The sequence below is a fragment of the Ursus maritimus genome, unplaced genomic scaffold (genome assembly GCF_017311325.1).
Source record: "Ursus maritimus isolate PB19 unplaced genomic scaffold, ASM1731132v1 scaffold_10, whole genome shotgun sequence".
In the NCBI taxonomy this organism is placed as follows: domain Eukaryota; kingdom Metazoa; phylum Chordata; class Mammalia; order Carnivora; family Ursidae; genus Ursus; species Ursus maritimus.
Window position 1 is genome coordinate 15,812,957 of NW_024423344.1, and position 107,883 is coordinate 15,920,839.

The 107,883-nt window shown below is 36.9% G+C and overlaps 2 protein-coding genes across 7 annotated transcripts; both read right to left on the minus strand.

Annotated features, from left to right (window-relative positions):
• Positions 1 to 7,280: 7,280 nt before the first annotated feature.
• On the minus strand, positions 7,281 to 53,683 carry CCDC169 (coiled-coil domain containing 169). Its single transcript, XM_008692230.2, is given in 9 exon segments — positions 7,281 to 7,513; positions 17,129 to 17,205; positions 21,863 to 21,916; positions 22,133 to 22,197; positions 22,200 to 22,230; positions 41,049 to 41,089; positions 41,190 to 41,300; positions 51,955 to 52,034; positions 53,526 to 53,683. Coding segments are annotated over 9 exon segments (642 nt in total). The 5' UTR covers positions 53,609 to 53,683; the 3' UTR covers positions 7,281 to 7,413.
• A 5,202-nt stretch (positions 53,684 to 58,885) lies between these two features.
• Positions 58,886 to 88,963, minus strand: SPART (spartin). 6 transcript variants are annotated; one of them, XM_008692232.2, is made up of 9 exons: positions 88,838 to 88,963; positions 84,257 to 85,068; positions 79,973 to 80,170; positions 77,689 to 77,865; positions 74,173 to 74,296; positions 69,725 to 69,919; positions 68,556 to 68,714; positions 68,386 to 68,476; positions 58,886 to 60,423 (listed from the first exon to the last, which is right to left on the minus strand). In XM_008692232.2, exons 2-9 carry the CDS (start codon positions 85,064 to 85,066, stop codon positions 60,150 to 60,152), a joined length of 2,028 nt encoding a protein of 675 aa, XP_008690454.1. In that variant the 5' UTR covers positions 85,067 to 85,068; positions 88,838 to 88,963; the 3' UTR covers positions 58,886 to 60,149. The 6 variants fall into 6 exon arrangements, with proteins under 6 accessions (XP_008690454.1, XP_040478001.1, XP_040478016.1 ...); XM_040622067.1 differs by lacking the exon at positions 88,838 to 88,963 and adding an exon at positions 88,534 to 88,661; XM_040622082.1 differs by lacking the exon at positions 88,838 to 88,963 and adding an exon at positions 88,499 to 88,625 and having other exon boundaries at positions 77,698 to 77,865.
• Positions 88,964 to 107,883: the final 18,920 nt, after the last annotated feature.

The window sequence follows — 107,883 nt, forward strand, 5'->3', positions numbered from 1 at the left end:
TTGGGCAGTCATTGAATCCAACTTCTACCCACTGCTGGAATCCTTTCTATGATATCCCTGACAGAGGGTATCTTAGCCTTGAACACTTCCAATAATAATAAACTCACCATTGGGTGGTTCTTCTCAGATAATAAGACGTTCCCTGTAATTGAGGTAATATCTATGAAATTGCTTTGATAAAATTAAAAGGATGTTCTGTAAATTCAAATTTTGGGGGGTTAAAACTTCAATAATTTTCTTTCTTTTTTTTATTTAATAATATTTTTTATATATATTATGTTAGTCACCATAACATACATCCTAGTTTTTGATGTAAACTTCCATGATTCATTACTGCGGATAACACCCAGTGCACCATGCAATATGTGGCCTCCTTAATACCCATCACCAGCCTATCCCATTCCCCCACCCCTCCCCTCTGAAGCCCTCAGTTTGTTTCCCAGAGTCCATAGTCTCTCATGGTTTATTCCCCTTCTGTTTATCCCCCCCTTCTTCTTCCCTTTCTTCTCCTATTGATCTTCCTACTTCTTATGTTCCATAAATGAGTGAAACCATATGATAATTGTCTTTCAATGCTTGACTTATTTCGCTTAGCATTATCTGCTCCAGTCCGCTCCATGTTGCAGCAAATGTTGAGAAATTGTTCTTTTGATGGCTGAGTAATATTCTATTATATATATATGGACCACATCTTCTTAATCCAGTCATCTGTTGAAGGGCATCTCGGCTCCTTCCATGATTTAGCTATTGTGGACAATGCTGCTATGAACATTGGGGTGCACATGGCCCTTCTCTTCACTATGTCTGTATCTTTGGGGTAAATACCCAGTAGTGCAATTGCTGGATCATACAGCTTTATGACAATAAATTAAACAACCTGGAAGAAATGGATGCCTTCCTGGAAACCTATAAACTGACAAGACTGAAACAGGAAGAAATTGATTATTTAAACAGACCGATTAATTATGAAGAGATTGAAGCAGTGATCAAAAACCTCCCAAAAAACAAGAGTCCAGGGCCTGACAGATTCCCTGGGGAATTCTACCAAACATTCAAAGAAGAAATAATACCTCTTCTCCTGAAGCTGTTTCAAAAAACAGAAACAGAAGGAAAACTACCAAACTCATTCTATGAGGCCAGTATTACCTTGATCCCCAAACCAGGCAAAGACCCCATCAAAAAGGAGAATTACAGACCGATATCCCTCATGAATATGGATTCCAAAATTCTCAACAAGATCCTAGCTAATAGGATCCAACAGTATACTAAAAGCATTATCCATCATGACCAAGTGGGATTCATCCCTGGGATGCAAGGGGGGTTCAACATTCGCAAATCAATTAGTGTGATAGATCATATCAACAAGTCAAGAACCATATGATCCTCTCAATTGATGCAGAAAAAGCATTTGACAAAATACAGAATCCTTTCCTGATTAAAATACTTCAGAGAGTAGGGAGAGAGGGTACATTCCTCAATTTCATAAAAACCATCTATGAAAAGCCTATAGCAAATATCATTCTCAATGGGGAAAAGCTGGAAGCTTTTCCCTTAAGATCAGGAACATGACAAGGATGCCCACTCTCGCCACTATTATTCAACATAGTACTAGAAGTCCTTGCCACAGCAATCAGACAATAAAAAGGGATAAAAGATATCCAAATAGGCAAAGAAGAAGTCAAACTGTCTCTCTTTGCAGATGACATGATACTCTATATGGAAAACCCAAAAGACTCCACCCCCAAACTACTAGAAGTTATAGAGCAATTCAGTAATGTGGCGGGATACAAAATCAATGCTTAGAAATCAGTTGCATTTCTATACACGAACAATGAGACTGAAGAAAGAGAAATTAGGGAATCCATTCCATTTACAATAGCACCAAAAATCATACATTATCTCGGAATTAACCAGAGATGTAAAGGATCTATATTCTAGAAATTACAAATCACTCTTGAAAGACATTGAAGAAGACACAAAAAGATGGAAAAATATTCCATGCTCATGGATCCGAAGAATTAACATAGTTAAAATGTCTATGCTACCCAGAGCAATCTACACTTTCAATGCTATCCCGATCAAAATACCAATGACATTTTTCAAAGAACTGGAACAAACAGCCCTTAAATGTGTGTGGAACCAGAAAAGGCCCCGAATCTCCAAGGAACTGTTGAAAAGGAAAAACAAAGCTGGGGGCATCACGTTGCCAGATTTCAAGCTATACTACAAAATTTTTCTAATTCATAGATCAGAGTAATCTACTACTTGTTTTTAAAATAGTGCCCAACTGTCATGATATGATATTACATTTAAGTAATACTTTATTATTTCAAAGATACTTTTTCATACTTCAATCATGTTTAGTGATTTTAACAAGAGTTTCAGTATTCTGGTATACTCTGCACTTTTTATTATTTACTTATTTTAAAAATATTTTATTCATTTATTTATTTGAGGGGCAGAGGGGGAGGGAGAGGGACAAGCAGACTTTGTGCTCAGTAAGGAGCCCAAGATGGGGCTAGAGCTCAAGACCCTGAGATCATGACCTAAGCCGAAATCAAGAGTCTGCTGCTCAACCAGCTGAGCCACCCAGGTGCCCCACTCTGTGCTTTTTAAATACCAAAACCCTAGCATCGTTGTTGTCATAATTCTGTTATTCTGGTGTTTTTTGTTTTTTTAATCTAAATTAGGGACGCCTGTGTGGCCCAGTCGGTTAAGTGTCTGCCTTTAGCTCAGGTCATGATCCCAGGGTGCTGGGATTGAGTGCTTCTCCCTCTGCCTGCCACTCCCCCTGCCTGTGCTTGTGCACACGCTCTCTTTCTCTCTGATAAATAAATAAAATCTTTAAGAATATATATAAATCAAAAAAAATCTAAATTGTTTATATCTTGAAATAAATATCTATAACTCAGCCACTCAATTTATGAAAAAAAGACACGTAATAGGTGGCCTATAAGTCTAGACAGGTCCTTATTTATTGTGCATATAGCAAAAAAGAAACCAAAGAGTGTTATTGATAAGCTTCTGTTACAAGGATAGTTTTCAGCCCAAAATAAAGAATCTCTTGGCCAGTAGAATACAAATATCATGGTACTAAAATTGAAATAGGTAACTCTGCTTTGGAATATCTAGCTGCACATGATAAAATTAATGAAGATGATGAAACTAGAAATAATTTCTTTGAAGCAAAACTACATAGCACTTTTTAAATTAAAAAAATCTAGCCTTAGTCAAAAATCAAAAGGTGTTTTATAAATATCTCCACAAGGTTATCAAGCAGGAGATGAAATTATTCAAAAGAAGTCAAGGAAATATTGGGAAGTAGCCCTTAATCCTCATGATTTTTCTGACTAGTGTCGTATTTGAAAGTTTCTTAGTTGGAAAATTATGCTCAAAATTATGCTCTTCATCTGACTATAGTACCAAATGATGATGCATCCTAATCTTTAAGATCACATCTTCTGAGGAAGATCAAATAATATTTCGTTAAAATTTATCTGCTAATTTATTAAAATATTACCAAGTTTAACATTTTTTATAACAGCTTTATTGAGGTACAAATTATATAACATGCACTACTCATTTAAAGTGCTCCATGTTTTTTAGTATACCCACAGAGTTGTCCAACCATCACCACAATTAATTTTAGAACATTTTCATCACACTCCAAAAAGAACCCTTGTACCCATTAACAGTCATTTCCCATTGCCCACCCTTCCCCCAGCCCCACCAGCCTTTGGCAAGTCTTACTAACCTACTTTTTGTCTGTATGGATTTGCTTATTCTGGACTTTTCATATAAATGGAATTATACAATATAGGATCTCTTGTGACTGGCTTCTTTCATTTAGAATAATCTTTTCAAGGTCCATCCAGGTGGTAGCATATGGCAGTACTTCATTCTTTCTTATCGCTGAGTAATATTTCCCATTGTTTGGATAGACCACCTTTTGTTTGTCCATATATTGGTTGATGGACATTTGGGTTGTTTCAACTTTTTAGCTATTATAAATAATGGTGCTATAAACATTTTATACACACTTTTATGTAGACATAGGTTTTCATTGCTCTGGGGTATATACCTAGGAGTGGAATTGCTGGGTCGTGTGGTAACTTTGTTTCAAAGTGGCTGTGCCATTTTACATTCCCTCCAGCAGTACATGAGGGCTCCAATTGCTCTACATCCTCGTTTTCACTCACCATCATCTGCCTTTTTTATAGCAACATTTGTTTTTATAAATGATACTGATATTTTGTAATATATTTACACATTAAAATTTTGAAATATATTAAGTATTGTTTACTGATATTTTGCTTTATGAATTCTAAACTCTTTAAAATAAACACTGATATTAATACATATTTCACTATTGAAGTTAAAAGCTCAAGCTGTCATTTTTACACTGGTTGTTTCTATAAATAATTGCATTTTCTTATAAAACTTCACATGATACATTATCCTTAAAGCTCAGAATTCAGTAAAACTTTTTCTCTACTTGTAACTTCCTTCTACACAAAAATGAGAGCTGGATAATTCATTCCTTCTTTGTGCTAATTGCTAGAAAGCTTAAAAGCTAGAGCTTTTCTTAGTTGGCAATTCTTACAAAACATTAACTTTTATCTGTTATCTTATGATCATTGTTTTTATACCTCTACATTTAGTAAAAGCTAACACAATCCTTTTTAGAAATAGGGTATAAAAAAGTAAGTAAATATGTAGTAAGTATCCTTGATCTGCACAGAAATTTATTCCCAATTCTATAAATGATTAAAGTAAGGCAATGCAGAGTGACTTACTCAAAGTTAGAAGCTTAGAAGTGGCAAGGCTGGTATTAGAACTTAGATCTTAGAGAATTCCCCATATCAGTTCTTTATGCTACCCCATCCCTCTGTTTAAGACAGGCCTTTTCTTCTTATACCGTTGGTGGGAATGCAAGCTGGCACAGCCACTCTGAAAAACAATATGGAGGTTCCTCAAGACATTAAGAATAGAGCTACCCTATGACCCAACACTTGCAATACTAGGCATTTACCCCAAAGATACATGTAGTGAAAAGAAGGGGCACATGCACCCCAATGTTCATAGCAGCAATGTCCACAATAGCCAAACTGTGGAAGGAGCCTGGATGTCCTTCAACAGATGAATGGATAAAGAAGATGAGGTTCATATATACAATGGAATATTACTCAGCCATCAGAAAGGATGAATACCCACGATTTGCATCAGCATGGATGCACCTGGAGGGGATTATGCTAAGTGAAATAATTCACTTTGTAAATTCAAAATTTTTCTAATTCATGCATCAGATTAATCTACTACTTGTTTTTAAAATAGTGCCCAACTATTCTAAACCAACAGAGAAAGAGAATTATAATATGGTTTCACTCATATGTGGAACACAAGGAATAACATGGAGGACCACAGGGGAAGGGAGGGAAAACTGAATGGGAAGAAATTAGAGAGGGAGACAAACCATGAGAGACTCTGGATTCCAGGAAACAAACTGAGAGTTACAGAAGGGAGGGGGTAACAGGGTAATGGGTATTAAGGAGGGCATGTGTGGTGAAGAGCACTAGGTGTTTTATGCAACTAATGAATCACTGAACACTACATCAAAAACTAATAATGTACTATATGTTGGCTAATTGAACATAATAATAAAAAAATATATTCTCTAAAAGGCAAAAACAAAAAAGACAGGCCTTTTCTGTCATTGGAAACTATCCCAGAGTAGCTCCTGCAGAGCTAATACTTAAACATGACAGAGTCCCAATAATAAGATATTCAACTAATATCCCATCCTAGTGATGGAAATAAATTTAAATGTTCCAAATTCAATCCCCACAATGGCTTGCCCTGTATGACAGAAATAAATTCATTTTTCAGTGATGACTGTGATTATATTATGAATATTTAAGTCATCGGTTTGCTGCTAATGCTAAGAAAGATTGTATAAGACTTAAAAATCTAATATTTGTTTAATAATATGGGCCACAATATCTGATCTCTGTAGTTAGCTTAAGAACAGGGGAGACAGGGGTGCCTGTGTGGCTCAGTTCGTTAAGCGTCTGCCTTTGGCTCAGGTCATGATCCCAGAGACCCGGAATCAAGCACCGGGATCAAGGCCTGCATCAGGCTCCCTGCTCAGCAGGGGGTCTGCTTCTTCCTCTGTTCCTCAGCACCCCCCAAATAAATAAATAAAATCTTTAAAAAAAAAAAAAAACAGGGGAGATATTTCCAAACAGTTAGCATTTGGAATAATTTATAGAAAGTTACTTTATGGTTTTCTGTATTACTTTATAAAGTCACATAAAGGAATTATTTGTCTATATGAAATTTATGAATTCTTTCTCAAAGAAAGAAAGTGAATATCTATAAAAAGTTATTATAGAAATGCATTTAGTATTCATTACTGTCGATACTGAATAGAAGTTAGGTTTTAGTTCCAGATATAAGGTGAGAACACCATTAGCTGAAAACTAAGTTAGCTGTGAGTTATTTCCAGAAATATAAAGTCCAACAATTTTACTTATTAAGTTGGGCAAATAAATCATAGGTATGTTCCAAACCAAGGTAATAGTTACAAAACCACCTAAAGATAAAGAGAAAAATTCAATAAATTGCATAAATGTCTTAAACAAACCCTTCTCCTCTCCTCCAACTCCACATAGAGACTTATGTGAATGCTTGCAATGTTTGGTCTAAAGAATTAGAACATCACTATGAATTAAGAAACATCATAAAATGATTTAAATCACTATGTGCAAAGTGGTAGGACCTTGTAGTTGAATAAATACTGGTTTTCTAGCAAAGTACAAACCTTAGAAGTTGTATCATTTGCCTCCATCATTTTACAGATGTGGGAAAAGGAACCTGCCAAGATCTCCTAAATTCATGGCAGGGTAGGAATTATAACGAAGCCGATTACAGATTGAAGGCTATTTCCATAACACCATGATAGTTCAAATCAAAGTTGAAAATCCATCTTATTTGTAGCTTTGTTTAAACCATAAGTTTAAAAGACCTCTGAACATGATATGGCCTATAATAGCAAAATGTTTTGATGAATTCACATTTTTAGCTGACAGTCAACTAGAAACCAAATATAATAGCAATGTTATTATCAGCACAGATTATGGATAAACTATTAAAAATAAGTGTAATAATGCCAACCTTCAGGCTTTCTAGGATATTTTTAAAATCATAAGCAATGCTATTAGATATTTTAGGATCACTTGAGAAAATTACTTTCATACAAACAAAGGAACAAACTTCTGGAGGAGGAGCTAAGAGAAGTTTGATAGCTCTTTCTTGTCTATTTCATTCCCTGAAAAATGTGTTAAACATTAACTTCACAAGTTGAATATTACAGATGAAAAAAGGGAAGAAATAGAAATCCTCCCAGTTCTAGAATTACGGATTGAGTTTTGGAAGATGGTTTGATCTTGTAATCTTTTTTATTGGTCCTCTCTTGGCATTCATTGTCTTCTGATTAACTGGATTATATCTTCCCCTAAAATAAAAGAAGTGTCAATCATAATTTTTCAGTCAACCTTGTGTACAACAAAAACATATCCTTACAGTACCATCCTAAACAGCCATATATTATACCATATTATCTCATTACAGATAGAGAGGAAACCAACTCAAGGGCAGATAATCCAAAGGCCAGGAAGTAGTCCATGACGTGGCCTGATGTAGAAAGCTCTGACCAAAGAAGAATGAGATGGACCATTCTGATACTGCCTCTGGAAATACGAATTAAAGCTAAGGAAATAGAAGCCATGAAGTAGGGCAGGGAGAATAAAGAAATAAGGATCCATGAGTAAGCCAAAGGTATGTTACCTAAAATTATAATAAAATTGGAACGAGGATATACCAAGGTCTGTGATATTAAAAAGATATAGAGAGTGAAGATGGTAGTTGGTAATGAGAAGAAAAGTGATGTATAGATTGAACTAGTTGAAATAATAACAGCAACATTTTTGAAGCACATAATTTATGTCAGGAACTGTTCTAAATTCTATTTATTAATTGATTCATATCAACCTCACAAAATCCCTATGATGTATGTACTATTATTAGCCCTGTTTAGACAGATGAGAAAAACAAGGTTATATAGATAGTAAGGAGATCTAGAATTTGAATCCAGAAAGGCTGAGTTCAAAGACTATGCCTTTACTTTTCTTTATATCAAACCACTAAAGTGAAGAACTATGAAGTTCTGCTGAGATTTTCAAAGCTTCCTTGAACTCTAGTTTTAATATCTGTGGGACAAATTATATTGGAATTCCTGTTCTTGGATTTCCATGGGACCATCTTTCCTTTATTGATTTACATATCTTTATAAAGCCAACTTCCCCACACTCTTACTTAAGAGTAGAGTCAGCTTCAATTCCCTGCAAGGTGCTTTTCAAAAATATTTTACTCAGGGAGTGATAGCAGGACAAATGACAGAATGACTTTAGAAAAATCTTTCCTCCATAAAAGCTGTGGAAAAATTGGCAAAAATGGTCAGAAGTGACTTTTTCAGAGTTCTGGAAATTAACCAAGGACTTGAAGCAATCTTGGAGAATTTATTAAACACACTACACACCACACCCACCTACCCACACACCCACACACAGCTGAAACTCAGCAAAAACACTGAATTTTGTAACATTTTTACTTGCCCTAGCCCCCTTTCCCCAGCTTTGTGGTATCCCTATGAAAACACTGAAAAACTGACCCTAAAATTCATATGGAAATTAAAGGGACTCCAAAAAGCCAAAACAATCCTGAAAAAGAAGAATTAAGTTGGAGTAATCACACTTACTTATTTCAAAACTTACTGAAAAGCTAGTCATCAAGACAGCATGGTGCTGGCATAAGGATAGACATATAGATCAATGGAGTAGAACTGAGAGTCTAGAAATAAACTCATATGTTTATGGTTGATTTTTTAAAAGGGTGCAAAGACAATCAAATGGGGAAGAATAGTCTTTACAACAAATGGTGCTAGGACAATGGAATAGACATGTGCAAAAGACTGAAACTGTACCCCAGTCTCACACTACACATAAAAATTGACTCAAAAATGAATCAAAAAGGACCTAAAACTATAAAACTCTTAGAAGAAAATATATGTAAAAATCTTTGTGCTCTTGGGTTAGGTAAAAGTTCCTTAAATATGATACCTGAAGCATAAGTAATGAAGAAAAAAAAAATCCTAGGAAGCAAAGGTCAACTGGACTTCATCCAAATCAAAACTTTTGTGCTTCAAAGGACATCACCAAGAAAGAAAAAACAACAACAAAAATGTAAGAAAATACTTGCAAATCATGTATCTGATAAGGTCTAGCAACCTATATAAAGTACTCTTATAACACAAGAACAGGACAACAACCCAATTTAAAAATGGACAAAAGGGGCACATAGGTGGTTCAGTAGGTTAAGTGTCTGCCTTCAGCTCAGGTCATGATCTCAGAGTCCTGGGATTGAGTCCTGCATCCAGCTCCCTGCTCAGTGGGAAGCCTGCTTCTCCCTTGCTCTCTGCCACTCCCACTGCCGGTGTTCTCTCATTCTCTCTCTCTCTCTCTCAAATAAATAAATAAACAAACAAACAAACAAATAAAATCTTTTTAAAAAATGGGCAAAAGACTTGAACAGACATTTCTCCAAAGAAGATATACAAATGGCAAGCAAGTACATAAAAAGATGCTTAACATCATTAGTCCTTGGAGAAGTCAAAACTACAATGAGGTACCACTTCACAAGTACTGGGATGGCTTAAAAAAAAAAAAAGGACAATAACAAATGTTGATAAAGATTTGGAAAAATTGGAACCCTCATACATTGCTAGTGGGAATATAAAATGATGCAGTAGCCCTGGAAAATGTTTGGCAGTTCTTCAAAAAGATAAAACAGTTATAAATTGACTCAGCAATTCCATTTGAAGGCATATACATATACATACACATATATATATACATATACATATACATATACATATACATAGCCAAAACATGGAAAGAGCCCAAATATTCATCAACTGATGAATGGATAAAGAAGTTGTGGTATGTGTGTATACACACACACACACACACATGAATTTTACTCAGCCATCAAAAAGAATAAAATCTTGATATTTGCAATGACACGGATGAAACTAGAGAGTATTATGCTAAGCAAAATAAGTCAGAGAAAGACAAACACCATATGATTTCACTCATGTGGAATTTAAGAAACGAAACAGATGAACATAGGGGAAGGGAAGGAAAAATAAAATAAAGACAGAGAGGGAGGCAAACCATAAGAGACTCTTAACTATAGGGAACAAAATGAAGGTCGATGGAGGGGAGGTGTGCAGGGGATGGGGCAATTGGGTGATGGGCATTAAGGAGGGCACTTGATGTAATGAGCGCTGGATATTATATGCAACTGATAAATCACTAAATTCTATCCCTGAAACTAACACTACATTATATGTGAACTAACTTGAATTTAAATAAAATCTTGAAAGAAAAAAAGGGTAAATTTTGGGGCATGTCAATTATATCTCAATATAAATATTTTTAAATGTTGTACTTTGGGAATAAATCATTTCCTGGGCAAAGAGCTTCCTTAATTAAATAACAATGCTTCAGAATAATTTCGTCTTCTGGTGTAATATGGAATTAACCACAAGCATTTAATTATATCATATTCAATTAATAGTTCATTCTAGATATTTATTGTTTACTATACTAAATGCTTTTATATTATGCTAAGGATATTTTAAATGGCTTCCTTAATACCAACCATTTCTATAAGATCTAATTGACATGATGACACTAATCATCAAGCTGAGGTACATAACTCTAAAGATATGTTTAATTTCCTAGACCTCGTTTAGAACAGTGTTTTCAAACTACAGAATGCAACTCAATAGTGGACTGATTCAGTGAATTATAACAGCAATATAAAAAATAGAATGAAATAGAAAGTATCAGCATGGTTCACACATAATAAGCCTAAGTACTCTTTCATAATCTTTTTCAGTTATATATAAATATATATATGGGTAAACTGGGTCACAATATGACATCAGTCATGGTCAACAAAATTTGGAAACCATTTTCCATTCCTGAGTATTGTAGTTTTTACAGACACGATGGTAGCTAAAACCCTTGCAAGATTATGCTAGCTTAACAGTGTTGTAGCTTTGTCACTTGCAGTTTCAAATTATTGTCATATGTCTTATTCTCTTCCCACAAATAAATTCTTTGTTACTTTATTAATTCTTTATATTCAACAAAATACTATACATTGTAGAAGAATCATAATAGCTGATATTTATTGAACTAGGATTTTTCAATAATCTGTAATGTCATACTAACCACTTAATTTGGATTTTGTCATCCCCATTTTATAGGTGAATGAACAATCTGAAGGAGGTTACTTACATCAAGCCACGTTAAATTGTAAGTGACAAGAGGCAAAAATTGATCCATCCACCTGCTTCAAACCCAGTGCGAATTTCATTTACCACCTTACTTTTACCACACTCACTATTTTTTTTTTAAAGATTTTATTTATTTATTCGACAGAGATAGAGACAGCCAGCGAGAGAGGGAACACAAGCAGGGGGAGTGGGAGAGGAAGAAGCAGGCTCCCAGCAGAGGAGCCTGATGTGGGGCTCGATCCCGTAATGCCGAGATCACGCCCTGAGCCGAAGGCAGACGCTTAACGACTGCGCCACCCACTCACTAGTTTTAAAACTATCATACTGCATTAGCTACACAAATATTTACACTGTTATTTTACTTGAGGTATTCTATAGTCATTCTAGTAGATGAACTTTTTCTTATTTTCCTCTGTTATTGAATTTTTATTTTTTAGTTTTTTAATTTTTAATTTTTCTTTCTTTTTTTTTAATTTTTAAGTCATCTCTACACCCTGTGTGGGGCTTAAACCCATAACCTCGAGGTCAAGAGTAGCATGTTCTACTGATGAGCCAGCCAGGCACCTCTTGATTTTTGTTCTTTTTTTTTTTAAGATTTTATTTATTTATCTGAGGGAGAGAGTGTGCACGAGTGGGGGAAGGAGCAGAGAGAGAGGGACAACCAGACTCCACTCTGAGCACAGAGCCTAACGTGAGGCTCAAGCTCACAAGACTGAGATCATGACCTGAGCCGAATTCAAGAGTCGAACACTCAACCAACTGAGCCACCCAAGTGCCCCTATTTTTCTCCTTTAATATGATGTAGTTAAAAATGATTATAGAGTACACATATTCTTTTTTCTATTGGCTGCCCCAATCTTACCCTATAAAAACAAATGGAAACACTAAAGCAATTAGACACAAGTATCCCATTAATAATTACCTTGACTTCCTGTATAAATCTAGTCCCAAATGAAGTTATCAAGGTTTAGATTTTTTCTATGCTTATTTAAAATCTTTATTGTTCTTTCCTTAGTAGAAGCAACAGAATCCTGTAAAAAGAGCGCCACATCTTGAACACCCTTTATGAGCTGGGTGCTTTATAAGTTGTGTTAAAAGTACACATATTCTTATAGAAAATACCAGAAAATATAAATATAAGTTATCCATGATCCCAATATACTATTTCATATTATAATTTTTATTTATTACTCTAGGTAAACATTTTCCTGTGTCAATTATATATTTTCCTAGGATGTATTTTTTTTGTAACTTTATAATATCATTATAGTTAATTGAATTATTCCCTTAATGTTGGATATTTTGGTTGTATTTTCCCTCCTCTAGCTGCTTTTCTTATCAAAAGGTGGTTCCCTAAATAATCTGTCTCTTAATGAGTCCCAGAATCAATTTCCCTCAGGTCCTGTGATTCCAGGGCACTAAGGATTGCCTTATTTTCTTCTCTAGAGCTTTTAATCACTCTAGAACACTACTAAGGAGAAAAAAAAATAGGATGTTCACACTAAAGAAAAAAAAATTTACGGTTTTCTACCTTTAGGAACCACTGATTGTGGTATCAGCTTTCGAAGTCTTTGCTTGCAGGAATATGATTTTTTATAGTTAATATGTGCCATAAGTCATAGCCATAAGGTTACCTATTAACTTGGCAACTTCTAAACCTCATCCTAAAGACATGATTTCTCCTATTTAAAGACGATATCTCTTATTTATCCTTTTAAGATTTTATTTTTAAGTAATCCGTACACCCAATATGGGGCTTGAACTTACAACCCTGAGATCAAGATTTGCAGTCTCCACTGACTGATCCAGCCAGGTGCCCCATATCCTTTTTTCAAATAAGTATATACAAGGATCTCTAGAATACATCTTTCAATAGCAGTATAGATATCTCGTTTATTTTGTGACTATGGTTTCACAAAATAGGAATATATGTAATAGCTAATATTCAGTATTCCTCTTTGAAAGATTTTTTTTATAGTATATCACAGTCAAATGGATATTTTCTTTATTTCTTTTTCTTTTTCTTTTTTTTTTTTTAAGAGAAGGAGAAAGAGTGTGCCCACGAGCGGGGTGGGGGGAGGGGTGAGGGAGAGGGAGAGAGAAAATTTTAAGCAGGCTCCAGGCCCAGTGCATAGCCCGATGCGGGGCTTAATCTCATGAACCTGAGATCATGACTTGAGCTAAAATGAAGAGTCGGACATTCAACCGAATGAGCCATCCAGGTATCCCACGTGGGTATTTTCTAATGTTCTCATTTATTCCAAACATTAGGAAAACTCCGTAAGTCAGTATTTACCATTAGCATATGTAAGAGTATCAACTAAAGCAAACATTAAAAGCCACTAAAACTTGATTTTTAAAACATTGCTTTAAGTATAACATATATAGGAGAGTACACAAAATAGAGATGTAAGCTCCATGAATTATAATAAAGCAAATACTCAGGTAACCACCACCCAGGTCAACAAACAGAACGTTGCCATCACACTGGAAGACCTTGTGCTCCTCCCACTTATCATTCCCCTTCTCCTTCCCATTGGTAACCACTGTCCTGTCTTCTGACACAGTTTAGTTGTGCCTGTCTTTGAACATCATATAAATAGAATCATATTATTGTATTTTCTGGCCTCTTTTCCCCAAAACTGTGATAATTTTCCATGATGTCGTGTGAGCTGTAGTTCATTTTTATTGTTGTTATTATTCATATATATATGTGTGTGTGTATAATATATTCACGTTACTGTTCATAAATATACAAATGTTTTTATATAAGAATAACATATATGTACGAATATGTATCTCTCAAAAAATTTTATCTGATCTACTACTGATAGATATTTGAGTTCAGTTTATGGCTGTTATGAATAAAGCTGTTATGAACATTCTTGCACAGGTTTTATGGTGTAAATATATGCACCATTCTGTTAGGTATATAACTAAGACTGCAATTGTTGGGTTATAGAGTAGCTGTATGATCAGCTAAATGTAGAAAGTAATACTAAACACTATTCCAAAGTGGTTGCATAAATTTTTACTTATATCTTTGACAACACTTGGAATCATCAATCTTTAAAATTTGTGGTGGTCTCTCATAACTTTAATTTGCATTCCACTGAATAAGTAATGGTGTTGAGTCCATTGGCCATTTGGATATCCTCCTCTGTGAGGTACTTAAAACTAAAACTTGGTTTAAAGACTAAAACTTTAATCAAAAAGCATACTAAATTCTGGAGTTGAGGCAATAACTCAGAACAACAATACTTTAAAGTAGTACCAATTATATATACCTAATTTGGAAGGTTATAGGTATATAGAAATGTTTCTATTATTTGAGTTATTTGGTTTATTAGTATTTCCAGAAAGTCAAGTTGGTTTTTTTTTTCCCATTTGTATGAACATTTATTCACTCATGCATTCATTAAAAAATTAGTAAACACCTATTTATTTATGCCAGGCACTGTATTCAACATTAGGCTTTACCAAAGATGGAAGTGACGTATCTGAGATCAAGCATGTGCAGTGCCAGAGGGCACAGACCAGCTTACTGCGCAGGGATCCTAGACCATGTCATCCACCTCTGATGCACTAGCACTGCCGGCTCAGTTCAGACCTATGGTATGGGGGGCTCCAAAGAGAAACCAATCATCAGGATGATATAGCAGGGGACAAGGAGGAATGGGTTTGGCATCCAGGTCGTCTACTTGAGTGTCTTTTAGTACCACCTTGCCCAATTTGACAGTTAAGTGGATGAGAACCATTTATACATGGCCTGGAAAGGATGTGACAACCAGGATTCTGATTCTCAGGGTAGGTCACCCCATCAGAGGAAGAGAAGGCCCACACTTCACTGATGAATCAGCTTGATACGTGAGACTGCAGCTGCACCATAGCCCTATTCTCTCTGCCCAAATATATTTCCTTCCCCTCGAGGTACTCATTCTAAGAATGCTCACGAGTAAACTTCCTACATGCTGATTTCCATTTCAGAGTCTACTCCCTGAGAGATCCAACCAACAATAGTATCAGTGGAAAACTAAACTGCCCTAATAGACCTGTAGTCTAGTGATATAGATGTGTATGTGTGTTAATACATGAGTAGAATGAGTTTTATTTGTATATTCAAAATATTTGTCCATTATTTAAGCAAATTTGAATAAAAGAGGTATTATCTTTCTAAAAGATAATGGAAGACAAATGTAAAAATAAAAAAGAAATATGAGTTGGAAGATAAATGGTAAAAACAAGAAAGAAATATGTAGGGTGATTGTGCAGAAAGAGTTACTGTAGCAGGCCTGAAATTGCTCTCCTTAGAAAGGCCTTCTTGCAAGGTTGGTCATTGGCTGGTGTCTGGGAACTTAGTGGTAAAAAGTTCCCTACAATGATACAAAACTTCCCTTAAAAGAAAAGGAATGGCTTACAGTACTTGAACTGTACAAACAATATGGTTACTATGAACATGTTTTCCTTCTGGAAGTTTGGAATTTGGTATGTGCTAAGCAGAGGGTACCTACACAACTAGCCCCCAGTAAAAAAAGTGGGCACTAAGTATCTAATGAATTTCTCTGGAAGATAAAATTTCATGTGCTGTCACATATGTTCCACGACTTCCTGCTGGAGGAATGAAGTGTGTCTATGTGACTACACTAGAGACTTTTAGAAGCTTGTGCCTAGTTTCCTCCAAACTTCATCCTATACACCTTTTTCCTTTGATGAATTTTCTTTGTATCCTTTGGCTGCAATACATTCTAGCTGTATGCACAAATATATGCTGAGTCTTGTGATTCGTTCTAGCAAATCACTGAACAGGGGACTGGTCTTGGGGGCCCCCAGCACAGAGGTATAATAGTTTTCAGAGGGAAATTGTTTTCTATAATTTAATGTTTTAACTATATTATATTTCTATTGATATAAATGTACAGGATAATAAGTTATAATTTAAAATAGTCATACTCAAGGAAGAATATACTTCTTTCCATCTAACAACATACTGGACAAAATGTTGCTATCCCTTGAATCTCCACCAAAAACACTTGCTGTACTGCATATATCTTGAATGTCTGTATTTGAAAAGAATTCTGATTTATAGTTAATTTATACCCTGGTTTACTTTTTTGATATTGTTAAGTTATATCTGAATATATTCCCCTACATAGAAAAGGCTATATAAGACAAGGATTGCCTGACTAATTATTCTGTACTTAGTACAGAAAAGGAAAAATTATGTGTAGATATAACTTTCTAAACCCATAAAACATTCTTCTGTTCTTCATTCATCCTAAATTGTTTTTGTTTCCATTGGAAAACACAGTTTAAACTGCACTATCTTCTACACTAATTTCAGTGTCTATATTTCATCAGTAAAAAAGTTAAGGCTGGTAATTTAATTGTATTTATATAATACTGTATATAATACTGTTAACGGTGTAGATTTAGGCTCTTCATGGGTAGGGTATTGTTTTAGCTTAGAAAATAAGAACTTATCATGTTGGAAAGCCAGAACATATTCTTGGGATCTACAAAAATGTATATAAATAGTGAGCAGAGAGCACAAACTTCTTTAAGTTCTTCTACCATCTGTTTGTTATTTTATACCGTTGCTATAAAATCTAGAAGTTCAACTTCCAAAATATAATGGACACCTGTTTTGTCAGTACCATTCAAATTCAAATATAATTAATTAGAAAAGAAAGATGTAGCTAGACTTACATTTTCACTAGATTCTCTTTCATTCTAGGCAGTTGATCCATCTGTTGCCTTTTAGAAACTTGGTATGAGTCAGAGACCTGAAATATAAACATTTGAGCATTTGTCCTCTTATTTCATGACTGGTTTTGGAGATAAGAGGAACAGTCCATTCTCAATTAACTCTTTTATAACCAGGCCCTTAAGTGGTATGTATAAGAGAAGCTAAAGAATAATGGGAAATTCTGGCCTTCTTCAGTATTAAAACATTCCTAAAGATTACGGAAACTCCTTTATCTCAACCCCACATTCCATGTGAGTTTTAAAATAAATATAGAGGAAACTGAAAATCATATCATTTTTGTGGTATAAAGATCATTAAAAGTTTTTGTAATGGACACTGAACATAAATAATACATACACTCTGCCATTAAGAAAGATATGACAATAGAAGCTGTATGTATATTGAAATGGAAAACAAGATCATATTTTCATTTTTGTCTGTTTTGAGGTATTTCTGTGATACAAAAGTGGAGACTTCCATTAGGTGGTATAAATAAAATTTCCAGTACAGGAACAGTTGAGGCTGGGGACCTTAGAGATGGCAACTGAAGACATGAGTAAATGAGATCATTCAGTAGGAACACACAGGGAAGTAAGAGAGTTGATGATTTAAACTTGAAAATGCAACTTTTAAGGGGTAGGAGAATTACTAGAGGCCATCCTTTAGGTTTAGGAAAACCCAGGAAAAAATACAGTCATGGAAGTCAAGAGGTGGGTGATATTCAAAAAGTGAGCGTGGTTAGCAATATGAAATGTCTCAGAGATGTCTACACTACCAGGAGGCTTGAAAAGGAGTCATTATGTTTGGCTATTAAAAAGTAAACTGTGCCAGAGCCCAGTACTGGGGGTTAGAAAGGAGTTCAAAGAGGTCGAAGACTAAAAGCAAAACAGTGAGTATATTCACACTTGCATGAAGTTTGACTGAGAAAAGGAAAGCTAAGGTAGTAGTTTTATTAAGATGGGGTAAAATAAAAGTTGGCTTTACTTTGGTGGAAGAGATGAGCATCTTTGTGAAGATGTTGGATCACCTTTGCTAAGTGGGACAATTTTGGGCACATTGAACCAGAAGATGGAATTTACTCATTTATTCACTCAGCAAATGCTATCGAGCATCCACTATGTGCCACCTCCTGTTTAGGACTGGGGCACAAAGATAAGTCATAGTTCTTACAATCTATTGGAGCATAATAAATAGATCGTACAATAGATTGCACAATTCACTGCCTTGGCAGAGGTTTGCACAGGTGCTTTGTAAGCATAAAGCAGATGCTAGTTCAGGCCACAGGGGGCCTGGAAGAGTAGCCAATTAAGAGCTAAGGAATGGACATTCCAGGCAGAAGGAGCAAGAAGGGCCTACAAATATAAGACAGCATGATATATGCAGGGTCCAGATACATCGTTGATCTGGGTGCAGTACAGGGTGTGAGTAGGGACACAGCTGGAAAGTTAGGCACTGCGTGTTGGAAAGGACCTTGTAGACTACACTGAGCTTTGCTGAAATCCTTTGGACAATGCAAAGTCACTGAAGACTTTCAATAGGGAACACATCACTGGGATGCCTGGGTGGCTCAGTCAATTAAGCGTCCAACTCTTGATTTCGGCTCAGGTCATGATCTCAGGGTCCTGGGATCCAGCCCTGATTTGGGCTCCCTCTCTCTCTGTCCCTCCTCCCCAATAAATAAATGAACCTTTAAAAAAATAGGGAACAACAGCATATCTGTATTTCAGAATGATTGCTCAGGCAGCAAAGGAGAAAAAATTGAGTATGGTGGAGGCAAATTTTTAATAGCTATGCTGTTGAGATTATATTTCAAGTCTAGATTTAAATCTGGGGAGCTCTAGGGCTCCTGGGTGGCTCAGCCAGTTAAACATCTGCCTTCGGCTCAGATCATGAGCCTAGAGTCCCAGGATTGAGCCCCCAATCCGAAGCCCCACTCATTAGGGGGTTTGCTTCTCCTTTTGCCCCTCCCCCTGCTCATGCTCTCTCTTTCTCTCTCTCTCCCACTCTCTCTCAAATAAACAAATAAAATCTTTTAAAAAGAAAATAAAAATAAATCTGGGGAGCTCTATTTTCAAATGAACAATAATAAAATAGAGATGTCCAAAAAGACAACAGAAACAGCTGGATAGTCTGGAACCTATGTCATAAGGAATTGCTAGTGTAACTTTTATGGTAATTTAATATTTTATCTTAGGGAAAAAACTATGGAAACACTTAAGAGTTGTTTTCATATCTTTAAGAAGCTGTCACATAGGAGACTTATAGAATTGTTCTGTGTTCTTCAGAGGAGGGAACTAAAACCAATATGTTTTAAGGAAGGAGAATAAGGAGCATCATATGATGCTTTAATAATTCTAATAATTAGAATTAACTGACGATGAGACAGAATAGCCTCAGGTTCGTTTTCTGTAAACCAAAGCATTATATTCAACAGTGTCTCCGATCTACTGCTAAAATTCTGTTTATGGAAACAGACAAGTTCTAATCAGCCTTTCTGCCTGACTTAAGCAATGCAATGAACCTGTGTATTCTTAAAACTCAATGTCTTTACTGTACACATACTGCATAAATTAGAACAATCCTAAGATATGGAAACTCACAGTTTCATTCAAAACAGTGAAGACAGCAGAAGTATAAACAGCAGCCTCAGCAAACAGCTCTAGTTATCTACCTGAGAATCAATTACTTATGTATTCAGCACGGAAAGAACTGAGATCATCCGCTGACCTTTCCAGTCACCCTAATATCCACATGGTCAGAACCATCTTTTACTATAAAGATTAACAATTCATTCTAGAGTGAAAATCCTTATTAACATTTATACTGGGAACAGGATTAACATCTTCCTGGGAAGCTGTTAAAATAGGCTTTGATTGTATGTTCAGTGATCCTGTAAAATCAGAGTAGAACCTATTTCACCTAAGTGAATGTTTCAGATAAACAAAGGTAAAGGAGAGAGGCTTGGGCAAGTAGAAACTCTAATGCCCCTGTCACAGAGAGAGAGAGGCTAGGGAGATCAGGAAAGAAAACAGGAAAATACTGTGCACCACTTACTAGAATATAGAACATATTATGGGCCAGGCATTTTACTCAGCACTTTACATACATTACATCTCTAAACACTCACAAATCCCCTATAAGACAGTACTATTATTTCCTGTTCTACCAAGGAAAGAAATTAGGCCCCAAAAGGTCACACTACAATTAAGTACCAAGCTGGGATTTAAATCCAAATTTAAATGACTCCAAAACCTGTGGTCTTTCCTCAAATCACGTTCTTGTAAAGCAATGAGCATTTATGCTAGAACTCGAAGGAAGCAGAACTGGCCAGGTGGAGTCACAGTCTGAGGAAGGGCATGAGGGTGCTGCACTGCAGGGGTAAGCAGGGATGCCTACTGAGTGTCCAGGACCAGCAAGTGTGAACTGATTGTTTTATGGGTAAGAGACCACAAGGAGCGGTTCTATCTTGTCTCAATTTCCTAACTTAATCTTGGTCATTACTAGAAGTCCAAGCCTCCCTTTACCCACCACTGCCCTTCCATTGCCAAATTGATCTATACATCCCCTTATCAGCTCCAAGCCCCAATCCTAACTCCCTTCCTCTCAATCCTTTCATTGATCCTCTGGAAATACCAGATCAGTGATTAGCAGACACTCTTTATGGCAAACCCAGCCCTCAAGTTCCTCTACTTCCTTGCCTCACCAAGTTCATGTCCTGAAGACTCGAACCTTCTTTTTGGCTCTTCGTCCCCTTTCACTGTTGAAACTCTTCAGAGCTATATTCTAAACTACCTTTTCTTTTCACCCGGCATACTCTCCCTGATGCATTCCCGTCATTCACATGGCTTCATTTACCATCTATGTGCTAATAATTTCCACATCTCTATCTCCAATTTTTATCTTTTCTACCCTGAGATTCTCTTTGGACACTTTCGTTTAGATAATGTGCATTGAAAACTAAACTCATATCCTGATTTTAAAACATATATCAAAACAAAGCTAACAAGGATTAAATATCTAAATGTAAAATATTTAGCTAAGTACTACAAAAAGATGTGATAAATATTATGAAACATTGAGATGAAGACTTTTAAACTATGACATCAGAAACCATAAATAAAAGATAGCTCTGACAACATCAAAACAAAAACTCAGTAATACTGACATCATCATAAATAAAACTGAAATGCAAATGAAAAATTACGGAAAATATGTGCAACATCATTCATAATTTACTGATCACTTTCCTGTCCTGTCCTGTCAGTTGTATGTACACACTTTCCTATCCTGTATTGTAAGTACACCCTTTCTAGTAATAGTGGTGCCAAAGCTATCTGAGACCTCACTGTGCATAATCATGACATAAAATGCCATAAATTTCATGATAGCAGAGGGGTAACTGCTTATTTGCTTGAATTTAGAAATTATAGATCAAACTAAAAGGATAACTAAGGAAGCAAATATGCAAAATATTCCCTTAATCTGGGAAACTTTTATCTCCTTTTTACCTTTTTATAAAACCTATACATTTTCCTTTTCACCTCCCATATTTAGAAACTTGGTACATTTTCTCCCATAATTCCAACATATGTTTGTCTACCAAACCAAACCAATCAAAAGCCTAGAAAAGTGAAAAATGTAGTTTACAGCAAGAGGAAACTCTTAAAATTTGGAAGTAAGACAACGAAAGTTACCCGAGACATTTCAGCTAGGTATCTACGGCACTCATTGTTGGTCTTGTGGTAAGCCTACAGGAAAAATACAAAAGAATCCAACATCAGAGAGGATTTGCAATACTAGCAAGACTATTACTAAGTCAAGTTTATGTCTCTATGCTGTTTTTTAAAATAGTGTAGGAAATAGTTTTGTAAGCATTTTGTGATAATAGTATAGTAGGTTTGTAGATAAGGTACCAAAAATAATGACAGTTACAAAGAAATGTCTAGAATAGAATATAAACAAACCTTTGATTCTTGTTCCCGTCTCAGTGCACAGTCTTTCACTTGATTTTCAAGGCTCCTTTTCTCTTTTCTAGCTGTTTAAGTAATGTATTTAAGTATTCCTGAAAGTTTAAACAGTAGATTTTTACATGTACTCATGCTCTAAATAACAGTAAGAAATTTCTTCACTGGCAAATGCCTCTACCTCATAACATTCTGTGACTTCAAATTCTATAATATGCACCTTTTAAGTAATAGCAATAATAAAAATTATGATATTTATTGAACCCTAACTATATTCCAAGTCAGTACTTGTGCTCAGTGCTTTCCACAGATTATTCCATTTAATCCTTATAAAAGCCATGAGGATGGCTAATATATTTATTTCCATTTTACTGTTGAGAAAATTGCATCTGATAGATGTTAAGTAACTGGTCCAAAGACGCACAGCTAATAAATGGTAGAGCTGGAATTAGAACCCAGGTAGTTTGGGGTGCCTGGCTGGCTCAGTCAGTGGAACATGAGACTCTTGATCTCGACCCCACGTTGGATGTAGAGATTACTTAAAAATAAAATCTTAAATTAAAAAAAAAGGATTACCCAGGTAATCTGACTCCAAAGGCCACACATGCTAAACAACATTATTATATATTTTTCATATGACTGATACCAGTGTAACAACAGTACAGTAGAAAAACAGACAATAAAGTTGATGACCAGGAGAATTGAGAAAATACTGCAGAGTAGGACAGTTCTGGAAACTAAGACCTCAAGCCAAATACCATTCATCACAAACAGCTGGAGCTGAGTCGAGATTTAGCCAAATGCCAGAGCAATACTGCATTACAGCAATTTGGTTAAAAATTTTAATCTCTAAACCAATAATTATTTGCTGTTACTCCATTTATTTCTCATATTCTTACACATTACCACATTAACATTAAAAAACATCTCCAAGTTGAGTTCTACATAACCCTTGTTGGTCATGATCTAGGTCACTGAAGTTCCTAAAAGGAACATTTAAAGAAAAACAGTAGCAGCTGATTTAAATCTCCACAAAGCGAAACTGCCTGATATTTTAGAGCTCATACCTTCCTCCTGAAAAACAGCTAATTCTAGAAAAACTTATTCTCTCCTCGAGACTTGTTAATACTTATTAGAATATAAAAAAAATATATCAATAGGATAATTAGGTCAGCTGAAGCAAGGCAAGTTCTTGTCTCTAAAAATAACACCAGTGATAATACAAATTCCTTTGTTGTGACAATTCTCTACTATGCATATTTGATTACCATGAAAACATAACTGGGTGATATTTCGCAGGCAGGCCTTATTTCTCTTGGAAAATCATGCACTGGTGTCATAAATGGCTTCCAGTCTCCCCTCCCCCAAATACAAACTTGCTCCAGAAAAAAATCCATGAAAGCCCCACAAATTTAAGAGGTTAAACTGAGTTATCTTATAGGAAATTTGACCCTTATGAAATAAACCGCTGCTCAAGTATGAAGAGTTTTTGAAGAAATAAGTGGTCAAAGGCCCTTTGGGGGAAAGACTGGAGATATGGTCATGATATATACGTGGAATGATATAGGCTAGGAACCCAGCCACCTCTTTGGTCAATGATTTCTAGAACTGAAAATTAGTTCAGATCTGGGAAATGAGCAAATTGTGCTTTCTATTGGGCTGACTGTTCTCAGCCTCCTGTTCCTCCATTGATTTTTTTTATTTTTTATTTTTTTAATAGATGTTGAACAGCACCCTCATTAACTGGCCTGGCAGCTCCTGAGGGGAGAACCCGTTGCCCTATTGGAGAGAGGACTCTGTAGCACCGTCTAAAACAGTGAGTATTCTAGCTCTTACTAGAGGTAGAGGTGGGCGAGAGGGTCCAGCTGGAGTCATGGAGTCAACAGCCTTAGGGGCACCCATCCAGATGTCCTGTCACACTTTTCAGGATCCTTGGTTATTCCTATTAGGGCCCTGCCCTTTGGGTAACACACCTGCATGGACCGAGCATTTAAATGCCTCTGGAACTCTGCAACTCGCTATCAGCTCTACAGCCTTGTTGTTCTACAAGTCTGCCCTTCTACTACTGGTATAAAAGACCTCTACCACCAAGACTCTCTGGTTTTCACTCTTAGATATTGTTAACTATTCTCAGTCTCATTTATCCTTACACAGGGCGTCAATACAACTTAAAAATAAACCTCTTTTCCAAATGCCTACATCATGGATTCTTCTACAATATTCCCCTCCGCAATAACATTTTCCAAGGTCACCATCAGTGAAGTCTTAGTAGTTCAACTGGCACACTGAGCCAGGATCTACTGGTGCCACATCTACAAATCAGGACGGCTTCCTCTGCCTGCCACAAAGGAAGCAAGCCAGGCCCCAACCCCCACCGTACCTCCTGGGGTTTTTTTGCATCACTCCCAGTACCTCTAGTCGTAGACTTAGTCTTCTGAGAAGCAGACACCAAGACGGGATTAAATGTGAAAGGATTCTGTTATCGGAAATGCCTGTCTTGAGAGGAAACAGGGAACGAACAGGAGAAGGCTGGGAAAGTAGTTTGATTATAATACAAGTCTGAGCCTTAGTGAAGGGGAAAGGAAAAGAAAGTCAGGTGGAAGTGGAAACATCCTAGGCTGGCATGCAGCCTAAGGAAAGTTTGGCAAAACCATCAACGAATCCTTAAGCCAAAGTCAATGACAATGGAGTCCCATGTTTCCCAGAAATAGGGTTGCCTTAGTATCCCCACTGTACCCAATATGGGCATGGAGCGGCCCATGGGAGGTGTGGTCTTGGTGCAAAAGTAGTGAAATATTTTGAAGCCTAATAAGTCCTCAGTCAATTAACTTCCCTATCCTGGGAAGTCTGTGAGGTGCCTTCTCTGGGCAGTCACACTAACAGTCTTTTCTTAAGGGCATTTCAGTTTTTCAACGGAAGAACTGTCCAATCTCCTCCCTTGTGAAGTTTCATCTTAGCCACTGGTTTTCTGGGAGTAGAGCAAGGGAAGAAAGCTGAGAGTTCCATTATTCAGACGACATATTTTTGTTTAATTCCATCATTCTTAGACCTCTATCATATTCTCATCCTCCTCTGTGCCCGAAGGCCCAAAATCCAGAGCTTCTGCAGCTTTATTTTTCCAGAAAATAAACTCCCAACTGAAGGAGAGTATCCTGAGTGGGGTGGGCAGAGGGGTCCCCATAGTCAACTGCTCCATGTCTATATGATCAACTAATTTCCCAGTTTCCACTCCTTCCTCACCTCCACCTTCTTTAATACTTGGTGCTGCCAAGTTCCAAAGCACTAAGCAGGTCTAACGAGTGACTGCTTTGTTTTCACTAATAGTCCTTCTCCTTGTCAAGCGCTTTGTTGTTGCTTCCTCAACCCTGTCAAGTGAATGACTATTCCTCCAGCTAAGGTTCTTCCAAAATTTGTTTAAATCTCTCACCTCCTGAGATGTCCTTCTATACTCTTCTTATCTATTCACTTCAATTACAAACTATCATTTCTCCGCTAATAAATATCACAACCAAATCTAAATCTGTGTGCCTATTCTTAACATTTGCTTGACACCTCAAGCTCAATTTTACCAAAACCACTTTCTACAACTTTACACAACTTAAATCCCAATAAACTCAATGCTTTAATGGTACCAAGCATAGATTTCTAATTTTGCATCGGATATCTGGATTTGGTTAAGTGGGAGTTTTTTAAGGAATTTTGTACATGGGAAGAAAGAGTATGGGTTTGTGAGACAGAGTCATGTAAGAGTGAATATGTCAAACAATGAACTGTAGTAGTCTTTTAAAAAATTATGCTAACAGAGCTCAGGCCTGAAAGCCTACTACATACACTATCTCCCTTCTTAATTTTATAACCAAAAAAATCTTGACTAAGATGGGAACAATTATAGTTAAGCACATTTTTTAAAACACCATCCTACTTCACTAATAGTTCTTCAATAATTTTGTACTCAAACACTATGAATTATAAAATAGACTATATGTGAGTTGTCAGCTACCTGTCCTGATACTTTTATTAGGAATTCCTAAATTAAGAAGTGTTAAGTGTTTTTAAAATGGCAACATACTAAAGCTGGGAAAATTTGAGTATCAAATTAAATAATGCTAAAAATTATATAAAAGTATATAACATAAAATTATATTATAAAAATCCATGAGTTTATCCTGATATAAATTTTCAAATAATAATAAATATAGAGAAGAGAAAGATTTTCTCTATACTAGAACAATGACTAATAAATAGTGAAAGTCATGGGCTATGATAGTAATTATCAACCAAGAAACATCAACAGATGATAAAATAGTAAGTCAATATGAAATGGGATATTTACGTATTCTCAAAATACTTCCTCATAAAATGTTTTTTAACTACAAAGGGGAAAAGAATAACTTTGCAATGGAGATGCCTGACAGATGTCTTTTTAATTAAGTGATCAAAGTTAACGTTAACAATTATGAGACAAATTGAAATAACTTCTCACTTGATTGGATGAGAACACAATTTGATTTATGTGGCATTCTTACCAAAAATGTATAATTGTAATCTAACCATGAGGAGTCATCAGAAAAACACATATACTAGAACATTCTACAAAATGTTTAGCAAGTAATCTTCAAAAATGTTGAGGTTGAAAGTCAAAGAAAAACTGAGAAACTTTTTTTCCCCAGCTTTATTGAGGTCTAACTGGCAATTAAAATTGTAAGGCATTAAAAATGTACGACAAAATGATTTGAGATAGATAGATAGAAGGATGGATAGATAGATAGATAGATAGATAGATAGATAGATAGATAGATAGATATGGTGAAAGGGTATGGTGAAAGGATTTTCCCCATCAATGAAGAACTATTTTGATTTAGGACACTAAAAGCACATGACAACTAAATGCAATATAATGATCCTGAATAGGGTCTTTTTGTATAAAGAACACTATTGGGACAACTGATGAAGCTGTATGAGCAGTGAAGAATCAGTGCTAATTTCTTGATTTTGATGGCTACACTATGATTGTGTAGGAGAAAGTCCTTGTGTATCGTAAAGTAGTCAGAAGTGATAGCAACTTACTCTAAAATGGTTCTTGAAAGCAGAAGTTTCTTGCACTATTCTTGCATTTTTTCTGTAAGTTTGAAGTTATTTCTAAATAAATAAAATTATAAATCCACCCAACAAAAACAATGGCAACATACAAATTTCATAAACTTGTAGAGAGTGAAAAATGTGTTACGCAGAAACTTCGTATCAGATGTGGACCTCTTGCCTTGTCCTGATTTTCTTCATAACCACCTTCACTTTTAACATCTTGATTTATTATCCTTCCAGCCTATACCACACCATCTCCCAGCTTTGTGCTTGTTTGTTTCCCCTAGACTCAGCATAGAGACACAAAGTATTTTATTTTCTCTGGTTAGCCTTTGGATTACTCTCACAAGTAGAATTCCTGGGACCCATCTCACTCTTCCCTGAGCCTGATTCCTAGTTGAATTTTAGATGCACTATACTCCGGTATTATGCCATCACTCAGGAAAGTGGGGTGGTTCGTTGGGGCAATCTCATGGTAATAAGGCAAGCATAAAAATAAATGGTTTCAATTAATGGAATCTATCATATCAACAGACTAAATGAAATTATGTGATCATATCAATAGATGCAGAAAAAGCATCTGACAAAATCCAACACCCACTTATACCAAAAACTCTCAGTAAACTAGGAATAGAGGAGAACTTCCTTAACGTGATAAAGAATATCTTAAACAACAACAAAACTATAGAAACATCATACTTAATGGTTTGAATCTTGAAGCTTTCCCACTGAGATCAGATGGTACAAGGCAAGGATGACCCCTCTCACCACTTATTACAACATTACACTGGAAGTCCTTGCCAATATAATAAGACAAGAAAAGGAAATAAAATGTGTATAGATTGGGAAGGAAGATAAAAAAACTATGTTTGCAGATAACGTGATCATCTATGTAGAATATCCCAAATAATCAATAACAACAAACTCTGGAATTAATAAGTGATTATAACAATGTTGCAGAATGACCAGGTTAATATATGAAAATCAACTGTTTTCCTATATACTGGCAATGAACAAGTAGAATTTGAAATTAAAAAAACACTATACCATTTATATTAGCATCCCCCAAAATGAAATATTTAGATAAAAATCTAACAAGATATGTGTAAGATCTGGATAAGGATAACTACAAAACTATGATGAACAAAATCAAAGAACTAAATAAATGGAAAAGATATTCCATGTTCATGGATAGGAAGACTCAATACTGTCAAGATGTCAGTTTTTCCCAACATAATCTATAGATTCAATGCAATCTCAATCAAAATTCTAAAATGTTATTTTATGGATATTGATAAACTGATTCTAAAGTTTAAAGGAGAAGCAAAAGACTCAAACAGCCAAAATGACATTGAGAAAGAAGAACAAAATTGAAGGACTGATGTTTACCAACTTCATGACTTACCAAAAAGCTACAGTAATCAAGATTGGTATTAACAAAAGGATAGATATATAAATAGAACAGAATAGAAACCCCAGAAATAGACCACCCAGAACAAATAGATCCTTTTTCAACTGATCTTTGACAAAGGAACAAAGGCAATGCCATGGAGCAAAGATAGTTTCTCCAACAAATGGTGCCAGAACAACTGGACATCCACATGCAAAAAAATGAATCTAGACTACGCCCTTCACAAAAATTAACCCAAAGTGGATCACAGACCTAAATGTAAAATGCAAAATGAGGGACGCCTGGGTGGCTCAGTCAGTTAAGCTTTGGCTTTCAGCTCAGGTCATGATCCCAGGGTCCTAGGATCAACCCCAGCATCAGGTTCCCTACCTCTCCTACTTCCTCTGCCCCTGCCCCCACTCGTGCTCTCTCGCTCTCTCTCAAATAAATAAATAAATAAAATCTTTAAAAAAAATAAAATGCAAAATTATATAACTCCTGGAAGATGACATAGGAGAAAACCTAGATAGATGCCCCTGGGTATGGCAATATCTTTTTAGATATAACACCAAAGGCACTATCCATGAAAGAAATAATAAACAAGCTGGTCTTCATTAAAATTAAAAACTTCTGCTCTGTGAAAGACAATGCCAAGAGAATTAGAAGACAAGCCACACACTGGGAGAAAATATTTGCAAAACACACATCTGATAATCAACTGTTACCTAAAATACACAAAGAACTCTTAAAACTCAACAACAAACAACTTGATTTAAAAATAGGCCAAATATCTTAACTAATACCTCATTAAAGAAGATATATGGATGAAAAATAAGCATATGAGAAGATGCTCCACATCATATGTCATCAGGGAAATGCAAATTAAAACAAGGAAATACCACTACTCATCTATCAGAATGGCCAAAATCCACAACACTGAATCCACAATACCGAATGCCAGTGAGGATGTGGAGCAATAGAAACTCTCATATAATGCTGGTGGGAATGCAAAATGGTACAGCTTCTTTAGAAGACAGTCTGACAAGGGCACCTGGGTGGCTCGGTCAGTTAAGCATAGGACTCTTGATTTCTGCTCAGGTCATGATCTCAGAGTTATGGGATGGAGCCCCACATCAGGCTCTGCGCTCAGCAAGGAGGCTGCTTGTCCTTCTCCCTCTGCTCCTCCCCATGCTTATGCTTTCTCTCTCTCAAATAAATAAGTAAATAAAATCTTAAAAAAAAGAAGAAGAAGAAGAATACAGTCTGGCGGTTTCTTACAAAACTAAACATACTCTTACCATATGATCCCATGATTGCACTTCTTGGTATTTGACCAAAGGAGTTGAAACTTATGTTCCTACAAAAACCTGCATATGGATGTTTATAGAATCTTTACTCATAGCTGCTAAAACTTGGAAATAACCAAGATGTCCTTCAGTAGGTGGGTGGATAAATGAACTACGATACATCCAGACAATGAAATATTATTCAGCACTAAAAACAAATGAACTATCAAGGCATGAAAAAACATGGAAGAATCTTAAACGCATATTACTAAGTGAAAGAAGCCAATCTGAAAAGGTTATATACCGTCTGACTGTATCTATATGACATTCTGGAAAAGGCAAAACTATGCAGACAGTAAAAAGATCAGTGGTTGCCAGAAGTTGGGGGTGGATAGTGGGAAAGAACAGGTGGAGCACAGAGGATTTTTAGGGCAGTGAAAATACTCTATATTATACTACAAGGACACATATATGTCATTATACATTTTCCAAACCCATAGAATGTACAACACCAAGAGTAAACCCTAATGTAAACTATGGACTTTGGGTGATTACGATGAGCCAATGTAGGTTCATTCCAGTAATGGAATGAATAATGTTGATAATGGGGAGGCTATGCATGTGTAGGGTAGGGAGTATGTGAGAAATCTCTGTACCTTCCTTCCAATTTTGTTAAGAACCTAAAACTGCTCTAAAAAAAGGTATTAATTAATTAATTAATTTAAAAGATTGTCCTGGGGAGAAAACAAGAACATATTCTGGGTTTTGTAAAAACTGTATTAGTCATTAAATACCCAGGATCATTAAAAGCAAGATATTTGTAATTATCCATTTAAAAAATTATTATAAACAAAAGAAATTCTTTAAAATTATAAAATTATACTACAGTAACTTCAAGGTTCATTCTAGATTTTACTTCTTTATTTTACTGACTCTAAAATGAACTGTTTTTTAAAAATGGTTTTATCAAAGACACATATTCTGTCATCCCATCACTTACGATTCATTAGAAGACCCATAACTTAATGTTCTTCATCTTTCCAAGGAGCTTGTTAGCTGATTATAAAATCAATGGTCACATACCAGAAAACTATAGTCTGAAAAGACATAGTAAAGACATAGCTAAATTGAAGATTCTACTGGAAATTAACCAAAAAGAAATTACATACACAAAAATTAATTCTTGTCTTATCAAAGAGGAGTTGTTTTGTTTTGTTTCTGATACTAATCAGTTCTTAATATTTCACCTATGCTCATGTCTTAATTTGCTTGGAAAAGGTCACTTCCCAACGGTACATTGAAACAACAGGGTAAGAATAAGAAATTTTGCAACACTTTTACATACCTGAAATCAAATATACTTAGTTTTTTTTTTTTAAGTCCCTTTCTTCTATCCTAATAAAAACAAAGCTCTATTAGCCACCTATTTTTTAAGCAATGTTAACTGCTATACTATACTAAAGAACATATAAAAGCTACAAGTAAAAAAAATCACTCTCCTGAATGCTTACAAGAGAAAAATATGAGAATACAATTCATCACAGCTCCTAGATATGCAATACTTTTCAATGAAGGCAATTGCAATGAATGAATACAGCCCTATGCATGCTTAAATACCAAGCGCCCCCTTGTGGACAACATTGTTATTAGATTTATATATAAAATCTGTGTTACTTGTTTTGTGATTTGTCTCCAAACTGACACATGACCTTTGGGGAGAACACAAATCTGGTGACATCTAGGACAGAATACATCAGGAAGCAGTCTCAGATGGATTCTACAGATCTGCCACTAGCCAGATGGCTAGTGGGAATTCCTCTTCTTGCTTTGTTTGTATCACGTTCTTGAGAATCCAAGATCCCTTCAGTAAGATTTTCACTATGTGGCTGATATATCACTTTATTTTATTTTATTTTTTTTAAAGATTTTATTTATTTATTCGACAGAGATAGAGACAGCCAGAGAGAGAGAGGGAACACAGTCAGGGGGAGTGGGAGAGGAAGAAGCAGGCCCACAGCGGAGGAGCCCGATGTGGGGCTCGATCCCATAACGCCGGGATCACGCCCTGAGCCGAAGGCAGACGCCCAACCGCTGTGCCACCCAGGCGCCCCTGATATATCACTTTAAACACAAATATATTTAGGGGTGTCAATAGTGCTTTAGGCTCATTACTATTAACACCTGGTTATTAGGTTCTAAAACGCATATTTATGTCTTTTAAAACAAAATTTCTAAGAATATTCTGAAGGTGGAAATGACCAGAATGAACCCACTGGGAGCATGACCGGATGCTGCAGTGAGGTACTAGTTCCCTGGGAGGTCCAAACTGGGCTGGATGTTTGTCCAGGACCCCATGAAGCAGCGTAACTAAAAGAAGAATCTGAATCACAATAAAGGGAAGCACATTCCGGAAAAGGGTATGGGGCATCAGGATGTACAAAAGAGGAGGGCGATGATTAAGGACATCGGAAGTCAGCATGTAGAACATGAATGGACCAAAATAGAAAATGATATGAGGGGAGAGTCTTGTTTCTTTAAAGGCTCAAGTGTACGATGAAGAGGCTAGTCTGGCTCTATGAAAGAATTTGTGAGACTTCAAACTCTCTTCCTTCTTGCTAAGCAGGGCAAGGAGAGAAATGTTATGGTTTGTCCTAAGGAAAGCTGAAACATACTTCAGAAGGGAAACTAGGTAAATATCCAAAAGTAATATCTCAAGACGTCAATTGACCAAAGGATTAACTTGCAAAGAGGCCAATTCACCTACTGCTCTAAATTCACCAATTTATCAAAAACTTGTTTGTAGGAGAGTCTTCCATGCATGTGAACTTATTCTTTTTCTGAATATATTTTTCAATGATGATACTAATGCTAAGCCATTTTCATAAGTTGTTTTTAACAAATCGATCATTCTTTAAAATGCTAGGATTATAATCGTGAGTGTATTCAAAGATCTAGATTTCAGCAATTAATTTCCTATGACTTGATTTTCTACAAATTGATCAAGAGTCTTCCAGAGAACATTTAATGTGAAACTCGACATTTTCCTAAATAATGTTTCTCTGTTTCCATACTTTCTCCTTCATGTCTCCCATCACCAGACAGCCCTGTTGGCTTTGGGAGGATCTTCTGTGCTATCTCCATCTGACTGACAGAGTGTGTGTTCTGGTGAGAGGTTTCCCTGAAGAGACCAAGCTGTCTGGGTGTCATGAGAAACAAGTGAATGCACTGATTGGAAAAAGAAGCAGAGAGAAATAGAAGTGCTATGGTTTGAATGTGTATCCTCCCCAAATGCATATGTTCAAATCCTAATGCCTCATATGATGGTATTAGGAGGTGGGGACTTTGGGAGATGCTCAGGTCATGAGGGTAGAGGCCTCATGAATACGATTAATGCTCTTATAGAAAACACCCTATTGAGGTCCTTAGCCCCCTCCCACCATGTGAGGACACAGCAAGAAGGAGCCATCTCTGAACCAAAAATCAAGCTGTTACCAAACACCATACCTGCTGGTACCATGATCCTGGATTTCCAGACTCCAAAACTGCGAGAAATAAATTTCTATTGTTTGTAAGCCACCCAGTCTGTGGGTTTTTTTGTTTTTTTTTTTCTTTAAAGCAGCCAAAACAGACTTCAAGATAAGGGGTCATCAATTTTATGACTCCTAATGAATCAAGGAACAGGACTTCCACCATGAAATAGAGTTGACCAAAGGGTATGGTAGAACTTTTTGATAAAGACTTTATAGTAACTTTTCACAAGAGAAGCTATCTTGTACATCTTTCTCTGAGGGATTTAGATACCCTAAATCTGTTGTTGTTGTTGTTGTTGTTGTTGTTATTTTATATCTAATGGTGCTTTGCAATAGAACCTATTGAGATGTCTGCTAAAAAATACAAATGTCGAGGCCTTAACCCAGACCTACCAAATAAGGATCTCCAAGGGTGAGCCCAAGAATATGCACTTTTAATAAACTATTCACATGATTCTTACACAGTTTGAAAATTAAAGGACCACAGCTTTATATACCGACCAGCAACTAGGGACATGGCAGTGCTGGACAGTAAAAGAAAGTAGGGAAGTAGAGGGGCCAATCACTGTTCTTGTTTGTGGCACAGTGTCATAGGTACTAAGCTTGAGTGGGCCTCAATAAACTAATCAAAGAGAGAAGACATCAACTACCAGTATGCTAATAGTGACAGTAAAGCACTGAAAGATTATTCAAAACATCGCTGGGGAACCACCTATGGGGCTGTCTACCAGGAGCCATAAAGTTCTGATAAAGAGTTTAGCTGAATCCTCAGCTTCGTATTCTAACTGGAGATTAAAGAAGAAGCCTAGAGTGCCATGTCAGAACCTGAAAAACAGATACTGCTCATCAGAGAAAACACGGCCTAATTATCCTAAATATCCATCTGGAATGCTTAAAACAGAGTCTAGTCTTCCAGTGAATGGCTATAGATCTTTGCTCAATACACCAGGAAATTCTGGAAGTAGGCACTAGGTTCTTCTGGTGGATGTAAATAGAAGGGGTTAAAAAATGTCCACCCAGCAACCCCAAGAGAAGTAAAAGTTCAGTGCTTTTTATTATATCCCTGAAGAAGCCCCTGCTTTCTGGAAAGGTACTGAAAAGCCACAGAATTCTACTATAGTTTTAAGGGGTACCGGAAGATTCACAACTTACATGACAGAACAGCTGAATAAGTGAAAACATATTTCCTTGAAATGGGCTAAGGTTAATTTCACAAAAGACTTGTTCTAATGAAACTTAGAGCTCCCTCTAAAGTTCCCATTATCAAGAGAAGGGAAGAAGGGAACTGACGCTTTATCAAGGGAAGCGCTTACTGTGTTAGGCACTATGCTATTTGCTTTATACATCTCTAATAATCTTTACGACAACCTTGCAAGAGAGCTTAATTAACTCCATTTTACAGATGAGGAAATTAAGCCTCAGAGAGATAAAATAATATCCTTAGTGCCCCATAGTCTTTGAACCAGGACAGTCTAATTCTAAAAGCCAAGTTTCTGGGTAAAGTGGGTTACACCCACTCCATTGTCTCACCCCTTCTTCCACTACACCACATTTTCTTTCAATAGCCTACCTTCTAATTTCCTTTCAACCTGCTTACCTTCTTCCCCTTTGAGTCGATAATGTGCTGGAACTTTGGACCATGTGCTTTATCTACCCTGCACCTGAAATTTCTTGGAGAACATTCTTCTGCTGAACATTCATTAAACCCTTCTCCACCCTTGGCTTCTGTGATACCACTCTTTTCCAGTTCTCCCCTCTCCCTTTCTCAATAATTTTCCTTCTCAGTTATCTTCACTGAATTGCCTCCTCAGCTAATACCTTAAGTGTTAGTATTCCCTAGGGTTCCATCTTCAATCCTTCCTTTCAGATTTTGTATTTCTTTCTGAACAATCTCATACTTTCATGACTGCAGGTGACACTGATGACTCCATGATCTCTCTATTCAGAGAAACAACTTTCTATAGTCTAAAACCATGTCCAGGCGCTTATTGATCACTGTCATCTGGGTAATACACACAAAACTAAACTCATTTCTTAACACTCTGCCTGCTTCTGATTCTTTCAGTGCTGTTCACTATAATCATTGTTCAAGGGACAGTCCTTAATCTTCCTCCAATCCTCTCCCAGTCTCACCCAAGCATCACATACTCATAAAATCCGCACTCTTAAATATCTCTTCAATCTGTCACATCGCCTCCATCCCCATATCCTACTCACCTTCCCTTACTTGGACTGCTACAAAAGCGTCCTGTCTGGTTTCCCTGCCTCAAATCTCACCCTTCCTGGAGAAGCCTTTCTCCGTGGGGGGGGAAAGGCTTTTAAACTGTACATTAAATACTTCGAAAGCTTCCCACCACATATAAAAAGGTTCACATGCATACAAAATCCTTTGTTATCGAGGCCCTGCTTATATTTCCAGTCTTATCTCCCATCACCTTTTATTTATTACAGACCTACTGAACTAACTGCAGACCTGGGGTGTCTTCAGATTGATTCAGAGGGAATCTATCATTATTTGAAAATGTGCATCTACCAGGATCTAAACATTTCGCTCTGTGTGCACTAGAGCAGTGGTTCTCAAACTTTGGTGTATATCTGAATTATCTGGAGAGTTAATAAAGAACTCCGAAGTGGCAAGATGGTTGAAGGATAGGGCTGGCCTTTGTATTTTTATGAAGCTCCCCACATGATTCTGTTACTTACCAAAGTTTGAGGACCACTGCCCTAAAGCAGGGGCCAGCATACTATAGCCTGAAGACCAAATCCAGCCACAGGCTGTTTTGTAAGCCAAGATTTGTTAGCATAAAACCCTACCTATTCATTTAGGTTTTGTCTATGGCTCCTTTCACCCTACAACGGCAGCATCAAATAGTCGCACTAGAGATCAAATGGCCTGCAAAGTCGGAAGTAGTAACTATCTAGCCCTGCACAGAAAAATCAGCCAATTCTGGAGGAACACTTTATAAAGGGAGACATGTACAAGTATGTTCCCTGCAGCAGTGTTTGTCACAGTGAGATTTTTAAAAATCCTCAATATACATAAATCGGGAAATAAATAAAGATGTATATATGTATGTATATATATATCTACTATATATATGTATGTGTGTGTATATATATCTCTCTGCTATGTATATATACATATATATGCATATATATACACATATATAGTAAATACTACATAGCAAATAAAATTTACCAGATCTTTATGCATTAACATGGACAGAATAAAAAATGAATGATATGTACAATATATTTTTACATGCACTTTTAGACACAATATCTGTAAAAAGGTATTTAAAAATAACTTAGAATGGTATATACCAAATCCATGATCATACTTGCCTATAACGGGAAAGAGACAGCAAAGGGAACAAAAGGGTCTTCAACTCTATAGACTATTTTCATTAAAACGTTTGAAATAAAAAACTGACAAAAATTAAAGATTTGCTAATACTAAAATATACTGTTTGCCATAATATCCTCTGTGGGTTTTATTTTATTCAAATTAAAACCACAAATAATCTAAAATATTCAACTATAGGGAAAAGGAATTGAACATCAATTATCCAATGCAATGATGTATAATGTAGCTGTTAAAAATATATATGAAGAGGGGTGCCTGGGTGGCACAGCGGTTGGGCGTCTGCTTTCGGCTCAGGGCGTGATCCCGGTGTTACGGGATCGAGCCCCACATCAGGCTCCTCCGCTATGAGCCTGCTTCTTCCTCTCCCACTCCCCCTGCTTGTGTTCCCTCTCTCGCTGGCTGTCTCTATCTCTGTTGAATAAATAAATAAAATCTTTAAAAAAAAATATATATATATATATACATATATATGAAGAAAATACAACATAAGAAATTATTGGTTTAATTGTCCATAATTAAAGTACAGGATAAAAAATTGTCCATGAAATAAGGTTAAAATTATATAAATATTTTAAAGTGTCCTTATTTGTTCCTTTTTGGTGTTCATTTATTTATTGGGTTGTAAGTTTTAATCAATGTACACGCATGCAGAACTTAAAAAAAAAGAGGTTAACAGTAGATATATTTGACTTAATATTTATCTTTGTCTTTTTTTTTTCCAAATGGTATTAAATGAATATGAATTACTTTAAAATGAAATGGTACTTAAGGCGCCTGGGTGGCTCAGTCATTTAAGCGTCTGACTTTGGCTCAGGTCAGGATCTTAGGGTCCTGGGATGGAGCCCCCATTCGAGAGTCAAGCCACCTGCCCAGGTGGGGAGTCTGCTTCTCCCTCTCCCTCTCTCTCTGACTCTGCCTCTCCACTCCACCCAACCCCTCTCCCCCACTTGTGCGAGCTCTCTCTCTCAAATAAATAAAATCTTAAAAAAAAAAAAAAGTACTCATTGAAAGTGACCTTGTGTGGCAAATAGAGCTAATGGCATAACAGATACTCATTCTACCCTTCTTCCCACTACTATGCTCAGTGAAACACTAAATTTCCCAGCCTTTCTTGTAGATACAGGAGGTCATATGATGCAGTTCTAAGCAATGAGATGTAAGAAGAGACTCTGGGTGCGGCATGTTGGAAAATGCTTTGAAAGAAAACAAACTTGACTGGCCTTCACTTTGCCCTTTTCCCTTCACCTACTTCTATCTATTGAAAGAGAAGGTGAACCAGGTGAGAAAGTGAAGCAGCCATCTTGTGAGTATGGCGAACAAAAGCCTTCATTAAAGGATGGCAGAGTGGAAATTCAAGTCAGGAGCTGGGAGGAGCCACTGTGCCAACCTGAATTGTATCCCTCTAACACATCTGTTACCTGAGAAAACAAAACCAAGCACCTTACTCGTTTAACCCTTTCTCTCTCTCTCTCTTTTTTTTTTTTTTAAGATTTTCTTTATTTATTTGACAGACACAGCGAGAGAGGGAACACAAGCAGGGGGAGCGGGAGAGGGAGAAGCAGGCTTCCTGCCAAGCAGGGAGCCCGATGCAGGGCTTGATCCCAGGACCATGGGATCGTGACTCGAGCTGAACGCAGATGCTTAATGACTGAGCCACTCAGGTGCCCCAGCCCTTTCTCTTAAATGCAGCCAAATGTAACCCTTTACTGAAACATCTTGCTAAAATTAAATATTAATAAATTATGCTGCTGAAAGGCACTTTAAAGATTACCTAATCTATAGTACCTGAAGATGAGAAAAAGAACCTTCAAAAAGGTTGAAGGCTTGAAGCCAGTCTGTATCAGAACAAGGACCAGAAATTCACTCTCACTTAAGTGAATCCTTGTTCTAAAATATTAAAATGAAGTCCACTTTAATGATCCAGGTCGTAAATTACTTGCTTAGTACTTCAAAATTCTTTTTCAAATGGTAACATTTTTAAAAAATTACATATATCCTGGTCAAAAATTGGTACTCATCCTTGTTTTTGCCCACAAGCAAACTTGAAATTTGAAGTTACTCAAAATCAGCGTTCAAACTGACATCAATTTCTTAAGCATATCTGTATAGGTTACTTTTAAAGACCAAACAATCAATGACAAGGATAAAGAATCGGTAAATTTACAAATAGTATTTGAATTCATATTCTATACCCCCCAAACAATTTAAAACCTTTTCTCTAAATATCAACCTAAGAGAAAACCAAACATGTCTGCATTTCATTAAGAGTATGTATCTGAATTTCATAAATATTGTTTTTATATAAAGAATAAGACGTGGTATACTATCTTTTGTCCTTGAATAAAAGACTTCATTATTAGATATAGGATTCTTGGATCCCAATGCTTTTTGCTCAGTAGTTGGCTACTTCCACCACCAGCTCCTTGGCTAGATTCCTAACACCTGCTGTTCACACAATCTCCTCCCGGATTCCACTGTGTAAGAAAACCCAAATACTCCTGCATGCCTCTGCCCACAGAACAGAGAGAACCAGGTCCTTAAGAGCCTGAACTTTCATTATCTTTCCTTTCTGCTTGGTACATGGCCCCACTCTTGGTTTTTCTAGCATTTCTTTAGTCCTTTACTGAAGAGAAATAGAATTCTCTGCCTCCAGATCTAAACCTCTTAGAGAACCACATTTTTTTCAAGAATAACACAAACTCATCAAAGGAAAGAAATTTGTCAACATGAGTATGTTACAGAGTCTGAGATAGCAGTTAGAAAACCAATCAATTGCTTCTTACATATTTTGTAAATTATCATAGCAGGTCCCACCAGCACTTGCTGCTGTTCCCTGTAAGGCTGGTGATACCAAATTTCTCGAGCTAGCACTGAGGATGAGTTTTCAAGAAACTGGGAGTCAGAATATTTTATGTTCTGTAGCTAGTATTCTATATTTCATACGCTATAGGAGGAATTAAAATTCTATCCACCGTTAATAAAGACAAGGCTTAAAATAGCCCTTGCAGCAATTTCTAAATACCACAAGATGGGGATAAGACTCCATGACTTTTCCTGACTTTTCAAGACACAGAAATAGAGGTATTTCTGGGTTGAAAATAACAGAGGTGTATAAATTAGGTTATTTCTCCCCTGATTCATTATTTTAAAAAAATATGATATTTTTCTGTATTTTTCACTAAAGCTCTGCAGTTATTCATAGAGCAATCTCTATAATGCTCTGGTCCTCAGGACCTCTGTGAATATAGCAGTTAAGTGCTCAACATAAAGCTATTAAAAAAAAAGTTATTTCTGATAAGCAGTATAGAATGGCCGTTGGCATAGCACAATCTAGTCAAATAGGCACAGATTTTTTTAGAGAAAGAGAATCGACCTCCACATTTCCAGACTGTGTGATTCTCAGCAAATCACTTAATTGTTTTAAGCTTAGTGTCACATGTATTAAAGGAAATAATACTAAATTTTATCTCATTGGGTTGTGTAGTTCTGCCACTTTAGTGGAGTATTGTATTTTCATTTTCATATAAAGTACACTTGATTTTTGATAAGATTTCCACCTTTTTCTGAATATTCTTGAAATAAAAATTCAGCATGAGTTCTAAAGAAAAGGCTATTTCCAAGCACGCTCTAGACCCAGCATAAGTCATGCTTTAGGTCTTCTCTACATTTTAAAAAATAAACATTTAAACAAATGAGAAACAAATAACTGTGCTTTGTAAAGTATAAAACATATAAATTCAAGTAATTTATCAGGAGGAAAGGCTGTCACTAGAAAAAGTAGGTCGATTAGTGCAACAAGGTTTCTTTCATGTTACAGGATAATTTTATGGGTTCTTTGTTGGATTTTATACACTGTGTGTGTGAATGTGAATGTGAATGTGTGTATCTATACATGTATATATGTATATTCCAGAGGAAATAGAATGGAAATGTTTTTAGATAGGTATGAAATATATTTCTGTGTTTAATAGGCTCTGTTGGTTTGCAGGAAGTAGACACACGCAGGTTCCACTTGGACCGACTACTGAGATTCTGTTTCTTCCATTTTGTTTGTACCTGCAACCCTGCCCAGCTTTATAAGGTGGAGATTAAGTTGAAGGATCTGCTATAGGATTCCTTACTTCCTAGAAACAGTTCCACTGCACAAAATATTTTATTTGGAACTTGCCACAGTCTTTAAACGTTTTTTGGAACCTGTCTTTAAAAAGTACATAATTTCTTTCCTTCAATTATTCTTTTTGTTTAACCAGCTTTTACTCACCACTGGCATTTGTTCATAGACAAAGATAGAAGACAATCTATCTACAACAAAACAAATATGAAAATATTAACAATATTTTATCCCTTTTAACTCAACTTATATATATAACTCAACTATATATATATATAGTTGCTTCTGTACCTAAAGGATTTCCACGGATTTTTTCCATTTTCTCTTCTAGAGAAACAATTTGCTTTTCTAGTTGATCATTCAGTTCAAGTTGTGTCTCATAACGAACTTTCCATTCACCGCCTGATCGGAAAAGGGGGAAAAATCAAGATCATCTTGTCACCTCTCATTTATTTACAGCACTAATCAACTCATTTAAATCTCCTTTAAAACAACATTAATCAGCTCAATCTTATTGTATTTGACTTTGTTAGCAATGTAGATGAACAAGAGTGAACTAATTTTGAAGTATACACTTCTCGGTTAGATAGGATCTTTCCGGTTGCAGACAGTAGACTCGCAGATTACCGCACAGCCAGACCTCGCTAGGACTACTGTGATTCCTGGTCTTCTCACTGCTTATCCCCTTTGTCCTTGAGTTCCTCACGTATCCTTACAAGGAATTCCGTTAGAAGGACTATCAGGAACATGTTTCTTTCCTTGGAACTTGAAATATCCATACATAACAGCCTGAATAGTTCAAGCTTCCATCCAATGTCATGTCCATTTTTTATTCTTTGCAAACAAATTCTTAAGTCTGTTTAACAACTACCACTTACACGTTTGCTATGTACAAAGTACACAATGTTTCACATATATTAATCCTCATTTGAAAGAACTTTGTTACCTGTTTTACAGATGAGGAAACCATGGCTCAGACATGTCAAATAACACTCTTAGGATGAAAAAGCCAATAAATGGAGGAACTGGGTTTTGAACCCGGTTTTATCTAACTTCAAAGTGTCTGCTCTTAACTGCTATGTTAATACATGCAGCTGCCTATTCAGGCATCTTCTCTTATTCTTAAGCAGGTTTCTTTCACCAAGCCCCTTTGGTCATTAAGGCCAAAACATTTGTCTTATTGCTATAGGAGGGGAGGAGAATATAGCCTAGAGTTAAAACACCTTTGGTCAGCTTCAAGGCCCAAAGCTAATTTTTTTTAATCTTGAAAGTCACACTTTATAGAGAGAAAAAAGTTGGCTTGCTTCTAAACTTTAAATGCTCTTTACACATATGAGACCATTTCTGCTGCATCGTAGTTGACAGAGCAATCTAAGTAGGAAGAGTATTAGCACATACCACTGGTCTCAACCTCCCCAACCCGGCCGTCTCCCTTAGCCCCCTCGTCTCTAGTAAATATAGTGTTCCCAAAACAGGAGCAGGAACACCCTCCCAAACTGAAGTTGAAAGTCATTAATCCAAAAGCTTTAGGGAACAAGAAGAAAAGAGAAGCCTGAGAGACTGAACATTCATCCAAAAGATACCATGAGTCCAAATAGATGTAATTATCTGTATAACTGGCTCGCTAGTCTCTATAATTGAACCCCTTTCCGTACCATGGGACTGGGGGCTTCAGAGCAAAATCAGAAGTTACCAAAAAATTATGAATGTAATTCATTTTTAGCACATCCGACTATAGTTTAGAAATGTTTGCCTCCACTTTAAAATATTATTGGTCTAGAGATCCTCAAATATAAGTAAGCCAGTAGTATACAATCATGTATTAATAGCACTAAGCGCAAGGCCCTGGAGGTAATGATGTCAATATTCACGTTCCCCAATGTGATAAACTGACCTCAAATGTACACACTCAAACGTGTAACTCCTTCAGTATACCAGAGGGCTCCGGACTATAGGGGACAAAAGACAAAGAGAAAGCATATGGACTGCTGCATTATAGGAGAAATTTTTTAAATAGTAGTGTCAATAAAAAATGGGAAAAAATAGTCTTATGCTGCTGTAGGGTTACACTGTGACTTTCATGGGCCTTTGTGGCACTTTTGCCTTTGTGGGCCTCTTCCTCTGTAAAAAAATATTGAAAACTCTACTTTACTACCATGTTGGTATAAAGACAAATATAGTCCAGACTGGATAATATTTATTTTTCTTCTGATTTTAAAATAAAATATCTTATTGGTCTCTAAAAGTATCATCAAGGGCCCTGTATAATGTGCCTACTGCACCTAATGGGTAAGTCAGCTGGGGCAGATAGGAAAGCTAGCGTGGCTAATTCTAGGTTGACTTCTTAATAAAGAGTACGAACTAATCTTTTCAGAGTAAAGAATACTCTGTTCTTAAGCTATCTAGGCTATGGGTAATCATTGAGACTGATTTCCAGAGTTAATTTGAAATATCGTTGTTTGATATTTTTGCAATTAGTTCATATCTAAATCTAATCTATCCGACCTCTACTAATTACTGCCACATTGCCAAAGTTGACCTGAGAATGCATTCATTGCTGTTTTGATCTTGCTAGGAGGAAGAAGACACATAAAACAGGAGAATCTATTTTAGAAAAATCTTAAGATTCATAAACTAACTGGGCCCAACTGATCTGTTGCTATTGTTGAACTGAAAAGGAAAAGACAAGACAGAGCTCTCAAACAGTTAATTAACATCGATTTGTTCCAGGTCAATTATGTTCCTAACCCTGGTAAGATAATGTGTATGTTATTAACAATTCGTTAATTAATAATCAATTAATATTCGATTACATAAAAATAAAGACTACATAACTTATCAAAACCTGCAGCCATCACTGATTTATATGACTAATACCAAAGTGTGTTAGAACTTCTGATTCCTTAACAAGTAGATGGAGGCCCACAAAACTGGAGATTAATAAAATTGTTGTGTTCTTTTCACTAAATAGCATCGACTCCCACAAATCACATCAACTTCCTACTTATCAAGGACTTCCTTTTTCTAAAAAAGGACCACACTGATTCTCTCTCTACCACATTTTGTTCTGTGATAACCCAAAAGTACCAAAAATATTAAGGTTTATAATTTTTGCATAATTCTTTATCCATCCTTAAAATGCATAATGTTTAAATTATGTTTTCAATTGGGAATACGAGTGGCAATTACAAATAGCAAGTTTTTTGAATAGGCTTCCTACTAAGGGAAGTGAAGGGACATCTGAAACACCCAAATAAGAGATGTGGTGCTATCTTTGAGACAGCTACAATACACTTGACACCAAAAATGATGATCCCCGACCTTCAGCACAACGGCAGCCAACCTATAAAGGCTAACAATAAACTTACAATAAGTCATTATTTAAAATACAGATTATGAGGATAAAAATTTAACAGAAACGTTTGTGTCTCTTGGTGGAAAAAATACCCTGAGCAATACCATTGCCTCTTCAGTAATTCTAAAAACAAACAAAAAACAAGCACCAATTTTTAAAAAAGATTTATTTATTTTGAGAGAGAGAGCACGAGTGCACATGTGAGGGTGGGGCATGAGGAGAGGGGCAGGGGAGAGAGAGACTCTCGAGCAGACTCCCCACTAAGCACGGAGCCCCATGCCAGCTGGATCTCTCAACCCTGAGGTAATGACCTGAGCCAAAATCAAGAATATGAAGCTTAACCAACTGAGCCACCCAGGCGTCCCAAACAAGCACCAGTTTTTAAAGAAAAATCAAATTGCTTTGCATTATCAAAGAGGGATCTTGGCCAGGATTAGTGCAACAAAAAGCAAAATCAAACCAAAATTTGAAACATTCTAGAAATTTGATTCATGGCCAATTTTATGAATTGACCCAGAAAGAAGAAGTTCATAAAGTAAGAGAAAATTAAATTATGGGGTGCCTAAGTGGCTGAGTTGGCTAAAGATCTGCCTTCAGCTCAGGTCATGATCCCAGGGTCCTGGGATCAAGCCCCAGTCATCAGGCTCCCCGATCAACACAGTAGTCTGCTTCTCTCTCTCCCTCTATCTCTCCCCCCGCCCCCGCTCGTGTGCTTGCTCTCTCTTCAATAAATAAAATCTTTAAAAAATTAAATTCAGTAGAGCCCTATCTTTTAGATATGGATTTTTTTTTCCAAAGAGAGATAACAGTGTTAACAAAAACAAACAAATCCCCACTAAGCAACGATGCCAAATAATACATTTTTAAGTGTTAAAAAGGACACAGTTGAATTGGTTGAACCTTGAGTCTACGTAGACTTTAATAATTCAGTCAAGTTTAATTGTCCTGGTCACTGTATTTATAATGATAACAGTGATGAAGTTATGTTAATTTGCAAAGACTTTATAAAAGAAGAAAATGTTAACAAGGAAAAGAAAAAGCCTAATATGTGGCACTGTACTGGGCACTAGGGATACAAAAATAAGAGACACAGTCCCTGCAGTCAATCAACAGTAGGACATGTGGTGGGGGGGGAAACATACAACCAGAACATTTGAGAAAACTGATTAAGTGGATGCTATGGAACACACAAAAGGACATCCAATCTGGAAGGTGGCAGAAGACACCTACTCATATTTATCTACTGGGAACTTTATTTTTTCTAATTAAATTGCACAGAATATAGATGTAGAGAAACTATGGACCTTCTGTCCATCATGTTAGCTACTAATATATTTCCCATATTGCTGTTTGACTTCTCATATTGGTATTTTTTAGTTAAAGGGACGGTATTTGTCAAACCTAAACAGGGGGCGCCTGGGTGGCTCGGTCAGTTAATCGGCTGCCTTCAGCCCAGGTCATGATCCCAAGGTCATGATCCCAAGTCCTGGGATCGAGCCTGCCTGCATTGGGCTCCTTGCTTAGCAGGAGTCTGCTTCTCCCTCTCCCTCTGCTTGCCATTCCCCCTGCTTGTTCTCTCCCTCTCTCTGTCAAATAAATAAATAAAATCTTAAAAAAAAAAAAGAAACATATTTTCCTCAGTGATTTATTATTCTTAATCTAAGAAAGGCCTTCTTTACCCATAAAAAGATATATATTCATAAATGTTTTCTTGTAATTAAAAAAAATGTTTAACCCTATAATGCATCTGGAAGGTTTTACAATTAAGTATAGAGTGACGATCTAAAGGGATTTTTTTCAAAATGTTATACCAATTTTCCAAACAGAACTTTCTGAATTATTCATCCCTCTTCCTTGAGCTCTTTAAAGGTCTATGTGATGACACAAATTCCAATAAAACATTATTGGTAATTGGCTCTTTGGTTCCAGTTCTCTGCCCAGAAGCCTCTCTCAAACTTGGGCAGGCAGGCTGAAGTTCTAATTTCTTGGTGGTGGGACAAGGGCCAGATAGTAATCAGAGAGTTGTTGTGGACTGAATCTTTGTGTTCCCCTAAAATTCCTTTGTGTTGAAGCCCTAACTCCCATGTGAGATAGGGCCTATGGGGAAGTGCTAAATGTTAAATGAGGTCACAATGGGTGGGGGCCTAACCTGATAGGGCTGGTACCCTTATAAGAAGAGGAAGAGATACCAGAGTTTGCTGTCTCTGCCCTGTGAGAAAACAATGAGAAGGTGGCCATCTGCAAGGCAGGAAGTGGGCCCTCACTAGATTCCAAATTGGCCAAGACCTTGATCTTAGACTTCCCAGCCTCTAGAACTATGAGAAAATAAATTTCTGTTGTGTAAGTCACCCAGTTTATGGTATATTGTTACGGCAGCCAGAGAAGACTAAAAGATACATTCGGTAGTTTCCTATTTCAATGTATGGTTCAGGTTTTTTTGTAATAATCTATTTCCCATAAGTCTCATAAATGAAAATAGTTTTCTCCTTTTTTTCATAGGTAATTGGAAGATTATTGAAAAGATGCAGTTTTTAAAAATTTAACAATATTGTCACCCTGAATTTCACAGCATTATAATATTGTTTTAATAAACCAGAATCTGTTTCTATTCTATCTGCTATGGGCTGAGTTGTGTCCCCTCCCTTCCTCCTCCCAAATTCATATGCTTAAGTCCTAACCCCCAGGACTCAGAATGTGACTATTATTTAGAGACAGGGCCTTTAAAAGAGGTAATTCAGGGGAAAAAATACTACTAATAAAAAATAAACAAAAGAAGTAATTAAGGTAAAATGAGATCGTATGGGTAGCCATAATCCAATATGACTGGTCTTATAAGAAGAGATTAGGATATAAACAGGTACAGAGGGAAGACCATGTCAAGACACACGATGACGGCCATCTACAAACCAAGGAGAGAGGATTCAGAAGAAACCAACCTTGCCAAAAATCTTGATCTCGGACTCAGCAAGGCATGTACTAAGGCTGCAAACTTTCCCAATTTCATTTTATTCCAGGGTTTCTTTCTAGTATAAAATCTCTTATGTTGAAAAAGGTGAGCATTCTGGTTAAACTGTTTTTAGTGCCTTATAGTCATAGTCTTCTGCTATCCTTCTTATAAGTTTTGAATATTTCTTATTAAGGATATTGTCAGGTATTTTATAGTTTGGGCTGAAATTAGGAGCATAGTCATTTAAAAACCCTATTTTTGAACTGGTTTTTGCTAGCGTTTTTTCTTTTTTTCCTTAAATAAGCATTTCTTCCATTACTGCATCCAACCATTTCCTAATTCTTTACTAATATAGTAGTCTTTCAATTGATCTTTGGAAAATTCTGTATATCAAATTATAAAAACTAAAAATTATAATAATTTTATCTCTTCCTATCTAAAAGCTACAACTCTTACGTCTGTTTCAAATTTCATTGTTTGACTGAAACTTTCAAAAATATTGAATTTTAATGGTGGCAGCTGGCATCTCTGTTTTTGTTTTTGTTTTTTTTCCCAGGAATAGGAATGCCTCTAATGTTTCATCACTAAGTATTAGGCCAGTCCAAGATAAATAGAAGTGTTTTTCTGTTTAAAAAAAAAGAAAAGAAAAGAAAAGGGAACACAAACTGAATTTTATCAAAATATTTTTTAGCATTTACTGAGATGAGTTAGAAAACCATTTGATCTGTTAATATATTACCAAAGGGGCTTGAGGATAGAAACCAGCCTATAAATGAAGATTCAAAGAGCTCAAAAAGAGGTCCCAGGTGGAGATGTAAATTTTTGGGTTGTCAGTATACAGCTGGGATTTAGTAGCATATGATCAGAGATCACCTAAGTAGTGGGTACATGAGTTCAAGAGAGAACAAAACTATCATGCCTGTGCTGGGCAAATCCAGCCCATTTCTAACCCTAGATAAACAAATGTCCCACAGCCTCAGTGAATCAAGTTTCTCTTCTCTAAATGAAAAAATATTGAGAAGCAAGCGAGCATAAGAGACGGAACAAGTAGAGGCTAAGTGTGTGGGCTTTGATGCCAGAATGCCTAGATTCAAATGCAGATCCCTCACCACTTCTGTAGCCTTGAGAGAGAGAGTTAGAATCCCTGAGTCAGTCTTTTCATCTATAAAATGGGGTAATAATATCTTTCTCAAAGGGTAGTTTCAATTTTTAAAATACACTTAAATGTCTACACAAATACTGATTCTTCTCATTTTTTTAAAAAAAGTCTCCTGAACATCCTTTCCTGTGGTCTTGTCACTGAACTTTAAGATGAACTTCAGATTCAATCAAAACATAAACCACTTTTGTGCTCACTTCAGCAGCACATATATAAAACATAAACCACGTTTCCTGCATATGGTTTCCTATGAACCCTAAAGGGCTTCAAGAGGCCACTATGGGAATGTGAAGCCCTTCGAAGTTGTATTTGCCATTTAGCCTAAAAATTAACACAGTTACAAGCCAGATAGACTAAACAAGTATAAACAGGTAAGAGTAGAAATGGAAACCACTCTTTTGAAGAGTTCTGCTGTACATAGATCAGTGAAAGATGACAGAAGAGGATACGTGGGGCCAAAGGAGCTTTATCATTTGTTTTTTCAACAAAATAAATTCAGCCTATTTGTACGCTGTTGGGAATGATCCAAGGGAGCAGGGAAACGGTGCAAAAAGAGAGGACAAACGCTGGAGTGACGTCTTTGGTGGGTAGAGTAGTTAGGGTCTATCACACAAGTAGAGGAGTCACCTTAGATAAGAACACGCAGAAGCACAGGAGGGAAGGAAGAGGATGTGCAAAGACGCAGGCAGGTAGGTAGCTTTCTTGGTAGAAACATGTGGAAATCTTCTGATTGCTTCTCTTTTCTCTTTGAAGGTAAGCTCATTAGCTGATAATGAGATGCGGAGAGAGGTGATGGAGATTTGGGGACAGGGGTAAGTATGAAAGAATCATCTAAACAAATGTACCCAGAGTTGCCACTTGTGCACATATTTCTTTTATAATATGAAAAAGTAATAAAATGGGCACCTGGGTATCTCAGTTGGTTAAGCGTCTGCCTTCAGCCAAAGGTCATGATCCCAGGGTCCTGGGGTCGAGTCCCACAACAGCTTCCTGCTCAGCAGGAAGTCTGCTTCTCCCTCTCCCTCTGTCTGCTGCTCCCCCTGCTTGTGCTCTCTCTCTCCTCCTAATAAATAAGTAAATAAAATCTTTTAAAAAGTAATAAATTTATTTTAGAACACTTTTAATATTGCCCCATTGGCTTCAGGATCAATATGAACTAATTAGCATCATATTAAAGACTATTCTTCATTTGCCTTCTTCATAAACCTTAATCTCATTTCCTGTCATATTCTCAGCACAATCTATATTCCATCTTTATCAATTACATAAGAGTTCTCCTAAAATGGCATTATGTTTAATGCTCCCTTTGACAGACTGTATTTTCCAAAGATGACTAAAATAATATATCCCATCCCCTGTATCTTCTGTACTGTGAACTTGATAAGTAGAATTTCCTTCTATATCCCCTTGAATCTGTGACTGTTTTGACCAATAGAATATAGTGGAATTGATGATGTACCAGTTCTGGGAGTAACCTTTCACTGGCCTGGCAGTTTCTGTCACTTGTGCCTTTTGCAATGCTTGCTGTTGGGATACATCCTCTTGGAACCCAGGCACCATGCTGTGAGAAGCAAAAGCTACAAGAGCCATGAGTAGGTATTTCTGATAGGCAGTACCCCGCTGGGCTCCCAGCCAACAGCCAGTATCAGATGCTGGCCATGTGAGTGAGATATCTGGGAATGTCCAGCCCAGTTGAACCTTCAGATAACTGAGCCCCAGACACCTGACTGTAATAACATGAGATCCCAATTACTAACTTCCCAGGTGAACACAGTCAATCCACAAAACTGTGAGATAATTTTCTATTTCAAGCCCCTAAGTTATTAGGTGGTTTGCTATGCAGCGATAACCAGAACTGTTCAGTGCTCATGTGGTAGATAGCAGTTGTCATAGCAATAGTGGTGCTGGTGGATAGATGATTTAGGAAGAAATGATATGCTATATAATCTTAGCAAGTTATTTAAATTCCTAAATTCCATTTTTCCATAAATGGGGATAATAACAAGCACCTTACCTGACATAGTTCCTGGCCTTAAAGAAGGGGTATATGTTTCTGACCCCTTCACCTTAGGGTTTAGCTTTGGCCCATTGAGGAAATAACTTTCTCGTCCATCATTTTACCTTTTCTTTTTATACACACATACCAGCTCCTCCCCATGAGAAGATTAAGTGATAATAGGATTTTGGGGGGCTTATATTTTACTAATGGGCATGGTTATTGAATTGCATGCATATCTGTGAGTGTGACCTGTTTTGTCTGTAACTGAATAGATGAGAAAATTCCAGCTAGCCTTACCAAATTCAACTATTTGGTAAGTGCACTCACAGTCTCTCCCCACCGAGCCAGTTATATATATCCCAGATATAGATGTGGAGACACAGGAAGCTACTTCAGCCTTAGGACAAAGTAGTGTTCTCCAATCAACCTTTAAAAGAGCCTTGGGTACTTAAGTAGCACTTATCTATCATATGGTTACTAATTCTATTTGTTCATAGCTTCCCCAATAGAAGAAGAGAAAAGTGTAAATGGGTTTAAGAATTAAAGTCCAGGGGCACTTGGGTGGCTCAGTCGGTTAAGCCTCTGCCTTCAGCTAGGGTCATGATCCCAGGGTCCTGGGATCGAGCCCCACCTTGGACTCCATGCTCAGCAGGGAGCCTGCTTCTCCCTCTCCTCCCCTTCTTGCTCTCTGTTGCTATCTCTGACTTTCTCTCCCTCTCAAATTAATAAAATCTTAAAAAAAAAAAAAAGAGAGAGAACCAAAGTCTATCCCCATAATCCTAATAAACTCCTATTGTTCTTCGGCATTCAGTTCAAGCTCTGCCTCCCCTGGAAAGGCTGTCTTTGTGTTTTCATCCAAGTTGTGTTAGGTTCCCTTAACTGAGCTTCCATTTCTCCTTACATCTCTTCTAATATTCATATTTTTGTTTGATACTTTCTCCCAATAGTCAGTGAACCTCTTCAGAATAGGGAAAGGTTTTCCATTCAAAGTGTTGACATATGGCAGGTCTCAATATTTGTGGAATGAATTAATATCTTATATACATTATAAATTTATTTACTTAAAATTTACTTAAAATTTACTTAAAATAAATTTACTTAAAATTTAAGGATATATGGGTATGTGGCCATGTGGGTATGTGTGTGTATGCACACAACAGTCATTGAGTCCCACCCCCTTTCCCCTGGCATTCTTCCAACACAAATAGCCAAGACCTGGATAAAGATTTTAAAGTTATAGCCAAATCCAGAAGTTAAGATGTAAGGGGTATTACTTGAGTTAAATAGAAAACTTGTGGCATTTTATTATTTACTAAAAACAATAATGTATCGATATTATGTAATAAAGGTTTTGCTAATTGATGAATGAACATTTTGAACTTGTAAGCAGATGAATAATTATGCAGTAACAAGTTTGACACTGAAATATTAGAGTCAAAAAAGCCTCTACAATAAATTATTATTAATGCTGCCAAAAAGCAGTACTGAGACCTCGGTACTATTATTTCCTATGTATAATTTAATACATTATAGGTATCTTGGCAAAATAAACAATAATTATACAAGAGTCACATATAAAAATATTTACTTATATACCTTCATCATCAGTATGGAGTTTAGCTTCCAGTTCCGCTATCTTGCGTCTTAATTCAAGCATTGATAGTTGTGCTATATCCCTATTATTAAAAACACTTTGTTAATTATGATCCAATTATAATATGAAAAGAATAATACATAGTGACATACCACTACTTTAGGAACAATTTATTATGAAACGTCACTTATTGAAGGCATGGTTGAGAATCAGAAATCAGGCAAATGGAGGCTTATGATTACCAGGGTCCATAAGGACTTTAATATGCACTAAAGCTCAGAGGCCCCCCGGTGACAATTAGAAACCCTTTACCCTTAATTTAAATATGATCCCAAGAAGTTGTAATCTGGTTTCTCAAAGCCCAGCCAATTAACTGGGATGAGAGAATGGAATAGCTAGGGCAACAGGTAACTGAAAACCTGAAACAAAGAGGAGAAAAGAAACACTAATAAAAAAAAATACACACATACACACAAAGAGCATTCCAGAGAGTATCTATTTAGGACATCAGTAAATTAGCATATTAATTATCAAAATATGGCAGAATCATTTATGCAATATGTGTTTTTGATTGCCTATTATGTCAAGGCATTGTGCTAAATGCTGAAAATACTACAGTGAATAAATGAACTGAACAATGACAATAGCAGTGGCTAACTTCCATTAAGTGCTTACTATAAGCTGATGCTAAGTGCTTTACATACTTTTCACTCAATCCTGGCAACAACCACATGAGGTATAATGATTTGTACACCAATCTTAGAGTTGAGAAAACTGAAGCTTAGTGGTTCATTAACTTGCCCACGATCATGTAGTTACTGAGTGATAAGAACTGCAATTTGAATTTGTGCAGGATTCCTCTAAAGTGTTGCTTTTATACTCTACTGACTAAGGGAACACAACTGGTCCTCAGAATGCTTACAGTTTAATATCAGACCAAGAAATAAGCAAGTAATTAAAAATGTATTGTTAGAGCTACAACAGAGGAAAGCACAGGAAGCTTTAGGGACACAGAGGTGAGTCTAAATCTCATGGGGGCTGCTAGTGGGATTGGGGGTATTTAAAAAAATACTTAAAATGTTTCAAAGATTTAACACAAAGTAGGATATTGAGTATTTTTTAAAGTATATAGGAGGGGCATTATTTTTACAAAATTTTACACCATTTCTTAATTTCTTCTAAAGGGATGAAAGACAAGCATAACTAAATAAAACCTTTGTTTCTCTAAATCAGAAAAGCTCAATTGAGTAAAACATGAAAATCAAACACATATTTTAGCATTACAGTATAAGCACACAATACACTCCATTTAATTTGATCCTAAAGACAGAAAATCCTACCTCAAAATCTGCCTATTTTTAATACCAAACGCTTAATCAAAGAGGCAAATCAATCTTTCCTATCAAACAGTTTCTAGATGTCGCCAGATCTGCCCTAGTCACACTGCTGGCATCCCATGGGCTTCGGTGGCTTCGGCTTTCAACAGCCGGGCACACACTGGTGCATCTTCTCAGGCAGCCTGTACCTGAACCCTACACCCGGGCGGGAGTCCGCGCGACGCCCTCCAACTCACTTCGAATGGATTTCTTCCAGTAACTTCATTTTAAGGCGGTCGGTGCTCACACCGTCGAAGTTGTCGCCTCTTCCTTCCTCCATACTGTCGGATCAGAAACGCCCCACGCCCTTCCCCTCTTACAGCTAAGACCACAAGACCTGAAGGGCCACCTACAAGCTGGGAAAGCGAGCATTGTGAGGAGCTGTCGTCATCCTGTACTCACGGTCGCCCGCTCCCCGGCGCCTCCCGGTGACGTCACAGGGCTCGCCGCGGGGGCGAAGGATGGCTTAGGGAGCGAGTGGGGGAGCCGGACACAGGCTGTGCCGCCCGGAGTGTAGCTGAAAGGGGAAGAACTCTCACTGTTCTGGAAACACGTTGTCAGAAAAGCACCTCTCAAAGCCCAAAAGCTGAGGCCCCATTCCTTTTCCCAAACTGGTGGAAGGGGATTGTATACCAGCTATATGGCTGACTGTAGGGGAGTAGGGAACTGTTGGCCCTGGTGCTTTTTTAAAACACTGACCCAGGCCTGATGTTCACTTTACTCTCAGCCCTTGTTAGGGAATTGCTGAATCCAAGAATGGCTGTGCCTATCTTTGCTTCAGTTTACTGCATACTACAGGCTCTGGTTAGGAGTGTCTGAGGAGCAGACCTTGAGAGGCAGGGCCTGAACTCTGACTCTGAGTTTCCAGTACAGATTATTCTTTGTTTTGCCAAATCTGGGCACTGTCTGTGGACATAGCTCAAAGCTGCTTACAACAGCTTGAAGTATCATGCTTATATTTGTAATCACAAATTTTGCATTCTGCTCCTGAAATGTCCGTGCTTTAGTATTATCCCTGGCTCCCATCCATCGTTGAGTAGAAAGATGGGCTGCCTTTACCTCTGACTTCTCTGGTGCATTTTCCATATCCTGAATCAGTTTGAGAAGTGTGAGCTTGGGACCATGTTTTCTGACATAAATCAGCACAAATACTCTGGTAAAGCATTTCTTTATTCTGCATCTTTAATGTTGAGAAGGGTGACCCTTGGTAGTGGTAAATACATATTGATTATGCCCATAAGATACTCTTTCAAAGATTTTTTTTTTTTAAGCATAAAAAGCACATGTGGTAAATGCTTGTTTAATTTGGTTGCTGCTTATCAACATATTTTTGGAAACTTGATGATTTATGGGAAAAAGAGAAAAAAGTTTTGAATCTATGGTTGCTACGCTTAAACTTTGTATAAAACCGTAGAATGGTTCATTAGATACACGCTGGACCTAAGTCAAGTCTTCAATTAGAAAGTGGGTTTTAAGAGAGAAGGGAAATTCTGGAAATTTGGAGACTCTGTATTGGGAGATGTTTCAAGCATGGGGATAGTTTGGAATTTAATTGTTTGAACATAAGTGTAATAAGTAGCACATTCAATTGATACTGTTTAATGTCCAAAAGAACCACCCAGATTTGTAGGCAAAAAGAGAATTTGAAGCATTTTGAGGAATTAGTTCAATTAATTGCAATCAAGGGTTTATTATGTACAAATTTTGATTTGTAAGAGATGTGAAATATGTTCACTGCTTTAAAAAAAAAAACCCTATAGTTAATTTTAAAAGTTTAATATGATAGAATTCTATCAAGTCATGTGGTATGGCAAATCCTGTACTCCCACTTTTGTGCTCAGCCTGACATAGGTTGTGGGGAGCAAGTTCAGGTCTCCTCTCGGACACTCACCAGGTCTATTCCCTGCCTTCGTGGCTCCTTTCTTTTCTTCCCCAGCCAGAATTTTTAGTTTCAGTCTCTCATAGACTGAAGGGGTGGGGGTGGAGGTGGGAGTGAGCTGGGAACAGTAGAAGGATGCTTATGTATTCTTTCAAGTCTTTATGATTTACCCCTAAACAACAGCTTTGAATTATCAAAAGCCAAGAATTGATGTTTTTGTTCTCTGGTTTCTTTGTAGAACCCCTGCTTCTTTGGGCCAGGAGGGTCAAGAACTCTGTCCACCTCTAATGCTATTTCCAGATCACTATTCTTCCATCCTTACGTAAAAACCCATTCCTCTGATATGCATGCCTTTTTAATTAAAAAAAACTTAATCCCAGAATAGTTAACATTAGTTTCAGGGATATATATAGTGATTCAACAATCCTATACATTACTCACTGCTCATCACTTTAATGTACTCTTAATCCCCCTCACCTATTTCACCCATCCCCCCCCCCACCATCTTCCCTCTGACAACCATCAGTTTATTCTTTATACTTAAGAATCTGGTGGGTTTGTTTTTGTTTTGGCTGGTCTTTTTTGTTCATTTGTTTTGTTTCTTAAATTCCACATGAGTGAAATCATATGGTATTTGTTCTTTCTCTGACTTTTTTCAGTTAGCATCATATCCTCCACATTCATCCATGTTGTTGCAAATGGCAAGATTTCATTCTTTGAGTAACTTTTCATTATATATTTACATATTTATATATGTAAATATATATATTATATAATGTCTTCTTTATCCCCTCACCTATCAATGGACACTTGGGCTGCTTCCATAATTTGGCTATTGTAAATAATGCTGCAGTAAACATAGGGGTACATATATCTTTTTGAATTAGTGTCTTTTTATTCTTTGGGTAAATACCCAGTAGTAGAATTACTTTTTTAGGAACCTCCATGTGGTTTTCCACAGTAGCTGTACCAGTTTGCGTTCCCACCAACAGTGCACAAGTGTTCCCTTTTCTCCACATCCTTGCCAACATTGGTTGTTTCTTGTGTTTTGGAGTTTAGTTATTCTGACAGGTGTGAGGTGGTATCTCATCTGGACCATCTGTGTGTCTTTTTTGAAGAAATGTCTGTTCATGTCTTCTGCCCATTTTTAATTGAATCATTTGGCTTTTTGGTGTTGTTGTAGAAGTTCTTTATATATTTTGGATACTAATCCTTTATTGGATATCATTCGCAAATATCTTCTCCCATTCAGTAAGTTGTCTTTTAGTTTTGTTGTTTCCTTTGCAGTGCAGCAGCTTTTTATTTTGATGTAATAGGGTTTTTATGGTTTCAGGTCTCACATTTAGGTGAGATCCATTTTAGGTTGATCAATTTTGAGTTTATTTTTGTGTATAAGTGGTCCAGTTCCATTCTTTTGCATTGTAGCTGTCCAATTTTCCCAGCACCATTTGTTGAAGACTGTTCTTTTCCCCCACTGCATATTCTTGCTTCTTTTGTCAAATATTTTTTTTGAAGATTTTATTTATTTATTTGACAGACATAGAGACAGCCAGCGAGAGAGGGAACACAAGCAGGGGGAGTGGGAGAGGAAGAAGCAGGCTCATAGCGGAGGAGCCTGATGTGGGGCTCGATCCCAGAACACCGGGATCACGCCCTGAGCCGAAGGCAGACGCTTAACCGCTGTGCCACCCAGGCGCCCCTTCTTTTGTCAAATATTAATTGACCATGTAATCATGAGTTTATCTCTGGCCTACTATTCTATCCCATTGAGTTGTCTGTTTTTGTGCCAATACCATACTGTTTTGACTACTATACCTTTGTAGTATATCTTGAAATCTGAGATTGTGATGCCAGTTTTGTTCTTCTTTTTCAAGATTGCTTGGCTTGACTATTTAGGGTTCTTTGTGGTTCCACAAACGTCAAGATTATTTGTTCTAGTTTTGTGAAGAATGCTGTTGGTATTTTGATAGGGATTGCATCAAAAAAAAATCTGTAGATTTCTTTGGGTAGTATGGACATTTTAACAGTATTTGTTCTTCCAATCCATGAGCATAGAATATCTTTCCATTTGTTTGTGTCATCTTCCATTTCTTTCAATGTTAGTTTTCAGAGTGCAGATCTTTCACCTCCTTGGTTAAGTGTTTCCTAGGTATTTTATTTTTGGTGCAATTATAAATGGCATGCCTTCCTGATGTAACAACCATCTATTCCTTCTCCTTGTTTCTACCCAGAGACTTCACCAACATTCCTTGTCTACTGACTTTGACATTAAAAGTGGTCTTTCCAGAGTCTTGCCCATAAACTTGCCCTTCAACTTGCAACTCTTATTGCTTGAATCTCCACTCCACTTCCACAGCTATAAATACTCTGAATCCTGTCACCAGAGTGGCTTTAGCTCAGAAAACTTAAGTTCAAAATCTGCTGTCTACCAAAACCTCATTCTTTCAGCTCCCAATTCAGTTACTCCCTAAATAGCAATGTTTTATTAACTAGGCATACTGTCTCTGGAGCTTCTTAAACCTGCAAATACTGGGGCCCTATCCCTTATCACAGAGATCTTGCTTCCTTGATAGCACACTCTAGCAATTTGCTCCTCATCTGGCTTCCAAATTTGAACAAATGGATTGAGGTGCATGTGTGTGTGTGCACCTGTGTAGAGGACACTTGCCATTAGTCACTGTTTCCACCGATGAATAGCTTCTGGGGTGATCAAGCTATTTCTTCACATGTGACAACTTTTTGCATAGAATACATCTGAAGATATTATTTGGGGCCTTTTTTTTTTTCACCTAATGTATGTTCATAAAGATTTTTTAAAATTCATCTTTCTATATCTTTAAATATGAATAGAAAAAAAATTTTGAAGAAAGCAAGCTATTCAGAAACCACACACAATTTTAAGTACTTCTGTTGCTAAACTAAATACAAAATGGCCAAATCCATTAGAAGTCTGTTTAAACTTGAGTTTGGCAAGAATAGATCAGAGAACTAATTTCTGTTTGAGCAGAGCTTTATTCAGGCTTACCTAAAAAGTGAAATATAATATGATTTCTGGCTAACAAGCCCTAAGCTTCGCTTTTCTTAGCTTGCCCTAAAATACCTGTGAATTCAGAGCAAAGGACAAAAGCTCACACTATCACCAAAATCTAGGACTGGTGACCTATTCGCTAATATCTTGGGCAATTTTCTACCAACTATCAAGCCAGTGGAATGGTAATTAAAAAAACACAAAAACAAAAACAAAAAAACTAGTGTTAAGCAGTTGGAAGCAAAGGATATCTATAAATGCCATTAGTCCTTTCTTATCTACCTCAGTTTAAGAAAAATGTCTGGCTGAACAATCACTCTATTGTGTAGGTCCCTCCTTTTTGAGGCTAGTATATGACTTCTTTCATACTGTTCTCTTCGATCTTTCTAGACAGCTGGTGCCTGGAGGTGCTCCCAGGAAACTACCCCATACAGCATGAGGGAGGGACAGTCTGTAGAGGCAAAATGAGGCAAAGACCTGGTAGCAGTAAATACTGAGAATATTTACACTTCTCAAACTAAAAGTAGAGATTAATTGGAAGCTATTTACCAATTCAATTTTATTTCCACATTATCCTTAGCCTTAGGGAAAGAACCCATTAATTCTAGGTGTTCCCAAAATACAATCCTGTGAGTATATTTGAGGCCAAGTAATTCAGAAACAGTTTATTCATAAAGCGTAAAGACAGTTTCAAATAAAGTCTAATAAACTAAGTAGCCACTAAAGCTTCAGAAATATTAGAATGGACAATAGCTATGAAAATCAATACCAATCATTTATAATCAGTAAACAAAAATAAAATGCCATTAGATATTTACTTATGTATTTGTACCTTATAGGTCTGTGAATGTCCTGTCTTCTGCCAGAGTGGAAACTGTTATACCTCTCCCACCATGGATTAAGCCTAAAGCCTTCACATTCTTTGCCATGATTATAAATAGAAGATTTTCTTTCTAATAATTTATTGGCTTTAACATATAAAATTCTAAGGACTAAATCCCAAAATAAAAATATATTTACCACCCAAAAAATTCTGTTCATATTTTTTACAAAAATTTTGCCTCTTGGAATAACTTAAAGAAGTAGATATAGTAAAATGATTTCTTAAAGTACTTTTCTGTCCAATTAAGGTGGTGATAATCACTTCAAATTTTAACATAATATCAATCATACACCAAAATTTCCTAGGCTCCTAGTAGATTGATACCAGTCTAAATCCAGAAGACTTAAAAATCTCTTTGTATTCATTCTCAATCAGAAAGACCATCTCCCTTCCTAACAAAGAGATACGCTACCAAATAATTTTACAGAACCTCATCTTATTTTTCATGATTAGCTTATTCCCTGTATTGAAAAAGTCTTTTAAATGTTATCTGAGAATTCTTTTAGTTTAGGATTACAGTTGTTTTTAGCTTACACACTGAAAATTTTGACAAGCACCAAGGGAAAAAAATCCACAATAAATGCAAAGCCAACAGACAGTATTTTAAGTCATTCTTCCAAGTACAATTAGAGCTAAGGTTACTAAATGCCAAATTTTATGTAAATATATAATTTCCTACCTTGCTTTTTTGAAAGACAGCAAATACAAAAATAGTTTAACATTAGGTTTAATGAGATTTATAGCACATGTATTATTAGTCTTACTTTAACTGCAAAAATATTTTAGCCACATTTAGAAAAAATAAACTTAATGAGAAAATAAACCTATATTTCTAAAGGCCAGATGCAAGAATACTGATTCTGTTCCTTGTAAGTACAATACATGCTATAAAGCTTATGAAACAGTCACTTCATAGGAATGAATACATTTTTAAAACACTGGTTAATCTGTGGGGAACTCCACATTTGCCTATTCAACAAAAATGCATCCACCTTGTAAGGCTTTGGTATAGGTGATTCACAGCACTTCCTTCATTTCTCTTTCTTCTTTGCCTCACTCTTCTCTAGTTCCTTTGTCTGCTCACCCTTCTCCCTTTTCATGCTTACATTGGCTGTTCCTTCTTGATTTCTCCCCTTAGAATTATCAACTATTTTATAGTCTTCAAGGAGTGTTTGTCCCGTTTCTTTTGCAGTTTTCTTCACCATTGCTTTGATACCAATGTTGTCAATGTTATAGGCAGTTACACCAACATTGATAGCAGAATCTACTGCATCATGTGTAGCTTCTCCAGCAGTATGCCCATATCTTTAAAAGAAAGATTCGAAAAAAGTATTAAAATTATAAATTAAGATCTTCCGATTTAGTATTAAATAAGTCCCACGTTTAGTATGTTATTCCTGAAAGCAAAATCAAAGGTTATGTTTCAATTTAATTAAGAACTTAAAATACAGTAAAGAATAAAATCCAACTGCCAAGGTTGTATTTCTCCTTTAGTAAAATCTGTGAAAATAAACTCAAGCTAGCTGAGATTAATGTAATTAAAGACTATGTTGGTTATAATAAAGACTGTTCATCAGTCATTATTTCCTTCTTTAACCCACCCCTTCTGGAAATAGAGAATTTTCAATGAAGCAACTATAGGACACAAAGAATCTATAGTCACTATAAATGGTTTCGAGTTCTATCTTAACTAGACTTTGGTCAGGTCTTTTATTTATTTATTTTTTAAGAGGAAGCGGGGGGTGGGATGAGAGAGGTGAGGAGCAGAAGAGGGAGAGGGAGAAAATCTTAAGCAGGCTCCATGCCCAGTGCAGAGCCCAGCAGGGGGCTTGATCTCACGACCCTGAGATCATGACCTGAGCTGAAATCAAGAGTCAGATACTTAACCGACTAAGCCACCCAAGCGCCCCTGGTTAGGTCTTTTAACGTATCGAATCTGAGGTTATCTTTAAGCAAAGATTCTACAACACTATCTCCCTCACTCCACTTTGCTGCAGACTCGCTGGGCTTCTTGCTGTTCTGTGAGCCCATCAAACACACGTGCCACCTTAAGACCTTTGTACTGGCTGGTATCTGCCTAAACTACTCTCATCCCAGATATTCACATGTCTCACTGCCTCAGCTTCTTCAAATCAGCTAATTATTGTCTTCTCACTATCTCACCTATTTCAACTGCCTTACTCCACATGCTCCACCCCACTGTCCATCAATCCACCCATAAGCTGCTCTTATTCTATACCTACCACCTGCTACATACCATAGAAATTATTAATTCCCATTGTTTTTGTTTTGTTTATTTCTTGCTAGAATATAAACCTTATTAGGAAAAGGACTCTGCATGCTTATTAATGTAACCTACACACCAAGAACACTGCCTGACATTCAATATTTGTTGAATGAATAAAATGATTAATTCCTGCCCTATCTACCACACTGTCTTTAGAGCATCAAATGTATAACAAAGTGCTTGGGAAATTATAAAAGCACTATACAAAAGCGGTTATTATTGACAATTACCAATATCTGTGTTTAATACCATTTCTATAAGAAAATACAAGTTAAAGGCCTATACAAAGATACTAAAAATTATCCCACTGCTTTTTCTCTTTACCCTTTTCAAATTGCCAGATTTTTTCTTGCTTAGCAAGCATAAACTTAAACAACAAACAACAGAACGGCAACATTTCACAATTTTTTCCAGGACATACTGATGTCTCCTAAATGCTTTGTGACCTGTATCTGGACATTTTATACTAATTCTGGATCTGTTCTTTGAATACACAAGTCCTCTATTACCATTAGTCTGGCCTGGAACAGTGGTTTGTGATCCTACTAGCTTGTTCATGCTTGTTTTTTTCAATTTCAGTGCTAGAAGTGTGAATCTTATTAAGTTCCTGAATGAGGATTCCATTCTGTCCTGTGCCTAATGTTATTAGAACCAGAGGAGGACAGAACCTACAATTTGTCAAACCATATGTCTATACCACTCTTTTAAAAAAAGGTTTATTATTTATTTGAGAGAGAGAAAGCATGTATGATTGGGGGAAGGAGCAGACAGAAAGGGAGACAGAGAATCCTGAAGCAGACTTCCCATTGAGTGCAGAGCCAGACACAGGGCTCGATTCCAGGATCCCAAAATCTTGACCTGAGCTGAAGTCAAGGGTCAGACGATTAACTGACTGAGCCACACAGGCGCCCCCATACCACTCTTCAATGGGGCTTTCTCACCAGTTACCAGACATTAAAGCTTCCTTAACTGCTGTCTGCCAGTCCCTGTTGCTTTGCAACCCCTCGGTATTCCATAGCATTTGCTCATTTTGCAGAAGACATGGAACCTTCTCACTGTCAATCAAGCCCCCACAAATACTATCATCAGGTAACAATGGCTAAAGTTAAAAGAGAAGAAAGAGGGGGTAGCAGTTTCAGCACTGGAAGGGTGAGCATAACTCTTGGTTGAGCAGGTTTCTCTTAGGGCTTTGCTTTTCCAGGTCTGTGTGAGCTACAATAAAGTGACATGGTTAACTTAAGAATTTGGCCATATCAGTGTTTTTGAATATAGGAAATCCTTCAGATTCTGGAACTTCCACTTCCCTATTATACTGATGCAATCTGATACCTCTAACTGCACTCATGATATTTTTATATGTAACACAATTCTAAAGGCTGTATTATTAGTAGTAATGTGCAAAAAGGAATCTGTGTTGATATGCTAATGTTTTGCTTGTTTTCCCCTGCTAGCTCCATTTCAACAGCAATTCCTGTTAATTTGGGAACAGTACCAAACTAGGAGTCAAAAAACTGCATTTTATTTTATTAATTTTTTAAAAGATTTTATTTATATATTCATTGGACAGAGAGAGAGAGACAGCCAGCGAGAGAGGGAACACAGGCAGGGGGAGTGGGAGAGGAAGAAGCAGGCTCCCAGCGGAGGAGCCTGATGTGGGGCTCAATCCCAGGACTCCAGGATCACGCCCTGAGCCGAAGGCAGACGCCTAATGACTGAGCCACCCAGGTGCCCCCAAAAACTACATTTTAATATCAATTGTGCCCCAAACTAACCATATGATGTTGGTGAGGTCTCAACCTCTTTATGCCTCATTATTTTTTTCTTCATATCATAAAATGAGATGTCTAGATTAAAGCACTTTGAAAATTCCATTATACAAAATGTGTAAAATGACTTTTAGGCAGTTGTGTTTATTTTCTTTAATACATCCTCACCTATCACCTCTGCTTCCCAATATGCCTTAGAACCAGTATACCTGGCAGGAATCTATTCTTCTCTTCCTTGATAAAGAACTGCTCAGTTCTTTTCTTCATTCAAACTATACTGTAGATTCAGACTACACTGCTAAAAACTAGAAAGCCTATTTCTGGTAAAAAGACAATGTTTATGTTTGATTTCTTACTTTTTAAAAAGTTTAATTATAGCTTATCAAACCAGATTTTTTATACCAAGTAACACTACCAATTGAATTCTCTTCAAAAAATGAATATAAAGTATGCTCTAAAAAAGTCAATGAGACTTAATATACAATTTGAATGAGACTTTGCAGAAATTTCTGCAGGAAAAAAAAAAATTCTCCAGCACACTCAGTAATGTCTACAAAGACAGCATATGGGCAGTGATTCTAGATTTCACTAATTATAGCAAAATTTCAGTCATAACAAATTTAAAGTAAATCTGCCTAAAATTCAATTTATATACAACCTTCAAAACTGTTCTTGGAAATATTAATCTTAAATATTTAAAATAGAAATAGCATCTTCTTAGTCTATCCATCCAAGACAAGGATTGTGGCCAATTTATGAAGGACCTTACAAGTGAAACTGAGGAATTTAAACTTCATGTTGAAACCGATGAGAATGGCACAACCAAATTTATGTTTTAGACAGCTCTAACTCAGATTGCATTGTTAATTTTAAGGGTGTAAGAGGGAGACAGAAGAAGCAGTTAGGAAACAAGCTATAAGACGGATGAGAGATGATGAGGGTCTATTCTACAGTAGTGGTCATAAGGCTGAAGAGAAAAGGATAAATATAAAAAAACAGGACTTGGCAAACAAATAGCTGTAGGGCTATGGGTTGGGATTTATGAAGCCAAAAGACTGAGACAAAAATTAACTGGAAACATAGAATTTGAGAGGTTGTAACTACAGACACCAGTATAATTAATATTCACAAACAACAGAAAAGGACTGAGCATACAGTAAACCTTAGAACCAATATTCAATGAATGGATATGGAAGACAACAACCCTGAGAAGTAGTCTGATAAGATAAAATTGAATGGTGAGTTAAATGAGAATACTGTTAAAATCTGTAGACAGCTGACCCACTAATCTTAACAAGCAGTAAGTCTTGGAGCAAGATCAATCAGGAGAGGCTACAGTAAGTATGTGATTAGACCTTATTCATGAAAAATTGAGGAAGATATCTAAGACATTAAAAAAACAAGTCTTTCAAAGCTTAAGATAGCATAAAATGGAACCCTGGCTAATATGACATACACCAAATCTGAAGCCAAACTGAAAGACAGACTTAATGATGAGTCAAAATCAACAATGTGAAATTAAGCAAGTGTAAATATAAAGTTCTTAATTTTAGGTACAAGTATCAACTGTCCAAAAATGAGATAAAGGCCCAGATTTTAAATAAAAGTTTCATTTAAGAAAAAACAACCCAAATTTGATATGGGTCAATAAAGTAGCAGCTACTAAAGAGATACACTCTTTGTGTTGTGTGCCATATTTGCCAAATGCTAAATATGCCCAAACAAGGGAGGCAAATCCCACTGTATTCTATCTGGTCACAACACACAATACTACATTCAATTCTGGATTCCATTTTGAGAAAAACACTGATAAATGAAGGATGTGGAAACCGTACTATATATGGAATTGTTAAAGGAATTGGGAGTATTCAGGAGATAAGAATAAGTAAGTGAAGGACATGATGATAATGTTTAAATGCTTGTATAGTTACCGTACGGGAAAGAGAAGACTGATCTTATATAACTCCTAAACAGATGCTATATAGAACTGGTTTTGGGTAATATGACATCTGCCAAAAGAATTACCTTCAATGAGTTTGAATTTGCCCCTTCACCTAGTGCAAATTTAAGGGGAATTTTAATTAAAATTCACTAAGCAAACCAATAAAATACTGTATCTTAAAAAAGTAAATTCCTTATAGAAAAACAATTTTACAAGGTTATTCTTCAGAAAAATACAGAACACATTTTATCTTAGAACAAGATAAAATTTTAATGAGGGGAAAACAAAAATGGATCTAACTTACTGAATTTATATGCTTTTCCTCTAAACTGTTTTTTTTTTTTTTTAAGTTTATTTTTCTTAGTAATCTCTATACCCAGTGTGGGGCTTGAACATAGGACCTCAAGATCAAGAGTTACATCCTTTTCTGACTAAGCCAGCCAGCAAGGTACCCCATCCTCTAAACAATTACAAATGGAAAAAAAAAGGGGAGGGGCTTAAAGGTGAAATTTAGAAGCTATTTAGAAGACTGATGAATTATTTAGTAGACACCATACTGCAATTAAATATAGCAGATTTGAAGTTACTTATTGCTTTTTTATTGTTCTTGTAGGTCTTCAAGTTCCTAAATTTAAAATAAGACAAAAGCATTAATTTAACTGACAAAAATAGTCTTAATGAATAGTTCCTACACATTTACCTAAAAATTTTAAGAATATAATTAATTATATAGATCCTTAGATAAACCATTCATAATCAATGAACGTTATCTTGAATCATAATCAAAACCATGAAACGTATAAACAATATACTTCTCTAACACAATCTGCTTTTAAATATGCCTAAATGAAAAGATAATCTTCCGTACTGGCTTGTAACACCAGAAATCAGATAAGGAAGTATATATAACACATTCGTTTTTCTCCTAGGCATAATTCATATAATTATGGCAGATTCAAAACTTGGGAGAATAAGTTATCATAGGCAATAAAAATACAAATTTTATTATACTATCATCAGTTGGATTAGAGGAGAAAAACACAAGTGCTTATGCTATCAAATACTTTTTGAAAGTGTAAATAAATGTAAATTCATAAATATAAATTTATGTAAATAAATGAGAACCAAATTAAATGAAGTAACTGGCTCTTCCATTTCTTCAGTGATAAATATCATTAAGTTATTACTGGTTTAATACTTGCAGTTTCTTCTTTTAAAAGACAATTTCTACTTCTGGGCCATAAGTGAGGAAACAGTATTACAAAACCCTTTATATTCCCACTGCCCCTCACATCTTCCTAAGTTTCTAATTAAATTACTGCTAAGACCAAAGTACCTTTATAGTTAGAAATATAAACCTACTTAACTAAATTCTCACCTGTTTTTTCACTCCATGAATCTTTGGAGTAAAGGATAAAAAGAACAGCAATACATACCATAATAAAAATAAATGAGCTCAGAACCACAGTTAAAATGTCCTTTTCATCTCCTAAGGACCAAAAATACAAAATCTACCCTAAAACCTTGCTAGTTATGTGAATCCCAAATCTTTAATAAAGCTCTCCTTAACTGTACTTAGATAAGCATTTTCTTTCATTAAAGTAGGAAATGGGCAAAGCCACTGGAAGCATTTATTACTTTCTAACATGACTGCCTACTTATTTCTGCTAACAAATGATACTGATAATCTAAAAATAATTCACTTTTGGCCTAAAAGGCACTTCTGACTCACTTGGACTCTTGCAACAAAAGAAAAAACTCTTTTTCTAATTACGACTGATCCACCAAAGTATCCTCAGAGCCATAACACAAAGAATATTAGAGATCAAGGCTATAAGTACCAAGAGGTAAGCTGGAATACTTGGGTTTTATATTTCCACCAAAAGAATTTCAGATCTATTCTGTATTTTCTTTGACAAATCTTTCGGTCAAATTGACACTCCAAGATGTTACACTGCTTTGACTCAAAATGTATGCACGCCCCAGATGGAGGTCAAATCAACTCAGACTGGAAATTAAGTTAGTTTTTCCTAAGCCACAGGTAATTTACTATAGTGGGAGGGAAGGTAAATGCATGATAGATAGTGGTTTCTTACCCTAGATACTAAACTTGCATAGATGTCTCATCAAGGACAGGGTTGGTCCAGTACTGTTCTTTCATACTGCATGACACAAAGAGACCTGGCTTATACCCCAGCTCTAGGGGTATAATCTTTAACAAGGTATTTAACAGCTTTATACTTTGGTTTCCTCATTTGTAAAATGGAGATAATAGTGTTTAAGACTAGAGGTGCCTGGGTGGCTCAGTTGGTTAAGTGTCTGACTCTTGTTTTGGCTGGGGTCATGATCTCAGGGTTGTGAGATGGCACCTCCGTGCTGGGCTCTGTGCTGGGCAAGAAGCATGCTTAAGATTCTCTCTCTCCTCCTCTGCCCCTCCCCCACCTTTCTCTCTCTCCTCTCTCAAAGAAAAATAGTGTTAAAGCTTAAATACATATATGGAAAAGCACTGAACACAATGTCTAATACATAAGTATGAACTCAAATGTTGTGAGTAGATAATTAATACAAATAACTGGGAGTTGAGAATACCATTAATATTACTTTTTGGTTTCTAATAAAAATTTAATATTAGGCTTTAAACTAATTCAAAGCTAAGAAAGCAACTTGGGTCTTTCATACTAGATTTTTTAGACCTAGATTCCCCTAGGACTTATAAAGAACAAAGAGCTAAAATCAGAAAATCCTGTTTTAAGTCTCACCTTTAATAGTTATCAGAGTAGCCGGGCAGATCACTCATTTCTATTTTTGCCCACTTCTTAATATATGAAATAGATGACATACCATCTGTCCATTCCAATAAGAATGAACAATGGTAGAGTCAAATAAGATGTGACAATATTCAACATTCTTTGTATAAAGAAGGGGCTAATGTTAACAAGATACAATACATTAATATAATTCAAGTTTTTCCCATCAAAACTGCCGGCAAACATCACCCATCAAGAACATGCAGTCAATATAAGGTATTCAGAAACTACAGGCTTTTTTTTCATTAAACTTATTCTTTGCATTAGTGATGAACAAATATAACCATTAGTAATGTAAGACAAAGTCACAGTAATTCCATTGATTTACCTAAAATAGTATTAAGAAAAACAGAGTAAAAAAATGTTTTATCAGATACTCAATAATGACACGATCATTTTAACTGTCCTGAATTTCTGCAAATACTATAGGAGATTTAGTCATTAAAATGATAAAACTCAACTTACTTGTATCTGACAGTCTGTACAGTTTCTGCTGAAACATTGTTAACAATACATTTGGCTGCACATTCCAATCCCTGCCAGACAGTTGAAAATCCTGCAAATATATTTAAAAGTCAGTAACACTACAGCTAAACGAATGGAGCTTCCTAGTTAAATTTATGGGTCTTTGTTACCTTGAACACTACTTGCTGCTACGACCATAGCACCATCCAAGGGAGACTTCCCATTTTTGTCTTTTTTAAGAGATTCTGGAACAAGTTTGCTTCCATGCTTCTTGACATGCGGAGCTAGTTCCTTTCCAACACAATTTGCTACGGTGCAAACTCCGTCAACTAATATAACCATAAAAAAAAGGAAACACTTAGAAAAAATGTATTCTTCCCTTGATTTTACCACTCTTAACAAAATTCTTACATGAGCATCTAAAGTTGCTTTATTGCATAATTTAGCATTTCTATATAAGGATGAGAACCAAGGCTGCCTAGTTTTTAAACAAAGCCTATTATTTGGTTTAAAGATACGTTTGTAGAACCTAATGATTAAAACCTTGCCTCTTAAATATAATGTTCTTTTTGGAAATTTGCTTAAAAGAAAACCAAGACTGCTGCAATGAAAGACTTGTAGGTCCATCTTTCATGTCTTCCAGCTATGTGTATTTCTAGGTTTTCTCCATATTGATAAATATCTCACTGAAATAGTAATAAAGTATTTAAGCCTATTTAAGTAAACAATCCAAAATCTGATTCAAAGAATATTGAATACCAAAAAGATAATCTTACTAAATCTAATGATAATTCATGAAGGAGTGATCTGGCCATCTTAAAATGCCAAACTTTAGATCTATGATTCTCAAAGGAGAAGGAATTAGTAGGATATTACTTGGGAAGGCTGACACCAGAATTACCAAATCAGCTTAATTCAAACAATACATCCCTCCCACTTGACCCCAACTACTATGCAGTGAGCTGTCCTTAAAAGAATGTGTCATAGTCAAGGATAGCAAATACATTCAGAGCCATTCCTTTTCAAAGACACAGACACTCCCCTCTCGACACATCAAAATAACCCTTTAACCAATGTTTCTCAAACTAATAAGCAAATAAAAATCACCTAGGGATCTTGTTTCTGAATCAGTAATGTGAGCCAAGTACCTGAAATATTTCTAAGGCTCTCAGATAGGTTGATGTTGCTATAGATCCCACTATGAGTAGCAAGGTGACACTGCTTTGTCCTAATCCTTTACTCCTAAGGTTAAACCATCTATGAACATTTAGATTAACCTGGATTAAAAGATCATTTTTAATTTAACTGAAAGAAGTAAAGTCTTCCAAAGTTACTTTACCCAGGAACTGACTGACTTTTGCTGCTCCTCCTGTAGCCTGCTTTGCTATATAAAGTCCCCTGGTCACAGCTGGACTAACTTCCACTGGTTTTTCTTCTGGTTGAATCCGTTCACGGAGTTTAGAAGCACCTTTCTGGATTGCTTTGCCAGTAAATTCAGCACCTTTGACCAAACCCCAGCTCACCCAGGAAGCACCTTTTTATAGGAAGATTTAAAAGTGCACAATATTAGAGCTGATTATACCTATAAACCCTTTAATAAACCAACAGGAAAAAAAAGAAGGCATTCAATGTTCAGATCCCAAACATACCGTAAACTTTCAAGCCAAATTTACAATTATAATTTTCTGCTGGAATATATTTTTTCTAGGTAAATTCATCTTTCAGTACTTAGGTCATAGATCACTCAATAATATAGTTTTGTATTACTCTATGCTGCTACTACTACTTGTAGGTATCTCTCTACATGTTACTTACCACACTATTACTATTGTTAGGGACTACTTCTGGGTTTTGGTGCCAATAACACAGTATTTGGCTTGAGGACTCAGGTATTCTTGTTCTTGCCTTAGTCCAGGTACCACTTTTCCTCTATGAAGCGCTGAGGGGTTTAGACACAAATAATGCAAATTGGAAACCAATAAACCCAGATCTCAAACACCAAGGCAGAACTCTTGCTTGCTTGCTTTAGACAAAAGGCATAAGGCAGGGAGTCCTGTTCCTCCCTCAATCCCAAACCCAAATTCCATGATCTCAGCACCTTTCAGTTTGTAACATAAACCTGAATGACAAAGACAGAAGACTACTCAAAGAATACATGAGTAGAAAAGATCTAAGAAGAAAACTCGGAAGCCTAAATGGTTTAGCCAATTCTCATGATAGTTCCTAGCCCTTTGCTTTGCTCAATGCTTCTTACAGCATGCATGAAAAATGAGACTGTCAAGACAGAAAGCAGGATAGCATAGACTTCTCTAGTGAAAAGGCCCTGTGTACACATGAGGAAAGGAGAAGTGGAAAGGAGATGGGAAAAGCAAGAAAAAATACCAAGGAGAATAGTTTCTCCTAAGAGGAAGAAGAAAGTTTTACCCAGCCTTGGAGAGCTTATAATTTTAAATATTTCCTTTTTGGCTATACCCTGAAAAAACAAGCTTTTAAATAAAGCTAGACATATAAAATACCTAAGTATATTCTCCAAAGGTCTGGGGCATGGCTTTTACGTAATTACTTTGGCCTATGAGTGAGTAGGCATCTGGTGATCATGTGAAAACCCTATTTAAAAATGCTAACAATGAAAAATTAAGTGCCAAGTGGTAACTGATCAGAAAAACTGTTGTGTTTCTCTTCCTCTTTTAGTTAACATGTCCACCTCTAGCTCAAATACTACCCCCACTGTCCAACCCCTGGGGGAAGACCAGGTCTCAAACCCAGACAAATACCTTCCAGCCAAGAGTTCCCATAACAATAAAGGGACTGAAGACCTCTATTAAAAATATTCATAGGGGGTTTAGAGTTAACTTTCAGGTTGAAAATATTTAAGAAGTAAAAAACCAGCTGAGCTTGAAGGAAGACTGAGAAATCATAAACGACAATGAAACAAAGGAAAGCTTAAGTAGACTATATTCCTGCAATGAAACAAACAGGAGGGGCAGAGTCCACTAATGACTAAGAATAAATGGAAATTAGATAAATGAGAAGTCATAGGACTGATAAAAAGAAATGCTAGATGCAAGTTACAAAGAAGCTATCACCATGGAAGAGTGCATTATAGAGATAATACATTAAACCTAAGATATTACAATAGAAGATCAGGAAATGTAATGATTTATTGGTAGCTATTAAGATCTTTTAAATGGCATGTGTAGTGCCAGATATAGATTTATTCTATCCATATTTGCATTATATGCATCCATTTAATGCTGAGATAGAGCAGGCAATGAATGTTTGCTGAATAAATGAGAAGTTGCAGAGGACTTAAAATTATCTCATTCAAATTTAACCCAGTGAGGGGGTGCTCTAATCGGTCTATTGTCACAGATCCTCTACCACTTCCCAAATTAGCTTACTAAACCCTCCATCTAAAATGTTTGGCAGCTGCCTTCTTAAAAGTGTAATTCTGCCTTTCAAGACAATTTTCTACATAGCTAAATTTTAAGCAGTTACTTCATATTTTTTCACCTTTTATATTCATGAAATACAATACTATAGCTTTTACTGATCTTTACTGATCTTCAGACACTGGACAGGAACAATCATAGACTAAAGTGAATAAGCTCAATTTAGATCCCTGATTACTTATCTTTGTATAGAGCCTGCATGAGTCAGGTAGAAACAGTCTCTTGACAGATCAGATCATTTTCCCTGGAGTAAATCTTGGATATTTTCTGCCACTTTCTTTGTTACTTGTACCTCAAGTATTTGGTGAGCTAGTTGGTTTTCATTCTACCTATTAAAAAGTACATAAAAGATATGTACTCTGATTGGTAGTTAAATAATTTTAATGTAACCAACTATTACGGGTATTGCTAGAACTGAGGAGATAAGATGCAAAGAAAAGAGTTACAAAAGCCTACTAAAGTCTCGAGTAGTAAAGCAGGCCCCTAAGTGTTATCATAGTGTAGTTTTTGCTCATTTTCAAATGATGCACTGCTGAGAGTTTTTCTGAAATCTCTAAAGAGATCTGTCCCCAGGATTAGCTGATTCGAAGGATGCTCTACCTCTCTGAATAGAGCCAGTATGTGGAATCTCTGTGGTACCTAGGAGGCCTAAGACTTATGGCATACGATACTTTCCAAAGGTAGCCAAACAGTATCACCTGTTCCATATGTTCTTTCAACATGACCTTGACATTCCTCCCATTAAGATGTGGGGTCTGTGTCACATCCCCTTAAATCTGATGTTTATTATTTTCTTGTAATGAGTGATACTAGAAATTTCCAAGAATATGTTAGAAAGGGTATATAAGCTTCTGCCTGTTGCTGTATCATTCATACTTGGAACCCAGAGCTACCATGTAGATGTTTGACTAGCTTAAGGTTGCTAAGCTGTCAAACACATGGAGAGCATGTCAAGGCACTCTATTTGGCAGTCCTTAATTTTGAGCTCTTCCAACCCAGACGTCAGATTTGTGAATGAAGGAAATTTCAGATGATTCTGGCCGCCAGCTAATGAGTCACTAGTCAGCCTTTGAGTCTTCTTGGCTGAGGTCCTGCCATCATGAAGCAGATACAGGCCATCCCTGTTATGACCTTTTGGAATACCTGGCCCACAGTACTCCTAAGTATAAATAAATGTTTGTTGTTTCATTACATTAAATCTGGGATGGTTTGTTACACAGCAATAGTAAATAGAACAATCTTGAGCAGTACGAATTAAAAAAACTTAAGAAAATAACCTTTGAAATTATCTACATATTTGTGAATATAGGCAAGTTTTCTGAATGCTGACCTAATAGCCTAGCAATCTGTAAAGTTATGGGGCCGGGTAGTAAGAGTGAAGATTTTTCTTTAGCACTTCTTTGAAAATCTTTTTCAAGGCTCAATTTTAACTGTTAAAATTATAACTGAAAAATTTGGCTTTGTCTTTTCTTATCTCTAGCAGCTCTCTGACATGGGCAAAATATTATGTTAGTTCCTAGTTAATTAATTTTCACTTATTTTAACTTGTTGGTTTTTCATGTTGAAGGCTTCCTCTGATTAAGATATCTTTATTTAATGGGTATTTATTACAGTGATGGAAATCTGCACTGACAGTCTTTTAAATGACTGATCAAGATTCCTTTACAGGGTCATGAATTTGGCTTACTAAAGTGTGAATGACAGTGTTTTTTAAAAACAAAATAGAAGGTCCAAATCTAAGAGCTACAACAACTGAAAAGCTAAAATGCTAACCAATGAAAGTGGAAAGATGTATGTCAGGAATGATCATTCTGGTTTTAAAATAACTGATCTGATGCCCTTTCTAATCAGAATTAAATAGTAGGGCCTACATCCCAAAGCTTAGCTATTATAATCCTCAGGTCTCTTCATACCTCCACTGCAGTCTGGTTAGGGAGTGCTACTTTGCTTCCAAAGACGGTATGAGTATCTTACCATTTTTTTAGAGGAAGAGGAAGGGGGAGAGGGGAGAAAAGAAAAGGATTAAAGGGGAATTTCAAAGGGGAAAGGGAAATAACTAATTTTATGTTCAGAAGAGCTATCCTGAGAGTATGGGGATTCCCGAAGCGTTTCACTATCAATTTTCCCAAGAATGAAACAGAAAATAGGCAAGAAGAACTTATACCTACATGATAATATGTAATATTCTAAAAGACCAGTTCCTTCTGTTTTTGTTTAAGTATTCATACAATGATCACTTAGAACCAAAATACAAAATACTATCTTTCTAAGTATTCTCTTATGGATTCCAAAGGTTTCACATTATAGGGGAAAAAAATTAACATTACTGTAATACCTGACAAAATATTGTGAGCCACTTTCTCACTCCATTCAGGTAATTCCTTTGCTTTTTCTTCTGAAACTGGCTCATAGGGTACAATGTGACTCAGATTAACTTCTTCACTTGGAGGGTCTTTAGCCTAGTAAAAATTTTTCAAAATGTAAAACAATAAAGAACTTAGATGCGGAAAAATTATAAGCATTATGTAATAAAATATTAAGCCAACAAATACTAGCTATAATTGATAAAAATATCTCCAGCCAACATAGTTACCAGTATATTTTACAACATAAAGCAAAATACCACAACTGCCATAAAGCTTAAAACTGTACTGGTCTTATATAAGGTCTCCCTGGTGAGTAAGGTTTAAATACTAACATACCTCCAATACAGCATTTATCAAATCATATTTAAACTGATGAGACTATGAGTTCCTTTATAAACCTATCAACCCCTTGATGACAGTATGCACATGATACTCAGTAAGATTTAAAAGATTTGTTAAATGACTCAATCAGTAAGGAAGGATGTATCCAAATAAACCGGTTTTGACAGAAATCAAGTAAAAGCAAGTAAAAATATATAAACACAGAAGAATCTGCTACTTCATCTAAATGGAAATGGGGAACACAGATATACCTGTATTTTGTTAATTTAACAGCTGTATGAGAACTAGGGCCAACACTTAAAATGTCAAAGCTAAATTTATTCATTCTAAGAACTTACTAGCAGGCTAACTCAGACCTCATAATACTATAAAATTACTTGAAAATCAAGCTTCCCAATAGAAATACGAAGAGAACTTCATTTAAACATAAAACAACATTAAAAGCAAAACGAAAACTTCTATAGGGAGAAGGGGAAGCCATTCATAATTAAAACCCAAAGACAAACTGAACATAATATTAGCAACTTCTATCTTTAATAATGAGCCAATGTCCTACTATATAAAGAGCCCCTGGAAATTGAGAAGAAAAAGACTAGCAACCCAATAATAAAAAATGGACAAAGGACAAGGATAGACATCACACAGGAAACAAAATTCAAGGAAACCTTAAGCAGATACACAACATCACTCATAATAAAATCAATGCAAATAAGATATTCCAATACACCGTTTCTCATCTATCAGACTGCCAAAATACAGAAAGGCTGATCACCCACTCTGTGGACTAAGCTATGAAGAAATAGGTCTCCTACACTGAATGAGTATAGTCCTTAGGGAGGGCAACTTAGTAAAATCTATCAATATTACAAATGCATTTATTTACTGACTCAGTAACCCCACTTCTAAGAATTTACCCGATGAATTACTGGCAAATGTCTGTATCAATGGATCTACAAAGTTAGTCACTGAAGCACTGTTTCTAATATCAAAAGCCTAGAATCATCCAAATAATAATAGATTGGTTAAAGAAAACTATCAGAAATCCATACAATGAAATATGAGGTAGCTATAAGGAAGATTGAGAGGGTTTCTCCATTTATTAACATTGACAGAATTATCATCAAATAAAAAAACCAAAACACAGGACACTCCATGTTGTTACCTTTTGTATAAGAAAGGGAAAGAAATCTGTTTTTATTTGCTTTTACCTGCCTCAAGAAACTGAGGGAAGAAACACAACTTCTTGATAAAAAGTGATTACCTACTGTGGCAGGGAAAATGATATGGACAAAGGTGGGAGTAAAGTTTTTCAAAGTATAAACCTGTTTATATGATTTGATTTTTTTAGTTAAAAAATTAAATTTTTTAAAAATGGAAGTTTCAAATGATGTAAAAAATTTCCAAACATTAATATTAAGTAAAAAAGCAAGGAGCAAAACAGTTTGCCTCCCATGCTTACATTTGTATTATTACATGAATGTGTGCATGTATATGTATAATTCACACACAAAATAAACATGTGTATGTATAGATGTTTGAATATATCTGCAAGGATAAGAAGCTAGCAATAATGTATCTGGAGCAGGAAGCTAGGTGGCTGAGGGATAGGAATGGAGGCAGACTTACTTTTCACTAAGTATCTTTTGGATTTGCATTTTGTGCATTAACTTAAAAATTTTTTTTTAATAAATATATTTCTTGGAACCATCTTGGACTCCCCATGTCCTCCATAAAGCTGGTCTAAGACATTCAACATAATCCACAGATAAATGTAGAATATTCAAGGGGGACCTGGGTGGCTCAGTTGGTTAAGTGCTTGCCTTCAGCTCAGGTCATGATCCCAGGGTCCTGGGGTCTAGCCCCATGTCGTTGGGCTCCCTGCTGGGCAGGAGTCTGCTTCTCCTTCTCCCTCTGCCCCTACCCTACTTGTGCTCTCTTTCTCTCTCAAATAAATACAATCTTTAAAAAAAAATTTTTTTTAATGTAGAATATTCAAGTGATATGAATTAATTCTTCTAAGATAATTATTGAGCACTTATAATATGGAATACAACAATGAACAATACAAAACTGTAATTCAATACTCGCACAATGCTATTTTCTTTCTTCATATATGCTTATCTTACTACTTCCGCCCAGAATCCCCTTCAATCTGCTATATATATGACCAACTTTTGCTTCATCCTTCAGGACTCATCTTAGCCATAACACCCTCTCAGAAGCTTTCCTTACTGCTTCCCACACCTCTCTAGGCCCATACTTATCTATGAGGCTAGGCTGTACATTAGATGGTGCAATCTAGCCTACTATATAACCTATGTACCTTAGTCTAATGATCACACTGGATAGAAATGCTCTTTGCTAGCTAGACAATAAATTCCTTGAGATAAGAAATTTAACTTTTCCACTATGCTTAGCATTCTAGCACTAAATACTTACTGAACTTACTACCATTTAGAGCATATCGAATATTCAGGATCTAAGAAATAAAAGAAAAAACAACTAAACATATATATTTTTAAAGATTTATTTATTTATTAGAGAGTGAGTGCTCAAGGGCGGGGAGGAAGGGTTGATGAAGAGGGAGACAGAGTTCCAAACAGACTCTGTGCTGAGCACAAAGCCAGATGTGGAGCTCAATCCCAGGACCCCAAGATCTAGACCTGAGCTGAAACCAAAAGTTAGATGTTCAACTGACTGTGCCACCAAGACGCCCCACTACTAAACATGTTTTTAAAAATTCATTCTCTTTCCTGATGACCAGAAACAAGGGACTGAATAAAAATGGTAGTGTAAGGAAAAGCATATCTAGCCCCAAGATTCTGGTGTATAAAGGAAGGTAGAGAACAACACAACACAAAACAAAAAGATATGCACTAATGTAAATACAAAAATCTTTCAAATACTTCAAAAAAAAAATCTATCCCCCAAAACACAGAGTATGTTTTAAACAGTTTAAGTAACAAACACTGGAAAGGAAAATATTAAAGCTGATTCTAATTATTTTTGCCAGTGATCATTTTGTGATTCTGAAAGTTGCTCTGCTTTAGTAAACAGGGATAAGATCTTATAAATAATTGAAACTGGTGAAAGGTACAATTAGAATAGAACACACACATATACCTTATTGCTTTTTTACTTACTTTACTTACTTTTTTCCCCCGTTTTCCTTTATGACGCACGTCCTTATTGTCTTGGTCCAATGAAGGACCCAACTGTCTCACGTCAGTGCCACTGGCTTCCTTCAGTTGGTCAGGGGAGCATCTAGCTCTTCCAGGGATTTGGAATTCATTTTCTCCTTCTGCCCGGTTCCAATTGGCCTAAGGGGTAGACTAAACCTTAAATCAAATTCAAATTTTCTCTAAGCTATGCTCTAATGATGTGCTTGTTCAAACACTGATGTTTTTGACAGTCTACAAATACAACCACTTTTGCTAGTTTTTCCTCTATACTTTTGTTTTATCTCATCACCAAATCCCAACCCCTTGAGTTCTTTAGTTCACAGCATATGGCCTAAATCAAATTTCTAAAGACAAAGCATAAAAGATAAACTTACAAAAGTTGTTTGTCTAAGTTATCATTAAGTCAGATGTAGCTACATTTGAATTTAATTAAATAACAAATGGTAAGTTTTAGGGAACACATGTAAGACTAAATGAGTTTAAAGGCAATCAACAAAACTCATGTCCAGTTTAACCACTCTGCATTGTTGGAAGACTGATTTTGTTTTCTGTTTTTGCACTTAATACTGAAGATATTCTGTTCGCATATACTTTGCTGAATGAATACTTAAGAGTAAAGACAAGTAAGTCAAAGTTATAGCTAGTAACTAATTTTTGTTTACAGTTAGAGTTCTGGGACAACAGAGCAAACTAAAAACGATGTGCAACCAAAAAGTAAACATGTAAAAGTTGGTTTAATTTCTTTCCTAAAGCCCAGTAATATAGGTCCAATGAATGGAGGGGGTGAAGGGAGAAAGTGCTCCATGACAGGCCTGAAATAATTAGGAATGTCACTTCATTCAGCTAGTAAACAGCAAAGCTAAGACTTGAACTCTTATCCATTTGACCATGTTTTTGCCTTTGGCAACTACTCTCTATGAGCACACTGAGGCTACACACAACTCTGTAAGGGGACCACAGTTTTGTTACTATAGCTTAAATTTTTAGCATTGGCTATGCTAAAGTTTATGTTGATCACCAGTTCATTCTCATATACAGTTCATACAACCTAATGCTAGAGAGGACTCTGACCTTTTGCTTAGCTACTAGCCTGCTCCTGTCACCTGTGATCTTTTCAACATAGGTATGGAATGAAAGTGTATTCTACTTTCTGAGAAAACAGGAACAAAACTTTTAAGACTGAACTCAAAGGAAACTGTTTTGTGAAATATCCCCTGATCTCCTTAACTGTGTGTATACTTTTATTTCATCACCTATCATCATCCTGTACTGTGGTTATTCAGAAGACTATAAGTGCCTGAGAATAGGAGCTGTTAAATAGTATCTTTATATTCAGTCTCTTGTTCTGTCTTCCCATCCATCATCTAACACAATACCTAGTTAAATAATGGATTCTAAATACACACTGACTGAAACAGAGAGTAAAAGAGTATATTATCATGCTGTCAATCTCCTTCAACTTCAGAAAACTGTCAGTATTCACAATCAAAAATATTTCCCCCCCCTTGTCCTACATCAAGATGCGCAAGAACACCTGAAGAACAGCTCTCCTTAACAGTCTATATTTTAACTCCTTATGACAGATCAACACACGGGGAGGGAAAAAACAGGCTTAATAAGGCAAGTTCATAGGATGACAGACCATGTTTTAAATTGTACTTTATTTTCTCTTTACTTAGCTTTATTTATCATGAGAACAAAGACAACTCCCTCAACTAAAACCTGTTTCTTCCTCAAAATGCCAATCATACCCCTAAAATGTCCAACATAACCATCTGCTGATGCCCAAATTACCTTCGCTTCACCATTTAGTCCCATTAGGCTATTTTTCCAACTGAGCAGGAAGGCTGTGGTGATAACAAGAATTAACATTCACAAAACATTACTACTTGCCAGCACTGATAGAAGACAGTTAATGTATTAACCTTTAATCTTCACCACAGCCCAGTGAAGTAGATATTATTCCCATTTTATGATAAAGAAACTAAAAAGAAGATGAATAACTTGAGTAAAACAGCTATTAAGTACAAGAGTTCAAATTCAAACCCAGGTAATTTGACCCCAGAAACCACGATCTTAATCACCATTTACAGCCAATTTCCAACTAGTATTTGTGTACACACGGGCAAATTATATATTGTCATTTTTCGAACTTCAATCACTTTGGACCCTACTACAATTTCTTTAAAAGCATAAGTGCTTACGTTAAAGTAGATTTCATTCTAAAGATGATCACACAAGTTACCTGAAGCCGAAGGTCAGACATCTGTCTTAATAAATCCTCAAAGAGTTCTCTATCATCTTCTGGTAATTCAGAAGACAAGACAACCCCCACAAAGCATCCTGACGCTTGTAACATGGTATCAGGAAACATGTAGGCTCCCACAGTACATTTAAGAACTGGAGATCTATCAGGAACTAGAGGATACAACCAGTCACAAACCTGAAAGGATTAGTCAGGGGAAAAAAAAAAAATCAATGAATATACAAGGTTTTCACTGGTTTTAGAATTGTTATACCAGGAAATAAACATTTCAAAATTCTAAATGCATTTTACAAGGCTTTACAGAATCATTAGCATCAATAAATTCCCACTAAAAATTAGCCACTTGCTAGTCTGATCTTTGTGCATATCACTCACAAGAACTGTCCTAAAAATGTTATTGCTTCACTAACTATACAGTCTTCAAAGTAGTAGCCTTAAATAGCAGATAACCAATAATGAATTTAGTTTTAAATAAATAAGTCAAAGTAAATTAAGACTTTCTTTATAATTCAAATTAGACATGATTTTGTGGAAATAAAAGTACGTGTATTTACTGATTTAATCCACATAATTCCATGAAGTTAGATATTGTCATTTTATGTACAAGAAAACTAAGGCACAGAGAGGTTAATTAAGTTGCTCAGAGTCTGTGAAGAGTGGAGCTAGGATTTAGACGCAAGCAATCTGGCACCAGAGAAGCCAAACAATTCCTTTAAGTAGAAACCCAGCATTCGCAGGGGCATTTGGGTGGCTCAGTTAGTTAAACATTTGACTCTTGATTTTGGCTCAGGTCATGATTTCAGGGTCGTGAGATAAAGCCCCGTGTCAGGCTCTGCGATCAACATGGAGTCTGCTTTGAGATTCTCTCTCTCCTCTCCTTCTGCCTCTCCCCCCACAGTACGCTCTCTTAATAAATAAAATCTAAAAAAACCAAAAAAAAAAAAAAAAAAGAAAACCAGCATTCACAATGCTGCTTAATTTTTTTTTTTTACTAAGTCCAAGAGAATCTGACATAGCTAGAATAGAACATTAAGTTATGCTTATGGATTTACCATCTATTATTAAGTTCTATCAAAACAAACAAAGCTGCCCTGCAATATCATCAGATTGTCCATACACTAAGACTTAAGCTCACTTTCTGAAGATAAAAATTCAGAAGAGACTAAATTTAAATCATAATATCCAAATGCATTCATTTCCATTGAGATTACACTCTGAGCGAAGAGAATATTCTAATTGTGCTGCTCATCCAGGACACATTGCTTTCCTAATTATTAAGAAACTTGGGAGAATAATCTATTATCAAAATATTGTGTAAATGAGTCAAAGAGCATGGAAGATTTCATATAAAAAATGGAAAATTCTGGTACACTGCCATCATCTCTGATCAACAGAATATAAACCTATAAGGATCAGAGTATCCAAGTCTGATTCTTTCTTGGAGAGTCCTTAATAAGCCTTCTAAAATTCTTCTTTTATAGGTTCTCTTTTTTAGTCATCTCAAATACCATTCTCCATCTTTTATAAGTCAAACTCAGAGAAGACATAATAAAACTGATTACTGTGTCTTCCAAAGTATATTACTATGAGTGGTATATGAAAGGACTTTAAGTAATACACCAGATTATTTAAATTTGAATAGTAATGTATTTCAATAAATTAAGAAAAAATACATCTATCTCTCAATTTCACCGCTGTTATTGGTTGGGATGACAAAATTAACAAATGAGACATTTATTTATCTGTTTATTTAAGAGAGGGGTGGTGGGGCAGAGGGAGAGGGAGAATCTTAACCCTGAGATCATGACCTGAGCCAGATCAAGAACTGGACACTTAACCGACTGAGCCACCCAGGAACCCCAACAAATGAGACATTTAAATGTCTCATTTCTAAACTATTTAGAAAGTAATAATAGCAGAGGTATGAGACTGACAAAAAAAAAGCTGCAAAGGTTGTACTTAAATAACTAAAATTGGGAAAGTTTTCTTTTATTGTCATGATTTCTCTAAGACTAACTACATTCTGGACACCTTGATTGAACTGGAGTATCCCCAAATCTTCTGAAATGAAACTTTATAGACATTTCTCAGAGTAGATCATTGCAGATTGGAGGGCTTATCCACCACAGGCAGATTTCTCCCAGATTCACTTTTAGAAAGCAACCTTATGCCTAAGTTCTAATGAACTGACTACAAATTTAACAGGCTTAAAAAGTATATTAAACTAAAACCTAGAGAAAAATCATTTTTAGAAACCCTAGAATTCTATGCCTGCCTACTTAAGAACAAATGTTAATTTCTAATTTCATGAACAGACCTACAGTGATTTTTAGGGTATAAGAAGTTATATTAAAAAAAATTATATTTAACTTCTAATATTCACTTGATTCAGTGTTTGTTTTTTAGAACAGAGACATTCAGTAAATACATGTTAACTGCCTTTTAGGTCACTGTTACAAACATCTGAATACATGCAAATGAGAGCCCCTTCAAGAAACTCAAACTTCAGTGAAATTTTACTTATTATTTACGACCAAAAATAGGAGATACTAGAAAGATTAAAAACACTTTCTTTAAAGCACTCAAACGGACAAATTTTTACTAGAAAACAAGTCATTTTAATGGTTGAGCTCATGTAACCAAGTAGAGTGTTTCTGATATTCATTTCCCATATCTCCAGTAGTCTGGGCCCCAAAAGTTTTTTTATTTTTTAATGTATTTTATTGTATTACGTATTTATTTATTTATGTTTGGGGGGCAGAGGGAGAAGGAGAGAGAGAATCTTAAGCAGGCTCCATGCCCAACGTGGAGCCTTGCTCCATATTACAACCCTGAGATCACGACTTGTGCTGAAATCAAGAGTCTGACATTTAACTGACTGAGCCATCCACGCACACCCCACCCCGCAAAGGTTTTAAATTCCACTGTTACAACACAGCTCTATTACCAGGTCAGCAGAAAGTATTACAGCTTTTATCAGCCTCTTCACAATCCCGATCAATATGACTACTCTTTCTACCTCAAGGATTATTTCCCAAAATAACTTACGGGATACACAATATTCTTCCTATCCAATAATGAAGTCTTTTTTTTTTTTTCCCCCAGCAATGCCCCCAAATAACTCCTTCATATATATCTAGTAAGTCTCCAACTCCCTTTAAACAACTTTCAAGTTGATTCCATGTAAAAGCTACCTAAGAATTGAAAGTGGAGTATACCAAAAGACAAAATCAATCTAGGTAACTAGTGCTGTAACTAAACCAACCACATCATCTGGACTCTGGACAAAAAGACCTGCTTTGCTCAAATAGTCATCTTCCTTACATGCATGCAAACTTCTTTGTTATACCCAGTATAAATGGAGTCCTCAATCCTAGAACCCAACTCCCTGTACTGATGTCCAATCTTTTAAAAACAGATTGTTATTACAATATCACCTTCAAAATATTGCCTTTAGAATATTTCATTAATTCCACAGCAGTGCCCTAACAACACCAGTTGTTATTTAGCACCATTCTTTACTCTTGGACCAAGGGCATTCCAATAAATTTACCTGCTTGGAATATTAGAAATGCATCTTAAATTATCATTGCTATCTCTACTTCTATACCAAAGTTTCTTAACCTCTGCATGATTAACATTCTGGGTTACATAATTTTGATTGACGAAAGTGATCCTGTTTAGAGGTTTAGAGTCCCCCTGGCCTCTATCTACTATATGCCAGTAGCAGTAGCACAACTCACCCCCAGTTGTGACAACCAAAAATGTCTCCAGACATTGTCAAAATGTCTTTGGGTTGGAGAGTGGGGGGAGATCACCCCTGGTTGAGAAACACTGTTCTACATACTGGGCTAGGTCTAGCCCAGATCAACCCCTCAGATGGGGCTTGACAACATTTGTGGAAATTTACAGTAACACACCCACATGAGTTACATAAATCCTTTTTGAAATTGAAGTTACTAGGTTTCTTCTTCAATAAAGAATTAAAAATTTAAGGATGAATGCTCCAATGTCCCTCAGGTCTTATCACCACAATTTTAATAATAAAACACAATTTCGAAAAAAAAATAAAACAGTTTTGTATCTTAAAAAAAAATTAAACATCTAGGCATTTAAGGCTCATAAATTTCACAGAATATATTAATAAGGAACTAGAATGATCTTTTTGCACTTGTTGTCCTGGACACATAATAAATATTGACAAACAAAAACAATGTATTCTATACATATTTCAAATTATGTTTACATTTTTCTCTGGCTTACCTGAAGAAACCCAGGAGGACGGTTTAGAACGGTATCAAGAGAATTATCCAAGAACCTCACAATTCGAAGGTACCCTGGATATGAAGGTGCACTAACCTCCCCTGCAGGATTTACAAAAAAAATCTGTACTCCATTTGGTATCAGAATCAACTCATCTGCATCTAGCCCTAAGGTCTCAAGAGGAGGTGGCTGAGAATGATTCCTATAAAAGTCTTCTCCAACTGATGAAAATTCCCCAGATTCTGTTCCATAGGATACAGTGTAGTGACCCTCAGCAGCCTGAGGAGTATAAGCAGGAGGTGCTTCTGCTGGATGACTTTGAGATTGTAAGGATAAAGAACTAGGTGCAGGAACCAACCCTGTACTTGTTGTTGAAATGTTTCCATTTACTTCAGTATGCTGAGGAGGTGAACTAAAGGACTGAGGCTCTGGTGACTTTTCAGACTTGTCTTTAGGTGGAAATTCTGGATATAACTTGGGCACCTCCTGAAGATCATTCCGTAGAGAAGTGGCAAGACCCTTCTCCAGAATTTCCAACCTGGTACGTACATTCTGTAGTGTTTCTTTCATTTTCTGTTGCATCTGTCTAGCAGATTCCCACCCAGCACCTATGTGTTCAGGGTCTGTCGATGATATGCTGATTCCTCTGAGCAGGTGTCCTATTCCTTGCTTATAGTAGTTCTTTGCTTCTTCCTTCTGACCTAATTCATCTGTATTCAGTCCCTTATTAACAAATAAAAAGGCCTTCTTGTATGCTTCCTTGATGATCTTAATTTCAGCAGGTTCTCCATTGTGTGGCTCTTGCTCCATTTCTGTCAAACAGAAAATATTATCTTTAATTATCTAATTTAACTATTTGTTTATTGAATTATTATCAGTTTCTCCTACCTAAATATATTTCAAGAAGCTACGAGTCTTGCTGGTCTGTCTTGTTCACTCTTGTATTCCCTAACCCTATTATTAGATCTGACATAGAGAACGCACTCAATATGTATTTGTTGAATAGATAAATAATGCTCTTGTTCCTAAAAATTGTTTTAATTAAAAACAGAAGAGAATAAGTCAGAATATATCTACTGAATAATTTTCTTATTACAGTTTCTTATAATAAATAAATGTTTCCTACCATGTATCCAATGTTAGAACCAAAGAGCCTCATTCTAAAATTCATTATAATATAAATCCAGATTATATCCACCTAATTAAAAATGGGGTTCAGGGGCACCTGGGTGGCTCTGACGGTTAACCATCAGACTCTTGATTTCAGCTCAGGTCATGATCTCAGGGTCATGGGATTGAGCCCTGAGTTGGGCTCTGTGCTGAGCAAGGAGTATGCTTTAGATTCTCACTTCCTCTCCCTCTGTCCCTCCTGCTCATGCCCACGCTCTCTCTCAAATAAACAAATCTTTAAAAAAAAAAAAAAAAAAAAAAGGTTGAGTCACACACTGGAGAGGACAGAAACGAGAAAAAATTATCTGGATGAAGCTTTAAAGTTATCCACTTCCACTTAAAGGTGGCAGGTTACTCACATGCGGTTAGCCCTGTTCCCTCCGAAGACTCCACTAAAATAACTCTAGCAAGATTAAAAAGGCATAACCTCTCCTTCTTGTTAATGAGAAAAAAACATGAACAGGTACTTCGCAAAAGAGGATTTTTAAATGGCACGTGAAAAGGTGTTCAACACCTGATCTTGTGTATACCTACATTTCAAAGCTTACGTTACATAGTGTGCTGAAAGATTTCCTGAAATAACGTGTCAGTGGAGGCAATGGGTTGCCTATTGAAAAGGAAAGTGTGGGGGGCTGGGGGAGTGGTGGTGGTGGTGGCGGTGGCAGTGGCGTAATTCCATGGGTCGGTTGCTGAATAGCATTTCTTGCTGGCATCTCCATCTTGGGAGAGAAAAAAAAAGTTTAGCAGGGGAAAAAACCTGAAAATCTATCTATCAGGTGAAATGTAGTTGGGAACTTTTGTACAGAAAGTAAAAGTCTGGGGTGCCTGGTTGGCTCAGTTGTTAAGCGTCTGCCTTCGGCTCAGGGTAGGCATGATCCCAGGGTCCTGGGATCCAGCCCCTCATCGGGCTCCCTGCTGGGAGCCTGCTTCTTCCTCTCCCACTCTCCCTGCTTGTGTTCCCTCTCTTGCTGGCTTTCTCTGTCAAATAAATAAATAAATAAAATCTTTTTTAAAAAAAAGAAAAAAGAAAGTAAAAGTTTGTAATGAAATACTGTATTTTTAATTTGGGATTTACTCCAGGATTTGATATATTCTCAGCAGTCTCTGAGAAAATCCATTTCACAGGGGTAAGAACTGCAGAATAGTTCTTAAAAAAAATAATGCCTGTCATATCCCTAATCACAGTTAAGACCTTATCAAGTGGCTTGAAAAGACAAAAATATTACATGATTCCACAAACTTTAATTTTTATTTTTAAAATATCTTTTAAAGATCGAGGGGCTCCTGAGTCGCTCAGTTAAGCGTCTGCCTTCAGCTAAGTTCATGATCCTGGGGTCCTGGGATCCAGCCCCATCAGGCTCTCTGCTCAGCGAGGAGCTTGCTTCTCCCTCTCTCCCAACTTGTGCTCTCTCTCTCTCAAATAAATCTTTAAAAAAGGGGGGAAAATATTGATTTATTTATTTAAGGTGGGGAGGGGCACAGGGAGAGGGAGACAATCTTAAGCAGAGTCCCCTGAGCATGGAGCGCAAGACGGGGCTCTATTTCACCACCCTGAGATCACCATCTGAGCCGAAACCAAGAGTCGGGCAGCTTAATCGACTGTGCCACCCAGGCGCCCCTCACATACTTTCATTTTTAAAGTTGAGAACAGGAAGTTTTGAAATGTCAATCTATAGTATTAAATAAAATAGTACCCACATCAGTATAATCGTCTTAAATCCCAAACCAAACCCTGGTTCCAGACAGAAATAGCGCATTTATTTTTTAAAAGGTTCTAATAAAAGAAGTCAAACGTGTTTGTTTCGGACATAACGATGTGTGGGTGTGCATATGTTTAAGCTTTAAAAAAAAAATCTCAGGAGAAAAGGTAAAATTTTGAATCAAACTCCTGACAACTTAGTTCAATCCCATTAACCCTAAAAGCAGTGACAATCAAGCTAAGGTCAACATCACAAATAGTCTCTAATGCATAAGGTGCTCTAATGCCTGCGGACCTGGCCCTTTACAAAAAAAGAACACGGAACTTCTTCAAATACCTGTATGAAATTCCCTCCAATAGCATCCCATCCATTCTTGTCAGGGGAACTCTACAAATGACGTTTCAGAAACCCCCACAGGTGAGAAAGAACCAACATAAACCCTTCCTGTTTCAAACAGGTTTCCAGTAAAGTCACCAAACGGGGTCTGTTACTGCAAAGGAGCGCAATCAAAAAAACAGCTCCGTTTGTAACTGGGGACATTCTTACATTCCCCTTTTCTTGGTTTTGCTTTTGGAAATTTCAAAGAAAACCTGAATTCTTAAACGTTTAAACCAATATTTCAGAAGTAGCAACAATCCTGAACACAAATCCATTAAATTACAACGCAATAAAGTAAATTTCGAGGATCCTGGACAGAGTAAAACAGTTCATTAGTTAGTGGAAAATGGGCCAACCGTAAGGTAACGCAATAATGCCGTGTCACGAAACAGTGCACATTCCAAGAGAAACTTTTTCCAGACATAAAAATTAGGTCGGAGAGAGCCTCTGCGATGCTCAGTCCCTAATGAACACGAACAAATGCATTCGAAAGAGCAAAATCGTGTGCCATCCATTCCCAATACAATTGCTGTTGGTTGCTGATATTTTGTAAAGGCTACCGAACTTTCACGAAGCTCTAAGGACGCAAAACCACAGCCATTTTCGAAGCCAAGTAAACAAGCGCGTATGAGGCAGCAAGAATGGTCGACAGAGATGTTCCAAGAGCACGATCAAAGGGGTGGAAGTGGGAGGCAGCGTAAGCCAGTAAATGGGAGTGAAGGGCACAGGAAGCGCGGCGCTCGAAGGTTCCATAAATATAAGAGGCGGGGTAACTAAGAGAACAACTTCTCAAACTATTCTCTCGAAATTGCTTCCTTCAACGAAAGTTTCATGTCTGATACTTGGATGAGGGCTCGGGGCCCTCTCTGCCCTGCCCCTCCCCCCGCCCCGCCAGGCCGCGGGGGCCACGGGGCTCACGCGACTCGCCCGCCTCGGGAGGGTGGGGGGTGGCCCGCGCCAAGGGCGAATCCTTCCCTGCCGGCCGCCGCCCCACCTGTGCCTTCCAGACGTCGGGCACTTCGGCGCTACCTGAAGAGTCCCCGCCCGGCTGCCGCAGCCCAGCGACCTGCTCCCTCAGACGCCGCACCTCTACGACGCGCTGGGCCGGGACCGGTCCCGAGGTTCTTAGCGTCTCGCACGCGCGCGCGACTCAACGCCGGGACTCACAAAGCATTCCAAGTCGCGCGCTCCAGAGCGCGCCACGTCACGCGGCCGCGCCGCCCCGCCCGTCAGCCCTCGCTCCCGCGGCAGGAGCCCGCAGGTCGGCTTTCGCGTGACGCCCACTCGGGCGGCTTACCCCGGCCCGCCCAGCCTAAGTCTTTCCGACGCTGACCTTCTAAATGGTATGTCAGCTTGGAATCCCAGAATCAAGGTGAAACTCTGGGGAGAAAAGGACGAGGGCGGAAGGCCCCTCAGAGAATCACGTGAACCAGCCGCTCAGCGCGGACCCCCAACCCTGGTCTTTGCGGCCACGTCGTCAGCCCCCGCGCTTGCGCAATATCTTTCTCCCCAGCGGAACCAAAGCCGCTGGAGGGGCTAGGAAAGAGCGGTGGGCAGTGAGAGCGGTCACGGCTAGAGGGAGCCCTGGACACAGTGCACGTGGGAGAACAAAGGCTGATTCAATTCTTCTGGAACCTAATCTTTGTTACTAATGTATTCTAAGACAGTTACCTCCAGTGGTAAAAGTCTGGAGGGGGTGTGTGGGTGTGTGTGTGCGCGCGCGCACCTGCGCACGGTAAAAGTCTATGTAGCAGTATGGTCAGTGTTAAATTCCTGGCTCCTCAGGATAAACAGCAACTGTGCTAATACCATTCATGATTATCAGAAGCTAAGAGGGGGAAAATCAAAGTGGACATACCTTAGCTTTCTCCAAAACTTCTTTAAAATTACTAAAATGCTATAGATGACAGATTATATATTCTTCAATAGACTTGCCTTTAAAAAATTATGTATACAGTATCCTGAGCATTTACGACTAGCTAAGTGACTTGTTGAGGGATGACAGGGACTTAATTCTAGATGAATTGTTTACCTCAATCAAAACTAATTAATGATGAGGACTGTTGGATGACCACTGGGTGAGACTTAAATTAGGGACCATTTGGAAATTTCCCCCAAATTGAAGAAAGGTAACAGTCATCCCAAAGAGAAAAGCCTAGGTTAGGAAGGTATACATTAATACAATGGTTTAAATGATTTTGCTCTTATACTCCCTAAAAGAATTCTGGAAAATGTGACTCTACCTTTTCCCTCAATTTTAGATTGACCATCCGTAAGAATTTTGATCTGACTTAAATAGTTGCAAAAGATGCAAATTGTTTTATTGTAAATTGATATTTTAAAATAGAACTGTTACATAACCCTTTTATATGTAGCCAGTGGAACCTAAATACCAGGCAATTTGATATTCTTCAATTTTTAAAACTACACAAACAAGCTTTTCTTTAATATGAAATTTTACATCATTCCTTTTCTTCCTGAACCTGTATTTCCATAGTTCTTCATGAAATTTTATCCCAATGAAATATTTATTCTGGAAAGCATTTTATTGATCATCTATCATACTTCTCTGCATTGTAAGTACATAAATTTAAATCTAATTTTAAAATTTTGCGATAGCCATAAAAGTGTTTTAAAATGTAAAATTTCTAAATATAGGATCATTTTAAATAGAAAACCCTAAAATTTACCACAAAGTTACTAAAACTAATCACATACATCAAGGTTGCACGGTAAGAGATCAACATACAAAAATCAATAGTATTTCTAAACACTAGCAATGAACCCTCCAAAAATGAAATTAAGAATGTCATTGAGAATACTATCAAGAACAAAATACTTAGGAATAAATTTAACAAAGTAAGTGCAAGACTTGTACACCAGAAACCACAAAACATTGCTGAGAGGGTTTATAGAGGACCTAAATCAATGGAAAAACATTCCACATTCACAGACTGAAAGATTTAATATTGTTATAATGGCAATATTCCCCAAATTGATCTACAGATGGAACATAATCCCTAAGAAAATCACAGACAACTATTTTGCAGAAATTGGCAAACTAATCCTAAACTCACATGGAAATGTAAGGGAGCCAGAATAGCCAAAACAATTTTGAAAAAGAACAAAGGTGGAGGACTTACACTTCCTTTTTTTGTTTCTTCATTTCGTTTTGCTTCTTTTGTTTGTTTTTCAAGTTTTAATTTAAATTTCCATTAGTTAACATACACTGTCATATTAGTTTCAGGTGTAGAATTTAGTGATTCATCACTTACATACAATGCCCAGGGCTCATCACCCCAAATGCTCTCCATAACCCAATACCCATTTAACCCATACTCCTGCCCACCTCTGCTCCAGGAACCCTTGATCTGTTCCCTATAGTTGAATCTATTTCCTGGTTTGCCTCTCTCTTTTTTTTTCATAGGTTCATTTGTTTTGTTTCTTAATTTCCATATGAGTAAAATCATATAGTATTTGTCTTTCAATGCCTGACTTATTTCACTTAGCATAATGCTTTATCCATGTCATTGCAAATGGCAAGATTCCATTCTTTCTGATGGCTGTGTAATATTCCATCATAGATATACAAACACTCACACACACACACACACACACCACTTCTTCTTTAGCCATCCATCAGTTGATGTACATTTGGGCTCTTTTCATAATTTGGATATTGTTGATAATGCTCCTATAAACATCAGGGTGAATGTATCCCTTCGAATTAGTATTTGTTTTTTAATCTTTGGGTAAATACCTAGTAGTGCAATTGCTGGATTGTAGGGCAGTTCTATTTTTAATTTTTTGGGGAACTTCCATATTGTTTTCCAGAGTGGCTGCACCCATTTGCATTCCCACCAACAGTCCAAGAGAGTTCCCCTTTTTTCTGCATCTTTGCCAATGTCTGTTGTTCCCTGAGTTGTTAATTTTAGCCATTCTGTCTGGTGTGAGGTGGTATCTCATTGTGGTTTTGATTTGTATTTCCCTGATGATGAGTGATGTTGAGCATCTTTTCATGTGTCTGTTAGCTATCTATATGTCTTCTTTGGGAAAATCTCTATGTCATCTGCCCATTTTTTTTTAAAGATTTTATTTATTTATTCGACAGAGAGAGACAGCCAGCGAGAGAGGGAACACAAGCAGGGGGAGTGGGAGAGGAAGAAGCAGGCTCATAGCGGAAGAGCCTGATGTGGGGCTCGATCCCGTAATGCCGGGATCACACCCTGAGCCGAAGGCAGACGCTTAACCGCTGTGCCACCCAGGTGCCCCCATCTGCCCATTTTTTAACTGGATTATTTGTATTTTGGGTGTTCAGTTTTATAAGTTCTTTATATATTTTGGATACTAACCCTTTATCAGATAGGTCACTTGCAAATATCTTCTCCCATTCCGTAGGTTGCCTTTTAGTTTTGTTGATTGTTTCCTTCGCAGTGCAGAAGTTTTTTATTTCTATGAAGTCCCAATAGTTTATTTTTGTTTTTGTTTCCTTTGCCTTGGAAGACATATCTAGTAAGAATTTGCTATGGTCAGGGTAAAAGTTTATTGCCTGTGGTCTCCTCTAGGATTTTGATAGTTTCCTATCTCACATTTAGGTCTTTCATCCATTTTGAATTTATTTCTGTGTATGGTGTGTAAGAAAGTGGTCCAGTTTCATTCTTTTGCATGTTGCTGTCCATGTTTCCATTTGTTGAAGACAGTATCTTTCCCATTGGATATTATTTCCTGCTTTGTTGAAGATTACTTGACCATATAATTGTGGGTCCATTTCTGGGTGCTGTATTCTGTTCCATTGATCTATATGTCTGTTTTTGTGCCAGAACTATACTGTCTTAATCACTACAGCTTTGTTATATAACTTGAAGTCCAAAATTGTGATGCCTCCAGCTTTGCTTTTCTTTTTCCAGATTGTTTTGGCTATTTTGGGTCTTTTGTTGTTCCATGCAAATTTTAGGATTGTTTGTTCTAGCTCTGTGAAAAATGCTGATAGTATTTTGATAGGGATTACATTAAATGTGTAGATTGCTTTGGGTAGTATGGACATTTTTATAATATTTGTTCTTCCAATCCATGAGCATGGACTGTTTTTCCATTTCTTTCTGTCATCTTCAATTTCTTTCATTGACATTCTATAGTTTTCAAACTACAGATCTTTTATGTTTTTGGCTAGGTTTATTCCTAAGTATCTTATGGGTCTTGGTACAATTGTAAATGGGATTGATTCCTTGATTTCTCTTTCTGCTGCTTCATTATTGCTGTATAGAAATCCAATGGATTTCTGTACGTTGATTTTGTATCCTGCAAACCTACTGAATTCATGTATCAGTTCTAGCAATTGTTTGGTGGAGTCTTTGGGTTTTCTATGTAGAGTATCATGTCATCTGCAAATAGTGGAAGTTTGACTTTTCCTTGCCAATTTGGATGATGTTTATTTCCTTTTGTTGTCTGCTTGCTAAGGCTAGGACTTCCAGTACTGTGTTGAACAATAGTGGTGAGAGTGGGCATCCCTTTTGTATTCCTGATCTTAGGGGGAAAAGGTCTCAGTTTTTCCCCATTGAGAATGATATTTACTGTGGGCTTTTCATATACGGCCTTAGTAATGTCAAGGTATGTGCCTTCTGTCCCTACTTTGTTGAGGGTTTTTTATCATGAAAAGATGTTGTACTTTGTAAAATGCTTTTTCTACATCTATTGAGAGGATCATATGGCTCTTCTCTGTTCTTTTTTTAATGTGATATATCACATTGATTGATTTGTGAATATTGAACCACCCTTGCAGCCCAGGAAAAAATTCCACCTGATTATGGTGAAAGATTCTTTTACTGTAAGGGATATTGACTTGCAGGTCTTTTTTTTTTAGTGGAGTCTTTGTCTGGTTTTGGAATCAGGGTATTGCTGGCCTCATAGAACGAGTTTGGAAGTTTTCTTTCCATTTCTATTTTTTAGGACAGTTTGAGAGGAATCGGTATTAACTCTTCTTTAACTGTTTGGTAGAATTGCCCTGTGAAGCCATCTGGACTGGACTTTTATTTGTTGGGAGATTTTTGATTACTGATTCAATTTCTTTTTTTTTTTAATTTATTTATTCGACAGAGATAGAGAGGGAACACAAGCATGGGGAGTGGGAGAGGAAGAAGCAGGCTCATAGCAGAGGAGCCTGATGTGGGGCTCGATCCCAGAACACCGGGATCACACCCTGAGTCGAAGGCAGACGCTTAACCGCTGTGCCACCCAGGCGCCCCATCTGATTCAATTTCTTTGCTGGCTATTGGTCTGTTCAAGTTTTCTATTTCTTCTTGTTTCAGTTTTGGTAGTTTATGCATTTCTAGGAATTTATCCATTTCTTTCAGATTGTCTGATTTGTTGGCATATAATTTTTCATAATATTCTCTTTGTACATCTGTGGTGTTGTTTTTTCTCCCCTCTCACCTGTGATTTTATTTATTTGGGTCCTTTCTCTTTTCTTTTTAATAAGTCTGGCTAGGGGTTTATCAATTTTATTAATTTTTCCAAAGACCCAGCTCCTGGTTTCATTGATCTGTTCTGGGGTTTTTTGTTTTTGTTTTGTTTTACTTTGTATATCACTTATTTCTGCTCTAATGTTTGTTATTTCCCTTCTTCTGCTGGCTTTAGGCTTTGTTTGTTTGTTTGTTTGTTTGTTTTTTCCTAGCTCCTTTAGGTTTAAGGTTAGGTTGTTTATGTAAGATGTTTCTTGCTTCTTGAAGTAGGCCTATATTGCAATATACATCCCTCTTATGACTGCTTTTGATGCATCCTAAAAGTTTTGGACCATTGTGTTTTCTTCTTTTTTTAATAATAATTTTTTATTATGTTATGTTAGTCACCATACAGTACATCCTTAGTTTTTGATGTAATGTTCCATGATTCATTATTTGCGTATAACACCCAGTGCTCCATGCAATATGTGCCCTCCTTAATACCCATCACCGGCCTATCCCAATCCCCCACTCTCCTCCCCTCTGAGGCCCTCATTTTGTTTCCCAGAGTCCATAGTCTCTCATGGTTCATTCCTGCTTCTGTTTACCCCCCCTTCATTCTTCCCTTCCTTCTCCTACCAATCTTCCTGCTATTTCTTATGTTCCATAAATGAGTGAAACTATATGATAAATGTCTTTCTCTGCTTGACTTATTTCACTTAGCATAATCTCCTCCAGTCCTGTCCATGTTGCTGCAAATGTTGGGTAATCGTTCTTTCTGATGGCTGAGTAATATGCCATTGTATATATGGACCACATCTTCTTAATCCAGTCATCTATTGAAGGGCAGATCTTGGCTCCTTCCACGATTTAGCTATTGTGGACAATACTGCTATGAACATTAGGGTGCATATGGCCCTTCTCTTCACTACGTCTGTATCTTTGGGGTAAATACCCAGTAGTGCAATTGCTGGATCATAGGGTAGCTCTATTTTTAACTTTTTAAGGGACCTCCACACTGTTTTCCAAAGTGGCTGTACCAACCTGCATTCCCACCAACAGTGTAAGAGGGATCCCCTTTCTCCACATCCTCTCCAACATTTGTTGTCTCTTGCCTTGTCAATTTTTGCCATTCTAACTGGAGTAAGGTGGTATCTCAATGTGGCTTTGATTTGAATTTCCCTGATGGCTAATGATTTTGACCATTTTTTCATGCGTCCGTTGGCCATTTGTATGTCTTCATTGGAAAAGTGTCTGTTCATATCTTCTGCCCATTTTTTGATTTGATTGTCTCTCATGTATTGAGTTTAAGAAGTTCTCTATAGATCTTGGATACCAGTCTTTAATCTGTAGTGTCATTTACAATTATCTTCTCCCATTCTGTGGGCTGCCTCTTAGTTTTTTTGACTGTTTCCTTGGCTATGCAGAAGCTTTTTATCCTGATGAAGTCCCACAAGTTCATTTTTTCTTTTGTTTCTCTTGCCTTTGGAGATGTGTCATGAAAAAAGTTGCTGTGGCCGATGTCAAAGAGGTTACAGCCTATGTTCTCCTCTGATTTTGATGGATTCCTGTCTCACATCAAGGTCTTTCATCCATTTGGAGTTTATCATTGTGTGTGGTGTGAGAGAGTGGTCAAGTTTCATTCTTTTGCATGTAGCTGTCCAATTTTCCCAGCACCATTTATTGAAGAGACTGTCTTTTTTCCACTGGATGTTTTGTCCTGCTTTGTCAAAAATTAGCTGCCCATAGAGCCAAGGATCCATTTCTGGGTTCTCTATTCTGTTCCATTGGTCTATGTGTCTGTTTTTGTGCCAGTACCATGCTGTCTTTGTGATCACAGCTTTGTAGTATAGCTTGAAATCCGGCAACATGATGCCCCCCGCTTTGTTTTTCCTTTTCAACAATTCCTTGGTGATTCGGGGCCTTTTTTGGTTCGACACAAATTTAAGGGCTGTTTGTTCCAGTTATTTGAAAAATGTCATTGGTTTTTTGATCAGGATGGCATTGAAAGTGTAGATTGCTCTGGGTAGCATAGACATTTTAACTATGTTTATTCTTCCGATCCATGAGCGTGGAATATTTTTCCATCTTTTTGTGTCTTCTTCAGTGTCTTTCAGGAATGATCTGTAGTTTCTAGAATCCATTGTGTTTTCATTTTCATTTGTTTCCATGTATTTTTTAATTTCTTCTTTAATCTCCTGGTTGATCCATTCATTCTTTAGCAGCATGTTGTTTAACCTCCATGTATTTGTCATCTTTCCAAAATTTTTCTTGTAGTTGACTTCAAGTTTCATAACATTGTGGTCAGAAGATATGCATGGCATGATTTCAATCCTTTTGTACTTATTTGTGCACTGATTTGTGACTTAGTATGTAATCTATGCTGGCGAATGTCCCATGTGCACTTGAAAAGAATGTGTATTCTGCTTTAGGATGGAATGTTCTGAATATACATGTTAAATCCATATGGTCCAGTGTGTCATTCAAAGCCATTATTTCCTTGTTGATTTTCTGCTTATTTGATCTGTCCCTTGCTTTAAGTGGGGTGTTAAAGTCCCCTGCTATAATTGTATTATTATCAATGAATTCCTTTATGTTTGTTATTAATTGTTTCATATATATTTGGGTGCTCCCAAGTTGGGGGCATAAATATTTACAATTCTTAAATCTTCTTGTTGGATAGTCCCCTTTATTAAGACAGTGCCCTTCTTCATCTCTTGTTACAGTCTTTGGTTTAAAATCTAGTTTATCTGATATAAGTATTGCTACTCTGGCTCTCTTGTGATGTCCATTTGTATGGTGAATGTTTCTCCATCCCGCACTTTCAATCTGCACATGTCTTTAAGTCTAAAATGAGTCTTATAGGAAGCATATAAATGGGTCTTGTTTTTTTATCCATTCTGATACCCTATGTCTTTTGATTGGAGCATTTAGTCCATTTACATTTAGAGTAATTGTTGATAGATATATTTCCAGGAATGGCCAGCAATCCCTCTACCGACCAATGAAAGATTACTCTAACTTTTGCTCTGAAAGAGAGAAGAAGGCAAGGGGGTCAATGCTCAGAGACAAAGACCCTTTGCTCTTCTTTGCTTCTGCTTTTATTGGTCCTTCAGGATAATCACAAATCCTTATCACTGTTTCTCAAGCAGGTGATGTGTGACAAGGGGTCTCACTGAAACTGGGAGGAACTGTTTACGGGAAAGATACAATATGCTAATCTGTGTGTTCTAGGAGTTCTGCTAAACATAGCCTAAGGGACAAGCATTCCAAAGGCCTATGCTCTTCTCCGAAATCTTCCACCACCCCCAGCGGCCTCTGTGTTACATTTTAGTGAGCCAGGTATTATGGCTGATTTCATGCTCTACATTAACACCAACAATATATATTTAGTTCCTTTTTATTGTTCTGTCATTGCTTCTGGAGACTTTCTCTGTTCCTTTCAGGTCTTTGTCACTTTTGGCCTTTCCTTACCACTCAAAGCTTCGCCTTTAATATTTATTGCAGGGCTGGTTTAGTGGTCACAGACTCCTTTAGTTTTTGTTTGTCTAGGAAACTCTTTATCTATTCTTCTATTCTGAAAGATAACCTCGCTTGGTAGAGTACTCTTGGCTGCAGATTTTCCCCGTTCAGCATGTCGAATATATCATGCTACTTTCTTCTGGCTTGCCAGGTTTCTGTGAAGAGATCTGCAGGTAGGCTATGGGCCTTCCCTTGCAAGTTAGGGACTTTGTCTTGCTGCTTTTAAAATTTTTTACTTTATCACTATATTTTGCAAATTTAACTACAATCTATCTTAATGCTGGCCTGTTTTTGTTGATTTTCATGGGAGTTCTCTGTGCCTCGTAGATTTGGATGTCTATTTCCTTCCCCTGATTAGGTAAGTGTTCTGCTATTATTTCCTCAAATAAACCTTCAGCTCCCTTTTCTCTCTCTTATTCTTCTGGGACTCCTATGATACAAATGTTACTACATTTGATATAGTTACTGAGTTCCCTAAGTCTGCTCTTGTGATCTGTAATTTTTCTTTCTCTCTTTTGTTCAGCTTCATTATTTTCCTAATTCTATCTTCTATATCACTTATTTGTTCCTCTGCTTCTTCCATCCTTCAGGTCATTATAGCCAGTTGGTTTTGAATCTCAGTTATTGCATTTTTAATTTCAGTCTAATTTTTTTTTAGCTCTTTTATCTCTGTGGTAAGGGTCATTCCAGCTTTTCTCAAGCCCAGTGAATATCCTTATGATTGTTGTTTTAAATTCTCTATCAGGCATATTACTTATATCTGTTTCAATTATATCTCTACTGTGACCTTTTCTTCTTCTTTCTTTTGGGATGAATTCCTCTGTCTTGGCATTTTGTCTAGGTTGCTGTCTTCTTCTGTGCGTTAGAAAAGCCTGTTATGTCTCCTGTTCCTGGGAGTAATGGCTTTAAAAAGAAGAGGTCATATAGTGTCCAGGGCCTGGTGCTTCAAGGAGTGTCTCTGATATGTGCTATTTGTACTCTGCTGCAGTGTTTTGGCTGCTCTTTCCCTCAGATCAGTCATCTGCAAAGGTTCTCCTTGCCTACAGTGTGGGCAGTGTTTGTACCTTGGCCAGAGTGGTGAGTTTTAACTAGATGTGCTCTAGTCTGCTTGTTAAATGAGACCTGGTGCTACTTCTACTAGAATTGAAGCCTCATAGAACTAGTGGTCAGTAGATGTGGTACATTCAGGATTTTGTGCTGGTCTTCTAGGAAAGGGGCCTGCTGTGCTGTTCCTTAGGCACACTTGCCCAAGAAAATCAGTACCAGCAGAGTGCAAGGAGGTGGGACTTGGCGTAAGCAGGTTAGGCAGCCAGGGTTGGCACTGTGCTGTTTAGTGAAGTTGGCTTATGCTGAGGGGTGGGGAAGGGAAATGGCACCAGCCAGTTCCTTTGTCCCCAGAGAAGGGACTCAGTGTTTGCTGCTCTTAGGGAAGCCCTCCAAGAAGAGCAAATAATTTCTCCTAGTGCCTCCCAGGCATTTTTCAGATCTCTGTTTTCCTGCTGTCTCCAGGTTGCTTGCCTGCCTGGAGCAGTGCATTGCACTTTGGGCTCTATCCCAGCCAAATCTGCTGACTTTTAAAACTCCAAACTTTAGGGACATGGTGTGGTGGGCACCAGTCTTCCAGGGGAAGGTCTTGCCATGCTGGGGCTGATTCAGGTTTGACTGAGAAGGGCAATCATGCTAGATAGAGCACAGAGGTGTGGAATTTGGAGCAAAGCAGGCTAAAGCTCCAGCGTCTGGGTTAGCCACTCTCAGCAGGTGTCTCAATGCCTATGCTGAGGGGCGGCAGAGGGAAATGGTGTCTGCTGGATCTTTTGTCACCTGAGAGGCAACTCTGCAAATGTCACCTCTCACAGATGTGCTCTACGAAGAGCGAACAGTCTCTTCCCATGTGTCTTTGGTGATCCTCAGATTGTGTCGTCCACCTCAGCGTTGCTTGTGTGTCTTCTCTCCTGGAGTAAGGGAGTGCCCTCAGGGCTCTATCCCAGCCAAGCCCATGGATCTCTAAAACTCCAATCTTTGAGCCCCACTGGTTGCAAAAACTCACAAAAATCAGCCCTTCTTGTTTACCCAGCCAATGGCTTTGGGGAAGTGTTCCCCTTGTGCATATCCCTGTGTGCTCCACTCTCTCTTGCCTGTTTCCACAACCAGGGCTCCCTCCCCTCTGCAGCACTCATGATCCATTTCTCCCCTAAAGCCCATCTCCACATTTCCTACCTTCCTCGATGTGGCCACTTCTCTCCCTCTAGTTGTACAGTTTGTCTGTCAATCCACAGGTGAATTTCTTGGGTATTCAGAATAATCTGATAGTAATCTAGCTGTGTTTAAGGGTGAGGCAAGCCTAGAGTCTTCCCACTATGCCGCCATCTTAGTTCCCCCCACAATTTCTGACATCAAAATTTACTACAGAGCTTCAGTAATCCAATTCACTTTGGCACTAGCATAAGGACAGACATATGTAGGATAGAATTGAACAATGGAACAGAATTAAGAGCCCATAAATAAGCCCATTTACAGTTAACTGATTTTCAACAAAAGTGCCAAGAAAATTCAATGGGAAAGAAATATTCTTTTGAATAAATGGAACAATTGGATATTCATTCAAAAAGGTGAATTTGGACCCTGATCTCACACCATACTAAAAAACTAACACAAACTGGATCAAAGACTTAAATGTAACAACTAAAACTATAAAACCCTTAGAAGAAAACATGAGTAAATCTCCGTAAACTTGGGTGAAGCAATGATTTCTTAATTACCACCTCCAAAATATAAGCAATAAAAGAAAAATTGGTAAATTGTACATCATCAAAATTAAAACCTTTTGCTTTTCAAAAGACACCATCAAGAAATTGAAAATACAACCCACAGACTATGAGAAATTATTTGCAAATCATTATATATGACTTGTATTTAGAATATATAAAGAACTATTATAACTTAATAACCAAAAAGATATGTAATAAAATTTAAAAATTGGCCAAGGATTTGAGTAGACATTTCTCCAAAATATACAAACGGCCAGAAAGCATATGAAAATATGTTCAATGTAACTAGTCTTTAGAAAAATGGAAATTAAAAAAAAACCCACAATATGTCATTATTTACCCACTAGGATATCTGTAATAAAAAAGATAGGTACTAACAAGTGTTGACAAGGATGTAGAGAAATTCAAACCCTCATGTATTAGTGGTACCAATATAAAATGATGCAGCCATATTTTGGTAATCAATTTGACTATTTCGTAAAAAGTAATATGTAGACTTACTATGACCAGCATTTCCCATCAGAAGTGAAATTGTATGCGTGTTTTCATTTCTCTTGGTTCAAAACAATCAAGTGATGCTGCTGTTATAAAATTCTTCCACTTCTCTTTATTAGGTTAGTTTAGGTGGATAGAGTTTCTCAGCTTTCTCACCTAAAAATGTTAAAATTGAGATAGAAATGGTGCTGAATCCTGCCTTATTCTGGTAATAGAAGACCTATAATACATATAATACAAACAGTACAAAAACTGGTACACATATACAAAGTGTACAGGTATACGTGACAGAAATGTTCATAAAAGTATTATTTAAAATGGCCAAAAAGTAAAAATAACCCAAACAGATATCAGTCAACTGATGAATGGATTTTTGAAAATATGGTAAATCCATACAGTGGGATATTATTCAGTCCCCAAAATACTGCAACATGGATGAAACTCAGTGAAAGAAGCCAGACATGAACATATATTGTGAGGACTCTGTTTCTTAAATTTTTTAAACGGCAAATATACAGAGACAGAAAGTAGAATAGTAGTTGCCTAGGGCTACAGTTGGTAATTGGAATTGACTGTAAATGGGTATGGGGTTTTCTTTTTAGGGTGATAGAAATGTTCTAAAATTAGATTGTGATGTGGTTGTATAATTCTGTAAATATAATAAAATTCATTGAATTGTACATTTAAAATGAGTGAACTTTATGGTATAATTATTATATTTAAAGCAATTTGAAAAACACCTCCTGAGTAGAGGGATTATTATAATTATTTGTATTTATATGTATTTTAAGTTTGGATATTTATTGAACAAAAAGTGTATATTTATTGGAAATATATCTTGAAGAGGTGACAGGGACTTTTTTTCAATTAATTCCTATATTTCTAGATGATTATCATTTATTTCTAGAATGGGACAGAATTCAGCTTCAATTCTATTCTAATTTTAATATTTATAAATGTAAAGGCTGAGAAATTCTGTCCACATAAAATGAATTGATTTAGGTTATCACTGGTGATGTTACCTAATTGCTCCCAGCTCATGTTAAACTCAATAGAATGACTCGATGTAAAATAAAACTGGTAAGTACAACATGTTGAAGGCTAATGTGATGATAATATTCTAAAAGTTCTACATGAGGCTAGGTCTTCAATGTACGATGTCATTACACTTTACTTCCTTAAACTTTTTTGCATATGGAAAGCATAAATTTGACCAAAGGTCAATAATTGCAATGTTCTTAGTACAGTATAATTTTCCTCTCGCAGAGGACAAATGCAGCATTTTAAAAACTGAGTAATAAACAGATAAAAGTAATTTCTTACTCATAGAGTTGGAGATACTTATGTAGGCTTTGTAAGTTTATATTTCCATATGAAATATTAGATCTCTTCCTTAGCAAATATATATACTCTTAAAAAAAAAGCCGACCTATTGAAGTATGGAAAACAATTCCTTTAGTATTTCTTACTAGCCTGATTTGGCTTCGTTCTAGCCAAGTTGATATTTTTTTATATTATGTTATAAAGAGGCTAATGGCTAGTTTAGTAAAGTACCTCATTTTCTATACACTTAAAACGCATAATGAGGTGGTGGGGTAGAGTTTAAAACCAAACACCAAAATTCTCCTTATAGCAACTGCATTGCTTTACGGAAATCTTGGTAAGCCACTCAGAGTCAGGGTGAGTCCCCAAGGACATAGGCAAATAAGAGAAAATAAATGAAAGAACACTTAGAGCATTTTGTAATACTACATTAGAAATGAGCAGACTGCAGCAGGTGGAGTGGGGAATGAGGGGCAATGGAAACTGAGAAGGGAGGAAAAGCAACATGGCGGATTTACAAAGGACTCAGAAGAAAAAAGTTGCCTGACATTGCATTTGAAGTTGTTTTTGCTATTGTGATGTAAGAAGACTAAATTTCCTGAATCCTTCAGTGTAGTTTTCAAAAAATTCTTTGTGTTTTGTTTTGGTGAGAAATTTAGAAAAGAGCCTTAGTACCCATCTTGTTTACATGGTTCAGAACAAGAAAAATATATGAATAATGCTGAGAGAATCCATGAACTGAATTAGGGAAAATAAAGGCCCAGGCCCAGAGGTGTCCTTGAGACTGTAAACCCCTAGGAATTTTTGGACATCTCAAGACAACATCAGATTCTCTACAAGAGCTAAAGATGGAGCTCAAAGAAAATGTCAGTGCCCTTCAGTCAGAGACCACCAGGAATATACCTGAAGTTTGAACTTCTGTGTAAACCCTGCTTGTCTTTTTTATAGAAGAAACCTGTAAGTGTAATGTGAAAGAGCCCCTTGATAAAACACCAAACATCTTCAACATTATTAAAATGATGGTTTTATTTTAAGTATTCCATGTATACTTATAAAGGTTTTTCAAGTTCCGTGTAATTAGGTATTATAAGATTAAAGACTCTGAAGAAGGTATATTTAGTGCTGGTTGGCTGTGGTTCTAGTTAGACACTAGCCCCTTCCCCTCTTGAGTATGTCACTTATTATGGGAGCTAAGAAGAAAAAAATGTGTGATGACTTGCTCGTAAAATCCACTGAACACCAGGAATTCATTATTGGATATCCTGATTGCCTTGGAGGGATTCCCATTGCAGAACAGCTAACACTTTTCTGGCAATATTCAGGCAATTTCAATGGAAAGATCTAGTTCTAGAAATTCCTTCTTCAGCACTCTCAGTTCTTGGACCTGGCCCATCCCTGCCTGACTGCCCAAACAAACTGATGTTATAGCAGATAACCAGGAACACAATACTCAAACAAAACACAGATTTGAATGCATCAGTTCATAGAGAGTCATAAGTAAAGATGCTGTTCATGAAATAAAAAAGGAAAGAAAAACAAAAGCCTCCTAATTTTGTGAGACTTTTCAAAAATATACCAAGGGTTACATTTTTATAACGTTTTCAAGCAATTCTTTCCAGAAATTCTTTCTTCATCATTCAATCATATTTATTTCCTGAACAGTTTATGTTTCTTAGTCTTTTTTTTTTTTTCCGTCAGTTTGGAATTTTAATTGAAGTTGTTTCTTTAAAAATAAAGTCTCTTTTCCTAAAGCAACAGAAACTTCAAAAAACACTCATCAACCCAATATAGCTGCAAAGACTTGGTGCCATATGAAGATGAGAAATCAAAGAAATTTGAATTTATTTTTTTCTATAGGCTCAGTCTGTTTGGAACAATTGGTATTGTTATTACCAACAAAAAAGTTATTGGCTATTAAAAAATCACATTCATGGGGCGCCTGGGTGGCTCAGTCGTTAAGTGTCTGCCTTCGGCTCAGGTCATGATCCCAGGGTCCTGGGATCGGGCCCCACATCGGGCTCCCTGCTCTGCTGGGAGCCCGCTTCTTCCTCTTCCACTCCCCCTGCTTGTGTTTCCTCTCTCGCTGGCTGTCTCTCTCTCTCTGTCAAATAAATAAAATCTTTTTTAAAAAATCACATTCAGGACAGAGGCAGAACTTGAAAATGCCTGTTTCTTTTTAAAAGAACCAGTTCTGTCATCCAAAAAAATTCTTTAATTTACATATAGACAAGTCCCTATGGCATCAGTTCACAGCATAGCGAAGCATCACTGAACTGTATTTAGTCGCAAGCCTTGCTTATAACAGTGGGGTGCTTCCTAGGCATTACTGAAGTGATAGAAATTAAAATGCTAACAAGACCCAGTTTTAAACAGCCCACAAAACTACATATTAAGCCTACTCTCAGAGTCTATAGATTACTTCATCAGGATATATTAAGTAAGGACTTTGGAATTTAGCTCTTTCAGATGAAAAGAATTTCCATTAAGTTTTCTGAAAAGTCAAATTTGGGGCGAGAGTAGTATCAATTTTTTGAAGCCCACCTGTGTGGAAGGTCCTCGGCTGGTCATTTTACCTCCATTTTATTTCACTACCCCAATAAACCAATAAGGAGGCTATCATCAGATGAAGAAATGGAAGCCCAAGAAGTTTAATATATTCCAAACAACACAGCAAACACCTAACAAAGCCAAGATTCCCAAAGATTGTTTTCAGAATCGCAGTTTTGTCAGAATCAATGTTTTGTTGAATAACTATTACTGTGTGCTCAGTATGAGTGGTTTCCATGTATTATGTGTGAATCCCCCCTCTCTCCATACCATACAGAATGAAGTTTGTTAACACTAAGTAACATGATCAAAGTCTCACAACTGGTAAGTGGGAGAACTATAATTTAAACTGGAGTTTTGGACTTTAAAACCTTAGCATTTTCTACTGTAACACAGTATCTTAGGGTTGGTTATCCAGTTCCCAAAAGGTAACATACTTTGGAAGAAACTGAAACACCCTAGGACAGAGAAAATTGCCAAGACTACAAATTTGCTGGTTTCTTTGATTTAGCTTCAAAAGTAAATATATACTAGAATAGCGGACTATCAGATGAATTCGTATTTGAATCCTAGCAGTCTTACCTACTGCCTACCTAAATTTGGGCAATTTCCCCTCAGCGCTTCAGTTCTCACCTTCGTATAATTCAGGTAACAAGAGCTACTTCATAAGCCTACACAGAGGATTAAATAAGATAACTTATGCAGTGCTCCGTGCCTCACAGCTGACTGCAGTGGTCAAGAGCACAGACCTGAAAACCAGCTGCCTGAGTTCAAATTTTCAGTCTGCCTCTGTGATCTTGGGCAAATTTACTTTACCCATCTGTGCCACCGTTTCCTCATGGTGAAACGAGAAAATGGTAACTATTTCACGAATCAATACGTGTAAAATGCTCAGGATAAAAATTGTTTCCATTAAATCAAATGTGCCTGGCACATTGTAAGTACTATTTAAGAGGTTGTGAAATTTCAAAAATGCGCTTTGAACACAGCAGATGCTGAATAAATGGTAGCTATTTTACTCTACAATCACTTGGGTGATTTTAAATGATATATACATATATATTTCTACTGGTATTTAGACTTTTTTCTTTGGAGAAAATTCCTCCATTGCCAATAAAATCACATGTAAAACTGAATCTGCAGCCCAGAATGATCAGTTTTAGAGCTATCCTAATAGGTTCCTTGAAGTTTGGGAGCAGGGAGGGGAGGTGGAGGGAGAGGAAGGTGTTAGGGTGTCTTTCAGATTTGGGGTTAAGCGACTGGACATGCCTCTAGATGGTGTTTACTGAGATGGGAGACACTGTAGAGGATTGTACATATGGGAAAAGGAGGGAGAAAGAGAACTCACGATTGTTTAGTATCTCCCAGGTACGAAGCATTATGCTGGGGCACTTTGTGTCCGTATTACCTCATTTCATTCTCGAAACACCCTATGGGTATTACCCTCTCCGTTTCACAGATCTGTAAAAATCTCTGAAGTGTGTTGTGCCATGGAGGCAAGTGAGTTCAACTTGCCAAATAAAAGCTTTTTGCATTAGGTGGTAAGAACTTTTTTAGCCCCTGCTCCCTCCCCATACTGCTAAGTTCTGAACGTGTTCATGTCAATATTTACATTGGTGTGTTAACGTAGCTACCACTTTCAACCCAAAGCGATACTTTCCTATTCCCTGCAGTCCTTTAATACCTCCATGGACAAAGAACGTTTTGAGATGCCAGGCAGGCTCTAAAAGTTCAGTTATAACTTGGAAATCTGTAAGAGTTAGATTACTCTGCCCAGAAATGTCATGGTAGTTGCTGTCTTTCTCCAATACTTACAGTAGGCACAGACGTACTATCATAGAGCTAAAATTCAGTGTAACGATATTGCCCATTAACCTAGTAATGCCGTCTATATCGATTTCACTGTTGATATAATGTAACTGGTTCCAACTGGAAGTAAATCGAAGTATATACGTTTCTATTCCAATCTTCTGAATAATGCATGTCATCTGTATTACCTCAAACTTGGGGAACAAGATGCAGCAAGCAGAACCTCAAATGGTTAAAAGAATTTGTCGTTTGAAGGGTGGTATTTCTGAACTCTCTAACAACAACAACAAAGTTCTGAATCATAGAATCCATGAAGTTTTCAACCAAAAGCACCACCAGAGCAAATTTCCCATCGTTTTTCAAGTTTACCATAGTGCAAATATTGGATGGAACCATATTAAAATGCGGATACAAGCACTTTCGCGTGGCTCCACCGGATAGATCATAAAGAGCTCACAAATCTCAAGGAACATTAACTACCATAGCTATGTTTAAAATCCCTGCATTCTTTAAAAGCCCTCTTTTTATTCTAATGGAAAGCCCAAACTGAAAACTTACAAAACTTTACTATTTATTGTTACTACTTACTTTTCACATTACAACATTCTTACACTCAAGCTATATTAATTACAGCAGATGTATTTACAGCTGATATTTTTGCTCTTTGGTTTTAAGATCAACTCTTGTCACCATGAAGATCAATGATAAACGTATTTTATGCTTGCGTGATGCTTCACGGCTGTCAGCAGGCTTGTGCAGATACTGTGTTGTGCAATCCCTATGGCCCTTCGACTTAGGCGGGCATTGACAATCACACCGGACATGCGCAAATACTACCCATGTATTATGGAAGAAGAAACAGAGGTTCGGTGAGGTGACCCGTCCTGGAGGGGCTCGGCTAACCCCAGATCTCCTGGGTCATAACTAAGTGCAATGTATTCACTAGATCTCTGTTAAACAACCTCTCCAGTAGTGTGTCAGTCATTGAACAAAACATGCATTCCAATATCACACTCAGAAGGAAACACTGCTGTCGGACAGGGACAGACCTCAGGATGTAGGATCTCTACCGCCTCTCTCCTCTCTGGCTCTTTCTGAGCTCCAGCCCCTGGCAGGCAGCCTCCACGCGACAAGAAGAGAAAGCTCCCGACCTTGGCCAGGTGGAAGCTGCAGGGGCCACAAGTGTGGGCCCTTCCGTCTACCAAGCTCACCCACCACAGGGGTTGCTTGGCGCCTGCGAAGGCCACCCCCCCCCCCCACGCCTGCTGCCTCTCAGCTGCTAACCCAAAACCGGCAGAGAAAAGCAGACCATCACATGGAATAGGAAGACTTTTTAAAAAAATGATTTTATGGGGCGCCTGGGTGGCTCAGTCGTTAGGCGTCTGCCTTCGGCCCAGGGCGTGATCCCAGCGTTCTGGGATCGAGTCCCACATCAGGCTCCTCCGCTGGGAGCCTGCTTCTTCCTCTCCCCCCCCCCC

Bases quoted from the DNA above. Each gene is read 5' to 3' on its own strand.
- SPART (XM_008692232.2), bottom strand. From the start codon at position 85,066: ATGGAGCAAGAGCCACACAATGGAGAACCTGCTGAAATTAAGATCATC. The intron at 74,297-77,688 runs GTAAGTAAAAAA...AATTTTTACTAG, and splicing joins GGGGGAAAAAAGTAAGTAAA to GCTAAAGACCCTCCAAGTGA. The intron at 69,920-74,172 runs GTATTACAGTAA...TCCTATAAAAAG, and splicing joins GGCTCACAATATTTTGTCAG to GTGCTTCCTGGGTGAGCTGG.